Consider the following 144,179-nt stretch of genomic DNA (forward strand, 5'->3'; position numbering starts at 1 on the left):
AACATATATAACTACCAGTAAGCAAGTCTGAGTGCGCTTGCATGGGTGTATGCAGTGCCCAGCATAGGAAATATATATAAGTATGTACAGATATATAATATATATATATATATATATATATATATATATATATATATATATATATATATATATATATATATATACACACACACACACACACACACACACACACACACACACATATATATATATCTATGAAGAATGAATGTCGTAACAATAAAGCAAACAAAAGGAATGAGAAGGGAATCAACAGCAACCCCAGTATTATATAGCGCTGTCAGCGTATGTCATATCAAGCTGGGCAGGAGTGAGCAAAGCACTGCTACTCACACCACAGGCAGGATATTACCAGTGGGAGTAACATTGTTGATCTGCTAAGTCTACTTTACACACAGAGGGTAGTCCCTGGTGGGACTACCCAAAAATTGATAGACCATTTGGCCACCCGACCATTACACAAGCAAGGGCAGGTATGTTCAAGGACTAAATGGTGGGAGAGCCTGATAATACATGGGTTGGGACAGCATACGTGTAGGGCCCCTAACGCTCAGGAGAGGGCAATGTGTGGAGGTGTGTCATGGCTGCGATAGCAACTGGACAATGGATGGTATGCACGTATGTTGAACTCGGGTGGGGTGGAGGATCTATGGGTATGAAATTATGGATCCAGGTGTGTCAGGGTTGGATGGGCTGGTAAAACTTGGACTGCCTCGTGGAGGTCAGTGAGTTTATTATAAGTATATATGCATACACACATGCATATATCTATATGTAGAAGTACATTCCCTGTAACACATTCATTCCATTTGCAGACATAAATAACATAAATGTGCCCTTACAAACCTTGACAGTAGATCGAATAATAGGTTGTGCATAAGAGGGAAGGGACAAAACTGCTAAAATGCAGAAGTGTGCACAATGTCCGAAGTCAGTGCTGTGCTGAAAAAATGAAATGTAAGGACTTTCTCACACATGGAATCATTCCTGTGATCTGCCTGCTACGGCAATTAATAAACTGGTCTATTTGTAAAAGAAATACACCAAACTCGTGCATAACTAGCTCTCATGTGTAATGTGTGTGTTACCACATAGTCGTACTTATTCATTTATTGTAGTATCATGTTAACGGGAGTAAGGATGTAATGAAGTATAGAGTCTAATCCTGAAATAAAGACATGCGAATAGTGTCCTTTCGGTCGCTCATGTCACCAATGTTTGTGGACTAAAAGTTTGGAATTTCTGAGGATACGTGGGGTGAGTCAACCGATGGGATGGGTCTACAGGAATAGGGAGTGGCCAATGTGTAGTTGTGTGGATACACCACAAATCCAACTGGAGAATGGATGACTGCAGTGTTAGTGAGGTGTTGGGGTGGGTGTTTGGGGAACTGGGAGTCAAGGGTATATGGGTATATATGCAAATGAAGCAGCACAGCAATAGTGTATTGGTTAGAGCATCCGCCTAATGAACAGACATTCCCGTTAAGAATCCCACTGCAGCACATACCATTTTCCATCGGTAATCTGTATATGAACATATTTTGACATCTGTATGCTGTATAAACTGCAAAATAACAATTAAAAGTGAAATGGAGTGTCATAATGAATAAGGCACTAGTAAGCAGGTTTAAGCATATATAAACACCAGTAAGCATGTGAAAGTGCATTTGCGTGGGCTATGCATTGCTTTGCAGACACACACACACACACACATATATATATATATATATATATATATATATATATATATATATATATATATATACATATACATATATATTTATATATATATATATATATATATATGTGTGTGTGTGTGTGTGTGTGTGTGTAGATATACACAGATATACAGCTATGATAGGAAACAGCACACAAGAATGACATATGTTCACAGGCTATGTCAGTGGAAGTGAGGGGCCCAAGCAAGAAACATGAAACACGTAGCATGACCTTCCACCACCCCCCCCCCCCCCAGCCGGACACAGGAAACATACACACAAACCTGCAAACAATGTAAATAGCGAACTGCTCCCCAGACCACAGGCAGGATACAACTGGGGGGGTACACAGTGCACCCGTGAAATCTAATCATGGAACACAAAGTGGAGCATCCCTTGCAGGACGCCCCAAAAATTGACATAAGACCAAAGGAAGGTAATATGCCAACCATTTTGGCTGGGGTGTGTACATGCCCAGAATACAAGGGTGGGAAAGCCTGATGAGTCGAGACAATGTATGACATGGTCCCGTGAAGTAGAGAGTGGGCAGCGTATAGTGTTGTGTTCAGACCCAACCATGACCCAGAGTAAGGATGGGTGCTGTAGAGGAGGTGCGGGTGGGGGAACTATGGGTAGCTAGTTATGGGTCTAGGTGTGCAAGTGTTGGCTGATGCAGGCCTATATGGACAGCCCCAGGGATGTAAGCAGAAGTGTTAATTGGGCAGAGGCGTCACCCAATGAGCAGCCACACCCACTACCAGTCCCACTGCAGTGAAGGATAATCTACATGGGAAGGAATGGAATAACCAGATGTAGATGTATATAGGTAGAGGTATGTGTGTGTACATCTACCCATAGCAAAATAGAGATATACCTCTCCCTCTCCATAGTGCAAATGCATACATACAGAGACAACCTAGATATACATACCCACATATAGGTATATACATATGCAGACACCCATAGACCCATATGTTGTTAAATATATATTAACAGCAATATATAAATATATACATGTATGCATACATATACTGATATATATGTATATAGTAATGTGTATATATATATATATATATATATATATATATATATATATATATATATGTGTGTGTGTGTGTGTGTGTGTGTGTGTGACTGTAAATATACACGTATATAGCTTCGATATGATACAGCGGTTACGAATTACATATGTTCACAGGCCGTGCATATGGGGGTGTGGGGTCCAATCAACAAACGTGTAACATGTAGCATCCCCCCCCCCCCCCTCCAGCTAGGCTGGTGAGACATACAGACACACAATAAAAGTAAACACACCACTGCTTCCCAGACCACCAGCAGGATGCTACCAGTGGGAGAGACCTGCCAGGTCTAATCTTGCAACAAAGACAACAATGTCCCTTGTGGGACACCCCAAAAATTACTGATCATCGGAGTCAGTCCTTGTAATGATTCATCAAACCAGGCTGTAAACGTATACAGACCAGTAGGTTGTGCAAGCCTGATAACCCATGGGTCGACACAACATATGACATGTGTCCTGACATGCGGAGAGTGGGCAGTGTGTAGTGGTGTGTTTATACCCCTTCTGCACCCACAGTAAGGATGAGTGCTGTAGAGGAGGGGCAGGTGGGGGAACTATGGGTATGCAATTATGGGGCCTAGGCGTGCAGGTGTTGGCTGGCGAAGTCATATTAGGACCACCCCGGGGATGTAAGTAATATTCCAAAATGGGCATAGCTTACGCCCATACCTCTCAACCCCTAAGAGCAACTCCACTGGACAGGACATAAACCGTTGGGGGAACAAATAGGGACCATACCTCTCAACTGTCATCCCTGATTTTGACTCAAATTCTAATTCTATCCCACTTAATCCCTCCTAAAACTAGTGACTTTTGGAGGAAAGATGTGAATTACACGTAATGAATTGCTGTTATTGTTGTGTCTTTCGGATTTTCCCAGTTAGGGGTTGCCACAGCAGAACTTCGGTCTGCTAATGATTGGCAGGAGATTTTTACGTGCCGAGTTGCCGGCCCTGATGCACAACCTTCAAAAAAGGTACGCCCATTCACGCATGTCACACAGAAGATGCTCTAGCTGAGAATCGAACAGGACAACGTCTTACTGTGAGTCGACAATGCTACCGCAACACCACCACCGCAGTTATCAATTACACGTAATGAATAATGACAACAATTAAGAGTTAGAAACTTCATTTACCTCAGAAAATGTGTATTAATTCATATGCGCCGAGTCTGTCAATGTGTCAAGTTAATAGCACTAATATTTTAAATATGTCCCTGATTTTGTCATGATTTGTCCATGATTCAGTTGATATTTGTCCACAATTGTTTGACAGGTCTGATAGGGACAGAAAGCACATATTCCACTTACAACCTTAGAAAGATGATAGAATAATAGGTATGCAGTAGCATGACTCGGCTGAAGGATGTGGGTTCCAAAACCCAATTATTTGTTTGTATTGAATGGTGTCAGTACCCATGTATTAGCCAGACAGGTGCATATTATAAGAGAAACACACCAATAGTATGAATCAAACTCTGGACAGGCCGCGGATTCTGTACAGTCGAACGGCATGCTTACTCCTAATGGGCAGCCATTCTCAATACTGTAGGCATGTAATCCGATATAATAGGCATCACAAGGTAATATCATAGTCCTCACTTCCACCCAGGGGTGTGAGTGTCAGATGCAAACACCAAATGCAGTGCATTTGGAAGTACGGGAGCAAGCGGGTGTAAGCCTGCATGGCCGCTGGTATGCGTGTATCACACTGGTGAAGCAATGTAGAGGCTAACTGAGTGTAAGAAACTGTAACCTGAGGTTAGCATTGCTCAGCTCCACGCAAACCCATACACACCCGCTCACAACTGCTTTAAAGTGTCTTAATCACTCTATACCCAACAGCTCGTGTTCTGGCCAGCAACAAAAGAACCAGCCTCTGCAAGGCTAGAACGCAGGACCCTGTACATCACAGTCATAGTAGTAAACCACTACACCATGACAGCAATACATATAAAGGAGGTATCAGCAAACTAATCCTTACAATAGGGATACAAATCAAATATGTGAAATGAATCCATGTACAATGTAATGTTCTATAACCTGCCACAGACCATAAATATGTGAATTGGAGTACTGCAGTAAACATAGAGTTGAGATATCACTGTAATAAGGTTCAGAAGTCCCCAGGACCCCATACAGTGTATGTACACATGAATGATGGATGCCAGACACATATATAGCCTGTAATGAGTAAGACATCATTGACAAAAGTCAAATATAATGCTAGATAACCAATAAGCAATGCTAACCGCCGCACAGCCCAACTAAATAATTGTAAGCAATGTGTAGGGAAGCAAATACAACATGCCCACAGGTACAGCTCTTTAAGCAGTGCCAACCTGAAGTAAGTATGTGTGCCTATAGCGTAGTCTTTTTGAAACTGGCCAATTACTGAAAAGTGTGGGAATCTGGCCCTACTTAAACCGAAGAGGCAGGAATACAGCTCATAACTGATTGTAGCATCCCTCTGCAGGCAGAATGGCTGGAGTGGGAGAAGGCACTCACTTTAGAGCGCAGCACTGGAGCATCCAGGAGTCCAAATTCATGGTATGGCTACTGGTATAGCACCATGACAGGAGACTACTGCAGGGCCAGTACCAGGGCTTTCAGTACAAAATGGAGGCCTGGGACAGTCTTGCCCATGACCTCACTAGTGCCACAGGTATTCCCTGGACTGGTGAGCAGGTCAGGCACCACCATGCAGACCTGAAGCCGTGGTGGGGGGATGTCCTGGAACAGTGGATCCAGGAAGCAAGGCAGATGCAGAATGCCCCAGAACTGAATAAGTACTCCTTCCACTACATAGTTAATAATTGCCTAGCTTGTGTATACTATGGATAGGTATGGCTAAATATCACTACTTCCCTGACAGCTGCTGATGAGCATGCTGCGAACCAGCAAGCCTATGATGCTAGGCTGCAAAGGATGCTTTGCAAGGCAGGTTAGTAAATAACCTGCACATACTGTCATAACAAATAAATGTAAGAGCCTGTGAAAGTGTTGTATCAGTATACAGAATAGTGTAATATGCTGCGAATAAAGGTGTAACCCCTACATTACTTCTGTTTACTCTGCATTCATATGTTGTTGTACTGTTGCAGTTATTAAATAGTACTGTTGTAGTAAGCAGTGTTACCCACACTGTAGTATGCAGAAACAATGTGTATGAAATGCTGTATAACAATGCCAGAAGTGCAAACAGGTCAATCATATTACACAAAATGCATTGCAAAGCCTCACAACAGTTGCCTGATTGCATAGTGTGCAGTGATATTAACTGTAATGCTTTTGTCACACACAGCAGGGCTTTGGATCCCAGGAGCGCTAGTAAGTTGTATGCATAATCATTCCACACAACTGCACACAGTCTGTTAAATGTTCAGAGAGAAAGCTGTATGCATATTTACACTTAACAACTGTACAGATTTTGATAGAATGCTTAAATAGAGAGTGGTATTCATATTCATACCCCTCAACTGTTCCAATCTGCCCAGTATGTCCTGATAAATGGCCCACATCACCTGCCTTTTGCCCTGTTCTCCTGACAAATTAGTGTGAAGATCCAAGCAATGTAGGCAGCTGTTAATGACATATAACTGATAGCCAGATTTGTACATAGTCAGAGAATGTACGTGCAGACATACCTGTCATCCCAGCAGCTCACCCAAAGTGTATGAGAGCAGCCTCAAAACATGTTGCATTAAAGCCTGCATCTTGTCAGGCCTGTACGTAAGACACAGGTCCTGTACATACTAATTAATCTACAAACATACCACTGTACAATATAATGCCATTGGGTAGTGTAATAATACATGTAAGGGACAGACCACTGCAGTGATTACGATTGTTGTGAAAACTACAAGGATGTATTAGTTGTTAATTGAAGTCTCTCTCTCTCACCCCTACCATATGTGCAAACATAACCGTTTTACACAACTCATTTGATATGTCTACACTCCTACCCTTTGTTGAGACATATGTCCTATTGGTTTATAAATATTCACATCTGTTTCTATGCACATGCCATGTTAAAATACACCCATATCGGTGGCCTGAAACCTGTATGTTGTTATAATGGCCACTGTTTACCCATATATGCATGTGTTCTGCCTGATCTGCAACTATGTTATATCTGGTGCCCTGGGTAATGGGAATACCTATGCATACTGTTATAACTAATCGTGAATGCTGTTGAGTATTACTAACCCATATCTGCTTTAATCATACTACAACATAGCTCCTATGGGAAGGCCAGTCCCAGTGAACCCACCTGTCCCACCTCAGCTGGCCATAGCACCGGGCACCAGCACATCTGGGGCCCAGCCTGGGACCTCCTCATCTGTTGGCTCTGCACCATCTTTGGGTGGAACTGCCGCAGAGGATGGCACTCACCCCCCCAGGAGCTGGAATGGACAGGAACCTGTCACCGGTGGTATGGTCTGGGCAGTGATGCATAGGGAGCTCGACAGGGAGATTTACGACCGCCTACGCCAGCTTGAGGGCCGAGTGGTGCAACTAGAGGGTGAGCCTTCATCTCCTACACAGCCCCCAGCACAGCCACCTTCTGGGCTGTGAAGGTGCAGTGGTGACTGTCCATGGGTGGGGACCTCAGTCCCACTATATCCATTGGTGGGCTCATGGGCTTGTGACTTCCAAACACCCCTCCCTGTCCAAGGTGTTCCCCCGCCCACATGTATCATATACCACCCCTGTATGCATCTTGTTTGTCTTGTCTGTCATCCTACCCAACCTATCCTCCCTGATCATACCTACTCTCCTTCCCCAACATCCCACTCTCACCTAAACATAAAAAAAAGAGGCACAATCTGTTCCCGCAAAAAAAAAGCACGCCCCATACATAGCTGTCCATTTTGCACACGTGTCCACTGGACACATGTAAACATTTCTAATTGACATCACAACATACTATTGTTGTCCTCACTCCTCTCTCAGGGTTGTAAGTGTCCAAATGTCCCACCAAATGTATTGCATATGCACAGCTTTCCTATCAACCCTTTTTTCTTTTAAAGAAATTAGCATGGGGGTAAGTGGGAGTAAGCACTTTTAAGCAGCAATGAGCGGGTTTCAGCCTGTTTGCTTGGGGGTAAGCACTGCCTACACAGGTTAAGCAATCAAGAAGGTAACTGAGTGTAAGGAACTGTAACGAAAAGTAACCACTGCTTACCATCGGGCAAAGCCGCGCACACCCACACACAACTATTTAAAAGTGCCTTAATCACTTTGTATCCAACGGCCTTGTTCTGCACAGCAACAAAATAAACAGCCTCTGCAAGGCTCAAAACCAGGATCCTGCACACCACAGCCAATGTGATTTACCACTAAGCCATGGCAGACATACAGACATCGGATGTTATCACAAACATATCATCCATCACAGTCATTCAACAGTATAGGAAATGTATTCCATCATGTAGATGTACGTGTGTGTGTTTCTGTCCAGATATAGATACATACATATATATAGATATATCAAGAACACCCCATGTGACAACAAAGCATTAAAAAGGAATGAAAAGGGAAACACCAGCAATGACTGTATTATGTAGTGGTGTTGTCCTATGTAATATCAAGACTCCCTCAGACAGACATGTGTCAGTAATACACGCAAACATTTGTACATTGGCCAAATACATCACTCTGTGCATTTTATTTACATTAACACAACAGTTCCTGTCCAATCATTATGTGAGAAGAGTACTCTTGCAAGGTGCTGTATGCAACATCATCATCATGGAAAAAGGTAAATGGGGTAATCACAGAGGGACCGGTAGTGTTGTGTGCATCTCACCAAGGATGATACCTCAGTATAAAGAAAAAAATGATTAATTTCAACAATTGGCTAAGCTTCTGGTGTCATTCAAAGGGGATCCAGTGTCTGTCAGCCTGGGACAACATGCTCGACAAGCCACGTTGCTTTACAAGAGACGACTTGCACCTGTCACCCCTAGGCTTTCGAATACTGGCCTAGGCTCTTGCTGCCCCCACAGTGCCTTTTTTAGGCAAGGCTCAAAAGTCAAACCCACCTCCATAAATGGCACAATTAACAAAAAACTGAGGGTTATGCTACTCAATGCCAGGAGTTTAAATCTCAAAATGCACGTGCTCAAAGCACTCCTCAGTATGGAGAACGTTGACATCTGTGCAGTAACTGAAACCTGGTTCAAGGCTCCAGAGAGCACCCCAGCACTACTGGGCTACAACTCATACCACACGTTTCGGCTACAGAACACGGACCAAAACACAAAAGGAGGGGGTGTATCCATATTCATCAAGGATACCTACACCTCCAGGTTAGTGGCACAGCATGATACCACTGAGATCATCCATGTTCAACTAACATCGGGCAAATCTGCAATGCAAATTGTGGCCTGCTATAGATCACCCTCCATGATCCAGGACCACCACTCCATCTTTCTAGAGACACTGAAAAATATGAAGGTCCTACCAAACACCCTGATATTGGATGATTTCAATTACCCTACCATTCACTGGGAAAACTACTCGAGTACAAATTCCTAGGCCCAGCGCTTCCTGGAATTCATCAACTCAAACACCCTGGATCAGCTGGTAAACTCCCCTACCAGATGTGAAAACATATTGGACCTGGTCATCACCAACATATGCAACAGGTGTTCCATACCGGAGGTCAACCCATCACTGGTTAGATCAGACCATAAACTAATCACTCTGGATGTCGACACCCCACCACTACCCCATCTAAGGAAACCACAGTAAAAACTTTTCTAAAGCAAACTTCACCTTACTTAAGACAGAGGTAGAACATTTCACAGCCTCCATGCTAAAGGCTAATGCTGCCCAAGATGCAAACAACCTTTACAAATACAAGGATGCATGGATCATGTCATCCCTAGCAAAACCAAGACTCACTCCTCTAAGAAAAGGAAACCAGTTTGGTGCAATAAACAGGCTATATAATAGAAGGAGGAAACTAGTTCAGAAAAAAGCAAATCCCAAGAAGGAAAAACATCCCTGATCAGTATCAGTAAGAAACTGAGGTCCCTCATGAAATCATCCAAGGCTAACTTTGAAAGAAAAATAGCCAAGGATTCAAAAGATAACCACAAAGCCTTCTTTAGCTATGTTAAGAATCTAAGTGGAATCTCACAGATATGCACTGAACTAGTGCAAAATTGCACAAAATATACTGAACCTACTGATATTGCCAACATTCTGGCAGATAGATTCAGTGCAAACTTCACCCCCCTCTCACCTCCAAAGGGCCCACAACAATACCGGAAAAGTGTAGTGTCCCAAAAATCACATACGCACAGGTGAAAACAGCCCTTTCAAAAGCCAAAAACACAGCATCAATGGGACCAGATGGTGTCCTAGGCTGTGTCTTGCATGAACTACAGAACGAACTAACCCCCCACTTAAACATGGTGTTCAACCTCAACCTCTCCACAGGCTACATGCCCATAGAATGGCACACAGCAATGGTTATTCCTCTCCACAAAGGAGGGGCCACAACTGACCCTGGTAACTATTGTCCCATAAGCCTGACTAGCCTGGTCTGCAAGGCTATGGAGCGCATCATCATGGAACTCATTAACAAAGACATTGGGAACCTCCAAACACTTGACCCGACCCAGTTCGGCTTTGTTAAGGGCAGATCATGCCTACTAAACCTGGCTGACTTCTTTAAGACAGTCAACAAGGCCATAGACAAGGGAAAGGTGGCTCACACAGCCTACCTTGACCTCACCAAGGCTTTCAACACCATTCTCCACTCAGGTATTACAGAAGAACTCACCAGCCTGAACATAAACCCCTACGTCATGAGATGGGTTGCCAACTGGCTTACAGACAGAACTCACACGGTAAGAATAGCGGGCTCCAGGTCCATCTCTAAACCAGTCACAAGTGGTGTCCTACAAGGCTTGGTCCTGGGACCCCTACTGTTTGGCATATACTTCTCAGAAGTACAGGCAAACACAGGAGGACTATGGCTAACCAAGTTCGCCGATGACTGCAAACTGGGAGCCATAATTGACTCTCCGGCTGACACGGACATCCTCCAAAATGGCCTTACTGAGATGGACACTTGGTGCCAAAGTCATGGCCTCAAGCTAAATGTCAAAAATTGCATAGTCAACCCATTTGGGAAAAACAAAACACCCACGAATTACCACATAGGTGGCAGCCCCCTTAATACAGAAGAGGTAATAAGAGATCTGGGGACCCAGGTAGATAGTAGTCTCTCCTTTGACAATCTTATTGCCAAAGTAGTTAGGAAATCCTTCTATGTAGCCCATCTAATTACTAAAGGGTTCGCATCTAGAAATAAAGAGGTTATAGTGCCCCTCTACTTGTCACTCATTAGACCCATCATTGAGTACAATGTCCCATTTAGGATGTACCTCGCAAGACACTTCGAAAAGCTGGAAAGTCCACAAAAGTACCTCACCAAGAGGATTACTGGTCTCAAACATATGTCCAATTTAGCCCGACTGAAAAAACTCCATCTGTACTCAGTGGCATATCGCTTACTCAGAGGTGATCTATGCCTGACTTACAAAGCCATGTCCAACTCAGATTTGATGGACATGCTCCACCTAAAGAAATCCAAGTCACTGTGAGCCACGCGCTCTAGTGAGCTAAACCTCACCACAACAATAAATAGAACATGCTGGAGGGATAGATTCCTGTCACAGAGACGCTGCATGCTTTAGAACAAAATTCCAAATTACATCAGGCAGAGCCCCTCACTAACACTCTTCAAGAGAAACCTTGACGAGTGGATGGGTAACAGAAAATACACCCCTGGGATCACTTCATTGGCTCTGCTTGACAGAGGATCAGTTAATCAATGGGGCATTGAAAGCCAACACACTCTGGCTAGGCTTATAAATAGCCTAGTACCTACCTATGAACCTATGAACCTATGAACCTAGGAACAATGGGGTTGTCGGCATCACATGTACCTGAAACCTTTAGGAGTCATGTGCATACCAGGATCATGTGCCTGAGAGACAGGGGTGAGGACAACAGTAGTATGTTGTGATGCAAATTAAAAAGGTTACATGTGTCCAGTGGGCACGTGTGTGAAATGGACAGCTATGTATGGGTACAAATGTTGTTCTAGGAACAGATTGGCCTTTTGTTTCCGTAGGTGAGAGTGGGATGTGAGGGAAGGAGAGTAGGTATGCTTGTGGAGGATAGATTGGGTAGGATGACAGACAAGACAGCATACAGGGTCAGTATATAACACATGTGGGGGGATACACCTTGGACGGGGAGGGGTGTTCGGCAGTCACAAGCCCATAAGCCCCCAGATGGAAACAGTGGGATGGAGGTCCCCACCCATGGGCAACAACCACTGCACCAAAACAGCCGCAAAGGTGGCTGTGCTGGGGGCTGTCTAGGAGGGGCAGGCTTACCCTCTAAATGTGACACTCTGCCCTTGAGCTGGTGTATCTGGCCTCAAACTCCCTTAGTGAGCCCCCTATGCACCACATCCGGGACTGTGCAACAGCTGACAAGTTCCTGTCTGGACCTACTCCCAGGAGGGACAAGCCCCACCCTCAGTGGCAATTCCACCAGAAGGTGGTGCAGAGCCAGCAGAGGTGGAGGTCCAAAGCTGGGCCCCAGATGTGCTGGTCCCCAGTGCTATGGCCAGCTGAAGTGGGACAGGAGGTTCTGCCGGGACCTCCAATCCTATACAGCCTATGGTGTTGCAGTTTTAACATAGATATGGCTTAGTAATAGTCAACAGCATTCAGGATTACTTATAACAGCATGCATAGATATGACCATCAACCCAATACAACAGATGGCATACATTTTCAGAGGGAGCACACCACATGCATATATACTGCATGACATCTGTACAAAGTGTAGAAGACTTGTGACTGCAGCTATGAACAGTGGCCCATTATTGGCATGTCACTGTGAGAACCTCAGACAGTGACTATCATACCACTGTTTCATGTGACATATGTCCAATCAAGGATACAATGGCAGTAACTCTTATCACTATTACCATGTACTGACTGCAATCCTCACACTATGCTTCTGCAGTTCACAGATGTGTGTTTAGTGAGTAACACAAGAAACAAATGGTTCCACATACTGACCAGTCCACAGATGTCCCTACAGTTGGGGTTTCCCTCACAAACAGGGCACTGTCTTGTCAGTTTTAAAACATGCAGTCTAGCCATTACCACATACAACTTGTTAAACTGGCAGTAGTCTCAGTGAAGCATAGCTACACTTACATGCTATAGCCATGTCTGGCACATCACCCTCCTGTCTTTAGACTATTTTCCACTGTGTATGTTGTTTGAGGAATATCCAGATATCATCTGTGAAGCTGTTTACCAAACACCAGATCCAGGTTCCACTCACAGCGACTGTCACGGGCAAACATGTTTCCATGTGATTGGCTGAGGGAACCACCACAGCTGTTCCACATGCAATCAGCTAGAGGAGGACTGCAATAGGTGCAGAGGCCATAACCTGATCATGACCATCACTTACAAAACACAAGCTGTTGCTGAGTAGGTGTACAATTCCACATCCACCAGAGAGTGTGTGGGAGGGACAGATAGAGGCAAAGTACATTAGAGAAGGGTTTGGAGACTAAAACCTAAGCATCGTCTGTCACACACCTACCAGTACAGGAGTTCAAACCCTGATTGACTAGCCATTCCCATTACAAGTGCATGCAATTACCCCATGTGCCACATAGCTGACATATTGGTGTGCTGCAAGAACATATATGTGTGCTGGTGAGCGACATCTGCAACAGAGATATAGTAGACATGCATTAGGTGTAGCACACATGGCTGTCCACATGAACAGATGTCATTGTCAACAAACCCACACTCTCTAAGGGACTTAGACACATTGCCACACTTTGCCAGGCTCATAAATACACTTCCTAACTACTTAATTTGTCACAGTGCAGTAATGCACAGGTACTACATGCACCACAGGGGATATCCTGAGGTTCTATGGGCTAGGGCATGTGAATGTGTCTGACATCAGTCAGTATGCCAATGGGAGTTATACTGGGTGTGACTGTGGTTGGGAGCATCATTCCCCACATGCAGACACAAGGTGCCAGTACTGACATGCATGTGTGCATTGCTTCATGGGTGTGTAGTGGTTGGCTGTGCAAGATGGCTGTACAAGGCTGGGTGAGGAGTAATCCTTGGCATCACGCCACCCGACAATGGCGTGCAGTGTGGCTCAGGGGTGTAGTGTCTGCAATGTCCCACACAGATGGATAATTTATGAACTGTCTTGTCATCCTGGTTACCGTTGTGTATGGCCATTACTTTGCAATGCATGCCATGTCTGTGTTTGATAGTCCTTGACATGGACATTGCCTGAGATGTGCATGCCCCCCAATAATGTACAGTGACATGTACAAGTGTACCTGGTTTGGCTGGCACATATTGTGTACGGAGACTGTTATAATCAGATATGCCAATACTGGCCTGGTGTGGCAGGACCTGCTAATAGACAGCAGATTGACCCTGCACCTGCATTGATAGCATGATACAGGTATTCCCTGGTGTCAGTGGCATCTGTTCATACAGGGCATGTGTGTAAGGCATTGCATGTCCTTTGTGGATCACATTTGATGGGATGTGAGGGAAGGAGAGTAGGTATGCTTGTGGAGGATAGATTGGGTAGGATGACAGACAAGACAGCATACAGGGTCAGTATATAACACATGTGGGGGGATACACCTTGGACGGGGAGGGGTGTTCGGCAGTCACAAGCCCATAAGCCCCCAGATGGAAACAGTGGGATGGAGGTCCCCACCCATGGGCAACAACCACTGCACCAAAACAGCCGCAAAGGTGGCTGTGCTGGGGGCTGTCTAGGAGGGGCAGGCTTACCCTCTAAATGTGACACTCTGCCCTTGAGCTGGTGTATCTGGCCTCAAACTCCCTTAGTGAGCCCCCTATGCACCACATCCGGGACTGTGCAACAGCTGACAAGTTCCTGTCTGGACCTACTCCCAGGAGGGACAAGTCCCACCCTCAGTGGCAATTCCACCAGAAGGTGGTGCAGAGCCAGCAGAGGTGGAGGTCCAAAGCTGGGCCCCAGATGTGCTGGTCCCCGGTGCTATGGCCAGCTGAAGTGGGACAGGAGGTTCTGCCGGGACCTCCAATCCTATACAGCCTATGGTGTTGCAGTTTTAACATAGATATGGCTTAGTAATAGTCAACAGCATTCAGGATTACTTATAACAGCATGCATAGATATGACCATCAACCCAATACAACAGATGGCATACATTTTCAGAGGGAGCACACCACATGCATATATACTGCATGACATCTGTACAAAGTGTAGAAGACTTGTGACTGCAGCTATGTACAGTGGCCCATTATTGGCATGTCACTGTGAGAACCTCAGACAGTGACTATCATACCACTGTTTCATGTGACATATGTCCAATCAAGGATACAATGGCAGTAACTCTTATCACTATCACCATGTACTGACTGCAATCCTCACACTATGCTTCTGCAGTTCACAGATGTGTGTTTAGTGAGTAACACAAGAAACAAATGGTTCCACATACTGACCAGTCCACAGATGTCCCTACAGTTGGGGTTTCCCTCACAAACAGGGCACTGTCTTGTCAGTTTTAAAACATGCAGTCTAGCCATTACCACATACAACTTGTTAAACTGGCAGTAGTCTCAGTGAAGCATAGCTACACTTACATGCTATAGCCATGTCTGGCACATCACCCTCCTGTCTTTAGACTATTTTCCACTGTGTATGTTGTTTGAGGAATATCCAGATATCATCTGTGAAGCTGTTTACCAAACACCAGATCCAGGTTCCACTCACAGCGACTGTCACGGGCAAACATGTTTCCATGTGATTGGCTGAGGGAACGTCACCACAGCTGTTCCACATGCAATCAGCTAGAGGAGGACTGCAATAGGTGCAGAGGCCATAACCTGATCATGACCATCACTTACAAAACACAAGCTGTTGCTGAGTAGGTGTACAATTCCACATCCACCAGAGAGTGTGTGGGAGGGACAGATAGAGGCAAAGTACATTAGAGAAGGGTTTGGAGACTAAAACCTAAGCATCGTCTGTCACACACCTACCAGTACAGGAGTTCAAACCCCTGATTGACTAGCCATTCCCATTACAAGTGCATGCAATTACCCCATGTGCCACATAGCTGACATATTGGTGTGCTGCAAGAACATATATGTGTGCTGGTGAGCGACATCTGCAACAGAGATATAGTAGACATGCATTAGGTGTAGCACACATGGCTGTCCACATGAACAGATGTCATTGTCAACAAACCCACACTCTCTAAGGGACTTAGACACATTGCCACACTTTGCCAGGCTCATAAATACACTTCCTAACTACTTAATTTGTCACAGTGCAGTAATGCACAGGTACTACATGCACCACAGGGGATATCCTGAGGTTCTATGGGCTAGGGCATGTGAATGTGTCTGACATCAGTCAGTATGCCAATGGGAGTTATACTGGGTGTGACTGTGGTTGGGAGCATCATTCCCCACATGCAGACACAAGGTGCCAGTACTGACATGCATGTGTGCATTGCTTCATGGGTGTGTAGTGGTTGGCTGTGCAAGATGGCTGTACAAGGCTGGGTGAGGAGTAATCCTTGGCATCACGCCACCCGACAATGGCGTGCAGTGTGGCTCAGGGGTGTAGTGTCTGCAATGTCCCACACAGATGGATAATTTATGAACTGTCTTGTCATCCTGGTTACCGTTGTGTATGGCCATTACTTTGCAATGCATGCCATGTATGTGTTTGATAGTCCTTGACATGGACATTGCCTGAGATGTGCATGCCCCCCAATAATGTACAGTGACATGTACAAGTGTACCTGGTTTGGCTGGCACATATTGTGTACGGAGACTGTTATCATCAGATATGCCAATACTGGCCTGGTGTGGCAGGACCTGCTAATAGACAGCAGATTGACCCTGCACCTGCATTGATAGCATGATACAGGTATTCCCTGGTGTCAGTGGCATCTGTTCATACAGGGCATGTGTGTAAGGCATTGCATGTCCTTTGTGGATCACATTTGATGGCATCACATATGATGCAGGCATCCTTTGGGGAACATAGTGAAGGCATATTGTCCACAATTATGTGCCTATTGTACTGTTGGACAGGGTACCATGCCCTCTACAACCCACTGCAATCACACCATGCCTACAGTCTGTCATCAATGTACATGGTACTAGCAACATAACGGGATATTCTAGGAAAGTGTGTTTGTGTTTGACACATGGGTTCAGAACGTATTCCGGCTAATAGTAGGGTTGCATACTTTGTTCACCAGGCATTTTGCCAGATGTAGGGGTATGGCTTGCTAACACTGTCCCTTGGCCGACTGACATCTGTACTCCTCATGAGGTGAACATTGTGACATATAATATGGACACCATATAGGAAAACTACAAAAAACACTCTTCAACATGTCTAGTGGTTAGACACTCACAGACACCTCCACACAGGCTCTGACTTTCAAACACATACACACCTGCCATCTCTTGGAGTAGAACCCTTATCTAACAAGTTTATCAGACTACACAGTTACAGCATGTGCTACGGAGATTACAGGATTACAGCAGTCCCAGGGGTGTAGTTCTAGGTGGGTGACATCAACAGGATTGCCAAAGGTGACTATATGAATTGTAAATAGTGTGCATACTCTAAAAAGCATTGTGTTTTCTTAGGCAGACAGAGACACACACACAGTTGGCCTTGCTGGGATTAAAACATCTACCAAACTAGTTTATCACACTACAGCATTACGCAGTTACAGCACATGCTATGGAGATTATTGGGTTACAACACTCCCAGAGGTGTATTTCTAGGTGGTTGACATCAGCAGGATTGCCAAAGGTGTGTATGTGAATTGTAAAGAGTGTGCATATTCTAAAAAGCATTGTTCCTTTCTCAGGCAGACAGACACACACACAGTTGGTTTGTCTGGGATTAGAACACCTACCAAACTAGTTTATTACACTACAGCATTATGCAGTTACAGCACGCGCTATGGAGATTACTGGATTACAGCAGTCCCAGAGGTGTATTCGTAGGTGGGTGACATCAGCAGGATTGCCAAAAAAGGGCATTTCAAGTGTACTGCGAGTTGTACTTGTCTGTTACCTGTGTGTAGCCGCTGCTTACTGTCGTGAAAACACATTTACACCCCTTTAAAAGTGTCTTATTCAGTCCTAATTGACAGTATCAACAAGACTTGTAGGTCTTGAACGCTGGTCCATACACACTAAGGTCACTGGACTTACCACTAAACCATCTGGCTTGTATACATGTTTCATGGATTTTATAAGGCACATCTTACTACTAGTATTCCACAGTACTGAAAACAAATGGGACAGTCACTTCGTGTACATATGTACAGTTCCATTGAATGTATTGTACTCTGTGAAACAACAAAGGCAAGTCTACATCTGTACAACTGTCATAACTAAATATATATATATATATGTGTGTGCCTACGGGATATGTACACACACACACATTATATATATATATATATATATATATATATATATATATATATATATATATATATATATATATATATATATTTATATATATATACACACACACATGTCTGAACACCCCTTGTGACACAGAAGGGTTCCAAAGGAAGTTATATGTACACAAAACAGAGGCATCTCTTGTTTTATAACATTTAAATGTTAATCAGTTCACCAGAGAAGGGATGGTTGTTGTTTATGTGGAGTTTGGGGTAGGGAATGTTGGCTAATGTAATCCACCCCAGGGATTGTGGAGTTTGGGTGGGGGAATGATGGGTATGGATTTACACCCCAGCGATCACTTCTCTGTCACTGCTCGAAAGTGGCACAGGAAACTAACATACCCAACTGTAGTCATTCTTGACTGTGTATTCTTTTCCATTCCTAACTATGTAATACTTTGTAGACTCCAGTCACCACAGATGGCTACCATGGTGTGCAGTATGTTAAAAGACATTACACATGTGTATGTCTGGCAACAGGGTAGTCACACACACAAACACACACAGTATCGTGCATACACGTCTTGCCTATGTAAAGGTAACTAGTACAGTGGTATGCAGTTTGGGTATGTGCCACAGAACATACAATTACACTTACTCTGATTACACTTCTGAGCTGGCTGACATCACAGGACTGATTACTTACAGTGGGGAGGGGGGAGGGGGGAAAAGAGAGGTTTAGCAGTTGACAAGGAAAAAGGCCATTGCAAAAGGTGGTATCTCTTTGGAATGCAGCAAAACCCACTGTCATGACAGGAAGCAGACACAAATACACACACTCAGCCACTTGCTGACACACACATCCAGGCATGTGCTGACACACACTTGCCAGTGGTGGGATCAGAACTCCGGCCTATCTACAGATAACTATTACTGTACTACGGAGTTTAGAGATGCACCACAGAGATTACAGTTTCGAAGGCAGTCAGAATGCCCTTCTAAGATTTAGGGCAACAACAGGGATACTGACAGTCAAGATGTACATAGCTGTAAACCTGTGTGTTTAAAGTAGGAGTCCATTACAACCTGTATGCACAAACAAGACACATCATCTGCAGGTAAGACATAGGTAGGCCTGAGAGGTGTAGCTGTAGCACAACAAGCCCTGAACTGGAGTATGCCCATCTGTGGAATGGACAACTACTATCACTATACAGGGTTACAGTGGTCATGCTCATACACATAGAATCACATAACTTGTTTGGATGCATTGACTCCAATTACACAAAGTGACAGTGGACATGCTCATACACTTAGTAGCACAGGACCATTTGGGATGCACTATGACTACAACTGCACAAGGTTATACTGGGCATGCTCATACACTTAGAAGCAAAGGGCTTGTTTGGATGCACTGATTCAAATTACACAAGGTGGCAGTTGGTACAGTCATACACTCAGTAGCACAGGGCTGTTTGGGATGCACTCCGATTCTAACCACAGAAGGCCACAGTGTGCATGCCCATACACTTACATGTACAGAACACATTATGATGGACTCCTATTGTAAACACACAGGTTTACAGCTATGCACATCGTACCTGTCAGTATATATGCACATCATACTGGTTTACTACCAGATACCTGTATGTGACCCGTAAATGATATATCTGTGTCTGTGCTGTGTGATACACATGCATACATGTACATGAAGTACTGACATATATATGTTAAGTATACACAATCATGCATGTGTGGACGTGACAGACAATAGGTTAACTGGGACACACAGGTGGATGCTACCTATAGCATGTGTCACACATCTTGCTGCCCTGAAAGGCATACATTGATTGCAGGTTGCGGACAGTGACATTATACTTGGAACAGTGGCATGTGCAAGCATAATGTGTGAGCCCCATTGTGTAATGGTACTGAGGTGCAGGTGTCAAGATGACCTCTCCTGGCTGTGTTAGTAGTTGTCATTATTAGTAGGACTGCTACACTAAGTATATCTCACATTGGTCATATACACAACGTCTGCTGCTGTCCGTCACCTTAGATGTGGCATTTACTACTAAACACATTACTGCCACTCACAGTGATGACATGGTATGAGTGGCAACTGCTAGACCAAAACAATGAGCCAATGTCTTGTTGTTATTATGAGGTTGTCCAGTGTCTGTCATTCCAGGCTGTCATGATTGAACGACAAGCCTTCGACACAGAGCACATGCATCCATGTTACAAGTGAGTGTGGATAATACCTAGGTTGCATTTACCCATATAGTCGCATTCCAAGGCAAAAGTCCTACACACAGAAGTAACACCCTGACACCTACAAGACAATTGCATTGGATGCTTATGCTAACCAGTGCTAGATGTGTGGCTTTCAAAATCCATTTGCTTAATGTAGAACCTACAATGGGGAATACTGACATCTGTGCAGTGAGGAACACCTGGCTGAAGAATCTGTAGTACACAATTGCACTACCACCATATAACTCAGATCCAGACATGTAGGCCATAGCACTGGTATGGACCATTCCAGGGTGTGGTGTTCACTAATTCATAAAGGCTACTCACATGTAAAGACCCTTACTTCGACATAACTCATCACAGATGAGTCAGGTACAGGTGACAGTGGCAAATGCTGCATTCTAGGTTGTATCCTCATAGACATCCACCACCTTGCCCCCAGACTACCAACACACATCCATATGTGGTATGACATAGTATGGTAGACCACCAGATAACCTTTGATTGGTGGACTGTACCTAGGCCTACATCAACTGTGCAAAGTACCCATGTACAGTCAAAGCTGCATAATGTGTTATGCAATGCAATAATACCACTGTTTGTAACCAGGTCAGTTGTACACATACCAGGGTCCCTCAGATGTTGTCATCATTAACACAGTCGACTGTTGCTGTACACCAGTAAACAACACCCTCATGGTTGTATATGACCTAACTGTACTTGCCCTGGATATGTACATCCCACACTCACACAACATAAATGACATTACCATAGCTTTCGTTATCCTTTCTACATACAGGTGGCTACATTCATTACACACATGCACATGGCAGATAGCATGCTAACAGTACATAAGGTTTGATATCTATGTTAACAGAGGTAATATTCCCTCTCTAGTGGTCACCCATGACACCTATCATATCATACAATAACCCATGTGGCATGTATGTCATTAGACATGTCCACCTAATGCAATGCCTACAAACATATGCAAATAACAGGATCATAGGACCTACACAAGGTCTGTATTGACAGACTCAGGGAAATCCAAACTATGTTCTGTATGTTCCTGAGTAGTCACAGGTGATATGTCCATGACATGTACAGCCATGTATGCCCACAACTCCTACATATCCCCCATGTCAACAATTGCAAGCCATGCATGCTGTTTGCTGTCTGGACATTAGCTTTAATACCACAATAGCCAGTATGTGCTGGGGTGAGATGTTTACAAGCCACAGACCTCACACATGCTTGAATGAGTGTACTGCCTAGCTCTAACAGAGCACATTGCTGGCACTCTTCCAGTAAACATGAGGTGAGTGTGGCAAATATGATGTGCCCACTGTTGACCATTACAGTGCCCTGGCGTCACCATGGAAATGTCAAGTAACAGTTTGTAGGAGCATGACATGGAATAATGCATGTGTGTCTTGCTGATATGTGCTGTTGTCATATATGTACACTTGGCTACTCAGTGAAGGTGGTTGTGTCCTACCGGTACATGAATACAGCATCCATTATGGTGTAATGCTCGGCTATGTTTCACACATGGCATGGGGGAGGTGTGGAATATATCTTCTTGACCTGCTTGTCCACTTACTGATGTAGACCCCATATGTGTACATGTATTGATGTTTGTTTACATTCCATGCTTGTGCAGTGTCTGATGTTTGAAGGTGACTATTGTCTTAGTACATCATGCTGTTGCAATACAGCCTCAACATTGCCAAATGTATATGGTGATATGCTCAAAGTACAGTAAGCTGTACATGAGGTATGGACAGATGTTTGGACATGACTACTAAGTGGTGGGGCTACTTTGCAGATGAATGATTACTGAGGACAGCTCACAGGTGTGTTACAACCATTCCTACAATAACCTGTGTAACTGCTAAGGTCTGGTTTTGTTAATTGAAGTGGAAGACAGACGATGTAGAATGCAGTAAGGGTGACACTGAAAGCAAACCTCTTGACACCTTTAACAGTAATACCTCTCCTGTGCATATATTGTGCATATATCAGCACAGCTGGCAAAGTAAAGAGTCGGTATGTTTTGTAGCAAATGCGATAGTGCTGTACCTCTGTAATACCTATCATGAGATAGGCAGGTGTTTGATTCACAATACTGGCATGTGTGGGTGTGTGTATGCCCATGTATGTCACATATGGTTGGGAATACATCCCACATGTTTTCACTCTCCTGAACACTGTTGTTGACATCAGTACAGAGTGAAGTGTAGAAGGAAAGGCATAGGCAGGTGGTTGAACCTCATACATGTCAAATGTCTGTATGTGCGTGACATAGGTGTATATCTTTGTAAATGCCACAGTGTGTGTGTGTGTGTGTGTGTGTGTGTGTGTGTGTGTGTGTGTGTGCGTGTGTGTGTGTGTGTGTGTTATGTATGGCTATCCATGTGTATGGCTGTCCGGTCCCTGGAGTGAGACTGTATTTTTCCATAGTGAAATGTTAATACCCCCTCCCCCCATCCACTCAATGCAATCTAGTATCCCTGTTGATATCATCAATCTTAGACAGGCATTCTAACTGCCTGTTAACATGTACATCCTGGGATGTTGCTTGTTGTTACATAGCCTACTGATGAACCCCCCTCCCCATATACACTCACTGCACTGTAGTATCCCTGTCAATTTCCTCGATCTTAGGCCATTCCGACTACCTGTACATGTGTAATCTCTGTGGCGCATCTTGTAATTGCATGGTATTGTAATGATGATTTGCACATAGGCAGGGGTTCTCATCCCATTAGTGGCAACTGTGTGTGTCAGAGTGTGTGTTACTGTGTCTGTGAATCCCTGAGTGTGTGGGTGTGTCTGTGTTTGCATCCTGTCAGGGCAGTGGGTATTACTGCTTCCCAACGAGGAGCCACAATTTCCACTGGCCTCTACCCTTGTCATCCTCTTTACCACTCTTTTACCTCCTCCCTGCTCCAGGTTACTATACCTGTGATGTCACCCACTATGGATGTGATGGCTCTGAACACAGTAGCTTACTACACAGCTATCATGCTCTTGGATCATTAGAACAGTAAACATAATTGAAACATGGGAGATTATAACTGTGATGTGGAAGCTACAAAGTGCATGCAGGTATTGTCATACAGACCTGTGAGTAGTCAACATGTACATATGGGACACTAACCGCAAGCACTGACATCCCCCGGCACATGCAATAACACCTGAAAGAAAAATGCAGAACATCAAGAGCAACATGCTGTTAATGTTGTTACACATGATACATACTGTCAAATGTACAAAATGCATTTTAAAACTGTAATACATGTTATGTCTGCTGCCTGTCAGCACTACTCAACAATATTAATCTACAATTGCCTACCTAGTATGTTCACCCTGTGCAGCAGAGCATATGAGCATGTCCCTGCACCGATGGTGTGGATGACAAGGATGCAGCACAGACATCATCATATGCACAGGGTGATAATGTTTGCCAGAGGCCTAGGCTGCACCATTGGATGACATCATGTGTGTGTGTTAGGGCCTGTGCTATCATTGGGCATGTGTGGATGTTATGCTCGTGTGTGTGTGTGTGTATGTGTGTGTGTGTGTGTGTGTGTGTGTGTGTGTGTGTGTTGAGGTGCCCTACATTTGTTTCTGGAGTGTGTGTGTGTGTGTGTATGCATGCACACAGGTCTGGCATGCGGGTGGCCTACACAGGGGTATTATTGACAGCTGCAGACCGTACAAGGCAGGTTTCACAGTTCACGGTGTCCGGCCATGGCCATGTGACCTGTGCCTGCTAGGGGTTGCAGAGGCACTACCAGGCAGAGGTCCAGATTGGGTACTGTCTGATGACACATGTCCACTGGAACCATGTCCCTGTTGGGACCATCCTGGACCAAGTGCACATGGCTTGCTGTGTCCTGGGGTGGATTGCACAGCATCAGCTGCACTTCTGCTGCTACCGCCACTATAGGAATGGGCATGTGCAGTAGCATGTACACGTAGACCTTCCACAAGTGATGTATTTGACCTATGTCCATGTGCCCGAAGCCTCACTCCCACCAGATGTTCCAGCACAGACATTCCACGATTGAGGATTGACATGCCACAATCAAGGACTCCCACCATGTCACCCAATCATCTTTCCAAAACATCTGCAAGATGATGGTGAGCATTTGCAATTGCCTGAATGTTGTCAGTTAATTAAAGGACAGCAGACCTCTGAAGCCTCAGTCCTTCTCTGTTGTGCTGTTCAGCACGTGCCTGTGCCTCCATTATAGCCCAAAACATGCATCTGGTGACTCCAGCTGATGTGCTTTCTCTTGCAGGGGCATGTTGGCAGTGGTTCTCCTATGAGCAGCACTGGGCACATGCCTGTGTGGGACATCACCAGTCAGTTGACTGGGATCAAGGTGTGCAGGCACACCTTCCATAGTCTCCACACTTCCCTGTTCCATGCTACCACCTGCCAACTGTCCTTCCTCTATGGCCAGTGGTGATGGGGTATGTGTAGGCAGGGGAACTCTGTGCGAGGATGAGGGGGATACAGGTGGAATGGCAACCAATGGCACAGATTCAGCCCCTGACAACACTGTCTGTGACTCAGACATACTTTCATCATCACTGTTAGAGTCTGTGGGGACAATAACATCAGGTGGACCGCATGAGGGCAACGCACCTGCATTAACACCTGTGAGGGGCAGACAAGAACTGTACATTACAAGTTATACAACACAGACACTCAGACACACAGACACATGCTATGGCATCCAATGACATGCAACATGCAGGTGATATGGCAGATGGCATTCAGCTTAGACAATTATAGCTGTAGTTATCATACATCCCTGAGTTGCACACAACAGCATGCATGTGTTTTAGCGAACGGCATGCACCTTACACAATTATAGTAATGGTTAGTATACATACCTGTATTGCACCATTTGTTTTAGTAGCTTATGCCCCATACCTGCAACACAATGCATGCACTATGCACCATTGCACCGCAATGCCATGGTGTGTGCAACATACACCACATGTTAACAGACCATCTCTGACCTTTGTACATCTGCCACTGATGCTTTGTATTGGCCACTGCCCCTATATGTGAGGACATGAGCAGAAAGGTATGTCGACTGAATACTATATTTGCCTGAGCCCTAGCTTGCGTATCTCCCTCAAAGTAGTGCATGTCTGTTCAACATTATTCCACCTACCCCTGAGCTGAGTCTACAGACATTGTGCATGTGGCTGTACACACATGTTTGACATGGCTGTCCCTACTTTGCAATGATGCCACAGACCAGCACAGGTTTACAGTACACCGGCCTGATGTGTGGCGTATGACCTTGCCAATCACATGTAGTATGACATGTCTTCTGCTGAGGTGTTGAATGACATGCATACATATGTAACACAATAGTGTCCTTTCCAATCTACAGTACGGTAATGGTGTCCCAATGTAGGGATGTGTTATACTAACATGGGCCTTCAGCTCACCAATGTTGTCTGTCCACCCTACAAATATGCAGTGATATACTGCACATTGAGCTGATGTGCATAGCCATTGCAGAGGCATCATGTGGCTTCACTATTGCTATACAGTGTTACTGACACAATTCATAGCCATGACTGTTTTCACATACAATACATATCTAATGTGGAATGTGACCCATGTCACTGAGGTGTATACACACTAAACCCTAATGTGGAATGTATGACATGGGTCACAGAAGGTTATACAGATGACACCCTTGCACATCTGCAACCATATTACTGATGCCTGGAAACTATGCTCACACATGGCTAACTTAGCAGTACTATATGTCCCACATGCCATCTGTGTACCTCACAAACATGAGGAGCAGGCCTGACAGTGATGTCTGACACCAGCAAGGTGAATGTACTGTATCTGTGGCCTGATGTGGTTGTATGTATGATGTGCAACACATGTATGTATTTGGATACTGTATAGGTGAATGCTTACATTTCGTGACACACTTAAGATGTTCAAGACATGTTATGTGGTGGTTTCATGGTATGCCTACACAAGCTGTGCACAGGCCTGTATGATGTTTAGTGTTTCACATCTGCAATATCACCATTACACAAAAGCCATAGTTGTATTGTGTCGAGCCAATGTACAACAGGGTGTACACACATGTACATCACTTCTACTGTGTATGTTGCTTCATGTCTCTGGCCATCCTCCATGGCCATGTGTGCACATGTTCTGTCCAATGGTTGTGATGGCCATCTATTTCACATGTCAGTGTTATCCCATATGACATACACCCATAGATTTCATATGCTCCACTGAGGACAGGGTTATGCAGACAACGGGTGGTATGTATGGGTTGTGAGATATCATGTTTTACAGGATAGTTGAGCAGTGTTGCAGTCAGCCAACTATATGTCATGGACATGTCAGATAGCACATGACATTGTGCGACATTCATAGCAAGGGTATAATCCACAAGGGTGTATCCTGTGGGCTGGTCATACCCCAGCTCCAACACATTTAGTGTGTGTTCACACATATGCTCTCTGTAGAGTACTGTTTGTATTCCCAACATGTGTAATGCTGATCTGTACTACCTGTCCCTACAGTGAATCACACCTCCACCATTGTATTCACAGTTGTCCACACATCTGGCAATGACAGTTTGGAAGGTTTAGTGTGGGTGTTTCATATAGTCTTCAATTGTTTCACATTACTAACCACTGTGATGTATTGCAGGTCTGACCAGTGTCTATTAACAGGACCACCATACATTATGTGTGCATGTGTTATGACAGATAGCATGCAATTAATATGATATGTGCATTATCAAGCCTAGTAAATAATAACAACCTCACCTGACACAGGCTGCTGTCACTGCAAAATGCCATAGGTACCTAAACAGGATTGTCACAGAAGATCATTATCCACACCTCTGTGATAGCTACAAGGTGCAATGTCCATATTAGCACATAAGCCAGTACAATACACTATACTATGGAGTATGCACATCTGTGCATACATAGAGTAGCAGACTATAGTATGTGGCATGTGTGCATTCATGCCTTGCATATGATGTTACATTACATATTGTAAAGTAACACATGTAACTATGTGAAATATAGTTGTGTTATATGTGCAGTACTGACTTACCAGGCAACTCCAGGCTCAGTGGTTGAGAGACACTCACCTCCACAATACCAGCTAAACCTTGTGGATGGAGGTCTTCAGGTGTCCCCAGGTTGGCCAGTAGCTCCTCGGTATGTGTGTTTGGGGGCTGGGTGAGTGCCCCCCCACCTGTTGCACCTTGTTCCCTGGTGATTGCATTAGCATGCTGTTTTGCCCATCTTATGAGGTTGGTGCAGTGTCAGCACACCTGCTGATAGGTGTGATTGTGACCGCCAACTTCATTTACCCTCCTGTGGGGTTCCTCCCACAGGCATCCTGCTGCTGTGCATCCTGTGGCACATGACTGAAGAGTGTTAAATGGTTCGAGGAGGTATGGGAAGAGGACCTCATCCTCCAAATGGGTGTATGCTGGCAGCCTGTCATGCAGCATACCTGGAAGACATAAGGATGGAGACAGGTCACAGTAACTCACAGAGAAGTACAGAAGTACAGCTGGATATACATGTGTATCACATTTATTAAGATTACAAATATGTCTTTGCAAATTTACATGACACTAACACCACTGACATTTTTAAGTCACACAGATTTGACACTTACTGGTGATGTGATGTTATCACCATATATGTGTGTGTCATGTGATGACATTGCTCATACTCCATGTGGATGTTGTCTTGACGTGGGCATGTCTGTTTGCCTTTACTGGTGTCTTTACCTATCAGCACATGCCTGGATGTGTTCACATTAATGCAATAGACCTTAATGCAGTGTATATGTCACATATATAGTCATACACAGCCTTTAGGGACATGACCTGTGACCCTGCAGACTTGCTCACAGAATGTTTTACATGTATGTGTTTTGCCATATACATCTACATGGCACTGTACAGCTGTGTAGCATCCTGCCATGTATTGCCTGTGTTGCACATGTGGAACACATGGGACAATAGCTAGCCTGATGGTATTTGCAGGGTTGGATATCAACTATAGCATTTATGGTCATAGTGAACTAGTAGGCTATATGCCCCAGGCCATTTATGAGCCTAGGCAGAAAGGTTACCTAGCTGTAGCCAACAGACAGGTAAGTTTCAGTGGCCAGTTCAAACAATGCCACAGAACAGATCCACAGGGTTACAGATATATTTGGCATGCGGTCATCACACCATGTCACAGAGAGGGGCGATGTGCAGCTTCGCTGGACAGGGATACATAGTATGGCAAGAGTATGTAAAGTGTATGAGATGGAGATCTGTCAGGCATGTTGTGATCCTTGTACTAGAAAGGTGGATGTCCATGAAGTATGTGTTTATTTGGAATCAGGATGTGTTAAGTGTAGGATGTCCAACATCTCTGGGTTGGACATGGCTTTATTCAGGGTAGGCTGCATGCTACATAGTGGAGCTAGGGATTGGGAAGGGCAGTGTAGGCCATCTACACATGGGCAATAACCCTTAAAGGAAATATGTGATGTATTATGGGCCACATGAGTGTTAAGTATGGCTGAACAATTATCTCTATATTCATGGATGGTACCCTGTCATGATTAGGGTTGCCACATACAACTACCCGACTGGTGTGGTGAAGTAACTATCAAAGGAAAGACTACTGTCCAGCTGCATCTCATACACACCAGCTGCCATTACATTGACCACTGCCTAGATGGTAGTTCATGGGTACAAGGTTTTTAACATAGGGGATGGCAGTGCAATACTTAGCTGTCAGATTCTGGCCATACGTCACACACCACACATCTGATACACAAAGGCCCTTCTGTATGTTGAACGCAGCACACATTGAATCAACTATTGCTCCTAGTTCATAGTAATTTACAAACATCAATAGGCAGATGCCTTCTGTGTTAGTCTGTGTGGTATAGATAACAAAGAAGGGGAGTACCAGGAATGAACCTTGTATTGCTGTGGCTGGCACTGGTTTGATGTGCGTGTATTAGTCAGACACCTTCTGTAGTGTTGGTTCTGCCAGCAGTCCAGTTGCCAACCACTCCTTTGACATAGGAATATACACCTAGTTTACTGAGTGTAGCTGGAACACAGTATGGGTGATGGTGTCCTAAGACCTGGCAAGGTCATGATATGCTGTGTGAATCAACCTTACTGTCATCTACATCTGTATTGAGTACATCAAATAAGTTGATCATGGTTCATGGTCTTACAGACCAGACTCAGCAGGGTAGTAGTGCACTATTTCCCATTATCAATGCTGTCTCCCTCTTTGTGGGATGTGACAACTGTTGCTGTGCACCATTCAGTTTTTACACAGCCTGACACGGAGCTATGATTGAACATGATATGTATGTGGAAAGCTGATTGTTCTTACATTAGTGTAGGATACACCCTGGGATGTTGACAGGTCCCATGAAAGCTGTATGTATGGCTTTAGGAAGTGCAGCTTGTACCTGCATAGTTGTTATTACAGGGGCTCTGTAGTGTACATGGTTATATAACTATGTGTCACTGTTGGGGTGGGGGAGGTGGGAGTGGGTTTAGGTTCTCCAAGACCCTATCTGGCTGAACAGGTGCTATTTCTGTAGGTGCAGTACTTCCCATGCCATAGTGCTGTGCAGCACGGCAGGTCTTGTTGTTGCCATTACGATTAATGACACAGCTATAGAATGCTCTGTGGCTGGCCTCATAATATGTGGCTGATTAGTTTCACAGTAGCTTTGTGTGGCTTTAAGCCTCACAACAATTGCCTGATAGCATAGTGTACAGTGATCTTAGCTGTAATGCTTCTGTCACACACAGCAGGGCTTTGGATTCCAGGAGCGCTAGTAACTTGTATGCATAATCATTCCACACAACTGTACACAGTCTGTTAGAATGTTCAGAGAGAAAGCTGTATGCATATTTACACTTAACAACTGTACAGATTTTGCTAGAATGCTTAAATAGAGAGTGGTATGCATATTCATACCCCTCAACTGTTCCAGTCTGCCCAGTATGTCCTGATAAATGGCTCACATCACCTGCCTTTTGCCCTGTTCCCCTGACAAATTAGTGTGAAGATCCAAGCAATGTAGGCAGCTGTTAATGACATATAACTGATAGTCAGACTTGTACATAGTCAGAGAATGTACATGCAAACATACCTGTCATCCCAGCATCTCACCCAAAGTGTATGAGAGCAGTTTCAAAACATGTTGCATTAAAGCCTGCATCTTGTCAGGCCTGTACGTAAGACACAGGTCCCTTACATACTAATCTACAAACATACCATTGTACAATATAACACCATTGGGTAGTGTAAGGGACAGACTACTGCAGTGACTACGAATGTTGTGAAAACTACAAGGATGTATTAGTTGTTAACTGAAGTCTCGCTCTCTCTCACCCCTACCATATGTGCAAACATAACCGTTTTACACAACTCATTTGATATGTCTACACTCCTACACTTTGTTGGGAAATATGTCCTATTGGTTTATAAATATTCACATCTGTTTCTATGCATGTCCCATGTTAAAATAGACCCATATTGGTGGCCTGTTGCCGTCAATGAAACCGGCATGTTGTTGTAATGGCCACTATTTACCCATATATGCATGTGTTCTGCCTGATCTGCAACTATGTTATATCTGGTGCCCTGGGTAATGGGAATACCTATGCATGCTGTTATAACTAATTGTGAATGCTGTTGACTATTACTAACCCATATCTGCCTTAAACATACTACAACATAGCTCCTATGGGAAGACTGTTCCCAGCGGACCCACCTGTCCCACCTCAGCTGGCCATGGTACTGGGTACCAGCACATCTGGGGCCCAGCCTGGGACCTCCTCATCTGTTGGCCCTGCACCATCTTCGGGTGGAACTGCCGCAGTGGATGGCACTCATCCCCCCGGGAGTGGACAGGAACCTGTCACCCGTGTTATGGTCTGGGCCGTGGTGCATAGGGAGCTCAACAGGGAGATTTGAGACCACCTATACCAGCTTGAGGATCGAGTGGCGCAACTAGAGGGTGAGCCTGCCCCTCTTACACAGCCCCCACCACAGCCACCTTCTGGGCTGTGAAGGTGCAGTGGTGACTGCCCGTGGGTGGGGACCTTAGTCCCACTGTATCCATTGGTGGGCTCATGGGCTTGTGACCGCCCCTGTATGCATCTTGTTTGTCTTGTCTGTCATCCTACCCAACCTATCCTCCCTGATCATACCTACTCTCCTTCCCCAACATCCCACTCTCACCTAAACATAAAAGAAAAGAGGCGCAATCTGTTCCCACAAAAAAAAATGCCCCATACATAGCAGTCCATTTTGCACACGTCCACTGGACACATGTAAACATTTCTAATTGGCATCACAACATATTACTGTTGTCCTCACTCCTCTCTCAGGGTTGTGAGTGTCCAAATGTCCCGCCAAATGTACTGCATATGCACAGCCATTATTGTAGAAGAAATGGACAGCTATGGACCTTCCCTACACCCTTCCTGCACATCCCTAGCTATTTTCTCTACTGTCTTCCCTTCTTATTGCCCCTTTTTTCACCACTTTCCTTTTAACCCTTTTTTCTTTTCTTTTAAAGAAATTAGCGTGGGGGTAAGCGGGAGTAAGTACTTTTAAGCAGCCTTGAGTGGGTTTCAGCCTGTTTGCATGGGGGTAAGCACTGCCTACACAGGTTAAGCAATCAAGAAGGTAACTGAGAGTAAGGAACTGTAATGAAAAGTAACCACTGCTTACCATCGCGCAAAGCCATGCACACCCACTCACAACTGTTTAAAAGTGCCTTAATCACTCCATATCCAACGGCCTTGTTCTGCCCAGCAACAAAATAAGCGACCTCTGCAAGGCTCAAAACCAGGACCCTGCACATCACAGCCAATGTGATTTATCACTAGGCCATGGCAGATATACAGACAATGGATGTTATCACAAACATATCATCCAGCACAGTCATTCAACAGTATAGGAAATGTATTCCATCATGTAGATGTATGTGTGTGTGTTTCTGTCCAGATATAGATACATGCATATATATATAGATATATCAAGAACATCCCATGTGACAACAAAGCATTAAAAAGGAATGAAAAGGGAAACACCAGCAATGCCTGTATTATGTAGTGGTGTTGTCCTATGTAATATCAAGACTCCCGCAGACAGACATGTCATTATACATGCAGACATTTGTACATTGGCCAAATACATCACTCTTTGCATTTTATTTACATTAACACAACAGTTCATGTCCAATCATTATGTGAGAACAGTACTCTTGCAAGGTGCTGTATGCAACATCATCATCATGAAAAAGGTAAATGGGGTAACCATAGTGGGACCGGTAGTGTCATGTGTATCTCACCAAGAATGATACCTCAGTATAAAGAAAAAATGATCAATTTCAACAATTGGCTAAGCTTCTGGTGTCATTCAAAGGGGATCCAGTGTCTGTCAGCCTGGGACGACATGCTTGACAAGCCACGTTACTTCGCAAGAGACAGCTTGCACCTGTCACCACTAGGCTTTCGAATACTGACCAAGGCTCTTGCTGTCCCCATAGTGCCTTTTTTAGGCAAGGCTCAAAAGGCAAACCCACCTCTGTAAACAGCACAATTAACAAAAAACTTAAGGTTATGCTACTCAACACCAGGAGTTGAAAATCTAAAAATGCACGCGCTCGAAGCACTCCTCAGTATGGAGAATGTTGACATTTGTGCAGTAATTGAAACCTGGTTCAAGGCTCCAGAGAGCACCCCAGCACTACTGGGCAACAACTCATACCACACGTTTTGGCCACAGAACACTGACCGAAACACTAAATGAAGGGGTGTATCTATATGCATCAATGATACCTACACCTCCAGGTTAGTGGTGCAGCATGATACCACTGAGATCATCCACATGCAACTAACATTGGACAAATCTGCAATGCAAATTGTGGCCTGCTATAGATCACCCTCCATGACCCAGGACCATCACTCCACCTTTCTGGAGACACTGGAAAACATGAAGGTCCTACCAAACACCCTGATACTGGGCAATTTCAATTACCCTACCATTCACTGGGAAAACTACTCGAGTACAAATTCCCAGGCCCAGCGCTTCCTGGAATTCATCAACTCAAACACCCTGGATCAGCTGGTAAACTCCCCTACCAGAGGTGAAAACATATTGGACCTGGTCATCACCAACATGGGTGACAGGTGTTCCACACCGGAGGTCAACCCATCACTGGTTTGATCAGACCATAAACTAATCACTTTGGATGTCCACACCCCACCACCACCCCATCTAAGGAAACCACAGTAAAAACTTTTCTAAAGCAAACTTCACCTTACTTAAGACAGAGATGGTACGTTTCACAGCCTCCATGCTAAAGGATAATGCTGCCCAAGATGCAGAAACCTTTACAAATGCACTCTATGAGCACCTACACGGATGCATGGATCATGCCATCCCTAGCAAAACCAAGACTCTCTACTCTAAGAGAAGGAAACCAGTTTGGTGGACCCCTGCAGTAAAAAGGCTATACAAAGAAGGAGGAAACTAGTTCAGAAAAAAAGCAAATCCCAAGAAGGAAAGACATCCCTGATCAGTATCAGTAAGAAACTGAGGTCCCTCATGAAATCATCCAAGGCTAACTTCGAAAGAAAAATAGCCAATGATTCAAAAGATAACCACAAAGCCTTCTTTAGCTATGTTAAGAATCTAAGTGGAAACTCTCAGTTATGTACTGAACTAGTGCAAAATAGCACAAAATATACTGAACCTACTGATATTGCCAACATCCTGGCAGATAGATTCAGTGCAAACTTCACCCCCCTCTCACCTCCAAAAGGGCCCACAACAATACTGGAAAAGTGTAGTGTCCCAAAAATCCCATACGCGCAGGTGAAAACAGCCCTTTCAAAAGCCAAAAGCACAGCATCAATGGGACCAGATGATTTACCAGGTTGTGTCTTGCATGAACAACAGAACGAACTAACCCCCCCCACCTAAACACGCTGTTCAACCTCAGCCTCTCCAGATGCTATGTGCCCATAGAGTGGCGCACAGCAACCATTATTCCTCTCTGCAATGGAGGGGCCACAACTCACCCTGGTAACTATCGTCCCATAAGTCTGGCTAGCCTGGTCTGCAAGGCTATGGATTGCATCATCATGGAAGTCATTAACAAAGACATTGGGAACCTCCAAATACTTGACCCGACCCAGTTTGGCTTTGGTAAGGGCAGATCATGCCTTACTAAACCTGGTTGACTTCTTCAAGACAGTCACCAAGGCCATAGATGAGGGAAAGTTGTTTCACACAATCTACCTTGACCTCACCAAGGCTTTTGACACCATTCCCCACTAGGGTATTACAGAAAAACTCACCAGTCTGAACATAAACCCCTACATCATGAGATGGGTTGCCAACTGGCTTACAGACAGAACTCACAGTAAGAATGGCGGGCTCCAGGTCCGACTCTAAACCAGTCACAAATGGTGTCCCACAAGGCTCAGTCCTGGGACCCCTACTGTTTGGCATATACTTCTCAGAAGTACTGGAAAACCCTGGAGGACTATGGCTAACCAAGTTCGCCGATGACTGAAAACTGGCAGCCATAATTGACTCTCTGGCTGACATAGATATCCTCCAAAAGGGCCTTACTGAGACAGACACCTGGTGCCAAAGTCATGGCCTCAAGCTAAATGTCAAAAAATGCATAGTCATCCCGTTTGGGAAAAACAAACACCCACGAACTGCCACATAGGTGGCAGCCCCCTTAATACAGAAGAGGTAACAAGAGATCTGGGGACCCAGGTCGATAGTAATCTCTCCTTTGACAATCATATTGCCAAAGTAGTTAGGAAATCCTTCTATGTGGCCCATCTAATTACTAAAGGGTTTGCATCTAGAAATAAAGAGGTTATAGTGCCCCTCTACTCGTCACTCATTAGACTCATCATAGAGTACAATGCCCCATTTGGGATGTACCTCACAATACACTTCCAACAGCTGGAAAGACCACAAAAGTACCTTACCAAGAGGATTACTGGTCTCAAAAAATGTCCTATTTAGCCAGAAAAAACTCAGGCTGTACTCAGTGGCATATCGCTTACTCAGAGGTGATCTCTGCCTGACATACAAAGCCATATCCAACTCAGAATTGATGGAAATGCTCCACCTAAAGAAATCCAAGTCACTGTGAGCCATGCGCTCTAGTGAGCTTAACCTCACCACAACAATAAATAGAACATGCTGGAGGGATAGATTCCTGTCACAGAGACTCCGCATGCTTTGGAACAAAATTCCAAATTACATCAGGCAGAGCCCCTCACTAACACTCTTTAAGAGAAACCTTGACGAGTGGATGGGTAACAGAAAATACACCCCCTGGGATCACTTCATTGTTTCTGTTTGACAGAAGATCAGTTAATTAATCAGTGGGGTGGTGAAAGCCGACACTCTGGCTAGGCTTATAAATGCCCTCTGGCAGATAGCCTAGTACCTACCTATGAACCTATGAACCTATAAACAATGGGGTTGTCTGCATCACGTGTACCTGGAATTTTTAGGAGTCATGTGCATACCAGGATCATGTGCTTGAGAGACAGGGGTGAGGACAGCAGTAGTATGTTGTGATGCAAATTAAAAAGGTTATGTGTCCGCTTTGGCGGGCTTTTCTGGCATTAGAGAACTTGGCATAGCTCCTCGTGGTCCCCTGCAGAGTTCCTAAGCCAGCAGAGAGCAGAAGAAGCAACTTTCTTGATCATAGGTATTTTTTAAAACTTTTTGATTGCATTTTTCGATCTTTTAAGCTTTTTGACTACTGTTTGTGCCTTTATTACTGTTTTATTGCCTTATTTTCCTGTGTTTGTGAGCTTATATTGTTGATTGCACTTGTGGACTAAAGTATTGCTTAAAAGTAACTAACAGGCTAATACACTCAAGTGTACCAGCCTTTGATAGCAATTTAGTCGAAAACAAAGCATTTACTGCATTTTTTCCTGTCTGTTTGAAAAAAAAAAAAAAAAAAAAAAAAAAAATATTTCTCCTTTCCTAAACTTTACTTGCTAGTTGTTCCAGTGATCAGATTTTGCTGATCCCTGGGCTTTGTATTTGGTTTCTGTGTTCCTCCATTTTCTTGTGTGGCCAGAGGTAGTTTCTTTACTCACCAGTTGGAGTGGGGAGTACTGAGCTGCTTGTTTGTCCTCAGAGGAGTGGTTAGAAGCAGCAACTTGTAATTTGTTGGCCATTTTGGGTCATTTCCTGTTTTTCCAGCCCCCTGCTATAAAGCACGCGTTAGCTCGCTTTAGCGCGATTTAGCGCGGAGCTGCTACCATTGCACACTAGGGCAGCGCTGGTTAAGCAGATTTAAACTATTAGGGCTACCTAAAGTTCACTCTTCAAATTTTCCCTTAAAACTACCTTCCTCAAAGTGTACTACTGTTCTATTTAGTGTATCCTCCAGCTATAAATTATCTCTACTTGACTCCCAAGTAGACTATTCTCTATCCGTATAGCTAAGCACTCGCTCCTACAGTACTTATCACCTCGATACAGCACTCTTGTTATAGAAAGTACCCCAAAAAAAGCAGACCCCATTTCTCGGTCACCCACATCCCCAAAACCTTTTTTTAAGTTTTTCTGTCTATTCCTTCTAGCATGTCGAGGGATCAGTTGGTAATATCCTCTCCTGCTCAGCTGGTGAACCTGGGATTATTGAGGCAATGTTACAATTGCCTCATGTACACAGACAACCCTCTCCTCCTCCCACAAAACACAAATACATGTGAGAGATGCAACTATACGGCCAAACTGGAGGCTGAGCTCTCTCAACATAGGACTGGCAAGACCAGACAGGAGGAGAAGGTAACCACACACACTATAGACCCAGTCTCACATAATACCATCACAACCTCAAATCATACACATAAACACATAAAGACATACTCGGGAGGCTCTGATCAAAAATCTACCAAAACAGCAGAGGCCACCAAAGCAGACACCCAAACAACTACCACCTCAGAACACAACACCTGCATCACATAGACCACACAGTCAGAGTGTCAAGCAGTCACAGCCCTTAAGGCCAAACACTATGCCAGACACACTAGTCATTGGTGACTCCATAGTCAGACACACTGACGTCCGCCACCAGACTGAGTAAGGAGAAGGTCACAGTAAGCTGCCTGTCGGGTGCTAGAATCCGCCACATAACGCATGCACTCAGGTCTCTCAACAGCAGGTACAAGTACGACTCAATCATTGTCCACACTGGTGTAAACGACCTGAGACGTACCTCCCTGGACTACATGAAAAGAGACATAGAGGAGCTCTCTGATTATGTAGCCCAGGCAGGTATGACCCTGACCTTGAGCAGTATCCTACCTTCACCAAGAATGATGCCACAATACAGAGATAAGATGATAAGTTTTAACAATTGGCTTAAACTCTGGTGTCATTCAAAGGGGATCCAATGTTTGTCTGCCTGGGATGACATGCTGGACAAGCCACGCTGCTTCGCAAGAGACGGCTTGCACTTGTCACCCCTGGGATTCTGGATTTTGGCAAAGGCTCTTGCCACCCCCATAGTGCCTTTTTTAGGCAAGGTTCAAATTCTAAACCTACCACCCTAGAACAAAACAAAGAAAAAAAACTAAGGGTAATGCTGCTCAATGCCAGAAGTCTCAACCTCAAGATGCACGCACTCGAGGCCCTTCTCAGTATGGAGAACATCGATGTCTGTGCTGTGACAGAAACCTGGTTCAAGGCTCCTGAGAGCACCCCAGCACTATCAGGTTTTACATCATAGCATGCGTTCCAGCCACAAAACCCAGACAATACCAAGAAAGGAGGAGGGTATCCATATTCATCAAGGACACCCACACCTCAAGATTGGTGGCATCGCACAATGCATCGGAAACCATCCAGGTGCAATTAACCATAGGCAAGACTGCTATGCAAATTGTAGCATGTTACAGGCCACCCTCGCAAACTCAGGAACCTCACATGGCCTTCCTGAAAACACTGGAGGGGATAAATGTATCTCCGAACACCATCATACTAGGTGACTTCAACTACCCTAATATAGACTGGGAACACTACTCAAGCCCAAACACTCTAGCCCAAAAGTTCCTGGAATTCATAAACTCAAATGCCATGGAACAACTAGTCACCATCCCCACAAGAGGAGAGAACATACTTGATCTCATCATCACGAACATGGGAGCACAATGTTCAATGCCAGAAGTATACCCCTCACTGGTGAGATCTGATCACAAACTAATCTCGCTGGAGGTCCTCATCCTGCCCCCACCCGAAATGAAAAAGACTACAGTAAAGAACTTCTCGAAAGCCGACTTCACACTTCTAAAGACTAGTGCGGTCTCCTTTAAGGCCCCTGAGCCATGGTTAACATTACTCAAACCGCTGAATCACTTACAAATGCCTTCTACCAGCACCTGCAGGGCTGCATGGATCAGGCAATCCCAAGCAAAACAAAGACTCTTTGTACCAAAGGCAAGCGTCCAGTCTGGTGAACCCCAGCCATAAACAAACTCTACAATAAAAGGAGAAAGCTACTACAAGATAGAGCAAAATCCTTAAAAGGTAAGTCACCGCTGATCACTATAAGTAAAAAGCTAAGAGCTCTCATAAAATCATCCAAAGCTAATTTTGAGAAAAAAATAGCTAAGGACTCTAAAGACAACCATAAAGCATTCTTTAGCTCTGTCAGAAACCTAGGAGGAAACTCCCAAATATGCTCAGAATTAGTTCAAAATGATGTGAAGATTACTGATCCTACAGACATTGCCAACATACTGGCTGACAGGTTCAGTGCAAACTTCTCCCCACCCTCCCCGCCTAAAAAGAGATATCTATACCAAATGATTGTAGCCCTTCAAACATCTCCAATGCTCAGGTGAGAACTGCTCTCTCCAAGGCAAAGAACACAGCATCCATGGGACCTGATGGTGTCCCCGGCTGTGTGCTCCATGAACTCAACGAGGAATTAAACCCACAGTTAGGATAGCTGTTTAATCTTAGTCTCACCTCCGGATACGTACCCAGGGAGTGGTGCACAGTGACTGTGGTCCCACTCCACAAAGGCGGTGCCTCCACCGACCCTGGAAATTACCGTCCCATTAGCTTGACAAGTCTGATCTGCAAAGCCATGGAAAGGATCATAATGGATCTCATAAATAAAGACATAGGGAATTTGCAGACTTTGGATCCAACCCAGTTTGGTTTTGTCAAAGGCAGATCATGCCTTTTAAACTTGGTTGACTTTTTTGAAACAGTCACCAAGGCCATTGACGAGGGAAAGGCAGTCCATACAGCCTACCTAGACCTGGCGAAGGCTTTCGATACAATACCCCACTCGGGTATCATTGAAAAACTCATCAACTTAAATGTAAACCCATACATTACAAGATGGGTTGCAAACTGGCTGAGTGACAGAACCCACAGGGTCAGAGTTGCTGGTGCCATGTCAGACTCTAAGCCTGTCACAAGTGGTGTCCCACAGGGCTCAGTCCTGGGCCCACTCTTGTTTGGCATCTACTTTTCTGAAGTACAAGCAAACACAGGAGGGTTATGGCTGACAAAGTTCGCAGATGACTGCAAACTGAGCGCCGTAGTTGAGAACACATCCGACACAGATATCCTTCAGAAGGGTCTCACAGAAATGGATAACTGGTGCCAGAGCCATGGCCTCAAGTTAAATGCCAAGAAATGCATAGTCATACCCTTTGGGAAAAATAAGGTTACCCCTAGCTACCATATAGGTGGCAATCCCCTGAACACAGAAGAAGTTATTAGGGACCTGGGAACCCAGGTTGACAGTAGCCTTTCATTCGACACTCATATTGCTAAAGTAGTTAGGAAGACCTTCTACATTGCCCACCTTATCATGAAGGGATTCACATCTAGATCAAGGGAAGTCATAGTCTCCCTATACTCATCACTCATCAGACCAATGATCGAGTACAATGCCCCATTCGGAATGTATCTGACCCGACACTTGCAGCAGCTGGAGAGGCCACAAAAGATCCTCACCAAAAGGGTAAAGGGTCTCAAAAATCTGTCTTATGCTGCACGACTGAAAGAACTCCAGTTATATTCAGTTGCGTACCGCTTACTCAGAGGTGACCTATGCCTGACATACAAGGCCATGTCAAACCCAGATTTGATGAATATGCTTCATCTCAAAAAATCTAGATCCCTCAGAGCCACAAGGGCGGGTGACTTAAACCTTGACACGGTTATTAATAGGACATGCTGGAGGGATAGATTCATCACCCAAAGACTCCCTATGCTGTGGAACAAAATCCCGGTTTATGTGAGGCAGAGCACCTCGCTGGCCTTGTTCAAGAGGAATCTTGACCAATGGATGGGAGATCACAGATACACCCCAGGGGTTACCTCAGTGTCACTGCTCGACAGAGGCACAGCTAAATAATGGGCATAGTTTCTACAAACTAAGGGGTGGCGTAAGCCACAAAACTATGGCTAGGCTTATAAATGCCCTCGGGCAGATAGCCTAGTATGAACCTATGAACCTAAATGGACAGCTATGTATGGGGCAAATGTTGTTCTAGGAACAGATTGGCCTTTTGTTTCCATAAGGTGAGAGTGGGATGTGGGGAAAAGGAGAGTAGGTATGCTTGTGTAGGATAGGTTGGGTATAATGACAGACAAGACAGCATACAGGGTTGGTATATGACACATGTGGGGGGATACACTTTGGATGGGGAGGGGTGTTTGGCAGTCGCAAGTCCATGAGCCCCCAGATGGAAACAGTGGGATGGAGGTCCCCACCCATGGGCAACCACCACTGCACCAAAACAGCCTCAAAGCTGGCTGTGCTTGGGGCTGTCTAGGAAAGGCATGCTCACCCTCTAAATGTGACACTCTGCCCTTGAGCTGGCATATCTGGCCTCAAAATCCCTTATTGAGCCCCCTACGCACCACATCTGGGACTGTACGACAGCTGACAAGTTCCTGTCTGCACCTGCTCCCAGGGGGGACAAGCCCCATCCTCAGTGGCGATTCCACCAGAAGGTGGTGCAGAGCCAACAGAGGTGGAGGTCCAAGGCTGGACCCCAGACCCGGTGCCCGGTGCCATGGCCAGCTGACATGGGACAGGAGTTTCCGCCGGGACCTCCAATCCCATACAGCCTATGGTGTTGCAGTTTTAACACAGATACGACTTAATAATAGTCAACAACATTCAGGATTACTTATAACAGCATGCATAGATATGACCATCAACCCAACACAACAGATGGCATACATTTGAAGAGGGAGCACAACACATGCATATATACTGCTTGACATCTGTACAAAGTGTAGAAGACTGCAGCTATGAACAGTGGCCCATTACTGGCATGTCACTGTGAGAACCGCAGACGGTGACTGTCATACCACTGTTTCATGTGACATATGTCCAATCAGGGATGCAATGGCAGTAACTCTCATCACTATCACCATGTACTGACTGCAATCCTCACACTATGCATCTGCAGTTCACAGATGTGTGTTCAGTGAGTAACACAAGAAACAAATGGTTCCACACACTGACCAGTCCACAGACGGCCCTACAGATGGGGGTTCCCTCACAAACAGACCACTGTCTTGTCAGTTTTAAAACATGCAGACTAGCCATTACCACACACAACTTGTTAAACTGGCAGTAGTCTCAATGAAGCATAGCTACACTTACATGCTGCAGTCATGTCTGGCACAACACCCTCCTGTCTTTAGGCTATTTTCCACTGTGTATGTTGTTAGAGGAATATCCAGATATCATCTGTTATGCTGTTTACTAAACACCAGATCCAGGTTCCACTCAAAGAGACTGTCATGGGCAAACACCAACATGATGTTCCTAGATATTGCACTGTGTTTACATGTGATTGGCTGAGGGAACGTCACCACAGCTGTTCCACATGCAATCAGCTAGAGGAGGATTGCATTCATTGCAGAGGGCATCACCAGATCCTGACCATCACTTACAAAACACAAGCTGCTGCTGAGCAGGTGTGCAAATCCACATCCACCAGAGAGTGTGTGGGAGGGACAGATAGAGGCAAAGTACATCAGAGAAGGGCTTGGAGACTAAAACCTAAGCATCGTCTGTCACACACCTACCAGTACAGGGGTTTAAACCCCTGATTGACTAGCCATTACCATTACCATTACTATTACAAGTGCATGCAGTTACCCCATGTGCCACATAGCTGACATGTTGGTGTGCTGTAAGAACATATATGTGTGCTGGTGAGCAACATCTGCAACAGAGATATAGTAGACATACATTAGGTGTAGCACACATGGCTGTCCACAAGAGCAGATGTCATTGTCAACAAAATCACACTCTCTAAGTGACTCAGACACATTGCCACACTTTGCCAGGCTCACAAATACACTTCCTAACTACTTAGTTTGCCACAGTGCAGTAATGCACAGTACTACATGCACCACAGGGGATATCCTGAGGTTCTATGGGCTAGGGCATGTGAACATGTCTGACATCAGTCGGTATGCCAATGGGAGTTATACAGGTGTGACTGTGGTTGGAAGCTTCATACCCTACACGCAGACACAAGGTGCCAGTACTGACATGCATGTGTGCATTGCTTCATGGGTGTGTAGTGGTTGGTTGTGCAAGATGGCTGTACAAGGCTGGGTGAGGGGTAATCCTTGGCATCACACCACCCGGCAATGGCGTGCAGTGTGATTCAGGGTTGCAGTGTCTGCAATGTCCCACATAGATGGATATTGTATGAACTGTCCTGTCATCCTGGTTACCATTGTGTATGGCCATTGCTTTATGAACTGTCCTGTCATCCTGGTTACCATTGTGTATGGCCATTGCTTTGCAATGCATGCCATGTCTGTGTTTGATAGTCCTTGACATGGGCATTGCCTGGGATGTGCATGTCCCCCAATAATGTACAGTGACATGTACAAGTGTACCTGGTTTGGCTGGCACATGTTGTGTCCACAGACTGTTATCATCAGATATGCCAATACTGGCCTGGTGTGGCAGGGCCTCCTAATAGACAGCAGGTTGACCCTGCACCTGCATTGATAGCATGATACAGGTAATCCCTGGTGTCAGTGGCATCTGTCCATACAGGACATGTGTGTAAGGCATTGTATGACCTTGTGGATCACATTTGATGGCAGCACATATGTTGCAGGCATCCAGTGGGGAACATAGTGAAGGCACATTGTCCGTAATTATGTGCCTGTTGTACTGTTGGATAGGGTGCCATGCCCTCTGCAGCCCACTGCAATCAGACCATGCCTACTATCTGTCATCAATGTACAGGGTACTAGCAACATAGCTGGATATTCTAGATGGGTGTGTTTGTGTATGACACATGGGCTCAGAACGTATTCTGGGTAATAGTAGGGTTGCATACTTTGTTCACCAGGCCTTTCGCCAGATGTAGGGGCGGCTTGCCAACACAGTCCCTTGGCTGATTGACATCTGTACTCCTTGTGAGGTGGACATTGTGACATATAATATGGAAACCATATAGGAAAACTACAAAAAACACTCCCTAACATGTCCAATGGTTAGACACTCACAGCCATCTCCACACAGGCTCTAACTGTCAAACACACACACATACCTGCCATTTCTTGGAATAGAACCCCTACTTAACTAGTTACCACACTACAGAATTACACAGTTATAGCATGTGCTATGGAAATTACTGGGTAAAAGCAGTCCCAGACGTATATTTTTAGGTGGGTGACATCAGCAGGATTGCCAAAGGTGAGTATGTGAATTATAAAGAGTGTGCATACTCTGAAAAGCATTATTTTTACTCAGGCAAACAGAGACACACACAGTTGGCCTGTTTGGGATTAAAACACCTACCAAACTGGTTTATCACAATACAACATTATGCAGTTACAGCACGCACTATGGAAATTTTTTGGTTACAGCACTTCCAGAGGTGTATTTCTAGGTGGGTGACATCAGCAGGATTGCCAAAGGTGTGTATGTGAATTGTAAAGAGTGTGCATACTCTAAAAAGCATTGTTTCTTCCTCAGGCAGACAGACACACACACAGTGGCTTGTCTGGGATTAGAACGCCTACCAAACTAGTTTATCACACTACAGCATTATGCAGTTACAGCACGTGCTTCAGAAATTACTGAGTTACAGCAGTCCCAGAGGTGTATTCATAGGTGGGTGACATCAGCAGGATTGCCAAAGAAGGGCATTTCAAGTGTACTGCAAGTTGTACATGTCTGTTGCCTGTGTGTACCCACTGCTTACTGTCGCAAAAACACATTTACACCCACTTAAAAGTTTCTTATGCAATCCTAATTGACAGCATCAACAAGGCTTGCAGGTCTTGAACCCTGGACCATGTACACTGAGGTCACTGGACTTACCCCTAAGCCATCTGGGCTGTATACATGTTTCATGGATTTTATAATGCACATCTTACTACAGGTATTCCACAGTACTGAAAACAAATGGGACAGTCACTTCGTGTACATATGTACAGTACCCTTGAATGTACTGTACTCTGTGAAACAAGAAAGACAAGTCTGCACAACTTTCATAACTAACTATATATATATAAATATATATATATATATATATATATATATATATATATATATATATATATATATGTGTGTGTGTGCACCTACGGGATGTACACACACACACACACACACACACACACACACACACACACACACACATATATATATATAGATATATAGATACATATACACAGACACAGCTGTAGCCATATATATATATATATATATATATATATATATATACACACACACACACACACACACACACACACACACACACACACACACACACACACACACACACACACACACATGTCTGAACACCCTTTGTGACTCAGAAGGGTTCCAAAGGAACTGATGTGTACACAAAACAGAGGCATATCTTGTTTTCTAACATTTAAATCTTAATCAGTTCACCAGAGAAGGGATGGTTGTTGTGTATGTGGAGTTTGCGGTGGGGAATGATGGCTAATGTAATCTACCCCAGGGATTGTGGAGTTTGGGTGGGGGAATGATGGGTATAGACTTACACCCCGGCGACCACTTCTGTGTCACTGCTCAACAGTGGCACAGGAAAATAACATACCCAACTGTAGTCATTCTTGACTGTGTATTCTTTTCCATTCCTAACTATGTAATACTTTGTAGACTTCAGTCACCACAGATGGCTACCATGGTGTGCAGCATGTTAAAAGACATTACACATGTGTATGCCTGGCTACAGGGTAGTCACACACACAAACACACACACACTTGCCAGTATTGTGCATGCATGTCTTACCTATGTAAAGGTAACTAGTACAGTGGTATTCAGTTGGGGTATGTGCCACAGAACACATACAATTACACTTACTTTGATTCCACTTCTGAGCTGGGTGACATCACAGGACTGATTACTTGCAGTGGGGAGGGGGAAGAGAAAGGTTTAACAGTTGACAAGGATAAAGGCCAGTGCAAAAGGTGGCATCTCTTTGGAATGCAGCAAAACCCACTGTCATGACAGGAAGCAGACACAAATACACACACACTCAGCCATTTGCTGACACACACACACACAGTTGCCAGTGGTGGGATCAGAACTCCTGCCTATCTAAAGATCACTATTACAGTACTACACAGTTAAGAGACACACCACAGAGATTACACATTCCAAGGCAGTCACAATGCCCTTCTAAGATTCAGGACAACAACAGGGATACTGACAGTCAATATGTACATAGCTGTAAAGCTGTGTGTTTAAAGTAGGAGTCCATTACAACCTGTATGCACAAACAAGACACATCATCTGAAGGTAAGACATAGGTAGGCCTGAGAGGTATAGTTGTAGCACAACAAGCCCTGAACTGGAGTATGACCATCTGTGGAATGGACAACTACTATCACTATACAGGGTTACAGTGGGCATGCTCATACAAATAAAATCACAGAACTTGTTTGGATGCATTGACTCCAATTACACAAGGTGACAGTGGGCATGCTCATACACTTAGTAGCACAGGACCATTTGGGATGCACTATGACTACAACTACACAAGGTTATACCGGGCATGCTCATACACTTAGAAACAAAGGGCTTTTTTGGATGCACTGACTCAAATTACACAAGGTGGCAGTGGGTACGCTCATACACTTAGTAGCACAGGGCTGTTTGGGATGCACTCAGATTCTAACCACAGAAGGCCACAGTGTGCATGCTCATACACTTACATGTACAGAACACGTTGTAATGGACTCCTATTGTAAACACATAGGTTTACAGCTATGTACATCTTACCTGTCAGTATATATGCACATCATACTAGTTTACTACCAGATACATGTATGTGACCCATAAATGATATATCTGTGTCTGTGCTGTGTGATACACATGCATACATGTACATGAAGTACTGACATATATATGTTAAGTATACACAATCATGCATGTGTGGATGTGACAGACAATAGGTTAACTGGGACACACAGGTGGATGCTACCTACAACATGTGTCACACACCTTGCTGACCTGAAAGGCATGCATTGATAGCAGGTTGTGGACAGTGGCATTATACTTGAAACAGTGGCATGTGCAACCATAATGTGTGAGCCCCATTGTGTAATGGTACTAAGGTGCAGGTGTCAAGATGACCTCTCCCGGCTGTGTTAGTAGTTGGCATTATTAGCAGGACTGCTACACTAAGTATATCACACATCCGTCATATACACAATGTCTGCTGCTGTCCGTCACCTTTGATGTGGCATTTACTACCAAGCACATTACTGCCACTTGCAGTGATGTCATGGTACGAGTGTCAACTGCTAGACCAAAACAATGAGCCAATGTCTTGCTGTTATTATGAAGTTGTCCAGTGTCTGTCATTCCGGGCTGTCATGACTGAACGACAAGCCTTTGACACAGACCACATACACCCATGTTTCAAGTGAGTGTGGTTAATACTAACGTTGCATTTACCCATATAGTCGGATTCCAAGGCAAAAGTCCTACTCACAGAAGTAACACCCTGACACCTACAAGACAATTGCATTGGATGCTTTATGCTAACCAGTGCTAGATGTGTGGCTTTCAAAATCCATTTGCTCAATGTCGAACCTACAATGGGGAATACTGACATCTGTGCCGTGAAGAACACCTGGCTGAAGGCTCTGTAGTGCACAATTGCCCTACCACCATTTAACTCAGATCCAGACATGTGGGCCATAACACTGGTACAGACCATTCCAGGTGGTGGTGTCCACATATTCATAAAGGCTGCTCACATGTAAAGACTACTACTCCGACATAACTCATCACAGATGAGTCAGGTACAAGTGACAGTTGCAAATGCTGCATTCTAGGTTGTATCCTCATAAACATCCACCACATTGTCCCCAGACTACCAACACACATCCATATGTGGTATGACATAGTATGGTAGACCACCAGATAACCTTCGATTGGTGGACTGTACCTAGGCCTACATCAGCTGTGCAAAGTACCCATGTACAGTCACAGCTGCATAATGTGTTATTGAATGCAATAATACAACTGTTTGTAACCAGGTCAGTTGTATACATACCAGGGTCCCTCGGATGTTGTCAGCATTAACACAGTCATCTTTTGCTGTACACCAGTAAACAACATCCTCATCGTTGTATATAACCTAACTGTACCTGCCCTGGATATGTACATCCCACACTCATACAACATAAATTACATTACTGTAGCTTTCATTATCCTTTCTACATACAGGTGGCTACATTCATTACACACATGCACATGGCAGATAGCATGCAAACAGTACATAAGGTTTGATATCTATGTTAACAGAAGTAATATTCCCGCTCTACTTGTCACCCATGACACCTATCATATCATACAACAACCCATGTGGCATGTATGTCATTAGACATGTCCACCTAATGCAATGCCTACAAACATACCCAAATAACAGGATCATAGGACCTACACAAGGCCTGTATTTACAAGCTCAGGGAAATCCAACTCTGCTCTGTAGGTTCCTGAGTAGTGACAGGTGATATGTCCATGACATGTACAGCCATGTGTGCCCACAGCTCCTACATATCCCCATGTCAACAATTGCAAGCCATGCATGCTGTCTGCTGTCTGGACATTAGCCTTCGTACCACAATAGCCAGTACGTGCTGGGGTGAGATGTTTACAAGCCACAGACCTCACACATGCTTGAATGAGTGTAGTGCCTAGCTCTAACAGAGCACATTGCTGTCACTCTTCCAGTAAACATGAGGTGTGTGTGGCAAATATGATGTGCTCACTGTTGACCATTACAGTGCCCAGGCTTCAACATGGAACTGTCAAGTAACAGTTTGTAGGAGCATGACATGGAGTAATGCTGTGTGTGTCTTGCTGATATGTGCTGTTGTCATATATGGACACTTGGCTACTCAGTGAAGGTGGTTGTGTCCTACCAATACATGAATACAACATCCATTATGGTGTAATGCTCGGCTTTGTTTTACACATGGCGTGGGGAAGGTGTGGAATGTATCCTCTTGACCTGCTAGTCCACTTACTGATGTAGACCCCATATGTGTACATGTATTGATGTTTGTTTAGATTCCATGCTTGTGCAGTGTCTGATGTTTGAAGGTGACTGTTGTCTTAGTACATCATGCTGTTGCAATACAGCCTCATCATTGCCAACTGTATATGGTGATATGCTCAAAGTACAGTAAGCTGTACATGAGGTATGGACAGATGTTTGGACATGACTACTAAGTGGTGGGGCTACTTTGCAGATGAATGATTACTGAGGACAGCTCACAGGTGTGTTACAACCATTCCTACAATAACCTGTGTAACTGCTAAGGTCTGGTTTTGTTAATTGAAGTGGAAGGCAGACAGAATGCAGTAAGGGTGACACTGAAGGCAAACCTCTTGACATCTGTAACAGTAATACCTCTCCAGTGCATATATTGTGCATATATCAGCACAGTTGTCAAAAGACAGAGTCAGTATGCTTTGTAGCAAATGCGATAGTGCTGTACCTCTGTAATACCTACCATGAGATAGGCAGGTGTTTGAATCACATTACTGGCACTTGTGTGTGTGTGTGTGTGTGTGTGTGTGTGTGTGTGTGTGTGTGTGTGTGTGTGTGTGTGTGTGTGTGTGCGTGTGTGCGTGCATGTGTGTGTGTGTGTGTGTGTGTGTGTGTGTGTGTGTGTGTGTGTCTGTGTGTGTGTATGGCTCTCCATGTGTATGGCTGTCCGGTCCCTGGAGTGAGGCTGTATTTTACCATAGTGAAATGTTAATGCCCCCTCTCCCCATCCACTCAATGCAATCTAGTATCCTTGTTGATATCATCAATCTTAGATGGTCATTCTAACCGCCTATTAACATGTACACCCTGGGGTGTGGCTTCTTGTTACATAGCCTACTGATGAAACCCCCTCCCCATGTACACTCACTGCACTGTAGTATCCCTGTTGATGTTTTCGATCTTAGGCCATTCCGACTACCTGTACATGTGTAATCTCTGTGGCGCATCTTGTAATTGCATAGTATATAATGATGATTTGCACATAGGCAGGGGTTCTAGTCCCAACACTGGCAGTTGTGTGTGTGTGTGTGTGTGTGTGTGTGTGTGTGTCAGAGTGTATGTTACTGTGTCTGTGAATCCGTGGATATGTCTGTGTTTGGGTCCTGTTATGGCAGCGGGTATTACTGCTTCCCAATGAGAAGCCACTATTTCCACTGGCCTTTACCATTTCATCCACTATACCCCTCTTTTACCTCCACCCCTCTCCAGGTAACTATAACTGTGATGTCACCCACTATGGATGTGACAGCTCTGAACACAGAAATTGTACCACTTAAATAGGCAAGGACAGGAAATCAAAGAATGTGGCTACCCCCACACATGCAATTAATGACAAATAATAAAATTCAAGCAAGCAGTAACTGAAGAATAGAGTCAAAACTTCCAGTTCAGTTAATAATCATGCAACACAGTTAAATCAATTTAAATACTGTATTATGTGAAAAAAGTGCAGGTAAAGGTACTTAAATTCTCATATACGTCCAGTTGAATACAGCTACATGTTAGCCGGCCAAAGCTGAGGTTTTTAAGCAGAAAATATTTCAAACTGTACCACTTAAATAGGCAAAGACAGGAAATCAAAGAATGTGGCTACCCCCACACCTGCAATTACTGACAAATAATAAAATTCAAGCAAGCAGTAACTGAAGAATAGAGTCAAAACTTCCAGTTCAGTTAATAATCATGCAACACAGTTAAATCAATTTAAATAATGTATTATTTGAAAAAAGTGCAGATAAAGGTACTTAAATTCTTTTATATGTCCATTTGAATACAGCTAGATGTTAACTGGCCAAAGCTGAGGTTTTTAAGCAGAAAATATTTCAAACTGTACCACTTAAATAGGCAAGGACAAGAAATCAAAGAATGTGGCTACCCCCACACCTGCAATTACTAACAAATAATAAAATTCAAGCAAGCAGTAACTGAAGAATAGAGTCAAAACTTCCAGTTCAGTTAATAATCATGCAACACAGTTAAATCAATTTAAATACTGTATTATTTGAAAAAAGTGCAGATAAAGGTACTTAAATTCTTTTATATGTCCAGTTGAATACAGCTAGATATTAGCCGGCCAAAGCTGAGGTTTTTAAGCAGAAAATATTTCAAACTGTACCACTTAAATAGGCAAGGACAGGAAATCAAAGAATGTGGCTACCCCCACACCTGCAATAATGACAAATAATAAAATTCAAGCAAGCAGTAACTGAAGAATAGAGTCAAAATTTCCAGTTCAGTTAATAATCATGCAACACAGTTAAATCAATTTAAATACTATATTATTTGAAAAAAGTGCAGATAAAGGTACTTAAATTGTCTTATATGTCCAGTTGAATACAGCTAGATGTTAGCTGGCCAAAGCTGAGGTTTTTAAGTAGAAAATATTTCAAACTGTACCACTTAAATAGGCAAGGACAGGAAATCAAAGAATGTGGCTACCCCCACACCTGCAATTACTGACAAATAATAAAATTCAAGCAAGCAGTAACTGAAGAATAGAGTCAAAACTTTCAGTTCAGTAAATAATCATGCAACACAGTTAACTCAATTTAAATACTGTATTATTTGAAAAAAAAGTGCAGATAAAGGTAGTTAAACTCTCTTATATGTCCAGTTGAATACAGCTAGCTGTTAGCCAGACAAAGCTGAGTTTTTTAAGCAGAAAATATTTCAAACTGTACCATTTAAATAGGCAAGGACAGGAAATAAAGAATGTGGCTACCCCCACACCTGCAATTACTGACAAATAATAAAACTCAAACAAGCAGTAACTGAAGAATAGAGTCAAAACTTCCAGTTCAGTTAATAATCATGCAACCCATTTAAATCAATTTAAATACTGTATTATTTGAAAAAAAATGCAGATAAAGGTACTTAAATTCTCTTATACATCCAGTTGAATACAGCTAGATGTTAGCCGGCCAAAGCTGAGGTTTTTAAGCAGAAAATATTTCAAACTGTACCACTTAAATAGGCAAGGACAGGAAATCAAAGAATGTGGCTACCCCCACACCTGCAATTTATGACAAATAAAATTCAAGCAAGCAGTAAGTGAAGAATAGAGTCAAAAATTCCAGTTCAGTTAATAATCATGCAACACAGTTAAATCAATTTAAATACTGTATTATTTGAAAAAAGTGCAGCTAAAGGTACTTAAATTCTCTTATATGTCATGTTGAATACAGCTAGATGTTAGCCGGCCAAAGCTGAGGTTTTTAAGTAGAAAATATTTCAAACTGTACCACTTAAATAGGCAAGGACAGGAAATCAAAGAATGTGGCTACCCCCACACCTACAATTACTGACAAATAATAAAATTCAAGCAAGCAGTAACTGAAGAATAGAGTCAAAACTTCCAGTTCAGTTAATAATCATGCAACATAGTTAAATCAATTTAAATACTGTATTATTTGAAAAAAAGTGCAGGTAAAGGTACTTAAATTCTCTTATACATCCAACTGAATACAGCTAGATGTTAGCCGGCCAAAGCTGAGGTTTTTAAGCAGAAAATATTTCAAACTGTACCACTTAAATAGGCAAGGACAGGAAATCAAAGAATGTGGCTACCCCCACACCTGCAATAATGACAAATAATAAAATTCAAGCAAGCAGTAACTGAAGAATAGAGTCAAAACTTCCAGTTCCATTAATAATCATGCAACACAGTTAAATCAATTTAAATACTGTATTATTTGAAAAAAGTGCAAATAAAGGTACTTAAATTATCTTGTACGTCCAGTTGAATACAGCTATATGTTAGCCGGCCAAAGCTGAGGTTTTTAAGCAGAAAATATTTGAAACTGTACCACTTAAATAGGCAAGGACAGGAAATCAAAGAATGTGGCTACCCCCACACCTGCAATTACTGCAAATAATTAAATTCAAGCAAGAAGTAACTGAAGAATAGAGTCAAAATGTCCTATTCAGTTAATAATCATGCAACACAGTTAAATCAATTTAAATACTGTATTATTTCAAAAAAAGTACAGATAAAGGTACTTAAATTCTCTTATATGTCCAGTTGAATACAGCTAGATGTTAGCCGGCCAAAGCTGAGGTTTTTAAGCAGAAAATATTTGAAACTGTACCACTTAAATAGGCAAGGGCAAGAAATCAAAGAATGTGGCTACTCCCACACCTGCAATTAGTGACAAATAATAATATTCAAGCAAGCAGTAAATGAAGAATAGAGTCAAAACTTCCAGTTCAGTTAATAATCATGCAACACAGTTAAACCAATTTAAATACTGTATTATTTGAAAAAAAGTGCAGATAAAGGTACTTACATTCTCTTATACATTCAGTTGAATACAGCCAGATGTTAGCCGACCAAAGCTGAGTTTTTTAAGCAGAAAATATTTCAAACTGTACCACTTAAATGGGCAAGGACTGGAAATCAAATAATGTGGCTACCCACACACCTACAATTACTGACAAATAATAAAATTCAAGCAAGCAGTAACTGAAGAATAGAGTCAAAACTTCCAGTTCCGTTAATAATCATGCAACACAGTTAAATCAATTTAAATACTGTATTATTTGAAAAAAGTGCAGATAAAGGTACTTAAATTATCTTATACGTCCAGCTGAATACAGCTAGATGTTAGCCGGCCAAAGCTGAGGTTTATAAGCTGAAAATATTTCAAACTGTACCACTTAAATAGGCAAGGACAGGAAATCAAAGAATGTGGCTACCCCCACACCTGCAATTATTGACAAATAATAAAATTCAAGCAAGCTGTAACTGAAGAATAGAGTCAAAACTTCCAGTTCAGTTAATAATCATGCAGCACAGTTAAATCAGTTAATATGTTGTATTATTTGAAAAAAAGTGCAGATAAAGGCACTTTAATTCTCTTATACGTCCAGTTGAATTTAGCTAGATGTTAGGCGGCCAAAGCTGAGGTTTTTAAGCAGAAAATATTTCAAACTGTACCACTTAAATAGGCAAGGACAGGAAATCAAAGAATGTGGCTGCACCCACACCTGCAATTACTGACAAATAATAAAATTCAAGCAAGCAGTAACTGAAGAATAGAGTCAAAACTTCCAGTTCAGTTAATAATCATGCAACACAGTTAAATCAATTTAAATACTGTATTATTTGAAAAAAAGTGCAGATAAAGGTGCTTAAATTCTCTTATACATCCAGTTGAATACAGCTAGATTTTAACTGTTATGATAAGAGGCCTTAAGTTTGTGCCAGCTGTGACATCCCCACTCTGGCTGGGCCAGTAATCAAGGAGCCTGAATCCTCAACGCTGACACTGGAGAGGGACATTCACTAGGAATACATAAGGATACACTCAGTATTTGGGCCAAGCCTATGAGTTCCCTAAGCTTTGTCAAGTGGTTTAGGGCATATGCCACAACAGACTTCTTGTGTGATTCACACTCATCCTCCCACTCATCACAATTCAAATCTAAAGGCCCCCTCAACCTATGTCCATACAGCAACTCAAAGGCTGAAAACCCTGTGGATTCCTGGGGTACCTCTCTGTATGCAAACAACAGATGGGGCAAATATTTGTCTCTCTGTCTCTCTTAAACTGGTCTGCAATTGCTTGTAGCATGGTCTTTAGTGTAGAGTTTAACCTCTCCACACAACCAATAGTCTGGGGATGATAGGGGGCAGTGTTTAGGTGCTTCAACCAACAGTCTTTCCACAGACAAGCCAGCAGGTCTGACATAAAACTGGCACCTCTGTTAGTCAGTATTTCTCTTGGGAAACATACCATGCTAAAAATCTCTACAAACCATTTGCCACCTTCTCTTCCTCCTTGATGGAGGACAGAACCATTGCCTTAGGATATCTGGTAGCATAATCTACTACCATTAGGATATATTTCTTCCTTGTGGAACTTGGGGTACTCAGAGGACCCACATTATTCATAGCTACCCTCTGAAAGAATTCCTCAATCAAAGGCAAAGGCATCAAAGTAGCTTTGACCTTGTCTCCTGCCTTGCCTACTTTTTGACACTGCTCACAGGTCCTGCAGTATGCTGTTACAACTCTTGCAATCCCAGGCTAATAAAAGTTCTGCATAATATGTCTCTTGATATGCTTTATGCCCATATGAACTGCAAATAGAATGTCATATGCTATGGCTAGAAGAGCCAGACAGTAGGCTCCAGGCACTACCAACTGCTGTACTACCTCACCCTCCAGCTCTTCCTCAAGGGTCCACTCTCTGTACAGTAAAAATTTGTTCCAGTATACAGACTCCCCTTTTCCTTGAGAATCAGGCACCTCCCTAGCTACCTTCTTCAAGCATCTCAGTGTAGGGTCTGTGAGCTGAGCCTGTCTCAACTTTATCATTGTAAATCTTCAAAGTTCCCCTTCAACAGGGTATCTGGTATCATCTGACAGTGGTGCTTTACTGTCAGCCTGGGTATCACCACTCAAGTCTGCCCTTGCAGTCACTCTGTCCAAGGGAACATCAGTAGCTACCAGCAGCTGTGGCTTACCTTCAGCCTCACTGCTACTGGATAGCTTCCCCTTGAAATAGCCATCTCACCAGCCCTGGTTTCAGGTGTGGGGTCTGTCTGGGTCTCCCCCAAGCTACCAGAACCACATGTTTGTCTTGAAGCCTGACTGTGTGTGCTGCATACACACAAGGTATTGCATTATCAAAATCATTTCCTATCAAGACATCAGCAGGAATATCCTCAAACACACCTACTAGCTTGCTTCCTTTTCCACTCTCCCAGTCAAGGTGAACCCTGGCCAAAGGCATTTGGAATGGGATCCCTCCTAAAGCTGTGACTGGAGTGGACTGCCCAAACAAGTACTGTTCTTCTTTAACCACTGCAGACTTCACAATGGTTATGTGAGAGGCCAAGTCTCTTAGCAGTGGCTTGCTTTCCATCCACTAAGATAGGGTATAACCTGTTGTGATAGTTTGGTACCCCTGTTGCCTCCAGACTACTTACCACTGGCATACTGTTATTCCCATTTGCTTGCTCCCCCACCTTTTGTTCCCCACCTTGCCTTCATGGACATCTGTATGATACATGGCCCTGGTGGTTACATTTAAACATTTAACCCTTGATCCTGGTTGTGTACCTGAAATAGTGGCTTCCCCTGTCACTGGTGGACTCTGTTGGAGTGGTTTAGACTGCCCACCATGGTTTCCCTTATATACATATGCAGCATTGGGTATCCCTTTCCTGTGCAGTGCTGCACTACTTGCTAAGTAGAGATCTCTTTTTCCCCCAATTCATCTGCAGAGTTACATTCTCACTCTGCCAACCAGATTATCATGCCCTCAAGCAATATGCTAAGGGCTTGTTCCCTCACCAAAAGGTCTGCCAGCCCTTCAAAAGTAGTGACCTGACACCCACTCACTCACTTATGAAAATAAGTGCTTAACTCAGCAATATAATCACACACACTTTCATCTGCCTTGCGTATATGCTCATAAAATGTTTTTCTGTAAGCTTCAGCTGTTAACTTAAAACATTCAAGTAAAATTTTATTTACTTTTTCATAGTTTAAACAATCAATATCAGACAATTTAGAAACAGCAGTTACAGCTTTACCATGTAGTAAAGGGGTCAGAAACTGTACCCAGAGCCCTTGGTCATGATTATACTGTTTACATACCCTTTACAATATATGAATAAAACTATGAAAATATCACCCTCTATATACTGTGAAAAAAATGTATTGACCTTTATTGCTTCTGCAGTTTGGTTATTCCCTTCCCCATTACCTCCATGACCCTGGTAAAGAGTCAGCATCTCCCTCTCATGCTGACGCTGCTTCCCCTTTTCTTCAGCTTCCAAATACCACAGTCTCTCTGCTGATTCTCGTTCCAAATGTTTGGCTTTAAGTTCAAGTCTGTTTAACTCCAGACAGATTTTTAAGTCCTCTGAGTAACAGTTGAACTGTCCTGTTTCTGAGGGCTGCAAATTCCCATAACCAGACTGGTTATCCTCTTGGTTGTTAGTCCGAGCTGTGACAAAGACTGAAATCATTACCTCTTTTGACATGCTATAGTCATTTGGCTTTGCACACCTTGGCCAACTGGTTCTTTGTCAGCTTGCCATAATCCTGTGATTATATATTTGCCTGCTTTCCCTGACAAAACTAAACTAACAATAAATAAATAAAACTGTTATGAAATTAAATTTTGAATGTTTACCTTGTGGCTGCATGAGAGTACACCAGCCTTCAGTGACAACTGCCTACAGGCTACAGAAGTCCAATTAATATCCACACCACTGCTTGCCAATATGTGATACCCCCTCTGTGGGCCAGTAATCAAGGAGCCTGAATCCTCACCACTGACACTGGAGAGGGATGCTCACTCAGAATACAAATGGATACACTTAGTATTTCCAGATGCAGACCTCTCTGCATCAAGCACAATTTCTCTTAAGATCACACAGCAAACACAGTCAGTCCAGGGGCTGTGTCCGCTCTCTCTCTCTCTCTGTCCAGATCCCCAGTGAGACTCACCACTGGCACAGCTGCAGAGTTGGGTCCTCAGCAGAGTGTCTAAGCCAAGTCCTTCAGTATCCTCTCTGTGACACCAGTGCTTCATGTCCCTGCTCCAAGTAGCTGACACACACACACACACACACACACACACACACACACACACACACACACACACACACACACACACACCTGGGAAAGGATGGCAGAGATTTATTAGCTATGCCTCCTTCTGCCCAGACTGTAAGGTAGTTACCTATCCACCAGACACCCAAAGCCAGCTACTTTAAGGCTCTTGCAAGGGTACACAATTATATTGAGTGAAATTAATATTAATATAAATGGTAGTGTTGACCAAACAGCCAAGCTTTCAGGAGTGGCAACAATGTCACCAATAGATATACGTATTCTCAAAGGTTAAAATATTTTTAAATGACCAACCACAATGAAAAGTTTAAATGTATTTAATAATAAATAATAAAAGAACATGAAATAGTAAACATCTATTTACAATAAACACAAGAGTTTCAATCACATGAAATATTAAAATAACACAGATGAATAGATTCACACAGTTACAGAAAAACTGCACTTAACTAATCTCACTATATTTTCCCTAACTGATTTAGAGAATTACTATCCTTGGTCACTTACTAGAGCAAGGTAAGATGAAGTAGGTGAGTGACCCTTCTGTCAGGTTCCAAGAAAAAGATTGCCCTGAAACTTCAGTATCAGCTAATGTTAAAACCTTATTCCTGTACAGAATGATACCACATACTTCTGGACACCTGACTTCCAGTTCCCATGCAACCCCCACTGCTAGAAACTGTCAGGCTTTAGCACCTACATGTCATTAACACATACACAAGAGCTTTGCTTAGATCTGCTGCAGCTTCTGGGAGTCATAAAAAACAATTACAAATTTCTACTCCTCTTACAGAGACCAGCAAACCATGTTTCTTAACAGAAATTGCATTTCTGGCTTCTTAAAACCATGATATAACATCTTTATGGCCTAGGCCTGGTAATTTAAATTTCTTACTATTACTCAAAGTCAGGTGGATTGAGATTAACCTGTTCTCTTCCAGTATCCTCTGTTACAATATATACACTTAAACAGTTACAATAATGCACGTACATTTTTTTTCTACCCAGCAGTGTGCACTGTTGATACAGTTTTAACACAAGCAGCTTTACAAATACATTTCCAACACAGGTATCTGTGCAAATCTGTTTGATATTCAAATAACATATAATTCTTTACTAAATTCCAGCTAACTGTGCTAGCATATGTTCCACATCCACTGCCCTACTTCTCCTGGCACAGCTGGCAATACCTCACATCGTGATACCAGCATCTGTCACATCTTAAAGTCCTGTTGGGTCTCCAGTCCAAAAGCCAACAAAGCTTCATTCCTCCCTTTACTAACAAACAGCTTCTATATTCTACAATGTTGTAAGACACGAAATAATGTTGCAGTTTGAGAAATGTTCTATGTATCATGATTATTATAAGTTATCAAAATGTGAGTGGAATCCCATAAACAAATATATCTCAAGATTATAATGCTATTATATGATTAGCAGAAAAGATAAAGAGATAATACAGTAATGACATCAAGGGACTTTCTATATGTGTATGTGTAGTAAGGTGTTGAATAATACAATTTTGAGAAATCTAAGAGATTGCCTCTTAGTATGTTAGGTAGAGTATGTAAAACGTTAAAGAAATTAATATAAAATGTTTTTGAAAAGAACATATTATCTGAGAATACAGGAGACAAATACCTGTTGCAAAAGGTGTTAACTGCCCTGTTTGGATTTTTCATAAAAATTCTTTGAAACCCCCTGGGAGACCCATTGTTGCTCTTATAGGTGAACTTTGGAAAGTGTTGGAAGTTTACTTGAAACCCTTCTTCAAATTGATGTTATCCATCTTCCTTCATAAATTAAAGCCAGTGGACATTTCTTTAGGAAATTATGCAATACAAAAGGACAAGATGGATATTATTTGTGACCACTGGTGTTGTTAGTCTTTGTATTTCTGTTTAACATATACTTAGTTTATAGTTTCTCTCTTTTCCTTCAAGATGCAGAACTTTTCTCTTTTGCATGAAATCTAAGTGTGTCTTTTAAATATTTTTCTTTTATTTTAATGGAGAAGGGCTTTGTTTTTAATGTAATTAAACTCTTCCTTTTGCTATCCTTATACCTTTTTCAGATATTCTTTGCTCTTTATTTGCCATCATGAATATGTCTCCCCATTTTCTGCACTGCAGTCTGTACAACACAACATTATGCTTCTATATGTTCTCTGTTAATGCTCTCTACATATCAGATTGCATAGGAATGAGTTAGTTTAAATTCTCAAAACAAATTTTTCATCCATATATTGACATTTATTTATTTATTTTTCTGCATATGTCTAGTACCTTCTATATGGAACTACTATGTAATACATTTAATTTTAATTTTTAACTAATTTTAGGTTATGCCATATGGATGTTTTAATTTGCTTGCATCTTACCATAAAATATTTCATTTGTATGTGTATTGTCACTGCCAGTTTGGCTTAGGTCATGGCTAAAAGGGGTCCTTGGACCATTTTATTTACCCATTTAATATACATCAAATAAATAAATAGTATTTTTTAGAACTTTGTAACATATATATGGTAACACAGTTTGCTTCAATTTATAGAAAAACTTATATGGGCATGACTGAAAGGGAATAGTTTAGTGGGGATAATTATTCTACAGAGAATGTTGCCATCTACAAATTTTACACTGATAATTTCTTTTTTGTTGTTAAAGATCCTAAGGAATACCACAGAATTTTTTTTTATCTCATTCAAGACAATGTCTTTAATATTTATTTTACCCACAGTGTACAAATACAGCAAATTGAATTTTTAGATGTTTTTATGCCTGTTCAGACTGGGACCATACATACTACAATGTATAGAAAATGTACTTTAGCTAATGGCTTTCTTTTTTGACTGCTAGTGCTCACCTAAACTTCTTAATGATTTTCTAACCCCAGGCTAGAAGAGTGTGTTTAGATGTTGGCCAAGACATCAAGCTTAGCCATTTGAGGTACACTGAAGAGAATGTGGAATCAAGTTTACAGAGGGTGAGAAATGTATATGTTGGTTTCTGAGATTTGAGCTTATAAGAAACATGTTTCTGAAGAATACAAAAATGGAAGATCTACATACACACACACACACACACACACACACACACACACACACACACACACACACACACACATATACACACGCACACGCACACACACACACACACACACACACACACACACACACACACACACACACACACACACACACACTTACATGTCTACACATGCACACAGCTTCTCCGTACTTAGCTTTCTGCATCACTAACTGCTGTGTTGCTGCCAAAGACATCAGTAATGAATATTGCAAAAAGTACAGTTTTGTACCTACCATAAATATAGGTATGCAACTGCAGTCCTGACATATGGGTTGTCCTGCCTCAGGCAGCCCTTCAGTCAGCCGGATTCCAAAGTCTGGGTCCGGCGTTGGCTGATGTCGCCCTTTCCCCGACGTCAGAGCGCCTGGGGTATAAAAGCGTCAGCCGACGCCATCTTCTTCAGTGTTTCTTGCCCCAGATGCCAGGTGCCCTCTAATGAAGGCTAAATTTTGAAAATAGAGAAAAAATTCCAGACAAGTACAACAACATAAAAACAAATACACCATAAAAGATTACCCCAGGTAGCTAAAATGAGGGGTAGAAACCCAAAAGAATACCACAGAGGGGTAGGTGGGAGGGAAAACCTGACTGCAGTTGCATACCTATCGGACATCTACATTTATGGTAGGTACAAAACTGTACTATGTCCTTCAAGGATGCAACTGCAGTCCTGACATATGGGTTGAATACCATAGCCAACCTGGGGTGGTAGGCACTAAGACAAAGATGGTGTAGCTAAAATGCCCTGCAGGACTGCAGAAGCAAACCCTGCTCTGGATCTGGAATATAAAGGCAGGTTGTAATGTTTGGAAAATGTATGCACGGAGCTCCATGTAGCAGCTTCTAAAATGTCCTTTGTTGCCACTCCTCTTAAAAAGGCTGTGGAGGTGGCTGTAGCTCTGGTGGAATGTGGCCTGATGTCAGCTGGCACAGTTTTTCCATGAAAAGAGTAGCAGAATCAAATGCAATTTCCAATCCATTTAGAAATTGTCTGGAAATTGCTTTTCCCTGCAATCCAGCAGCGTAAGCTACAAAAAGCTGGTCAGATTTTCTGAAAGACTTTGTTCTGTCCAAGTAGTAGCGCAACTGTCTGTGTATGTCCAAGGTGTGCAGAAGTCTCTCTCCTTTATTTTGAGGATTGGGAAAGAAGGTAGGCAGGTGAATAGCTTGATTCAGGGACACCCTGGATACCACCTTTGGCATGAATGATGGATTGGTTCTCAAAGAAACTCTGTCCTGATGAAAAATGAGAAATGGTTGTATTGCCATACGGGCCTGTAGCTCAGAGACTCTTCTTGCTGAGGTTACTGCCAGAAGGAAAGCTGTCTTCCAAGACAGAAATTGCAACTCTGAAGATGCTGCTGGTTCAAAGGGAGGAAGAGTTAATTTTCCAGCATGAAGTTGAGGTCCCATGCAGGCACTGGTGGTTTCCTTGGAGGGTTGATGTTCTTTATACCTCTTAGAAACTGTCTTAGCAATGGGTGAGAAAATACAAGCGGATCAATGTTATATTTGGCAGATATTGCTGAAGCATGTATTTTTATGGAAGAATATGAAAGGCCATTGTGGAGCATTTCAGCCAAATATTCTAGGATCTGTGGAATGCTCATCACGGATGGGTCTTGACCCTTTTTGCTGTTCCAGATAAGAAATCTCTTCCATTTTGCTGAGTATGTTTTTCTAGTGGAAGGTCTGCATGCCTACAGGATGATATCCCTTACCCTTTTGGAAAGTGTATCCTGAGTAATAGTCATGGAATATTCCAAGCTGTCAGCTTCAATGATTTCAAGCTGGGGTGTAGTGTCCTGTAATTGTGCTGTGTCAGAAGAAGTGGCCATTGAGGAAGGAGCCATGGATTGGTGTGTGTCAAGCTCTGTAGCAGTGGGTACCAGTGTTGTCTTGGCCAGTCTGGAGCTATCAGTATGACTTTTGGTTGCTCTGTCTTGATCTTTAGTAACACCTTGGTTATCAAAGGAAGAGGTGGGAAGGCATATAGTGTTAGAGAGTTCCAACTGAAGGAGAGAGCGTCCACCTTCCATGCTTGAGGATGGTACGTCCTTGTGCAAAACTTTTTCAGATGGTGATTGAGGTGGGAGGCAAAAAGATCTATGTCCAGCCTTCCCCATGCTTGAGTTATTTGTAAGAAAATGTCTGGATGCAACATCCATTCGTGTGGATCCATGATGTTTCTGCTTATGCTGTCCACCAGAACATTGTCCTTCTCTGGTACAAACTGGGATTGTAGCTCTATTTTCAATTGTAGGGAAATATCCCAGAGATTCATTGCCAGTCTGCAAAGAGGGTAGAAATGGGTACCTCCTTGCTTGTTTATGTACCACATAACTGTGGTATTGTCTGTCTTTATTAGTAGATGGCCCTGATGCATGAATTTTTCGAAGGCCTTGATTGCATGTATCACTGCCAGCATTTCTTTTTGGTTGATGTGCAGGTGCTTTTCTTTTTGTGTCCATTGTCCTTGAATGCATCTGCCCTCCATGTGCGCCCCCCATCCATGGTCTGAGGCGTCTGTTGTTATGGTTTGACTTGTATGAGGCTTGCTGAAAGGCAGACCTTTGTTTATCTGGCTTGCTTGAGCCCACCACAGAAATTCCTTTTGAAGGCATGGAATGAGTGGGATCAATGCTTCCAGGCTGTGGCTGTGTTGAGACCATAGACTTTTTAGATACCATTGTAGTTTCCTCATATGCAGCCTTGCGTGTGGAATCAGAAGAATGCAAGATGCCATGAAACCCAGGGCCTGCAGGATTTTCCTTGCAGTCATCTGGGTGTGTGTTGCCAATTTTCTGAAGTATTCTGATAATTGTTTTTGTTTTTCTTTTGTCAGAAACACCATCTGGGTGTTTGTGTCCAGTGTGGCACCCAGGAAAGGTATTTGTTGGGATGGTACGAGACTTGATTTCTGAATATTGACTGTGTATCCCAAGGCCTGCAGTAGGTGAATGACATAGTCCAAGTTTTTCAACAAGGCTTGTTGGCTGTCCGCTTGTATGAGGCAGTCGTCCAGGTAAGGGTATATTTGTATCCCCTGAAGTCTGCAATGTGCAATTACTGATGCCAGGCATTTTGTGACACTCTGGGTGCAGTAGATAAGCCAAAGGGCAATGCTGAGAATTGATAATGCTCTGAGCCTGCAAGAAATCTGAGGTATCCTCTGCATCTTTGTCTGATTGGGACATGCAGGTATGCCTCCTTGAGGTCCAGAATTACCAGCCAAGACCCCTTGCCCAGCATGAGAAGGAGTTGCTGTAAAGTCAGCATTTTGAATTTTGGCACAATAAGGTAAGTATTCATTGCGGACAAGTCCAGAATGGGTCTCCATTGGTTTTCTTTTCTTGGAACAAGGAACAGTCTTGAATAAAATCCTTGGCCTTGTTCTGCAGAAGGAACCTTTTCTATTGCTCTTATTTGAAGTAGGTTTGTTATTTGTTTGAGTGCCTCTGCCCTTTGATTTGGTGGCAGGTTTGGCCTGCCATGTCTTGTTGGTAGTGTATGAAAATGGAATCTGTATCCTTTGTCTATTATGTCCAGTATCCATTTGTCCTTTGTAATATTGTGCCAATTTTGTGAGAATAAAGATAATTTTCCACCCAAAGGTGCTTCTAATTGAGCCCTGGATGGCAGAGTCAAAGTCAAGTCATTGAGATTGTCCCTGCGGAGCAGTGGAAGGTCCTGCCCCACCTCTCTGGTTTGGAGGCTGCCATTGACGTCCTCTGTAGGAGTCTCGAGTTTGCCCTCTACCTCTGCCATGTCTGTTTTGCCTCTTTGAAATTTGTCTGTGTCTGGAAAGGACCAATGCTTAGAAGGCCAATTCCTGCTGAATCTTGGAGGCTGTACCTGGAGGAAATCTTTGACTGTTTGCACTGATTTTGACTTTTCCTCTATTTTCTTTAAAACCTCTTGTGCAGTAGCACCAAATAGCTTATGTTTCTCTTGTGGTGCATCCAAAAGCTTAATTTTCACATGGTCTGGCAATGTTTGTTCCTTTAACCAAGCATGTCTGCGTATGACTGCACCTGTCATTGCTGCTCTACATGAAGCTTCCAATGCATCATATCCACACTGAAGGAAATGGTTGCTAACCTGCTGAGTATTATGAACTAATTCCTGTAACCCCTTTCTATCTAATGGTTCAGGGGAAGCCAATTTCTTTTGCAAGACATCCAACATGTATTCCTGATACTGAATCATATGAAATTGACAATTTAATGCTCGCATAGAAAGGGTGGAAGATGTATATACTTTCTTGCCCCACCTTTCTAAAGCCCTAGAATCTCTTTCTGAAGAAAGTGGATTCTTAGCAGTAGTGGAGGAAACCCCTTTAGGCCCCTGAGAAATAGTTTCAGGGTCAGCAGTATGGCCCTTGTACATAAATTGATGTGTGTCTGGGACCCTGTAGTACCTGTCTGGCTTGACAGGAGCAGGGGGGAGGGAGTCAGGGGAAACACTAGATTCTAAGTACACATAATCTAAAACATTTAAAACTGGAGGAATAGCTAAGGGTCTATGCTGAGGTAGCTTTAAAAATTCCCTTAACCTTTTCCTAGAATCTGAGTATTCTTGGCCTTGCCATTTGAAGTGTTCCCTCATGGAATGAAGTGTTTCCCCAAAGGAAAACTCCTCAGGAGGAGAAGCAGAGGGAATGGATTCCTCCGCATCAGAATCCTCGTAGGCCGGGAAGGCCTCCTCCTGGTAGTCTGAATGTGCAGAATCACCTGAGGCCTCATCGGAGGACTGGGGATCTACCTGCTCAACCCTAGGCCTCTTGACAGAAGGCGGCTGAGAGCCTCTGTCTGGATGTGGCTGAGAACCCCTAATTAAAGTAATAAGGTCCTCAGCTAAACTTAAAATTTGAGAACCAAAAGTGGATCCCAGAGAAACAGATCTTGGAGGGAGAGACTTAGCCTGTTTGGCATCCTTAGCAAGTGTGTAGGCCTTAATGGACATAGACACTGGAGGCCTGGCAGCCCCGCGTGCTGGAGTAGTCTTATCCACTAAAATGGTGTCAGAAATATCCTGGGCTACGGTCTCAGAGGGGCGAACAGAAACCGTCACCGAGCTGGCCTCCGGTACCGAAGTAACCGGTGGGGCGGTGTCGTCAGTCTGTAGCGGTTGTGAAACCGGCTCAGAAGAGACCGAGACACTCACCGTAGGCCTAAGTGTGGTGTCGGCCGAGACCGCGGACCACGGGTGTCGGTCCTTATCCTTCCGTTTTTTAGGTAAATGTGCTGTTGGAAGCTCCGACGGCATGATATAACAGAAATCTTCTCCAAAATAATCCTGTGCAAACTCTGTCCGACGCCTAAGAGTGCGTTTATTGAAAGAAGCACAAGCTGTACAGGCCGAGATGTTGTGTTCTGGGCCTAGGCAGGGTAAGCAGTAAGAGTGGAAATCCTTATGAGGTATTTGTTTCCCACAAGTTAAACAATTATTAACTTTTACAGTTTTATCTGACATCGGCTGAGGCAAGAAAAGGTCCCCAACGGGGTACTTAGCTTTTTTGAAGACTTCAGTAGCTGAAAACACAGGAGCTGGTCGACCGGCACTTGCAAACTGCTTCTGCTTCAGGCGCCGCGCAGCAAGAAAGACTGAAGAAGATGGCGTCGGCTGACGCTTTTATACCCCAGGCGCTCTGACGTCGGGGAAAGGGCAACATCAGCCGACGCCGGACCCAGACTTTGGAATCCAACCGACCGAAGGGCTGCCTGAGGCAGGACAACCCATATGTCAGGACTGCAGTTGCATCCTTGAAGGACCTCAGCCTGTTCACTCCTATGCCTCTTCTCCAAAGTAGCATGGAAGAGCTTATCTGTGAATCCTTCTACCATTACGTTGACCCCAGAGTAAGGACCTGGGGCAAAGCGTATGACTAATTTACATTAACCGTGTCCCTGAACTATCACATTTGCTGAAGGCATTATCCAGGGGGGGCTGCTGTAACAGTACTTAACAGGGGTTTCATACTGCTGTAGAAGTACAGCTGCCTTTAAATCACATCTGTGTAGTGTACAGAGAATTCCTACTAGAAACACGGTTACACAGTGTGCTGTATGTCTTCAGGATTCCCTTTATCTCAAGATAATAATGTTATGAAAGTAGGAGATGGGGAGGTAATATATGCAGTCACAATGTAAAAGGGGTTTACATGTGAATGTATTATAAGCTTTTGAACAATACAGTGGAATAGATGTGATTGCCTGTTAGTCATTTGGGTAGCGTACAGAAAGAATTAAGCAATTTTATCAAAAAGTTCTATTGGAAAAGGCATATTATCTGTGAATATAAGAAACAAACACCTGTTGCAAAATTCACAAACTCCTCTATGTTGTAGTACTCAATATACTTTTTTGCAGTATTTCCATAATTCATAACTATTCCTCAGGGAGACCAATTGCCTTTTAAATACTGACCCATCATAATATGTTGGGATTGTACCTGATGCCCTTCTTCAAACTGATGTTAACAATCTTCCTTCATACATTAAAGTCAGTAAACATTTCCATGCTTGAAGAGGAATATTTTTATGAGTCCATTATTTTGTGGACATTGCTGCCTTTTGCAAACATTTTATAGATGGTTTCCAAATCAAGAGTACAGAGCATTTTTAACACACTCAGGCCAATATCTTTAACACTGCATTCACCTGTTTTGTGAAAATGCAGCAAACTGAATTTTTACACAATCTTGTGTATGTTCAGGCTGAGCCATCAACACTACTTTGTACAGGAAACCTACTTCAGGTAACAAATTATTTACACTGCTAGTGGTCACCACAACCTCTTACTGATTCTCACACCAATAGCAAGTTCCTCTGAGATATAAGATGGTGTTAAGAGAAGAATGAATCTATATATGGTGCACAATTCATTATTGTAAAGATTAATAATGGCAACACTTTCCCAAAATAAATTAAAAAAATCTTTCAACCTGAAATATAATCTTAAGGTAACCAAGGGTATATTCCCTGAATTCACACAAGTAGTGCCAAACAGATTAAAGCATACAAAAGGGCATACAAATCTGAACCACTAAGCAATTCACTAAGTGCAATTTGGTTTCGACAGCATTCAGGAAATATGTACAGCTTATTTAGTAACATAAAGTACACTTCAGTAGAACTATTAATTATTTCAAATCATAAACAGCTGGGCACAGGTTAAATCAGCTTCAGTACATAGTAGAACTTCTGACAACACTTGTGAAAACAGTGTCACTTTTAAAATGTTTTACTATGTTACTATTTGACACCAATAATTTCTTATGTTATGACATAATTTGGAGTTGGCTTGATTAACTGTGACCATATAATGACAGGAACATAAGAAAGAGGAGGATGTGAAAAATGAAATGACACCATGGTTGGCTGTCATAGATGCACTGCAGTGAAGCTGTAATGTAGGACAAATACTGCTCAAAATAATATTTATAATCATGTAAAATAAGGTGGGTATCCTTCTTAGCTAGGTATGATTATTACTTCTCACTACTGGGTAGCACAAATAGCGCTTATCAAACTATATATATGCGTGTGCTGCATGATATGATATGATACATATGATGCTGTATATGTCTTCTCCATGATCATCTTATTTTGCAAGCAGATTTGTGAAGTAGTATTAATACAGCTTCCAAATGTTATGTTTTATTGGCCACTGATGCTGTAATTGACATGGTTGAATGAATGAAGCATTCAGTGATGTAATGACCAGCTCACACGATAGGCACTGTGTTTCACAGTACTGAAGCATTCACATGTAGAAATGAAATATTACTCTTGCCTATATTTTCATGACTCATTATTGACTATCAGAATACTATGCTTATGAATGCCTTAATACCATACTGTTGTAAGTTGTTTCCTTGTGATTATCTTTTTTCTGTGCAGTAAAACTTTTATTTTTATAATTAAAAATAAACTGAAAAACAAGAATAAGTGATCTCTTAAATCCATGTGTCAGCATTGCACAAACTTATATTTATGGTTCTATAAAAGAAATTTAAATGCACACCATGTTTACTATTTCTCATTAATGAGTATCTGAGAGCAGGTTTTTGTTAAACATGTCCAGATAGGGCTGCCCTTCTTCAGTTTAGTTCCAGATTATCCAGAAATAGAGCCTCAGATCAGGTTCTCTGGTTGTCTCTGCATGATCCATTTTTGTGACATTTTGAAGTTCTTCCCTCGGTAAGCAGTGTTTGTTTATAATGTCAGCACATAAGTACACAGATAAGGAGCAGTGACATTTAGTAAACACTGATACCCTGCTTGCACTCACCTCTCCCTGTGGCTGATAGGCTAAAAGGCTCAACACCACACTGAAGGCAACCAATGAGAAAGAGGAAAACAATGCCAAGAAATCTACAAAATTTAAAAAATAAATAAGGTTCTCTTGGTATGTGTTTTTATTTTATTTTATTTTATTTTATTTTTTATCACTAATGGCTTTGTAGTTTCTTGCTGTTTTCATCTAGAGGGAGTCTGTTGGTGGGGAAAAGATATATCAGTGGAGTAATCTATGGAGTAATTGGCAATGGAGGTAAGTGATTTTCTTTTCTTTTTTCTTTTATCTCTTTTCTTGAGCAGGTAACCAGATAATTGTCCCTGATTTTTGCTCATTTTCTATTGTCCATTCTAATTTTCTTTTTATATTCCTGGTAACTTGTTAAGGATTATAACCAGTCAATAACGCCAGCCATTAGAGTTTTATATGTCTTCATATTCAGAAAAAGCATATGGATGGCACAAAGTAAATTAAGTTAGTATTTAATACATTTTGCTGATTTTTTGGAGCTCCCCTCCTCCATTTTACTTTTATTCAGAATTCGTGAGCAAATAAATTGAACTGCATGATGATCAGTGACTTCACAGAATGTTCACGATGTAGTCTCATATTTTAGTCTGTTTCTCATGAAAATTGTGATTTTATGGCAAATCATGGAATACTGTAGCACTAAATAATTATAGACATTTGAGGTTTCAGACTATTATTGCTTAAGGAAATGCATGTCAAAGCAAAAGCTGTTATTATTACAAACTTTAAAGTACATAACAACAAATTTTAAAATCTGTCCCTGATTTTGAATAATACTCTCACATCATTTCTTTTTGCTCTATTACTTTTTATTTTAAAGGTTATTACACTGTCACATTTGAAAACCACATACAGACCCAGATGTGCATGGGGGCTGTCTGTGGACAAAATGATTGGCCTGATTCTCCTGTCATGATTAAGTTAAACAGTCATTATAGTGTAAAGCAATTTGGAATACTTTATTCTACCCATATTCTTAATCACAATCAGACATCAGAAGTGTGCACAGTCACTAAGGTTACTGCAAATGATGGATACTGACTGTCTGTAGATAAAGGCGATGTGCCTCTGCTGTTTTATTGCTATTAACTTGTCACTTTTATTACATGGCAGGAACAGTTTCACACAGTGTTGTATTTGCTGAAATCAGTGTAGAAATGATTATTGCTATGGCTAATACTTGTACGTGTGTGTGGGTGTAGCAGTGCATATAAGATCAACAAGTTAGCCATAACTTTTTTCTCCATTCTTCATAATTAAATATCAACATTATACACAAATGATCTGTCCAGAATTTGAGGAAAAGAAGCTGATCTTTGGCACAGTGTTGTAGCATGGTCCCACCTCAAAGACTTTGTCTGTCTGGTTTAGTTCTTGACTGAGGCTCATTCTTTGTGAATTCTGCATGTGCCCCCACCTCTGTGTGATTTTATCCAGTTGCTATGGTTTCCTGTAACAGAGCACAGACATGTTGTAGATGAACTAGCATTTTTTCCAATTTGTTTGCGGCTAAGCTTGCAGTGTGTACAGTTGTGCATTTTGTGATAAAACTAGTTTGTTATGGGCGTTGTCAGTATCTGTGTTTGTGAAAATCAGTGTAACTCCTGATAGATCTGGCATGTCAGGGACAGTGTCATTATGTATACATGTATATACGGTCTACTTCTTAATTTCTCTAGCATGTCGAAGGGCCAGATGCTGGCATCCTCTCCTGTCCAGTTGGTGAATCTGGGAATATTGAGGCAATGTTACAATTGCCTCATGTACACAGACAACCCTCTCCTCCTCCCACATAACACAAATACCTGCGAGAGATGCAGCTATTTAGCCAAACTGGAGGCTGAGCTCTCTCAACTCAGGACTGGCAAGACAAGACAGGAGGAGAAGGCAACTACACACACCACAAAACCAGTCTCACATAAAGCTATCACAACAATGAATCAAACACATAAACACACAAAGACATACGCGGAGGCTCTGAGCAAAAATTTACCTAAACAGCAGAGGCCTCCAAAGGAGACACCCAAGCAACCGCCACCTCATGACACACCACAGGCAACACATAAAACACAAAATCAGTGTGCAAAGCAGTCACAGCCCTTAAGGCCAAATACAACACCAAACATACTTGTCATAGGTGACTCCATCGTCAGACACACTGACGTCCCACTCACCAGGCTGAACAAGGAGAGGGTCACAGTAAGCTGCCTATCGGGCGCTAGAATCCACCACATAACACAAGCACTCGGGTCACTCCACAGCAAGTACAAATATGACACAGTCATTGTCCATGCTGGTGTGAACGACCTGAGATGTACCTCCCTGGACTACATGAAAAGAGACATAGAGGAGCTCTCTGATTATGTAGCCCAGGCAGGTATGACCCTGACCCTGAGCAGCATCCTTCCTTCACCAAGAATGATGCCACAACATAGAGACAAGATGATCAACTTTAACAATTGGCTTAATTTCTAGTGTCATTTAAAGGGGATCCAGTGTCTGTCTGCCTGGGATGACATGCTTGACAAGCCACGCTGCTTCGCAAGGGACGGCTTGCACCTGTCACCCCTGGGATTCCGGATATTGGCTAAGGCTCTTGCCACCCCCATAGTGCCTTTTTTAGGCAAGGCTCAAATTGTAAACCTACCACCTTAGAAAACAAAAATGGGAAGAAACTAAGGGTAATGCTGCTCAATGCCATAAGTCTAAATCTCAAAATGCACGCACTCGAGGCCCTTCTCAGTATGGAGAACATCGATGTCTGTGCTGTGACTGAAACCTGGTTCAAGGCTCCTGAGAGCACCCGGCACTATCAGGTTTTACCTCATATCATGCTCCGCCCCAAAACCCGAACCACACCACAAAAGGAGGGGGTGTATCCATATTCATCAAGGATACCCACACCTCCAGGTTGGTGGCAACGCACGAAGCATCAGAAACCATCCAGGTGCAATTAACCATAGGCAAAACTGCTCTACAATTCGTAACATGCTACAGGCCACCCTCTCAAACTCAGGAACCCCACACAGCCTTCCTGAAGACACTGGAGGGTATAAATGTATCTCCAAACACCATTATATTGGGAGACTTCAACTACCCGAATATAGACTAGGAACATTACTCAAGCCCAAACTTTCTAGCCCAAGGGTTCCTGGAGTTCATAAATTCAAATGCCATGGAACAACTAGTCACCGTTCCCACAAGAGGAGAAAATATACTAGATCTCATCATCACAAACATGTGGACAAATGCTCCACACCGGAAGTATATCCCTCATTGGTGAGATCAGATCATAAACTAATCTCACTGGATATCCACATCCCGCCCCCACCCCAAACAAAAAAGACCACAGTGAAGAACTTCTCTAAAGCAAACTTCACACTACTCAAGACTGGTGTGGTATCCTTCAAGGCCCCCGAGCCAGTGGAAACCACAACCCAAGCTGCGGAAGCCCTTACAAATGCCTTCTACGAACACCTCCAGGACTGCATGGATCAGGCAATCCCTAATAAAACCAAGACTCTTTCCACCAAGGGCAAACGTCCAGTCTGGTGGACCCCAGCCATAAACAAACTTTACAATAAGAGAAGAAAGCTGTTACATGATAGAGCAAAATCCATAAAAGAGAAGACACCTTTGATCATTATTAGTAAAAAATACGAGCACTCATAAAATCATCCAAGGCCAACTTTGAGAGAAAAATTGCCATAGATTCAAAAGACAATCATAAGGCCTTCTTCAGCTATGTTAGAAACCTGGGTGGAAACTCCCAGATATGCTCAGAATTAGTCCAAAATGATACAAAAATCACTGAACCCACAGACATTGCCAACATACTGGCAGACAGGTTCAGTGCAAACTTCACCCAAAAGGAGAGATAACTATCCCAGCGGAGTGCAGCCTCCCAGACATCTCCAATGTGCAGGTGAAAGCTGCTCTCTCTAAAGCTAAAAACACAGCATCAATGGGACCGGATGGTGTCCCCGGCTGTGTGCTACACGAACTCAATGAGGAACTAAACCCGCACATAAGGCAGCTGTTTAATCTTAGCCTTACCACAGGATACGTGCCCAAGGAGTGGCGTACGGCAACTGTGGTCCCACTCCACAAAGGCGGTGCCTCTACGAACCCTGGTAATTACCGCCCCATAAGCTTAACAAGCCTGGTCTGCAAAGCTATGGAGAGGATCATAATGGAACTCATAAACAAAGACATAGGGGACTTGCAGACATTGGACCCGACCCAGTTTGGCTTTGTCAAGGGCAGATCATGCCTTTTGAACTTGGTCGACTTCTTCGAAACAGTCACCAAGGCCATTGATGAGGGAAAGGCAGTCCATACAGCCTACCTTGACCTTGTAAAAGCTTTCGACACAATACCCCACTCGGGTATTATAGAGAAACTTACCAGCTTAAATGTAAACCCATATGTCACAAGATGGGTTGCAAACTGGCTAAAGGACAGAACCCACAGGATTAGAGTAGCTGGCGCCATGTCAGACTCCAAGGTGGTCACAAGTGGTGTCCCACAGGGCTCAGTCCTTGGCCCCCTGTTGTTTGGCATCTACTTCTCAGAAGTACAGGCTAACATAGGAGGACTATGGCTGACAAAGTTTGCAGATGACTGCAAACTGGGAGCCATAGTGGAAAGTACATCGGACACAGATATCCTTCACAGGGGTCTCACGGAAACTGATAGCTGGTGCCAGAGCCATGGCCTGAAGTTAAATGCCAAAAAATGTATAGTCATACCCTTCGGGAAAAACAAGGTAACCCCAAGCTACCATATAGGTGGCAATCCACTAAGCACAGAAGAGGTTATCAGGGACCTGGGGACCCAGGTTGACAGTGGCCATTTTTTTGACACTCACATTGCTAAAGTGGTTAGAAAAACCTTCTACATTGCCCACCTGATCATGAAGGGATTCACATCCAGAACAAGTGAGGTCATTGTTCCCCCGTACTCTTCACTTATCAGACCAATGATCGAGTACAATGCCCCATTCGGGATGTATCTCACCCGACACCTGCAGCAATTGGAGAGACCCCAAAAGTTCCTCACTAAAAGGATAAAGGGACTCCAAAATCTGTCATATGCTGCCAGACTGAAGAAACTCCAGCTCTATTCAGTCGCATACCGCCTGCTCAGAGGTGACCTGTGCCTGACATACAAGGCCATGTCCAACCCGAATTAATGGACATGCTCCACCTCAAAAATCCAAATCTACCAGATCCACTAGAGCAAGCGACTTAAACCTTAGCATGGATATAAATAGGACATGCTGGAGGGATAGATTTGTCACCCAGAGACTCCCTATGTTGTGGAATAAAATCCCGGTCCATGTGAGGCAGAGTGCCTCGCTGGCTCTGTTCAAGAGAAATCTTGACCGGTGGATGGGAGATCGTAGGTTTACCCCGGGAATCATCTCTGTGTCACTGCTGGACAGAGGCACAACAAACTAATGGGCACAGAATTTTTTAACATAAGGGGTGGCGTAAGCCACAAAAACTCTGGGCTAGGCTTATAAATGCCTTAGGGCAGATAGCCTAGTATAAACCTATGAACCTATGAACCTATGAACTTCTAATGAGCAAAAACCCATATAGCCGAATCAAAAATTACTGGGACGAGTTTACCAAAAGTGCATACAAATGAAAATTTAAAAGACTAAAACTCAAATAAGTGAAAATATGTTACTTACTGTTTGTAAGTCGCAGAAGTAGAAAAAGGAAAGGTGATACTGTATGTGTTTTCATCACTGGGCAGTTGGGTGTGCCATGGGTGTCTACCCTTTTCTTGAATGTAGTGCAATTTTGGAGTTAGTATATTTAAGTTCCAGAGGGTGCTGGGGGTGAAGGGGGGGGGGGTCCAGTCCCTCTGCAAAAACTTAAGATATACTATATTACAGTCCCGGAGTCTTAGGTGGTAGGTTTAATGTGGGTGAGGTATTTAAAATGATATAAAGTGTTTGGCGGCAGTTTTTGCTTACTTGAGTTTCGCTCTGTTAAATTTTAATTTGTATGTACTTTCGGTAAACTCATCTTAGTAATGTTTGTCTCAGCTGTATGGGTTTTCATTCATAGAGGTAGACCCTATATATATGTATGTATATATGTATTTGTACATGTGTGTGTGTATGTGTGTAAAAAAGATATTACTGATTTTTTATGTGTGGACATATGCATAATATTGGTGGCAACATGCAAACTCTTAAGGGTAAGAGAAAAATACACCAGCTCATTACCTTTCAAATATAAGGTATAAATACAGCATAGAACATGTCGACATTCTGAGTTTCTGGGGGCCTAGTAACCCTGCACACACACCTGGTTGTATAAGAAAATTTTGACACAAACACAGACTTAGTATAGACCTTTCTATGCCATAGCAGTATTTCTTGAGGAACTGGAGGCCATAGAGTGCACTTATATTGAAATAAAAGTTTCACCTGGTGAACAGGAAGGAGGTACATCACCAGAAAAAGCTATCACTCCATCTGCTGTCAGGTGGTCTGCAATGCACATGGTATTGTCTATAATGTGTGTGCAGGTAACCCTAGCAATTTTCGTGACTCCCACATATGGCACAGCTGTGACCTGAACCGTAGGTTTTCAAAAAGGGGAGGGACTCTCCACAAGGGCATCTAGTGAAGGATGCAGGATATGCTCTGGAACCTTGGCTCATAAACCCACACAACCCCACTGAACAAGGTTACAACAATGCACATGCACAGACTAGAAATAACATAGAGCACACATGTGGCCTGCTCAAATAAGGATTCCAATGTCTAGACATATCTTGAGGTGCTCTGCAGTATGACCTTGATACTTCTGCCAAAATACTGACCATCTGTGCCTTCTTACATAATGTCATACTTAGGAAATTGTTGCAGCAGTTAGCCTCAGGACATGAATTGCAGTTCCCAGGATCATAGGCAGGGCCAGCAGACACAGATAAGGGGTCAGATGAGAAGCCTGCAGCTAAGAATGATCATGGCAGTCAGAAGCATGCACAATATATTAAAGCACTGGCTAAGAGGCAGTGGATCGCACACACACTCATAACATAATTAAACAAAAAAAGGAACTAAGCACATACAAGCAATAAAAGTGAACCATGCAAACTTACCAGCCTTTACTGGACGCAGTCATCATTACTTGCACAATGGAAGGGGGGAGAGGATGGCAAGTCTGACCCAAACAAGGTGTGAGTGTGTGTGTGTGTGTGTGTGTTTGTGTGTGAGTGTGTGTGTGTGTGTGTGTGTGTGTGTGTGTGTGTGTGTGTGTGTGTGTGTGTGTGTGTGTGTGTGTGTGAGAGAGAGAGAGAGAGAGAAATGAAGTTCTGAACAAGTATGCACTGTCAGAACCAGTAGCTCCAGATGTAAAGATGTCAGTTTTGAAGAATAATTGTGTGTGCATGAGGTGGCATGGACAGTATGAGGGACACTGTGTGTGAGTCTGCAGGAACACAGCCAAAGCATTTGTGTAGACACTGCAGCCTGACATCTAGGACAAGTGTGATCCTTGCATGGTAGATGATCCAGTTCATCATTGCTACCTCTGCCAGGATTTGCACTGATAGTTCCATGATCCTGGCTAGAGGTAAGGATGCTACCTGAATGTGAACAATGTCTGCTGGATGAACTCTCCTCATGACTGTGTCCATGGCTACCACAATGTGGAGCACCATGTCTGGATGTGGACATCTCCATCACTGATGGAGCAGTGGAAGTAGTATCAGTATGGGAGTGGGATCTAGCACAGCCATGGTCTAAGGATGTACTGGTTCTTTGGCCTCATTTATGCAGACCTTCACTCACCAGATGCTCCCTAACAGACAGTGCATAGTCCAGTGATTCATTCATCTGGTCCAACGAGTCACACACATGATTCATGCAGTCTCACATGTCTGAGTTCACAACATGCAGTACTCTGACTATCTCGTCTGAGGTCCTAGTTGAACTTACCTGTGCCGCCATCATGGCACTGCACATGTTTGGTGGCAGATACCAACACTCTAACATTAAGGGAGGGCAGTACTTCACAGTCACAAAGGCTAGGGGGAGATTCCACTAGTTCTGCAGCTGGGCTAACCATACTACTCTGGTCAACCATGACACCCTCAACCTATTCAGTTTGAGAGGGTTCCATGATATGTGTATTTGTAGGCATGATGACTGTGTCCAGACTTTGGAGAGGGGATATAGAAGCCAAATCCTCCATGTAGGACACATCCTCTGTAACTTCAGACTGTGCCAGTTCATCCCTGCCATCCTTGTCAGAGTCTAAGAATCTTCTAACATCAGTCTGCAGGAACTCCACAGAGCTGGTTCTAGCCTCACCTGCGAATACACCAAGAAAGCAAAAAAACAGAAGAAATACAAATAAATTATCACAATGTGCTACCTAAACCAGAATATAGTGGCAGTAAATGTAAATACATTTTACAATAATATATACACATATAGATAGATATATCTACATAAGTAGATAGATAAACCAATAACATATGCCCATACCATGTACAAGTGATCATTGAACCTCAATGCTGAATGTCCCCAAACATAAAAAAATGCAATTGATAGAGATATTATAAGCATTAAACATAAGATGTCAACTTAAAAAATTCTATACCATACATATCTATATCTATATCTATATCTATATAAATCTCTCTCTCTCTCTCTCTCTATATATATATATATATATATATATATATATGTGTGTGTATATATATATATATATATATATATATATATATATATCTATATATATATATATATATACATGTCTACTTTGTTTCATTGAAAGCTCATTTTTCAATTCACCTTGACCAAATCGCTGAAAGCTCAAATGACTGAATACTCATTTTACTGAATCTCATTTCACTGAAGTGAAGTTTGTATATATAGTTAAGGGTGGGGGGGGGCATAGCCCCCCACTTAGTTTGGGTATATATTGTCTTCTGGAAATAGTTAGTCATTGGTATTGTAAGTATGCATGTCTATTGTTTAAAATGGATTGTTTTGAAGCTTTCGGTGAAATATAACATAAAACCAAACTGTGCCCCCCACACCCCCCTTAACTATAAATACTAACTCCAGGATCTCATTACAGTGGGGAAAAGGGCATATACGTTTTACTTGCCTTACAGTACTCTACACAGTGCCAGTACTTCACTTCAGTGAAATGAGATTCAGTGAAATGAGTTTTCAGTACTTTGAGGATTCAGCAATTTGGTCAGGATGAATTCAAATTCAGCAAAATGAGCTTTCAATGAAATAAAGTAGACCCATATATATATATATATATATATATATATATATATATATATATATATATATATATATATATATATATATATATATATATATATATATATATATATATATATATATATATATATATATAGATGTAGATAAAGATATGTGTGACATACCTGGAGCATCAGTAACAGACACTCTGTGGCTATATTTCACCTCTGCTCTCACATCCATGACAACACTGTGTAACTTCTCTGAACTACCTGACTCCCTGATAGACTACAGGAATTCCTCTGTCTCAGTGAGTGAGGGTTCAGTAACACACTTACATTCATTCCTATGCCATAACCTTTGCTCTGTTGATTCTTTATCATATCATTGGCCCTATGTCTGACAACCCTTGTATTCACAACCATGGCCACCTACAGCATTTACATTATTGATCACCTGCCATGGTCATGAAAGAGCTTGTCAGCTGAGCAGACATCTAAGATCCATACCCAATGGTGATGGAAAGCCTGAACAATGACCTTATTTTCAGCATCTGAAATGCAGGTTTGCATAGAGCTGATCCCTTCTTTGTTGGTTTTGCTGCCATATCTCTGAAGTGAAATACAATCTGAAACATATCAGACAGAACACAGAGCACAGCATAATAGGGGCAGGTTGGTTACAAGTTGCTCTAATCTGAGCTGGGCTGAAAAAGTCATTATGCAGGCATCACCATTTAAGATGTTAACATATCTGAATAAGAAGAGCTAATAAATACCTATACAATCCCCCACATCCCCCCTTCCCCAATTGCAGCAGCAACTATAGAATGGAATAACAACTGATGTCAAGGATATAGAACAGCATTAGCAGTGAGCAGTTCATTAATGCAACTTTAACCTACATAAGCTAAACAAGTTAAATGTGGCAATATCCTTAGAATGTTGCTAGAAACCCATGAAATAAAAATAAAGGAACAATGCAGCAATAGCTGTTATATATTCATTACAAGCACCACTTTGTAAAATGTATGCAGAACTTGTTTTGTAAATAAAACATTCTAAACTAAATCTGTAAACAGTAGTTGTACAGAACATAATATACCTTGACAGACTGTGAGAAAGAAAAGTATCATAAATGCAACTGATCTAACCATAGTAGCAGTTTTGTTTGGCAGCAGCTGAGAAACCAAGCAATCTTCCCCAGCAGGATGGAAGATCCATAACCCCAGTTTCTACTTTTATAGCGAATATTAATGCCTCTGGGCAAATCAAATATGTAAACATGTAAATCAGGTGTCAATTAATTTTCATTCCTAAATTACCCAACCTGTTAAAAGTGCTGAATAAGTAAACATGGTGTTAGGACCTACAACATACCATACATACACCCATGTTTATTAACATCTTAGTACTAGAAATCTGGACAAATCCAAAATTATGGGGAAACAAAGCCCCCCCAAAATAGGGACAGATTTGTAATATTGGTCTTATAAACTTAGAAAGTTGCTAGAATAAAAGTTATTGTTTTAGCCTACATTTTCTGAAAGATGTGAAGTCTGAAACTCAAAAGTCTGTCATTATTTAGTGACTTCGGTCCTTGGTGCTTTGCTGGAAAACCACACATTTTATGAAGAAAAGACAAAAATATGAGGCACAAATCTGGACAGTTGAGTGGTATGCACTCACCTGGGCAGTAGAGGAGCAAGTTGCTCACATTATTTAATTATTTATCACTCCTGCTAATGGGAATGACAATTACAGAGGGTATGTCAGAGAGAATAGGCTTACAAGTGTTCATATACATTTGTTGACTTAGGAGATAACCTTTATACTCCCTTTAGTAAACTATTGTAAGAAGATAATTTGCACCTGCCAGGATATCAAATATATACAATATACACATACAGACAAAAAAAGTCAAACTCATTGCAGAATATAATATAATTATAGTACAAAGGGATCACAATGGAGTAATGCACAAAGTAAGGAATTACACACTTTTCTTGCAGACATTTGTTTGTGCTTTCATATGCTTCTGTATAATAACTTCTGTAAGGATCACATTCAGCAAGATTTCCACTGAGTATAAGCCCATTTTCAGCAGAAGCTCAGGGGAAAACGCTCCAACTTTTAACAAAACATTTTAAAAACAATAATTTTACAGTCTCCAAAAATAAAACACATGCATCTGCAATTTAAATAATTATATCAAATTAGACATAATATAAAGACATTGGTTAAGAATCAATACATGGTGTATCACAATCATTTAATATTTAGAGAAAGTGTAGACAATTTGTGGAGAAATTAAAGGTAAGCTAGTCTAATACCAGTAGGAATTGCAATATGAACAGAGGGAAAATAAGCTTATGGTACATTTAGACAGAAAGCTAGGGAAGAGAATTAGATAGCAGTAAGGAAGTAAGTGAAGAAGGGGGAGTAAGGAGGTATAATGAATGAAAAGGTACTTGTTCACATTTAGATATACAGTTTATCCTTGTTTTGAGCAAGAACAGAGTCAGATTTTAGCTATGAAGTCTTTCAGAGTGGTTGGAAAGATGGAAGGGAGGGTGTAGTCCTGATGGATACAAGTAAGGAGTTGAAGGTTTTACCAACTTTGTACTAGTACAGACAATGCCCAGCACAACTGATATGTTTGTAGACAGACAGGAGTTTTTAGTCACTAGATTGCAATGACCAACTGGGAACATAGTTGTGTAGAATGTTTTTTAGGGCTGAACAAATAGATGGATGCCGGATAATTTTATAGCTGGTAAAAGGTTGTGTATATGTTAGTTGATGTGTCAGTTCTAACTAATTTAAGCTTTTCATTGGTGGGTTCTGAAATGGATATGTAGCTCTCTAAATGTAACATTTCAGAAGTAGAAAGCTCAGTACATGTGCTACCCTTTTTAAATATTACTATGTCGATTTTGAGGTAGTAAACAATGTTAATCATGTCAATGATTCATGGTAATGCCAAGTTCATGTTGATGAAGTAGGTTCTGAAGAAGAGCACAAGCAGTACAGGGTTTGGATCCACAATAGTGACATTTTGATTTTAGGGGTCACAATAAATCTTTATTTGCTGTTCATAAACCTGAATTATACATTCAATATAAAATGTGACTGTTACAACACAAGTGTTTGTGATGGGTGAGAAACAAGATAACTGTGATATGTGTCACCTGTAGTTCACATTTATTTTATTTTACATTTGTTATACATACTAATGATTATAGTAATAACACACTGGAGTGAACACAATGCAACTAATGTAACTAATACATCCTGTACAAAAGTATGAGGAAGCACAATTAGCTACATAATGATTTGGGAAATATGGAGAGTTCTGCAACACAGTTGTAAAAATATGGCTGAACATGGTTTCTGGGAAAATACTTTTTATTACCCCATGTGTATATTATACTGATATATACTGTGTGGAACATCACCTCCTGTAACCTGTATGTGGCCCCTTCTTCAATAAGTCTTATAACATGAATGCATCATGGTATCAAAGTTTTTCAGTGATAAACACTGTTAAACATGTTAATGTTTCATGGTAATGCCATAGGTTTAGGATTCATATCTAGATATTTTCACACCTCTGTGAAAGTAGGGATCCTTACTGTCAACATTTTACTTGTTTAAGGACACAGTGTTTCTGAAATCATCACAATAATTTCTGGTATATTTGTTTGTTGGCTTTATCCTTTGCAAGATGTCATTGCAGGTTGAGGCCCATTGGTGGTGGCCATCACGGAATTAAGTTCAATTTCCAAAGCAAAAACTTAGACATTTGTTATGCACAAAGTCTTAGTCATCAGTTGTGCAAATAAGACTGCTGGTGGTGCACTTTAGTCCACACTCTGTACAGTACTGAATGCATTAAATACACCTGCTATGTAACTTTCTTAGTGTCGGAAAAAATTGAAGTAATTTCAGAAGAGCAGCACAACCAGTGCAGGACTGAATCCACATTAGGGATTATTTTAATTTAATTTAATTTAGGGGTCACAGTAAAGTGTTGTTACTTCATTTCTTCTGTACTTGAACCTAAAGTATACTTTCAAGTTAAAAAATGAAAGCTCCAACAAAAGTGTTCCTATTTGATGCTAAACAAGTTAACTTTGATCTGTGTCATGTACGTTATTCATAGCACCGATGATACTAAAGTTAAAGCACACTTGCATGTGCATGATGTTAAAAAAGGTTCTTAAAGTATGACGCATGATAAGTAGCAACATCAGGGGTCAGGGAAATCTGAAGAGGTCAGCAGCATAGGTTTAAACATATGTCTGAACATGGCTTCAGTGGAATAAGACTTGTCATTACCCCAAGTATATATTATACTAATGTATGCTGTGTCCTGTAAACTCTTTATGGCTACTTCCTCAATATGTGTTATAACATTAATGCATTCTGTGTTTAATGAATGCAATAGTGCATCACATAGTGGGAATCGTAAAAGTGTTAATTCTTCTTTGCACTATAGATGGCATGGAACTCTGTCAGTATACATAAATGAGTGTAAAGGAATGACACTTCTTGTCCTGTGCACAAACTAACAAAAAATTGTACACATATGTTTAGTCATTGACAGCAGCTGTGCAAATATGCTTGGCCTTGAAACATGTTAGTTAGCTTTACACATATTACAAAACTGAATGAAATGGAAACATTTCCACAAGAATACACATATATATATATATATATATATATATATATATATATATATATAAATAAATATATATATATATATCAAATTATTAATCATGTAAATGAACATCACAATGTGCAACAGATACAGCATTATCGGAATTAGGTCTATCTCCACTCATGTTCAAAATTGTACATGTCAACTTATACACTGGGATTGCTAGTTCTCTTGTAGCATTAACAGTTAATACACAGAATAAAGAATTTAATCTTCCCTTTTCATAGCATCATAGGAGATTACTAGGCTATCGACCTTTAAAGCCTAGCCATTTCATTCCAATGTAATACGAATGAAACTCTAGTCAATACCCAGGACTGTATTTAGTAATGACTTCCCATGTCCAGGAGGGCTGTGGGCACTATCCCTGGTAAGAATTTATGGCGACCCAGCCACTCAGTCAGGTTCTTTTTGAACAGTGTCATAGACATGCTCTGCTTTACATTGGTCAACTATTCCAAAGATGTGGCAGTCACTGGGAGACAATCTGTCCAGCATGTCCTATTCAAGTTGCAGGCCATATTTAGGTCCTAGAATGGGTGGCTGTAGTCCTGTTTGATTTACGGTTGTGCAGCAAATTCATAAGGTTTGGGTTGGAGATTGCTCTGTAAGCCAGGCATAATAGCTTCCCTAAGAAGTCTATATGATACAGACTACAGTGACTGGGATTTTAGTCATTCTGTGTGTAGCATGTGCTGCAGTCTAATGATCTTCTTAGTTAGAAACCTCTGAGGTCTCTCCAGTTGCTGCAGCCGCTTTGTATGTTACATGCCAAAAGGGGCGTTATACTCAATTATGGGCCTGATTAGTGATGAGTATACAGGGGCTATAACTTCCTTTGTTGTAGAGATGCCTTTGCTAATCAAGTGTGCTACACAGAGAGCATTCCTTATTACAGTAGACACATAGTCGTCAAAGTTAAGATCACAGTTTACTTGTGATCTAGATCCCTTACTACTTTGTAGGTAGTTAGGATATTGTTAATTTGACAGTGTGAATGGACCTTGTTTTTACCAAAGGGAATGATGATGCATTTCTTTGCATTTAGCTTGAGGCCATGACTAAGACACCAGTTGTTCGTCGGTGTAAGACCCTCTTGAAGTATACTGATATAATTTTTGCATTTGATAATTCTACCCAGTTTGCAGTCATCCACAAACTTGGTCAGCCACAGCCCCTTAGTTTTGGCCTGATCTTCGAAGAACAAACAGTAGGAGGCACAGCACTGACAGTTTTAGCACCCCACTGGTGACAGGTCTGCTGGTTGATGTGGAGTTGCCCACTTTGATAGTGTGCGACTAGTTTGTGAGCCAGTTGGCAACCTATCTTACAACAAAGCAGTTTACATTCAGTTTGTTAAGTTTATCTATAATGCCTAAGTGTGGAATTGTTTCAAAGGCTTTGGCCAAGATGAGGTATGCTGTGTGCACAGATTTGCCATCGTCAATGGCCCTGGTTACATTTTTGAAGAAATCCATCAGGTTTAACTGGCAGGGTCTGCCCTTGATGAAGCTGAATTGGGTTAGATACAGGGGTCGGAGGTCACCTATGTCTTTATTTATGAGGTCCATGATGATACATTCCGTGGCCTTACAGATGAGGCTGGTCAGACTTATGGGTCTATAATTTCCCAGGTCTGTGACTAAGCCACCTTTGTGGAGGGGAATAACTGTTTCTATTCTCCATTTCACAGGAACAAAGCCTGTGGTTAGGCTGTGATTGAATAGGGTACTTAATGGTGGTGCTAGTTCATGTTTTATTTTGTTTAGAAGACAGCCTGTGATGCCATCTGGTCCTATACAGGCTTTATTTTTTGCCTTAGACAAGGCTTTACTGACCTGTAGTAACAGAGAGATAAAACAACTGGAATTGGGATCTTTAGAAAAGGGAAGGAGCAAACTACATAGGAAAAATGGGAATTGTGGGAACAATATATACAGAGCAGGAATGAGGTTTAAGAGGCAGGATTTGAATGAGCCATATAGTGCTTAACTGACAATGACTGTATGGTTTATAAGTGATGTATAATATTTGCAATTACAGTTGTTTCAATGGTGTCTGTGATGTAAACTGTTTGCAACTAAAGTGGTATCATTTTGTATGTTTTTCATTTATATAAATATAAGATTGTCTTGTCATATGTGAACATTTAATAAAGATGTTTGGAGGGGAGGCCTTACTGATCTGCTCTTTGGATATGTAGGATGGGGGGCAAATTGAGGGCAAAGTTTGTGATACGTTTGGAGGGGATAAGGAGTGGAATTTTCTGTCCGCCATCATATTTGCTATCTCTGTGGGATCAGTGTGTGTCATACCATTAGTCACTAGTTCGGCACATGCTTGGATCCTACCTTTTAGGCTGCATACATAGCTGTAAAAGGCCTTATGGTTGTCTTTAGCTGTGATTGCTAAGTTTTTCTCAAAGTTATCCTTAGAGGATTTGACATGTTGTCTTATTTGCCTGTTGAGGCCGTGGAAGGTGCTTTTCCATTTTTGGGGTCTCACCTTAGTTTTCTTAGACAGCAACTTTTTGCATTTGTTGTAAAGTTTTTGATGCTGGATGTCTACTGGGGTGGCTTGTTTTTACTTGGGGCTCTGGCTTTGATTCTGTCCGGAACAGATGAATCTACACACTTATACAAGTGATTGTATATGGCTTTAGCATAAGCTTTGGTGTAGTTACCACTTCCAGCTGGGGTGTGGAGCTTGGAATGCTTTTATACCTTACCCTAGGAGAGTATAGATTGCCTTGGTGAAATATTTTAGTCTGATTTCACCCTTTGTGAGTTCTGGTGTTAGTGCCACTTTGAAAGTGACTGATTTGTGGTCAGATCCAACTAATAAGGGTCCGACAGTTGTGGTGGTGCATCTGTTTGTCATGTTATGGATGGCAAGATCTAGTATGTTTGTTTGTCTTATTGGGGTTTGAATGATTTGTTCCAGTGTGTTTGAGTTAATAAAGTCAAGGAACTTTTGCACTAGTGAGTTAGTGCTAGAATAAGTTTCCCAGTTGATGGTGGGATAATTGAAATCCCCCATGACCAGAGTGTTTGTCAATATTTGGATTGACTTCAGTTTGGACAAGTAGGCTTTTGCACATCATGATTCATGGAGGGAGATCTATAACTAGCTGTGACTTAATGTGGGTCTTACCCACAGTAATCTGAACTTGGACTCTATAGAGATGTCCTGTCTAACTAGGTGAATTTTATCTCTAATACAGATAGAAACATTGCCTCCTTTGGTTCTCACATGTCTGTTTTGCAGTCTGAAGGTGTGGAAGGCATTGTAGACTTGCAAGGCTGGTGTACTCACTGAGGCCTTGAACCAGATTTCTATGACTGTGCAGTTTTTGGTTTAGACTCCTAGCATTTAACAGCATAACCCTTATTTTGTTATGATTGGCAATTTTCACATTGGCAATTTTGTTTTCGAGACCTTGCCTAAAAAAGATATTATGGAGGAGGCAAGGGCCTTTGCCAGCAGCTGAAAGCAATGTGGTGCCAGGTGTAAACTATCTCTGGGAAAGCAGCGAGGTTTGTCGGCCATGTCATCCCAGGCTGATAAAAACTGGATCCCCCCTTGAATGAGACCAAAAACTAAGCCAATTATTGAAATCAATCATTTTTGTTTATACTGTGGTATCATTCTAGGTGAGGGTAATATGCTGCTGAAGGGTAGACATACCTGCTTGGGACACATATTTAGATAGCTCAATTATGTCTCTCTTCATATAGTCCAGTGAGGTACATCTCAGGTTGTTCACTCCAACATGAGCTATGACAGTGCCATAATGGTAGTTGTTGCTGAGAGACCTGAGTGCATGCATGATCTGATGAATCCTGGCACTGGACAGGCAGCTGACCATGACTTTCTCCTTATCTAACCTGGTGAGTGGGACATCCATTTGTCTCACTATGGAGTATCCAATGACCAAAACATTTGGTTTATGAGTGTTATGCCTTGCGGGCTTCGTAGGTGAGACACTTGTGTTGCTATGTGTCTTGGGTACTGTGGGAACTGTGTTAGTTGTAGCAGTCTTGTGTTTTGGAGGCCTCTGGTGTTTCAGTAAGGTTTTTGAGAGAGCCTCCATGTATGTTGATTTATGTGTTGGATGCGTACTGTGTAGCGGTACTGTGTGCATGAGTAGTGGTGGGTCAATTGACAACTTCTTCAGTGTTACTTTTTCGAGTGCTAGAGAGCAGGGATTCACGATTCCTGGTGTAGATACATCTCTGGAACTCTGTACTAGAGTGAGTTATTAGTAGGGTTGTTAGTGTACACGAGACAGTTGCTACACAGTCTCAAGAGACCCAAGTCAACAAGGCTGGGAGGAGAAACGGGTAGTTCAACTGTCTATAATGTTAGGTTTGAAGAACTGTTATCACAAAAGGGGTGCTTTCAGGAAAGATCTAGGAGGTGGTCTGTAAATGGGTATTTCTAGCGGGTTATTTTACTGGGGGTTTAACAGGTCACATCTCACTAGCAACACTTCTTAGACCAGAAATGTAGTAAGGATGAGGACTATATTAAAATACTACATCTGTATCTAAGGGAAAACTTGTTGAAATTATCTGTTTGACTATGGCACACATTTGCGCCGCAGTGTGCGATGCTGTGTGATGTGCAAACAAGCAGAAACCCACTCAAATGCGAGATTAAATACCAGAAATTTAAAACTTCACCAGACAAGTTCCAATCATCACACTTTTCTCTCACAAGGGTGCAGAAGGGCCCCGTCAATTCAAATATGGCTTGGAAAATGTGCTCAGAATACAACAGCCACTACAAACAGACCCAGATGCAGCAAACCTGTATCTGGACTATGCTACAGCTACTAGCTACACTAATTTAGGTGGGAAACACTAAACATGCATTTTAAACAGCAGAAAAATAGCAGTGAGGCACTAAAGAATGTTTTAAACAGCAAACAAATCAGTTGTTTAAAACACTGCTTGGTTGGAAAACAGAACAAACAAAACACAGATGCTTTGCAAACAGTGAAACGTAGTAACAATTACTATGCAATCAGTGAAAATAGCTAAAAAAGTTTTGCAAACAATGAAAACAGCAACAAAATATGGTTTGAGCCCACGTGCTATTAATCACAGTTTTTACAATTTGTGTGACACAGAGGCATTATGTAGTACTTAAAGTATACTTGCATAAGAACAGCAGTGAATGACAACACCATCAGTGAGATTGTGATGCCATATTTTTTGGTAACGATGTTCAAGTTATGATTTACATTAACCATGTAGAAGCCGCGGTGGTACAGCAGTAGTGTTGTTGCCTCACAGCAAGAGGTTCGCCTCCTTAATTCACGGCTGGAGTACCTTCTGTGTCGAGTCTGCATGTCCTCCCTGCAGTCGAGTGGCCTCTGAAAGACATTCGTGAATGGGCGTGCCTTTTTTGAAGGTTGGGCATCAGGCTGGCAACTCGGCACCATAAAAAAAATCTACTGCTAATCATTAGTGGACCGGAGTTCTGCTGTGGCGACCTCTAACCAGGAAAAGTCGAAAAGACAACAACATCACCGAGGTCATACCCAGAGGTGCCAATACAACATTTGAACTTTAACTGAGATATTATCATTAAAAGTTGATGGAATCAGTATGGAACAGTTATACATAAACTAATCAGCACACTTGGCCAAGTTTGTTGGGGTTTCATACCTAAAGTGGACATTGAAGAAATCACACCCAGATTTCATTCCATTCCATTTGTATACTTTACCAAAAACAGAACGACCAAAGCTAAATAAATCCACAGATGAATAGTGAAGCTAGGAACCACTGTCAGGCTCCTGGACTCAATGATACATAGAGTCTGTATTAGTTCAGTACTTAAACTGAAATCTATGCTATTTTTGTAATGTGCAAGTATTTTTTTTATCAGGAATGTGCAATCTATGCTGTTTTTGTTATGTGCAAGTATTTTTTTATCAGCAGTATACTAAATATTTTAAAAATATTTTAAAAGTTTTTCTTACTGTTTATTTTTTGGAGGAAGTGATGTTTATTTTTTGGAGGAAGTGATGTTTTTCTTTTAACCAATGTGGGTTGGGGGTGGGTTATGTAAAGATGTGTTTTAGCCAACATGGCTATTCTGATGAAGTCTTTCACTTTGACAAATGTGCTAAATCAATCAAAAGTGTCTTGGATTATTAGATTGTGTCCTCTGTGGTTCTTAGCTTCACTATTCATCCGTGGATTCATGTGTGTACTTTGTATAGCACAAATGCAGCTGCCTAGTTTGTCACTCATTGCACACAAGGTGGTATACATGAGATCTGAATTAAGCACTAATTCCTTGCCATTTCTCCTGATATCCTTGAGAAGATATAGTAAATGGTGAGGGTAGTGCTAAATTTAAAGCACAAAGGTAGTGTCATGAGAAGTCCAAGATCTTTGTTAGACTCTTCATAAAGCATTATAGCTAAAGGCTTTTGCAGGAGGACTATACTGGGTCTCAGTACAAGACTGAGGCTTGGAAAAGCTTAGTCAAGATGTCACCCATACACGTGGCATCCCACACAGTGGTGAACAGTGGGATCACTATTACAGTGACTTGAAAAGGTGTAAGCAGGATCTCCTTTGCTAATGGGAGGAATATTCTGTAGCCAATGACCCACATGACTTGTATACATAAAGTGGCCCATTACCAGCTGATACAATATCATGTCTTGCCAACACAAAACGATGTTCATTACATTTTCTTCTGTACTATTCTGTATAGCTTCTGAAGAGATGGAAGGGAATAGGGAAGCACATCAGGACAGACTACAAAGCTGCAGACTGGCACTGGGTAAGTATATCTCAGGTATGAATGATAGCCATTTAATAACAGGTCAGAATTTCAAATCAGTTTATTTGTTCTGAGGACATCAGTCCATAATTGCTTGAGAGAGTCAGAAATGAATAGTTATACTCTACATATAACAAAACATAGCTCTTGAACACTGCATTAGCTGGTGTTTCACTCAACATAGCTGTGTGTATGTGTGTGTGTGTGTGTGTGTGTGTGTGTGTGTGTGTGTGCTCAGCAATTAGTGTGTAGTACCTAAAAGTTTATTATTCTGCAATCAGTAATTTAGAATAACATTGTAATCATTTCACAAGGACATTGTATGAATTGGAATGCAGACTATGCAATAGTCACCACTCTTTGCCTGATGTGTATAATAGTGGCCCGTAAAACAAACCCTGTATTCTTTCCTCAACAGCTGCATGATGCATGGCATCAAACACCAGTGCTGAGTGACTGTAAATGACACTTCTGGCACTATGGCAAAAACTGAAGATTTTACGTTTGGCCCAGTAAAATAGTTCTTGTCATGCAAGTGTGCTTTACCCTGCTGTGTGACAGAAAGCAGGACTGATAGCAGTATGACAGGTATTTGTATATGTTTAACAGGCTGCAGAGTTTAAGGCATGCCATGTGGGATATTTCATTTCTCATTACTGTAATGAAGTCTACTGCACATATATTCCATTGCTTCATTCTGTTCTCATTGTCATTTCAAATGCGTGAGTTTTATTACCAGAAATATGACTTGCTATCTGGTGTGCTCAGCTAATGCTTGGCTCTACAGACTGTTGATTTGGATTGGCAGGTGTTCACATCCAGCAACATGTTAAACATGAGCTAAGGTTTCCTTTCTCATAACATTTTCTCTTGTGAAGTTGTGGATAGATATGTTATTCCCCACCAGTATCCTGCTAATTCATTTATGTTGTCAACTAGTACACCACCTCTGCTCATACCTTTCAACCTCTAAGTGCAAGACATCTAGATAATGCAAAATTGTGGAGGAACAAAGGGTCAATAACTGGGGATAGGTTATAAGCATTATTCCTATAAACTTATAAAGTTACTACAATAACATTTTTACATTAGCATGCATTTTAAGGATATAAAGTCTGACATGTAGGTGTAAGTTATTATGCAGTAACTTCAAAATTCAATGGTTTGCTATGAAAACACAAATTGTATGAGGGACAAAACAACACGGCCTAAACATCTGGACATTTTGTAAATAGGTGGGAGGTATGGTCCTGGACTATCCATATTATGAACACTTTACTGTAATGATCCTGACAGATGTTTAATGATGATGCATAAAAACATTAACACAACACACACAAGTGTTCGAATTTGATAATAACTAACCAGTGTGTGTGACTATAGTGCTAGGTAGGGATGGCTTATCCAACAGATCTTGTGTGCAAAATTCACCTCAGTGGAAATGTTTACATGTGAAGTGGGTTCCCAGAACCAAGCCACTCACTTTTGAGCCAAACATTTGCCTTGTCACACAATGATGAGGTCATCCTTTCAAATAAGTTCTGTCTCACATTTGTAGCAATACTTCCCCTGTGGAGTGAGCAACTAAAACATGGTTCTCCAGGCTGCAGACTTAGGCAGAGATTCACATCTGGCAACACATAAGTAATGCACGCTTCTACAACAACAGTGACAGACTGGAATGCATTATAAAACAGATGCTGATAAGATTGATCCACACTTGTATAAACACTGTCTTAGCTAAAGGGTTTTGATCCCTCAAAAATACAATTTAGCGGAGATATGAACATTCCAAAAGATTGCTCACATAATATGTTGAAGTGTGTGCTTTCTGAAACCTGCTTTTTAAAGTCTTCTGCGGCAGAAACAGTTAATACAGAGCTCTTTAGAGTGTGGGCATAGATATGTACTCTCACCTACTGTGGCTGTATGACAGATTATTTGCATTGTGTAGCAAGAGGTTCAACATATGTGACATGATTAATTCAAAGTAGGGTTAACAGTTACATGGCTACATTATTTTGATAACTAAAACACATTTTATGTGAGTCAAATGGCTTCAAACACACCACCGAAGTCATCCATTCAAGTATACATCTTCTGAATACTCTAATAATTATTTCTTACATGGCATCAGCAGTTAATAGGCTGTTCCACAGGTGGTGAATCTAGATAAGCAGGTGTTTAAATATGGTAATACAATTGTGGAAGACAATAGTGACAGACAGGACTACCTTACCCAACAGATGCTGACATGCAAACACACAATACTGTGAACACTAACAGGTTTAAACATTTTTGAGCTACAGAATACATTTAGGGGAGGCATAACCATTGCAACAGACTGATGATATACATCAAATGTGTGCTTCATGAGACTTCAGATGCAGTGGTGTCAGTGGTTGGTACACAGCTGTATGAACTATGAGCACAGGCAGGTGGGTGTTCAAGTCTGTCAAAGTGTAACTAATGAGTGTATAAAATGCTAGGGACTGATGATTAGAGTTTTAGTTACTGTACACTTTTACAAATGGGAAGAGACAGACCAAATATTGTAATCCCTTTAATGGAAGCCACATGCATTCAAGCACAATGCTCAAATTATCTATTCAAGTGTGTGTTGTCTGACAAGTGTGGTATAAGTTCTTGTGTGGCATCTTCATTTAGTGCACAGGTCAAGAGGATCCTGACCTCCATAGCATATGTTCAAATCTAGTGGTCTGTGTCTTTTATTATTTTGTTTACTTTACAGTGGTGACAGGCAAGAATAGCTTACTCAACAGATCTTGATGTATATCATGCTATACTGTGGGCAGAAAGTGGAATAGGACCTTTGTTATTTTATTTTATTATGGATTTGGGATGTGTAGTTGAGGTTCCTCTGCTAATTGCTGTTTTTCCTTATGAACATGACCAGTATAATAATCAGAAGCATAGCTGACTCAGCCAGCACCACACCCCTCTGGTCTTCAAGTGAAGAAGAAGAAGAAGACCAGCAACAACAAAAATACTTAACTGTGTTAAGCCCATCACTGTCGCAATTGGCTTATTACAGTTAGATCCATACCCCTTCAGGTTTTCCATTGAAGAATTTAAAAAAAGAACTTCACTGTAATAAGCCATTTGTTAGATTGTAGTGATCATCTTATTTCAGTCGATCCATGCCCCTAGTCTTCAATTGAAAAGCAATAAAAAAAAAAAAAAAAAGACAGACGTTCCTTCTGCTAGCACACCAACCAGGTGGCTAGATGCATGACACAGTCCTCTATCCCATCCTGCACCAGCCACATTTAGGTCCCATTTCTTACATGAAATACAGGAGGGAAGAATAATATTAGCTGGGGACTTAAATTTACCAGAAACCGACTGGAATAATATTGATTCAACAACATTAGTAAAGAAATTATTCACAGAGTATATTCAGGAACAACAAATGCTTCAGATTGTAAAAAAAACTACCAGGGGATGGAATATACTAGATATTGTTTGTGTTCCCAAATAAATTACTGTAACTTCAAGTCAAGTTTTACCACCATTGATGTGCAGTGATCATGGGGTCATAAAGGTTAATTTGTTGCTAGATAAGTCTGCCAAACTGAAATCTAAGCCAATGCACAGAAGGTTAATTACAGATTATAGGGAAGCAAAACAGTTACTATATAAAACTAACTGGAGTGATGTGTTCAGTGGAAAAACTACAGATGGAATGTGGAAAGGTTTGAAAGAGAAAATGTTTGAGTGCAAAAAGTCAAAAAAATGCTTAACATCAAGATCTAGGCACTCAACATCAGGGGGTTATATTTCCATAAGAACAAGATACCTGATTAAGGTGAGGGACAAAAAATATAAGAAATAGAACAGAGGTCGAACTACAACTTTGAAAACTGAAATAAATGAGCTGGACAAACAGATTAAGCATAGTGTTAGACAAGATCAAGAAAAGTTTGAAGAAAATTTATATAAAGATATTGAGCATAATAGGAAACCTTTTTATAGATACATAAGATGTGAAAGGAGTAAAGATACACAAATTAATAAACTCTGTGCAGATTCTAAAATTTATTCTCAGACACAACAGATTATAGATATATTTACAAAATCTTATGCAAAACAGTTTGGCTCCACAAAAGGGGTGGTAAGTTGTCCTAGTGACATCCAGGTAACCCCAGATACTAGAATCAAAATAGATTATATTGAAAAAGAACTGTGCAAACTGGATCCAAACAAAGTGCAGGGAGGAGACAGAATAAGTAACAATGAGCTGAAAACACTTAATCAAGAACTTACACTGCCATTACATCTATTATTCACTAAGTCATATAAATATGGGGATATTCCTCAAGATTGGAGACATGCACTTATTAAACCTGTCTTTAAGGGAAAGGGGAATAGGACAAACCCAGAATCATATAGACCCTTAAGTCTACTTTCATGTTGTGGAAAAGTAATGGAGAAGGTAATACTGAATAAGTTATTGTCAAAACTAGATAGGTTGGGACTTTAAACCATATATCAGCATGCATATGTTGAAAATAGATTTATTACCACCTGTAACATGATGTTCTATAACAATATAATAACAGCTATGAATGAAAAAGTGTTCTGTGATGTGATCTATTTAGATTTAACTTCAGCATTTGACAGGGTCATGCACAAAACACTGATCAATAAATTAGTACAACTGGGTATTGATGTACTGTTGATACAAATAGGACATGGCAAGTATCACACACCAACTGGACAGGTGAAATCCTTGGTTACAGTCAAGGTGTCCAACAGGGCTCTGTACTGGGCCCTTACTTGTTTAGATTGTATCTTTCAGACCTTACTTTTTCATCTGAGGTGTTCTACAGTCTATATGCTGACGACCTGAAATTGGGTAAACTGATTGCAAGTGTTACAGATAAGGCTTGTCTGCAAAATAATTTGACTACAATGACCATTTGGGCACAGGAGAATAATATGTTGATAAATACATCAAAAACTAAGCATATGAGATTTGTGAGGCATAAACTGAAAGGTGAATATTTAATACAAACACAGTGATTGAAACTGTAGACTCATTTAAGGACCTCGATATATGGGTAAATTCAGCTATGAGTTTTTTTCTAATTATATCAACCACTTGGCTAATGATAGTAATAGAACTATAGGTTGTATAAAAAGATTTATAAAGTCTAGGAACTCAAACATAATTAAGTCATTGTTTGTTAGTTACATTAGACCCAAACTTGAGTATGGAATAACAATATGGAAACCCTATAGGAAAAAAAGCATGAATAAACTGGAAAGGGTACAGCAGAAATATACTAAGGGCATCCATGGATGTGAAAATCTAAGTTATTATGAAAGACTAAAATGTCTGAACTTGTACAGTATCTCTTACAGATATTTAGGAGGAGATCTTATTCAGATTTATAGGGCATTTAGGGACAACTACCTCTGGGAATGTTTGGGGTTATCAAAAAGTACTAGAGAATCATCAGATAACTTATATAGAAGATTCTACAGGAATGAGAAGTGTACTAACTGGTTCTCTGATAGAGTAACTGATGCTTGGAACTGACTACCAAATTACCTTAAAGCAAGTACTAGTTTAGATATTCTTAAGAACAGCCTGGACATTTATTATGAGCACAAGTGTTTTGGCATATTGGCAAGCTAGAAGGGCTTTAATGCCCGTGCTTGAAACATTTGTATGTATGTATGTATGTATGTATTTCTGTGCCCTGCTCCAATCCTCCTTCAACACATTTTTATAAAAAAAATATATATTTTTTTAAACTGTATCAAACAGTTGCTACAGTTTGCACCCTGACTGCATGGAGTGACACAGTACTCACGTTTTAGTTAAAAAATCTTTTAAACTGCAGCAGACAGTTGCTGCAGTTTATACCCTGACTGTAAAGAGCACTACAGAACTCAGATTTTAGTTAAAAAAGAGATTTTTTTTTAACTTTTAAATTGTAGCCTACTGCTTGCTACAATGTAGGAAGCAGTTGCTACAGTTTTGACCACACACAGAGCATTTCAGTGCTCAGGTTTGACCACAAATGCAATGCCAAATAAATAAAAAACAATAATGTAGAGCTGCCAAAGGTACTGAACAAGGAAGAACAAATACTAAAAAACTTCGGTAATCACCATGGAACGAAGACTGTTGAAATCTCTTTAATGAACTTGATAAATTAAAATGAAATTCGATAAGCGCTTTCAGCAAAAGTGCCTTCTTCAGATCGTAAAATTCATGAAATAAAAGTCAGAATTTAAAAGCCTAATGTCCAGTCAAAATGCATTTCAATATTCATGGACTAATCAAGCTACTTCAATTGCCATCACATTTGGCCAATCATAGTGGCGTTTCCTGTTTTAATACATTGGCTAAGTAAATTAATTTCAGCCACTTACAATTTGCCCCCTCAATCTTGGTGCCAGATTCGCATGCATTTAGAAAAAAACAGTAATAGAGGGAAGGACAAATGTTCCACCAATCTCTGTGAGTTACAAACAACTTCTACATATTAGAACTCAAGGCCCAATCCTTAGAAGCCAGTTGACAGATGAAAACAAAAGCTTCATTTCATTGGTTAAACAAATAGATCACCAATTCTATCTCATTTTATGGTTATCCTATTCAGATTCAGTGTTTCATGTTTACGCCACTCAGAAGCCGTCCATAAAATGGATAATCAACTGAAATCATTACGATGAATCTACATATACAAAACAAAGATCAATTTTTTCAAGTATTCCCTTTCTTAATGTATTCATTTGGTACTCAATTCATTACAAAATATAAATTTTCTTCTTTTCTTTTAAAACATGAAGCGCTGTAGCCATGGCAGTACAAGCACAACATATATAGCTAAAAAGCTGCAAATCTACCTTTATAAAAATAACTTTTTAATATGTTTTAACCATCTGTTAGAACATGAAGCGCCATGGCCATGGCAACACAAGCACAACATGTACACCCACAAAGCTGTATATCTTCTATTACAAGAATTGCTTTTTAACAGATGCATTTCTTCTTTTCATAACTCGAGGGGCAAAATTACACTTTAATGGTAAAATTGAGCATGAAGATGAAGGAAATAAGCTTGTTTCCTATAGCAGATATGGATATGAATAAACCATGACCAAGGAAAATAAATTCAGAATGCTACAGCAATGAATACATCACTGAGAAAATCAACTTATATATCTTGACCAATAAAAAACAGTAGTAGCATATATGGGCCAGTAAGCACATGGTGATAAAATGCTTCATTTTATTGGTTATATACATTGATAAATCACCGATCAGATGTCGCATTTTGATAATCCTATCCAGAATCAGCATTTCATATCTATGCCACTCAAAGGTCATCTATTAAGTTATAATGACTCCAATTACACAGGGCAAAATCACCTTTTTCCAAACATGGGTTATTATGTGGTGTTTTATCTATTAAATATTTTTTCTAGGGGAATTAACAACTATTAAAACAACTGCTAAAACAAAAACGCTATAGTCAGAAACACAAGTCCAACATACACAGCTAAAAAAACTGCGAGTCTTCTTTGGATGCTTCACTTCATTGGTTAAACACATATATAAATCACCAATTATATATCGCATTATGATTGGCCTATCCAGGATCAGCGTTTCACATCTACGCCACTCAAAGGCCATTTATAAAATGAATAATATATTAAATCCAACAGCGCTATGATCAACAACATGATCGCAACAAACACAGCTAAAAACTGTGTGAAAATCACCCTTTTTCCACACATAAATAATTATCTAGTTTTTATCTATAATATATTTTGTCTATGAAAAATAAAACTGCTAAAACAAAAAGCGTTGTAGTCAGTCAATATAAACGCAACATACGTAACCAGAGAACTGTGAATCTTCTTTGGATACATCATTTTATTGGTTAGACATAAAAATAAAACACCAATTACATAACACATTAAGACTGTGCTATCCAGGATCAGCATGTATTGTATTAAAAAGGGATTGGGAATGGCTCATTGCCCCCCCCCCCCAACACTTTGCACCTGGGACAGTTGTTCCTGTCACCCTGCCCTAGCTACTTTACTGATACTAAAGTAGTCTGTTATGCAACATTTAATATAAAGCCCAATAAGTAATCAATATTGTGAAATACTTACTGTATTTTGTAGTTTTGAGGGAAAACAACTGCTGGGAATTTGCTTCTGGCAGCATGGCTTTGCTGTTGGCCATGCAACAAAGGTAGTGATCCATGCACTGAGAATACCAACATTGTTATAGATTGATGTACACCTGTTCCTTGTGACCTCTAGCACTTTCTGTACTTCACTTACTACCTGATGGTACTGTTGCGCCTATCTGTGAGGGATCTTGTCTGTTGTGATCAGGTATTACAGATGTGATGCACAATGCTCTATTGATGTGACATGATTTATGGCATGATAGTATACTGCTTTCAGAGATGTACTTTACCAGAGTGCATTAAGTTGTGTATGTGTAGCAGTAGCTGGCACTACACATGTAAACCACAACTGCTTTACAATCCCAGCACATATAATAAAGTGAAATGGTGCACACAGCAGTTGTCATTACACAATACTGACAAGAGACACACTTGTGTTGTGATTGCTTCTCCTAGGTGCTAACTATTAATGGTGGTCTTCCTTTCACACATACCTAATCATGTCCATAGGCATACACTGACATTTGTAAATGCACAACTCGATGTTACTGGACTGCTTCCACATGACTTGTATCTTCCAGGATTTCCATCTTAGTCTATTTCTTATGCCATGTAACATCTTCAGTGTGCCTACATCTTCATCTGTTATAGCTCCATATCTTAATGCATTACAGCACATTCTGCAAGTAATGTGCTGTTCACTACCCTTCCCAACATACATGGTGCTGCTGCAACTGCAGTTATTGCTTCTGCTATCAGTACTTGTCTGTGAAGTATGTCCTGGTGTGGTTCTTATTTTTCTCAATTAGTCCATGATTTAATGTCTGTAGTTTCCCATTACCCCTACATTGGAACTTCAAAACATGTAAGGCATGGGAATTTGTACATTTGTCTGACATCTGTTCAAACATCACATTTACTTCATTTTTAACATTTATTGCCTGTTTTTTATTTCCCAATGTACAGAACAATGCTACTGAAGTTCCAACATGTCCACTATCAGCACTGACCATTGGTATAATACAGCTCAATTGTCCATTATTTATGAGGATGTCCCTGAGTTTGGCTGCAGTTTTAGCTCTGTCCTTCTTAATCCCCTGTATACATGGTGACCCTTGGAGAAAGGTGTTGAGTTATATCTAGGCAAATAAGGACACTAATTAAAGGTGTACACTTCCATTCTTTCCGAAAATGTATTTTAATTCACATCCTTTTGTTCAGCTAATACTCACATTTTAAAAAGTGTCCCTATTGTCCCTGATTATTCCTGGATTTGTCCCTCATTCTGATGCTTGTTTATCCCTGATTCATTTGAGAATTGTGAATAGTATTGTTAGGCTTCCCCACCTTCATGGTTGCCCCATCTGTTGTTGTGCCATTCTCGTACACTTACGGAGCTTAAGCAAGTAATAATGCCCAACAGGGGTGTTGTTTACACAGTAACCCCGGTGGGCATTATTGCTTTTAATGAATAGGATGTCTTCAAAAATGATTGTGTTTTACTTATTTATTTTTTATCGCTATATTATTTTTTATATATTTTTGATGTAAAATAGTTCCTCTGCCTAATGTTTCAAACTTGCTGTAGTATATGTAAATGGTTTTAGAAGAAGCATTTTACATCTAAAATATAACATTTAAAAAATATCCAAATACTTACTTTAATTTTTGGTCCTTTACTCCTAAAACAGTTTGTTGCCAGTCATTGGGGATTGAAATCAGTAAATAATGACATACATTTGACTTTCAGGCTTTATTTCCTTAAGAAAATTAATTCTAACAAAAATCTGTTATTTAAGCAACTTTGTTGTTTTATAAGAGCAATATTTATTTTAGGCTTTATCCAAATTTCTTGAGCTAAGAGGTTGAGAGCTATGCAAACCTGTTTACTGCGGCTGCCAGTGTTTGATCGATCTCACTCTATCTCTCTCGCTCTCTAACTTGCACTTCAGAAAATGCATTTTAACAGAAATCATATTATTCAAGTGACTTTGTGATTTTATAATAGCAATATTTAAAACATGTTCCTATTTTGAGCCTTTTTCCCCTGTTTATTTTAGTCTTTATCCAGATATCTTGAGCTAAGAGGTCAAGCAATATGCAAACCCTATTCACATTCTCTCTCACACACACACACACATGTACACACTTCCACTTTCATGCACACAAGCATGCATACACTCACACATGCAGCCAGCAGCATGAACACACGCACACACACACACACACACACACACACACACACACACACACACACACACACACACACACACTCACACACTCACACACGTTCATGCTTGCACACATTTTTTTTTCTGTTTCTTTTCTTACTCTTGCTAAACAGCAAAAGTGCTGCTTAGTGAGTGTAAAATAATACTTCTGTCAATATTACTGTCACTCTCATGCACACATACACTTCCTAAGCAGCAAAAACACTGCTTAAAAAGCATAAAATATTGATGGCCATTAGGTTACTTTTGCTTCGAGCTCCATGGTGGCTTAATGCATTGCCATGAAGTGGCGGACTCATTTTTTATCAGGCATTAACTGTAGCTTAACAACCTGCTGGAGAATGTTCATTCTCCAGTCAGGGTACCGATCTACAGGTCACGCATTCTCTATGCTTGTTTGCCATCCTGTGTTTACGTTGTGTACACATGCCCTGCTGCATCTCAACATAGCCACTAGCATGTGTTCTGGGCATATGCAGGTGCTGCTCAACAATGCAGAGTAGCATGGAGTCTCGCATATTTGATTAGTGCTGCTACTCCTTGCTCACAGGTGGATGATTGTGTTAGTTTGACAGTGACATTCCCAGCTGTTAATAAATCCCTGGGATAGTCTTCCTTACAGTTATGACGAATGTTAGGAAACCTATTACAGACAAGGGCTAGGCTATGGATAAGGTTAAAATTATGACCTGAGCCACTGTAAGGACTGCAGTTAGATTAAGGGTCAAAGCTAAGTGTGAGAAAAAGATTTAGAGCTGGGTTACATTTACAACAGGCAGCAGTGTAACACAGTAATTAAAGTATATGTCTGTGCCAAGTTTATATGCTCTCACTACAGCCACAGATCTTTTCCTGGAGTACTCTGATGTTTTTTCCAAAAAACAGTGGTTTATTGGTCTTCCAAACTCCCCATATATATTGCATTTAACCTTGCCCCTGTGGCCTGTGTCATGTGTGAAAAAGACCAGTTCATGTATCTAGTTAAACAAAAAAGTACACAATTCTGAGCTTGCCTTACAGTTGCCATTTAGTTCATGGGAAGTGTTAAGTTTAAGGTTGGCTATGATTTACACGTGCTTTATGCTTAGCATTATACGTAAAGTTAAAGTTGGGGTTAAAGTTAGAAGATATCGAAAAGGCAGTTTCACATCTGCAAATAAAGCTAGCATTGATATTAGAGTTAATCTTAAGCTAAATTTTAAGATGAAGTTGTAGTCCCTATATTATATATTGTATAATTTACCCCTTTTTAAGCACAACTGGATAACTGGATGGGAAACAAAAAATACACTCCTGGGATTCCACCTGTGTCCCTGCTGGACATGGGGCTCTAGTGTTGACTTGTCTAAACATGGGCTAAACTCTTGGCTAGGCTTATAAGGGCCTCAGGGCCAATAGCCTAGTAACTTACTATGATCCTATGATCCTATATCTGGAAACAATTTAACAAGGAAGGACTAAACAGGTACAGTTACATATTTCATGGATGATGTTCTGACTAATTAAATTACTTGTTCTGTTACCTCAAAGTTAGAAGCTATCACAAGCTAACAAAATAGACAGAAACAAGGTTACGGTACTAGTTAGAGAACATAGATAGGGTAAATAGATAGATAGGTAGATTGATAGATAGATAGACAGATAGATAGATAGATAGATAGATAGATAGATAGATAGATAGATAGATAGACAGGTAGATAGGCCAGTTGATCAATAGATGGACAGACATGGTTAGTATTAATGTTAGAGATAATGTTAGTTAAATTTTAAGTTAGGCTGAAGACTAGGGTTCAAGTTAAGTTTAAGGTGGTAAGGTTTCACTAAAATAAAGTCTAGGATTAAGGATTTCAGTCAGAATGATATTAGGGCTGGGTACAGAAACTAAATCCAGATAACAGCTATGCACATGAACAGTATCACTGAAAAGATCAATCCATGATATATGATTGTTTCTACAAAATACAGTAAACATTACCATTCCCTTTACAGCAAATACAACAAATGAGCAAGTGGAACATCCACAGTAACACAACTATAAAGAAGCATGTGATGGATATATTATGTGCAAACGCTGAAAATTTACACGTGACAAAAAAGGTTATTTGTGCAAGACAGTTATATACAATGACACCTGTATGGAAAATACACTATAACTATATTTGGATTTTGAAAACAAAAAAAATAAACTAACAAATAAGCAAAAAAACAATTCTTAGGCAAATAAAAGTATACTTAGTCTCAGTGCTTCATCACTTTTCGGGACATTTATATCAAATGTGCTGCTTGCGCTGATTCATGTTGTCCTTAGTGTACACTAACAAATGCTGACATAATTTTCATAAAAAAGAATATAAGTCTAGGGGATCAGAATAATTTTTGGTTTAGTGCCAGCATCATACAGTGTTGTTCCACCTCAAAAATACAACATGCACATTGATTACATATATAAAATAACTTGTAAACTTTTCTACCTTTAATTCCCCATGGTGTATGTATAGTATACTGACAAATTGTTATATCTTTTGAGAAAGTCCAATGAACAAACAAATAATGTTAAATATTTGTTCAAAGCAACATGCCATATCCCTTCAAAAGTAACAGAGAGTGTATTACTCACCACAGTTCAATAGTACCTGAAAATACTACATTAAATACGATGCATTAAAGGCCCCATATGACCAGAAACAGAAAAAAATAAAATATACTGATATGTTATGCATTGCTAGTGTCCATAGCTCTCAACCAGTCAGGGACAAATCTCAGCAGAATCAAGGACAAATCCAGAAAGAATCAGGAACAATCAAGGACACTTTTAAATTATTAGTACTATTAACCTGTAGCACTGACAGAATATGAGAATGTGAATTACTATGTATTTTCATGTGTAAAATATCTGTATCTCTAATTATTGTCATTGTTTATTACATGTAATACACTGCCTTTTCTCCAAAAAGTCACCAGTTTTAGGAGAGATTAAGGACAGAGCTAAAATCTGAGCCAAAATCAGGGATGTCCCTGAGAAGCATATTAATGTCTATGAACCACTTCAAATTTATTCTACTCAAAAGCGACCCATTAAGAGTGACCATAATGACATGATTTTGTTTTTTAAATAACTTTTTTATCCCACACTGCTGTATGTGTTCTACAACTGCATTTATTGATGCTTTTTTTACCAGGTTGTTGGGAGTACAATAAACTGCTTCTTTAGTTAAGAATTTCAAAAGAGAGTACTGGGTATTTTTTTTAATTGGTGACTGTCTTTGAATTATATTGTTTGTCATGTTCTAAACAGACCTTCATTGACACCTTTTATTTGAGATACAGAGGAGAATTAAATGAGGTACTCTGGTGTAAAAATAAATATTGTTTTAGTAAGGTATCTTCCCACATTGACTCATCCACATATCAGATAGATGTGTCATGTTTCCTGAGCTGTTCATTCAACTGAGATAACATTATTGGTTTGTATCTGCAGAGCAGTGCTTTCTATGCCATTTGTAATGTAACAATGATTTCAGTAATCCTGTGACACCAAAGACTTAAAAGGTTTATGGCTCCAGTTGGAGGACACAAAGGATGGTCTGCACACAGCATTCTATGTAGAATTTGTTTGGTCTAGCATCTTACATGTAATGAACAATAAGCTGCAAGGACTCAAGAAACAAATTCCTAACGATAATACCATGAAAATGCATGCAAACTCAATGTTGTGTGCAATCAGGAGGGTGAGATAGCCTAGAAAAGGAAATGTGCTAAACCATGCTTTATTTACATGTGGCATTGCAGAAGGAAGAAAGCACCTCAGAGATGAGGAAAGGCTGTGTATAGTGTTTTCCTTTACTACAACAATGTGACAGAGCTACATATTACCCAACTGTATAACAGTGAAAATGTTGCATTTGTATGGCTAGCCTGATGCCAGCTTGAATATGATACATACACAAAATGTGGTAAGGAATATTAAGTATCTTAAAGATGTAATCACTTAACTCTCCAACAAATGGCTGACAGATAATTGTGCATTTTGAATGTTTTCAATGTAAATTCAGTAAAGAAACATAACCAGTAGACAGTATGAAGCACATGACCCTGTACTGGCAGACAGAAAATGATACAGCCTCAGAACACAGCTTTACACACTTTAAATATGGAATGTTCCTTAACAAATTAATTAATTTCGTTAATAGGGTTGACCTTGATAGAACGTATTTATTTCCATGGGCCTGGGAACAAGATAACAAAACAAAGTGCAAAAATAAAAACACAGCATATATAACAATTTATTTATTTATTTTTTTATTTATTTTACATTTGTTGACCGGGCTGGTCTAGCTGGAGACATGTCCATTTTCAGTAGATGCCTGGGGAGAAAAGCTCCAAGACATGATACAGAGTAGATACAATGTTACAAAAGATCAGTTATTACAGATAGTAAAGAACTATAGATATTACAAAAAGAAAATTATTTATTTATTTTTTTATGTGGTACAAAACAAAATATTCACAGTGATTTTGTGAGAAGGTACAATATACATATATACAAATATGTTGTATGCAGTAATAATGTTTACTGAAACAAAAGAAAGTTACAAAAGGGTGTGGGTGAGGTATAGTGAGGTATAGGGAATAGTAGAAGCTTTAGTCAGGGTTAGTACAAGAGCATAGCCAATGATTATTGAGATAAAGTTTTAGACTCTTTTTAAAAAGTGAGAGAGAAGTCAGAGATGTGATTTCAGAGGGTAGTTTATTCCAAAGTTTACCGACAGAGTTAGAAAACAAGGAGTCACCTGCTGAGTTGTTGGGTTTAGTAGTATTGATCAACAGTTTGTTTGAGGAGCATAGGTTTTTGAGATTGTTATAAGGTGTAATGAGGCTAGAGAGTATTGGGGTATTGTTAGGTTGATACAGGGTCTTGTGGGCTATTGTGAGCTGGTGAAATTGAAGGAGGTTATGAAATTCAAGCCATTTTAATTGTTTAAGATTTGAACAGTGATGGGTTATGAAAGGAGAGCCTGTAGCAAATCTAGCAATACTATTATAGGATGTTGCTAGTTTATTGAGGTTGTTTTTAGAGAGATTGGTATATACTGGGGAGGCGTAAAGCAGAGTGGATATTAGGTGGGTTCTGGCTATAGTGGTCCTAGCTCCTGGTGTAAGATAAGGTTTAATTCTGTAGAGGGATCCCAATTTTTTGTTAACTAATTTTATTGTGGTGTTTATGTGAGTATCAAAGTTTAGATTGTTGTCTATTGTTATTTCTAACAGCTTAGTGGTAGGGTCAGGAGAGATGAGAGTACCATTGTGAGAAGTGAGAGTGAAATGGAAAGGGGTGGACTTTCGGGTTGGTGTGAAGAGTAAGAGTTTAGTATTTTTGGGGTTTAGAAGGAGGCAGCGGTGTGAGAACCATTGTTCTACAGTGGTGAATGCTTTTTGCGTAAGAGTTTGGAGTTCAGTTTGAGAAGTGGCTGTGCAGATTATGGTGGAGTCATCTGCATATTGAATGCAGGTGGAGTATGGAATAGCTGTTTGCAGGTCATTAATGAAGATGGAAAATAGGAGTGGGCCTAATATGGAGCCCTGTGGTACACTGAGGGAAATAGGCAGGTGGTTAGATAGTTTGTTTTGCCAGAGTACAGTCTGCTGACGGTTTTCAAGGTAAGATGTAAACCAGTTCATAGATATGTGATCAAGAGAAAGGGACTTTAGTCTATGAAGAAGTAGTTGGTGATTAACCATGTCAAAAGCTTTGGATAGGTCTATGAAGACGGCAGATGAAAGAGAGTTTTTGTTGCGGTTGTTGTTGATACTATTAGTGAATGATAGCAGGGCAGTAGTGGTACTATGGAAATGTCTGAAGCCATGTTGACAGTTAGCAAGTAGGTTGTACTGGAGTAGGTGGTTAAGTAGTTGTTTATGGATGCATTTTTCCATAATTTTTGCAATAGGGGATAGTAAAGGTATGGGCCGAAAGTTAGAAAAGTCATTGGAGTTCCCCCCTTTATGAAGTGGGATGATATGTGACATTTTCCAGATATAAGGGACAATTCCTTCGTTTATGGATCTATTTATCAGAATGGAAATGGGATAGGCAATGGATTTAACTTCTTTTTGCAAGGATTCTGCTGGGAGTTTGTCAGTGGAGGGGGTGGTAGGTTTTAGCTTATGGAGAAGGGAGGAAATGTAGGAAGTAGACACTGGTTGTAGGTGAAATAGAGGGGGTGGATTTGTAGAGGAAGTGGGCAGGTTAGATGTATCAGGAGAGAGGTGGCTAGCTAGTGTTTGGATGGTCTCTGTGAAGAAAGAATTAAAGGCATTAGCTGTTTGTGTGGGGTTCTCTGGGTTTGAGCCTTGTGGGCTGGGTGTGATTGATTGGCCTGGGTAAAGAAGATTGTTAATACTACTCCAAAATTTTCTTGGTTCTTTGAGAGAGGTTTGTTGTAGTTGGAGATAATAATTCTTTTTGTCAAGCAGGATGGCTTTTTTTGTATTGTTTCTATGTTCTCTAAAGGTTTGGCGGTCTATCAGATTTTTTGTTGTACGCCATTTTGCCCAGGATCTATTACGAAGTAGGATTCTTTGTTTAGTATTGTTAGTAAGCCAAGGGGGCTGGTTTAGCTTTGATTCTAATAGAGCATGTTGGTGTGTGGTGGTCAAGGATAGCTAAGAATGTGGAATTAAAGTATTCCACTGCTTCATTTATAGGGAGAGTTTTTAATGGTGTCCAATTACATTGTTTCAGTTCTTTTTGGAAGAGTTCCACGTTAAATTGCTTTTTTGAGCATATTGTTCTGATAGTATTACTGAATTTTATGTTGGTTTTGTGTCTGATAATATACATGAGTGAATGGTCACTTAGGTCATCTGGAAGGGTTCCTGTTACATAGGTATGGTGAGGGGTATTAGTAAGTATCCGATCCAAGGTACTATCTTTGTTGTTGAGTTTATTGGTTCTGGTAGGGAAGTTTATAAGTTATGAAAAGCCACATAGGTTAACATGGGTGGTGGGGTTAGTATTTGTACAGGACTTCCAATCTATATTAAAGTCCCAAAGGACTATGGTTTCTTGTGGGAGGTTGATAGAAAGCCAGTTTAGGATATGTTCAAGAGAATTACTATTATTTCCTGGGGGAAGATAAGCACAGAAGATATTTATAGCTTTACAGGTGTTGACCTGGAGTTTACAGATAATAACCTTTGCAGTAGTGTCCAAAGGAATGCTAAGATTTACTGTGCTGACTTGTAGCTCTGTCTTGAAGAGGATTGCTACCCCTCCTCCCTTTTTGGAAGTACAGTCGAGTCTAATCATATTGTAACATGGTGGGGTGATTTCATTGTCTTTAATGGTTGGTTTTAGCCATGTTTCTGATAGACATAGGATGTCAAATGGGTGAGCCTGAAGGAGGGCGTGAACTTGAGCAATTTTGTTGCAGACACTGCGTATATTGAGATGTGCTATAGTGAGTGAGTTAGCAGGTTTGGTAGGTGATGGGGTCTTAGTTGTGTCTTGGTTGTTTATTGCAGTGGTAAGGGGATAGTTGGGGCCTGGGTTGGGATGAATGTCCCCATCTAATAGTGATTGGGGGAGTATTAAAGGTCTTGGCTGTTGTAGTTTACAGTAAAGGTTAGAGGCTTTTCTAGTTTTTAGGTTAGTGTACTTAATGTGCGCTAGTCTATGATATTAAGCTAGTAGGTAGCTGGGTTTGAGAATGAGGTTTAGGAAGTATTGGGAGAAAGGTAATGTAGGGGACAAGTTGTGTTTAGATGGTAGGGGAATGTTGTAGTGGATGGGGATATTCATAGGAGGTAAAGAGATATGTGGTGGCTAGAGGAGGAAGGAGAAAGGCCCAGATTAATAAATGTAATTTGTGGGGAATGATTAAGATAGACATTTTCAAGTAAAATAAGGATTATAAGCACTTAAGAGTTGCAGTGGTAGGTAGGATATTAGAGCAAGGAGAGATGAGGGATAGGTATATGTGGGTGGGTACTGATAAAAAAGGGGGTTGGGGTGTTAATGATGTGAGCTGTATGATAGGAGTAGACCTAGAGGGGTGTGTCCTATAGCCGAATAAATGTAGGAGCAGTGGGGGCGGGTGGAATTTGGGGGCAGGGTAGGGGAACGGAGTGAGCCTGAAGAGCGAAAGGAGCAGGTAGAGACAAGAGAGTAGTCTTTCAAGGAAGACAATCAGTGAAGTTAGAGGAATTCAGCAGGAAAATCTGGTAAGTCTGGTAGTTGGAGTGGGAGAGTGTGGAAGAAAGTCTAGACGCTAGTAAGAAGAGATTCAGGCTATTAGAGGTAGGGCAGGAGATTAAGGATACCTTAGGACAAGGAGAGATGGTAATGAAGTAGTAGAAAAACTGGGGACAGAGTACTAAGGTACGAATAGCAAAGGGTAAGAAGTTAGTATACAGAAGCCTAAAGAGAGCAGCCACCCAGTGGCCAGACACTTAGTTGCAAGAGATAGGTCTCCTACAGGAGTTAGCAGGCTAAGCGAGAATTGGGATGGACCAGATAGTAATATAGAAGATATAAGTTGGAAGTAGGGGTTATTTAAAGAGATAAGTGGGGGTGGGCTTGGCTGCTGGCTATCCTGACTGGGAAGTTTGACTAACCTAGCAGAAGTTACTATGTTTGTATAGTTGCATATTACTCTTAGTTGTATCCATACATACTTTCGCTGCCTTATATCAGGGAAAATGTCTCTCAGGGAGCCAGTAGCTAATTCTTTAGTTTTTGATTAATTTCTGTAGCGTCCAGCAGGGTAAATTCATATGTTTGGTGTAAGGGCAAAACAGGAACACAAGTCTGGTAATATAGGGAAAGAAAAGAAAGATAGTGAGGCAGACAGTAAATACAACTAGAAAGCAAGTAGATATAATTCTTAGATAAGGTAGCATTAGATGTTACATTAAAACAAATCCTCTGTTAGAGTAGCAAACTTCAGATATGCTCTAAATTACTCAAACACATGCAGATAACTAGGATAAATAATATGCTCTAAATTACTCAAACACATACAGATGACTATGATAAAAAGGAGTTTGAACTGCAATTAAACAAGAATCCAAATATAAAACAAACAAAAAAGGTACATAGCATATTTGAACTACTATGTCTCTAATATCTTCTAGTAGTACAGTCAGTTAGCTAGCAAAGGGGTAGCTTTGATTAAGTAATACACTAACAAACTACTGTTTTAGATACAGGACATAATGCTTTAGGGGTATATAGCCCAGGATATTATAGATAAGTACACAAGGGAAAGTTGCTAGAACTATAGAGGATTAGGCTAGGGACACTGTTAAGGTTATGCCTAATAGATTGCCTGTAGTTAGGTGTCGGCAAAGTTTTCATACATTACTTATTTGCATACATATTATTGTTGTTTTACAGATAATTCAATGTAGAAAATAGAAGGAAGCAGATGCTTAGGTGAGAGTATAAACCGGTACTGAGCATTAATTCTATTGTTTTGGTGAACTTCAGCACTTAGAGAAAGCGTGGAACTGAGTTATATTTTCAGCAGTGAAATCGGTTCTGCTGTATCTCCGTGCTCATCACAAGAGAGAAATGTGTACATGTAACAAACTTAAGGATTAAACAAGCACTTGCATAAGTTGTGTGTTATTAGGTTTGTGTTGGGAAGAGTGGAGTAAAGAAGTAAACACTGCCTTGGTAGCAGTATGACACCCTCCCTGGTGACATTCTCCTTGTCACCTCCTAATGTTCTTTTTTTCAAACATCTTTATTAAATTTACACATATGACAAAGGAAATCTTGCTGGGAGCAGCTGACAGACAGTTGTGTGGGAGCCAAAAAGACTATCGAAAAAGAAGTTAAAAATCAGTGCAGTGTGATTATGTCATAAGCAGCTGAAATGCCGAAAGCATGCTTTGCTATTAAATATAATGAGATGGATTCATAAAGGTTACCAGAGAATGTACACTTAGTACAACCTTTCTGAGTGAATAGGCAGCACAAGCATTGTGAGTGATGTAAGTGGATTTTTAAAGTTATTGGTCTGGATCCATAAAGGTTCGTAGTGTCATGGGTTTGTCAAACGTGACCTACTGATCTTCAATATACATATCAAGATTTTATTTGAAGGTAATTAATGACTTTCACTGATTATAAAGGGTAGCTTATTCTATAAACATTTCAAAGTTTCTGTAAACATAGAAAACATTGTGTACTGTGTCTATCATTTCTTTCTTTCTTTTATTGAAATTAATTCTTAGTACTAGGAACCCCAGTCTGGTGTTAGCTTCCCTACCAAAGGGTGTGATTCTGGCATATACTTTCAAACAGCAACAGATCAAACAATGCCTTATAGACAAGGCAGAGGTAGCTTATAAGAAACAAAATACAATTATAGTTTCAAGTCCTTCTGTACCACTTTGCCCATGTATGTTAACCTTAACACTAACCTGCTTCTAAACTCACCCATACACATTACCTTACCTTATGCCAGAGCATATCTAAACAATCCTACCTTGGTTTGTGATTTATTGATCTTTACCATTAATAGGAAGTGTGACTGCAAGCGATAGTAAGTGGAAGCTACATCGTGCGCAACATAAAGGAATTACAGCTTTTGTCTGGTTTGCAGAACTTGAATGGTCAGAACAACTTTACTGTACTTACTTTAGTATTTACTTATATATTGCTTGTGAGATTTTGTCATAGAAGTTGATTTAAGTTCTCTTTGAATTCTGTAGTTACTGATTTTGATTATTCTTTTCTTTTTGTTTGTGTCTTTCGGCTTTTTCCCGGTTAGGGTCGCCACAGCGGAACTCCGGTCTGCTAATGACTGATAGTTGATTTTTACGTGCCGAGTTACCAGCCCCGATGCACAACCTTCAACGAAGGTACGCCCATTCACGCATATCTCCACGCAGAAGATGCTCTAGCTGAGAATCGAACCGGACAGCGTCTTACTGTGAGGTGACAACGCTACCGCAGCACCACCATGGCGGGTATTTTATTTGTTTGAAGCTGAATATGGATTCCTTAAATGAGTATGTAATTAATGATTTGCTAATGCACAAGTATCTTGTACAGTGTAATAAATGCTATGCATATTTAAAGGTAACAGCTGATAACATCTGTGTTCCTCGTGTCAAAAGTTGCATGATTTGCTTACTATTGTTAGAAGTAAATCTAGACTTACTGATGATGATTGTACTTGTGCAATTGGCATGGCTTACAGAACTGTTGTTACATATATTAATGACTGGAGTGGAGAGATAAATAATGTTAGGCAAAGAACAAATAGAGCACATTTAGGAAATGATGTATCTATTGTCTGTAAAGATCATTCAACCCCTATGAAACAAGATGATGCCCTGACAACTTTGGAATTCAGGATGCAAGTATTCAGCAATCTGATGATTGTTTAGAAGGAAACTAAAAAAGAAGGAAAGACAGGAAGACGTTCACAACAAATAAGGAAGAAAAAGAAACTGATTAATGTCTGTAAAGTAAAGAGATTACATGCTAAAAATGTCACGGCTTTGTTATGTAACACACGTTACAGGGAATGATAATATTTTTTCTATCAGAAAACCTTCGGTCTACAGAAAAAGGCATAATTTTTCCAAAAGAGAAGGTAGAGGTCTAAAATCAAACTGAGAAATAAAGTATGGGAAAACTGGCGCGCAACAAAATCCCCTCAAGATCAACTTTCATTTCGCCAACTCAGAAATGATGCCAAAAAATCCATTCTGGTAGACAAAAAAACCTACTATCTCAACCTTCAACAAAAACACCAAAATACTCCACAATAATTCTGGGCCAGCCTAAATCGACTACTACACCCAGGACAATCTACCACACCAGTTCCCTCTAACTCCAGTCAAAAATCACCTGAGGACATTGCCAATACCTTTAATAATTGTTTTACCGAAACTATTCAGACCCTAGCTAATCAATTCACTCCCACTAGACCCTTCCCTTCCTCAATCACAGACACCTCAAATCCTTTCTTTCACTTTTAACCTGTCTCTACCACTTTTATCCAATCACTGCTCAAAAAATTAAAACCTACCACCCTTTCTGCAGACCTTCTCCCTGCAGAGTATCTTCAAAAATCTGCGGACGTTGTAGCATATCCCATCTCGATACTGATCAACAGGACCTTGTCAAAATGCTCCTTCCCAACCATATGGAAAATAGCTCATGTTATTCCTCTCCACAAAGGGGGTAGCTCAACTGAATTATCCAACTATAGGCCCATAGCCATTCTCTCATCTCTAGCCAAAATAATGGAGATATGTATACATAAGCAACTCATTCACTATCTCACTATGAATAATCTACCGGCCAATTCTCAGCATGGTTTCAGGCCATATCATAGTACCACAACCGCCCTCCTTTCCTTTCCCAATGCTATAAATCTAAACCGAAATGATAATTTGTGCTCCTCAGCCCTCTTTCTTGACCTGACAAAGTTCTTCAATATGGTCAACCATCAATTACTCATCCACTCTCTAAAGGGCATCCCCTGGACAAACAAACTATTCAATGGTTTACATCCTATCTGAATGGAAGAAAACAAGCAGTTCTTTGGCAGAACAAACTGTCTGCACTGCTCCCTCTCACCCTTGGAGTCCCTCCGGGCTACATTTTAGGTCCCCTGCTTTATTCTATCTTCATTAATAACCTTCACACAGCCATCCCAGAAGCCACCTGCATCCAATATGTACATGACTCTACTCTTATCTGTACAGCCTCCTCCCCATCAGACCTGCAAAACCTTACCCAGAGTACATTTAATACTATTGAAACCTGGTTAGCTAATAAATGCTTGATCCCAAACCCTAACAAAACTAAACTTCTACTCTTCACCCCTACCAGTCGATCCACTCCACTTTCTATCTCCATATCATCCAATAATGGGACCTCTATTTTCCCAGAGACCCCAGCACTAAGCTCTTAGGTGTTATAGTTGACAATAATCTCAAATTTGACTTGCATGTAAACAAAACCATTAAAACTGTTAACCAAAAGCTTGGCTCACTATACAGAAATAAACCTTTTCTAACCCCATTATCCCATACCACTATAGCCCACTCTCACCTACGTTCTAGCCTGCTATATGCTTCTCCCATACTCTCTAACTTGAACAAGACTGAAATCAATAAACTCATCCGCAGCTATAACCATGTAGCCAGATTTGCTATACACCTGGACAATACTCCTGCTCTTAGAAACATCACACAACCCTACTGTAACCCGAGGCCATTATGCTCATCTAACACATTATACAACCCTACTGTAATCTGAGGCCATTACACCCATCTAACACATTATACAACCCTACTGTAACCTGAGGCCATTACGCTCATCTAACACATTATACAACCCTACTGTAACCCAAGGCTATTACACTCATCTAACACATTATATAACCCTAGTGTAACCCGAGGCCATTACACTCATCTAACACATTATACACCCTACTGTAACCTGAGGCCATTACACCCATCTAACACATTATGCACCCTACTGTAACCTGAGGCCATTACACCCATCTAACACATTATACAACCCTGCTGTAACCCGAGGCCATTACACCCGTCTAACACATTATACAACCCTGGTGTAACCCGAGGTCATTACACCCATCTAACACATTATACAACCCTGGTGTAACCCGAAGCCATTACGCTCATCTAACACATTATACAACCCTACTGTAACCCGAGGCCATTACACTCGTCTAACACATTATACAACCCTACTGTAACCCGAGCCCATTACGCTCATCTAACACATTATACAACCCTACTGTAACCCGAAGCCATTACACCCATCTAACACATTATACAACCCTGCTATAACCCGAGGCCATTACACCCTTCTAACACATTATACAATCCTACTGTAACCCGAGGCCATTACACTCGTCTAACACATTATACAACCCTACTGTAACCCGAGGCCATTACACCCATCTAACATATTATACAACCCTACTGTAACCCGAGGCCATTACGCTCATCTAACACATTATACAACCCTGCTATAACCCGAGGCCATTACACCCTTCTAACACATTATACAATCCTACTGTAACCCGAGGCCATTATGCTCATCTAACACATTATACAACCCTACTGTAACCCGAGGCCATTACACCCATCTAACACATTATACAACCCTACTGTAACCCGAGGCCATTACGCTCATCTAACACATTATACAACCCTACTGTAACCCGAGGCCATTACACCCATCTAACATATTATACAACCCTACTGTAACCCGAGGCCATTACGCTCATCTAACACATTATACAACCCTGCTATAACCCGAGGCCATTACACCCTTCTAACACATTATACAATCCTACTGTAACCCGAGGCCATTACGCTCATCTAACACATTATGCAACCCTACTGTAACCCGAGGCCATTACACCCATCTAACACATTATACAACCCTACTGTAACCCGAGGCCATTACGCTCATCTAACACATTATACAACCCTTACTGTAACCCGAGGCCATTACACCCGTCTAGCACATTATGCGACCCTACTGTAACCCGAGGCCGTTACGCTCATCTAAGACATTATACAACCCTACTGTAACCCGAGGCCATTACACCCATCTAACACATTATACACCCTACTGTAACCAGAGCCCATTACACCCATCTAACACATTATACAACCCTACTGTAACCCGAGGCCATTACACTCATCTAACAAATTATACACCCTACTGTAACCCGAGCCCATTACACTCATCTAACACATTATACAACCTACTGTAACCCAAGCCCATTACACTCATCTAACACATTATGCAACCCTACTGTAACCTGAGGCCATTACACTCATCTAACAAATTATACAACCTACTGTAACCCGAGCCCATTACACTCATCTAACACATTATACAACCCTACTGTAACCCGAGCCCATTACACTCATCTAACATATTATACAACCCTACTGTAACCCGAGCCCATTACACTCATCTAACACATTATACAACCCTACTGTAACCTGAGGCCATTACACTCATCTAACAAACTAATAGTTCAAACACTAAGAGCGAGACATTGGGCTGGAGACTCACTATTTACCATCTTTGTTGGCAAAGCCTGGAACCTACTCACAGCCATTCTTACACTTGAACCCTCTCTCAATGCCAACCTTACACTTGAACCCTCTCTCAATCTCTTTAAAAAAGGCCTTAAACAATACTTTAAAAGTCACTGGTTCTGCCCCTGCACCAATCCAGATTAATCTATATAGAAACCCAGCCTGTTTTCACTTAACCAATGCCTATTTATGCCAATACCTGTAGGATGCTACTTAATTTTAACTTTGAAGAAAACTGCAATAATGCATGCTGGATACACTGTAGTGCTGTTTAAGTATGTATTGTCTTCTTTGGTGCTGTAATGCATGAAAAACTGTTAATCTCTTAGGATTTACCTGATGTGAAGAAAACGTCTACCCTGTCTTAGTCAACAGACTGGAATAATTTATCCCCTCTGTAGTTTCTATGCTTCTTCTTTTCTGCTATGCTTATGTCTATTATGCTTGTATCTGTGGAGCTTTTCTCCCTGGGCTTCCACTGAAAATGGACATGTATCCAGTTGGATTATTCCGGTAAACAAATGTAAAATAAATAAATAAATAGAAAAGTGAGGCAAGGGGCAGATGAAAAGGAAGAAATCAAAATTGAATGTGGAAGGAATGAAGAACATTACTGTAAGAAAAAAGATGGATGTTGACTACATGGCTCAAGCTGTGGATTTACAATGTCAAATGGATGAGAATTTAATACACAACGAAAACAGTAGGATTAATACCACTAATGATGATGAAGATCTATCCTTTGTAACAATTGATAGAGCAGATATTATTGTATTAAAAGGTGAAGATTCTTCAGAGTTGGTCAACAAAGATATTCTTGTAATTGGAGATTCAATTATTAGAAGAACTGATACTTATATTTGCAGAGAAGATAATGAACATTGAGTAGTGCTATGCTTGCCAGGAGCAAAAACAGAAGATGTGAGACAAGCCCTGGAATGCCTTCATGTAAGAAATTATTTTATTCATGTTAGTACAAATGATCTCATCACAGGGATTCTCTGACAGTTAGCAGGGAACTGACATCCCTCTTAGATAGTATAACTTGGGGTCTATATCAGCTTATTGAAAGCTGATAACATCAAACGCTAGCTGATCGACCACTAAAGGTTGAACAACCAAAACAGCGAAAACAGGGAACAGAGTTTTTTTCCCAAGGAAAAAGAATTGCTGTTCCACAAAAATAAATAAATAAAACACAACATAAAGTGGGGGGCTTCGCCACCCACACCCCCCAATGTGGTTGGCTGTGCCCCCACACCCCCCTACTTAAATATACCAACTCCAAGATCACACCACAGTGGAGGAAATGGCAAACTCCTGACAATGGCCCAGAGATTTTTTTCCCCTGGGAAAAAAAATCGCTGCTCCGTGTCTTCAATAATTTTGATTGTTTGACCTTTAGAGGTTGATCAACTAGCATCTGAAGTTATCAGCTTTTGATAAGCTGATATAGACCCTATAGCTTGTACTAGTGTTAGCACATATTTTTCACAGGTCACCTATAGAAAGGATAGTCAGGTCACTGTGAATGAAAATATTTTTTGGGTAAATACCTACATGGAAAAAATGTCCTGTTTTAAAAAATGGAAATGTGTAGAGCATCCAAGCCTAGTTTTGGGCACACGTGTTCAAACAGGATGGCGTGCATTTGTCAAGATCAGGGAAGATAATTTTTGCAGCAGATATTTTGCAGTATTTGGCAAACACTAAGCAGGATTTTTGCCAGGTTGAAAATTTAACATTTCACAGAAAGCGACATTTGATGGATCTCTGATGGTCATTAATACTAGGAGCATTAATAATTAAGCAATAGCCCATGTTTAGGTGTGGGTAAATCCAGCACTGCCCACACCCAAACATGGGTTATTACTATTATACAATGACATTATTTAAGAATAAGAATACTTACTTTTCTTAAATAATGCCTTTATATAATGCCTCCATGCTGCCCTTCTGTATTTTTCTGGTATTTTGAGGCTTTTTCTGATATACTGCACATGTGTATGGGACTTGCGTTCTGATGCTTGCCTAGTGCATCAGTGCTTTGGAAAGGAAGCAATAGAGAAAAGAAGGTCTCCGTTGCTCCTTTTTTCTGTTTTTTTTTTCTTTTTTTTTTTAAATTAAAATGGTTTCCAACAGTTTAGCGGTAGGAGAAAGGCAGAATGGAAGAAATACAAAGAAAATCAGGTACATGTCTTTAGTTTTATATAATGTACCTGATTTTCACAGTATTTCCTCCATCCTGTCTTTCTCGTATGTCCGGACTCTGGATTACAGATTTTTTAATTTTTTAATTTTTGTTAAAAAAAAATAAAACTTACAAAATATAACAATGAAAAAAAAGTCTGGCGACTAGACCTTTTCCTTTTGGTATATTCTCGGATTTACAATGGGCACTCTGGTTGGGCTGGCCAATTAGTGTGCTCATTTTAGAATATTAATGGGCAGTCATTGCAGAAATAAATTTTTTTATTGGAAAATTTGCTACAACAGGTACAAATATGACTCTGTCATGTGTGAATGACCTGAGACGTACCTCCCTGGACTACATGAAAAGAGACATGGAGGAGCTCTCGGATTATGTAGCCCAGGCGGGTATGACCCTAGCCCTGAGCAGCATCCTACCATCACCCAGAATTATACCACATTACAAGCAGAAAATTATTGATTTCAACAATTGGCTAAGTTTCTGGTGTCATTCTAAGGGGATCCAGTATCTGTCTGCCTGGGATGACATGATTGACAGACATCGATGCTTTGCCAGAGATGGCCTGCATCTGTCACCTCTGGGCTTCTGGATACTGGCCAAGGCTCTTGCCACCATATAGTGCCTTTTTTAGGTGGTGTTCCAAAGACCAAATTACCACCGTCTTCTTCTTCTTCTTTTGGCTGCTCCCATTAGGGGTTGCCACAGCGGATCATCTGTTTCCATTTCTTCCTGTCCTCTGCATCTTGCTCTCTCACACCACCCACCTGCATGTCCTCTCTCACCACATCCATAAACCTTATCTTAGGCCTTCCTGTTTTCCTGTTACCTGGCAGCTTCATCCTTAGCATCTTTTTCCCAATATACTCTGCATCCCTCCTCAGCACATGTCCAAACCAACGTAATCTTCCCTCTCTGGCTTTGTCTCCAAACCTTCCAACCTGGGCTGACCCTCTAATATACTTATTCCTAATCCTGTCCACCCTCTTCACACCCAGTGCAAATCTTAAGATCTTTAACTCTGACACGTCCAGCTCTGACTCTTGCCTTTTTGTCAGTGCCTCTGTCTCCAACCCATATAACATAGCTGGTCTCACTACTCTCTTGTAGATCTTCCCTTTCACTCTTACTGGTACTCGTCTGTCACAAATCACTCCTGACACTCTTCTCCACCCACTCCATCCTGTCTGTACTCTCTTCTTCACCTCTCTTCCACACTCACTATTATTCTGAACTGCTGATCCCAAGTATTTAAACTCATCCACCTTTGCTACCTCTACTCCCTGCATCCTCACCATTTCTCTATCCTCCCTATCATTCGCACACATATATTCAGTCTTAGTCCTGCTGACTTTCATTCCTCTTCTCTCTAGAGCATATCTCCACCTCTCCAGGGTCTCCTCCACCTATTCCTTACCCTCACTACAGATCACAATGCCATCTGCAAACATCATAGTCCACAGGGACTCCTGTCTGATCTCGTCTATCAACCTGTCCATCACCATTGCAAATAAGAAAGGGCTCAGAGCTGATCCTTGATGTAATCCTCCCTCCACCTTAAATGCATCTGTCACTTCCACAATAGACCTCACCGCTATCACACTACCCTCATACATATCCTGTACCACTCTTACATACTTCTCTGACACTCCCGAATTCCTCATACAATACCACAACTCCTGTCTAGGAACCCTGTCATATGCTTTCTCTAAGTCCACAAAGACACAATGCAACTCCTTATGACCTTCTCTGTACTTCTCCGTCAATACTCCCAGAGCAAATATTCCATCTGTAGTGCTCTTTCTTGGCATGAAAGCATACTGCTGATCACTAATCATCACCTCCCTTCTTAACCTAGCTTCCACTACTCTTTCCCATAACTTCATGCTGTGACTGATCAGTTTAATCCCTCCGTAGTTACTACAGCTCTGCACATCACCCTTATTCTTAAAAATCTGTACCAAAACACTTTTTCTCCATTCCTCAGGCATCCTCTCACTTTCCAAGATTTCATTAAACAATCCAGTAAAAACTCTACTGCCATTTCACCTAAACACCTCCATGCTTCCACAGGTATGTCATCTGGACCAACAGCATTTCCATTCTTCATCCTCTTCATAGCTATCCTTACTTCCTCCTTGCTAATCCACCGCACTTCATGATTCACTATCCGCACATCATCCAACCTTCTCTCCCTCTCATTCTCTTCATTCATCAGCCCCTCAAAGTACTCTTTCCATCTGCTCAACACACTCTCCTCGCTTGTGAGTATGTTTCCCTCATTATCCTTTATCACCCTTACCTGCTGCACATCTTTACTAGCTCTGTCCCTCAGTCTAGCCAATCGGTACAGATCCTTTTCTCCCTCCTTAGTGTCCAACCTTTCATACAACTCTTCATATGCCTTATCCTTAGCCTTCACCACCTCTCTCTTTGCTATGCACCTCATCTCCTTATACTCCTGTCTACTTTCTTCATCTCTCTGATAATTCCACTTTTTCTTCACCAAACTCTTTCTCTGTATACTCTCCTGTACTTCCTCATTTCACCACCAGGTCTCCTTGTCCTCCTTCCTCTTTCCAGATGTCACAGCAAGTACTTTTCTAGCCATCTCCCTTACTAGCTCTGCTGTAGTTATTCAGCTATTCTGTAACTCTTCACTGCCACCCAGTGCCTGTCTTAACTCTTCCCTGAACTCCACCTCACAATTACCCTTTTTCAATTTCCACCATTTGATCCTTGGTGCTGCCCTCACACTCCTCCTCCTCTTCTTGATCACCAACATCATCCTACAAACCACCATCCTATGCTGCCTAACTACACTTTCCCCTGCCACCACTTTACAGTCTCCAATCTCCTTCAGACTGGTCCTTCTACATAAGATATAATCCACCTGTGTGCATCTCCCTACACTCTTGTATGTCACCCTATGCTCCTCCCTCTTGTTAAAATACGTATTCACCACAGCCATGTCCATCCTTTTTGCAAAATCCACTACCATCTGACCTTCTGCATTCCTTTGCTTAGCACCATACCTACCCATCACTTCCTCATCCCCTCTATTCCCTTCACCAAAATGCCCATTGAAATCTGCTCCAATCACCACTCTCTCACCCTTGGGTACAGTCATAACCACTTCATCCAACTCACTCCAAAAGTTTTCTTTCTCATCCATCGCACACCCAACTTGTGGAGCATATGCACTAACAACATTCACCGTTACAGTATCAGTTTCCAGCTTCATAAACATCACTCTATCCAACACTCTTTTCACCTCTAAAACACTCTTAGCATGCTAATCCTTCAGGATAACCCCTATGCCATTTCTCATCCCATCCACACCATGATAAAACAATTTGAACCTGCCTCTGACACACCTAGCCTTGCTCCTCTTCCATCTGGTCTCTTGCACACAATATACTAACCTTCCTTCTGTCCATCATATCAGCTAGCTCTCTCCCTATACCAGTCATACTGCCAACATTCAAAGTTATGAACCTCACTACCACAGTCCTAGCCTTTACCTGCCTTCAGGCATGCCTTCCCCCTCTTGTCCTCCTGCGACCAACAGTAGCCCAATTTCCATTAGCACCCTGTTGGCCAACAGTACTGGTGGTGGTCGGTGTTAACCCGGGCCTCGACCGATCCGGTATGTATATCTGTACTGTTGTCCGCATGTATGATTTGGCAAAATTTTACGCCGGATGCCTTTCCTGACGCGACCCTCCTCATTTATCTGGGCTTGGAACCAGTAGGAAGAAATGCACTGGCTTGTGCTTCCCTAGTGGCTGGGTTACCAAATTAACACCGTAACAGCTACAAACAAATGTGATCTGATGGTCATGCTGCTCAGTGCTAGAAGTCTAAATCTCAAAATGCACTCACTCGAAGTACTCCTTAAAATGGAGAACATTGACATTTTTGGTTAAAAAAAATTAAAATGACAGAATATAACAATGGAAAACAGTCTGGGTGACTAGACCTTTTCCTGTTGGTATATTCTCGGATTTACAATGGGCACGCTTTTTGGGATGGCCAATTAGCATGATCATTTTAGAATATTAATGGCCGGTCATTGTAGAAATAAAGTTTTTATTGGAAAATTTGCTACAACAGGTACAAATATGACTCTGTCATGTGTGAATGACCTGAGACGTACCTCCCTGGACTACATGAAAAGAGACATGGAGGAACTCTTGGATTATGTAGCCCAGGCGGGTATGACCCTAGCCCTGAGCAGCATCCTACCATCACCCAGAATGATATCACAGTACAAGCAGAAAATTATTGATTTCAACAATTGGCTAAGTTTCTGATGTCATTCTAAGGGGATCCAGTATCTGTCTGCCTGGGATGACATGATTGCCAGACCTCAATGCTTTTCCAGAGATGGCCTGCATCTGTCACCTCTGGGCTTCTGGATACTGGCCAAGGCTCTTGCCACCCTATAGTGCCTTTTTTAGGTGTTGCTCCAAAGACCAAATTACCACCGTCTTCTTCTTCTTCTTTTGGCTGCTCTCATTAGGGGTCGCCACAGCGGATCATCTGTTTCCATTTCATACTGTCCTCTGCATCTTGCTCTCTCACACCAACCACCTGCATGTCCTCTCTCGCCACATCCATAAACTTTATCTTAGGCCTTCCTCTTTTCCTGTTACCTGGCAGCTTTATCCTTAGCATCTTTTTCCCAATATACTCTGTATCCCTCCTCAGCACATGTCCAAAACAACATAATCTTCCCTCTCTGGCTTTGTCTCCAAACCTTCCAACCTGGGATGACCCTCTAATATACTTATTCCTAATCCTGTCCACCCTCATCGCACCCAATGCAAATCTTAAGATCTTTAACTCTGCCACGTCCAGCTCTTTTACTCTTGCCTTTTTGTCAATTCCACTGTCTCCAACCCATATAACATAGCTGGCCTCACTATCCTCTTGTAGACATTCCCTTTCACTCTTACTGGTACTCGTCTGTCACAAATCACTCCTGACACTTTTCTCCACCCACTCCATCCTGTCTGTACTCTCTTCTTCACCTATCTTCCACACTCACCATTACTCTGAACTGTTGATCCCAAGTATTTAAACTCATCCACCTTTGCCACCTCTACTCCCTGCATCCTCAGCATTCCTCTATCCTCCCTATCATTCACGCACACATATATTCTGTCTTAGTCCTGCTGACTTTTATTCCTCTTTTCTCTAGACCATATCTCCACCTCTCTAGGGTCTCCTCCACCTGTTCCCTACTCTCACTACAGATCACAATGTCATCTACAAACATCATAGTCCACAGGGACTCCTATCTGATCTTGTCTGTCAACCTGTCCATCACCATTGCAAATAAGAAAGGGCTCAGAGCTGATCCTTGATGTAATCCCCCCTCCACCTTAAATGCATCCGTCACTCCCACAGCAGACCTCATCGCTATCACACTACCCTTGTACATATTGTGTACCACTCTTATATACTTCTCTGACACTCCCAAATTTCATACAATGCCACAACTCCTGTCTAGGAACCCTGTCATATGCTTTCTCTAAGTCCACAAAGACACAATGCAACTCCTTATGACCTTCTCTGTACTTCTCCATCAACACTCTCAGAGCAAACATTGCATCTGTAGTGCTCTTTCTTAGCACAAAACCATACTGCTGATCACTAATCATCACCTCATTTCTTAACTTAGCTTCCACTACTCTTTCCCATAACTTCATGCTGTAACTGATCAAGTTTAATCCCTCTGTAGTTACTACAGCTCTGCACATCACCCTTATTCTTAAAAATCGGTATCAAAACACTTTTTCTCCATTCCTCAGGGATCCTCTCACTTTCCAAGATTTCATTAAACAATCTAGTAAAAACTCTACTGCCATTTCACCTAAACACCTCCATGCTTCCACATGTATGTCATCTGGACCAGCAGCATTTCCATTCTTCATCCTCTTCATAGCTATCCTTACTTCCTCCTTGCTAATCCACTGCACTTCATGATTCACTATCCGCACATCATCCAACCTTCTCTCCCTCTCATTCTCTTCATTCATCAGCCCATCAAAGTACTCTTATCATCTGCTCAATACACTTTCCTCGCTTGTGAGTACATTTCCCTCATTATCCTTTATCACCCTTACCTGCTGCACATCTTTACTAGCTTGGTCCCTCAGTCTAGCCAATCGGTACAGATCCTTTTCTCCCTCCTTAGTGTCCAACCTTTCATACAACTCTTCATATGCCTTATCCTTAGCCTTCGCCACCTCTCTCTTTGCCATGCACCTCATCTCCTTATACTCCTGTCTACTTTCTTCATCTCTCTGACAATCCCACTTTTTCTTCGCCAACATCTTTCTATGTATACTCTCCTGTACTTCCTCATTCCACCACCAGGTCTCCTTGTCCTCCTTCCTCTTTCCAGATGTCACACCAAGTACTTTTCTAGCCATCTCCCTTACTAGCTCTGCTGTAGTTACCCAGCTATTCAGTAACTCTTCACTGCCACCTAGTGCCTGTCTTAACTCTTCCCTGAACTCCACCTCACAATTACCCTTTTTCAATTTCCACCATTTGATCCTTGGTGCTGCCCTCACACTTCTCCTCCTCTTCTTGATCACCAATGTCATCCTATAAACCACCATCCTATGCTGCCTAACTACACTTTCCCCTGCCACCACTTTACAGTCTCTAATCTCCTTCAGACTGTCCCTTCTACATAAGATATAATCCACCTGTGTGCATCTCCCTACACTCTTGTATGTCACCCTATGCTCCTCCCTCTTTTTAAAATATGTATCCACCACAGCCATATCCATCCTTTTCGCAAAATCCACTACCATCTGACCTTCTGCATTCCTTTGCTTAGCACCATACCTACCCATCACTTCCTCACCCCTCTGTTCCCTTCACCGAAATGCCCATTGAAATCTGCTCCAATCCCCACTCTCTCACCCTTGGGTACAGTCATCACCACTTCATCCATCTCACTCCAAAATTTTTCTTTTTCATCCATCGCACACCCAACTTGTGGAGCATATACACTAACAACATTCATCATTACACCATCAATTTCCAGCTTCATAAACATCAATCTATCCGTCACTCTTTCCACCTCCAAGACACTCTTAGCATACTGTTCCTTCAGGATAACCCCTACGCCATTTCTCCTCCCATCCACACCATGATAAAACAATTTGAACCTGCCTCCGATACACCTAGCCTTGCTCCCCTCCCATCTGGTCTCTTGCACACAATATACCAACCTTTCTTCTGTACATCATATCAGCTAGCTCTCTCCCTATAACAGTCATACTGCCAACATTCAAAGTTCCGAACCTCACTACCACAGTCCTAGCCTTTACCTGCCTTCAGGCATGCCTTACCCCTCTTCTCCTTCTTCGGCCAACAGTAGCCCAATTTCCACCAGCACCTTGTTAGCCAGCAGTACTGGTTGCAGTCGTTGTTAATCCGGGCCTCAACCGATCCAGTATGTATATCTGTACTGTTGTCCGCATGTATGATTTGGCCGGATGCCTTTCCTGATGCAACCCTCCCTGTTTATCTGGGTTTGGGACCAGCACAAAGAAATGCACTGGCTTGTGCTTCCCTAGTGGCTGGGTTACCAAATTACCACCATAACAGCTACAAACAAATGCAATCTGATGGTCATGCTGCTCAATGCTAGAAGTCTAAATCTCAAAATGCACTCGCTCGAAGCACTCCTTAAAATGGAGAACATTGACATTTTTGGTTAAAAAAAATAAAAAAATACAGAATATAACAATGGAAAAAAGTCTGGGTGACTAGACCTTTTCCTGTTGGTATATTCTCAGATTTACAATGGGCACACTCGTTGGGCTGGCCAATTAGCGTGCTCATTTTAGAATATTAATGGCCAGTCATTGTAGAAATAAACTTTTTATTGGAAAATTTGCTACAGCAGGTACAAATATGACTCTGTCATGTGTGAATGACCTGAGACATACCTCCCTGGACTATATGAAAAGGGACATGGAGGAGCTCTCGGATTATGTAGCCCAGGCGGGTATGACCCTAGCCCTGAGCAGCATTCTACCATCACCCAGAGTGATACCACAGTGCAAGCAGAAAATGATTGATTTCAACAACTGGTTAAGTTTCTGATGTCATTCTAAGGGGATCAAGTATCTGTCTGCCTGGGATAACATGACTGACAGACCTCGATGCTTTGCCAGAGATGGCCTACATCTGTCACCTCTGGGCTTTTGGATACTGGCCAAGGCTCTTGCCACCCTATAGTGCCTTTTTAGGCGGTGTTCCAAAGACCAAATTATCACTGTAACAGCTACAAGCAAATGCAATTTGAGGGTCATACTGCTCAACGCTAGAAGTCTAAATCCCAAAATGCACTCGCTCGAAGCACTCCTTAAAATGGAGAACATCGACATTTGTGCTGTAACAGTGACCTGGTTCAAGGCAGCAGAAAGCACCCCTGCACTACCAGGCTATAAATCATTCCACACCTTTTGGCCCCAGAATGTGGACCGAAGCTTCAAAGGTGGTGGTGTTTCCATATTCATAAAGGATGTGCACACCTCCAGACTTTTAGCCCAACATAATGCATCAGAGATACTTCAGGTGCAGCTAACATTGGGTAAGACAAAGATTCAGGTTGTAGCCTGTTATAGGTTCCCAACCATGTCCCAAGACACTCTCCTAAGCACCTTGGAGAATATTAGGGTCCAACCTAACACACTTATAATGGGTGACTTTAACTACACCTCTATTAACTGGGAAAACTACTCATGTACCAATACACTTGCCCAACGTTTCCTGGAATTCATTAACTCCAATGCCCTGGAACAGTGTGTTCTTGCCCCCACTAGAGGTAGCAACATCCTTGAGCTGGTCATTACTAACATGGGCGACCGTTGCTCTACAGCAATAGTCAACTCCTCCCTGGTTAGATCCGACCACAAACTAATCACCTTGGAAATCCACATCCCCCCTTGCAAAAGTAACCACCATGAAAAACTTCTCCAAAGCTAACTTTGGGCTTCTAATAACAGAGGTGGCTAACTTCATGGCATCCATGCAAATGGAGTATAGTTGCATGACCACCAAATCATACACCAATGCACTGTACAAACAAGTACACAAATGCATGGATCTCACCATGCACAATAGAATCAAGACGCTCTCCTCCAAAAAGAAGGAAGCCAATCTGGTGGTCCCCTGCCATAAACAAACTCTACAACAGAAGGAGGAAACTGATGCAGAATAAGGTGAAGTCCCAAGACTGGAAAAACTCCCTTATCAGCCTCAACAAAAAGTTGAGATCCCTCATCAAATCCTCTAAAGCTAGCTATGAAAACAGAATTGTAGCAGATAGTAAAAACAACCAGAAGGCCTTCTGTAGTTATGTAAAGAACCTCCACGGCAATACCCAGATTTGCTCTGAGCTACTGCAGAATAGTATCTCCTATACCAAGTCAACAGAGATTGCCAATATACTGGCCAACAGATTCACTGCCAACACCCCCCCCCCCAAATGACCCAATCACAATACCAGGAGATTGCCAGGGACCCAGTATTACTGCTGCACAGGTTAAAACTGCACTGTCCAAGGCCAAGAATACAACCTCTATGGGACCTGACAATATCCCTGGCTGTGTTCTACATGAACTACAGAGTGAACTGGCACCTCATCTGTGTGCCCTGTTCAATCACAGCCTTACCTCAGGCTTTGTCCCTACTGAATTGCGCACTGGTATAGTCATCTCTCTCCACAAAGGATGAGCAACTAGAGACCCTGGGAACTATCGCCCCATTAGCCTGTCAAGTCTGATATGCAAAGCTTTGGAATGCATCATCATGGACCTAATAAACAAGGTTATAGGGAATCTGCAAACTCTAGTTCTCACACATTTTGGTTTTGTGAAGGGCAGATCATGCCTGCTTAACTTGGTCGAAATCTTTGAGTCAGTCACCAGAGCTGTGGATGAAGGCAAGGTGGATCATACAGCCTACCTTGATCTGGCCAAGGCCTTTGATACCATTCCCCATTCAGGAATCATAGAAAAACTCACTAAGCTAGGCATCAACCCCTATATCACTAGGTAGGTTGCAAAATAGCTCACAGATAGAACTCACAGTGTGAAAGTAGCTGACTCCAAGTCAGACTGCCAATCAGTCATGAGTGGAGTCCCACAGGGATTGGTCCTGGGTCCTCTCCTGTTTGGTATCTACTTCTCAGAAGTCCAGTCCAACACGAAGAGACTCTGGCTGACAAAGTTCACAGACAATTGCAAGTTGGGAGCCATTATTAACTCCCCAAGTGATGTTGACATCCAACCGAAAGGCCTCACTGAGACCAACAACTGGTGTCAGAACCATGGCCTTAAGCTCAATACCAAAAAATGTGTCATCATCCCCTTTGGGAAAAATCCAGTTACCATGAACTACCACATCAATGGTAGTCCACTGAACACAGAAGGCGTTATAAGAGATCTGGGAACACAGGTTGACAGCAACCTCTCTTTTGACCACCACACTACCATTGTGGTCAGAAAGTCCTTCTATGTGGCACATCTCATTACTAAGGGTTTTGCATCCAGGAAGAAAGAGGCCATTGTCTCCCTCTACTCTTTCCTCATCAGGCCAATCATAGATTACAATGCTCCATTTGGCATGTACCTCACTAGACACCTGCAACAACTGGAGAGGCCACAAAAGTACCTCACAAAGAGGATCCTAGGCCTTAAACACTTGTCTTATATGGACAGACTCAGAACACTCTAACTATTCTCTGTCTCATATCGCCTACTTAGAGGTGATCTCTGCTTGACTTATAAAGCCATGTCTGACCCAGCTGTGTTAGAAATGCTATATCTAAAGAAATCTCAATCCCTTCACACCACACCCTCCAGAGACCTCAACCTCATTACCACAATCAACAGAACGTGCTGGAGGGACAGCTTCATAACACAGAGACTGCCCATGCTATGGAATAGACTTCCCATACATGTCAAACAAAGTACCTCACTGGCCCTCTTCAAGAGAAATCTTGACGAGTGGATGGGAAGTAGAAAATTCACCCTGGGGATCACTCCAGTGGCTCTACTTGACAGAGGCACTGGAAACTGGGTCTAATTTAATTAAACGAAAGCAGAATCCATCGAATACGAATCTGTTGACACATAAACAGCTAAACGAGGAAATGTCGAACACACTAAATAGTGAAATCGGAAATATAGAATTGTCATAGTTGTCCCATCTGCGGTATAGCTCCATAAGGTAAGTGTGCGATATTTATGGACCTTAGGGCTAGGGTGCGGGTTAAGGTAAGTGCATAGATAGGTAATGTATGTAAGGTTTAGTGTAGGGTTTTGATAAGTGTATGTGTGTGGAATATTTACTTTGTGTGGGTATAGTTCTGTAGGGTAAGTGTGCGGTAGTTACGGACCTTAGGGTTAGGGAGGGGTTAAGGGTACTGCATAGATAGTTGTGTATGTGGGGTTTAGTGCAGGGTTTCAAGTGGGTTTTTGGTGCTTTAATTTAGGGTTAGTAGTAGGGTTTTGGTTAGTGTGTGTATGTGTTTTTTGTTGTGTTTGCGTAGGTAGTATGTTACGGGCGGTGGAGTTGGCCGACTATTGCAGTTTCGATGTTTAAATTTCGTGGTTTTGCACGTTCGACATTATCGCTTTTTGTTGTTTATGTGTCGACGGATTCGTATTCGACAGACTCCACTTCCGTTTAATTAAAGTATACCCCTGGAAACTAAGGTCGGGTGGCACGATGCCAGGGTAATCCTATGGGCTAGGCTTGTAAAGGCTCCAGGGCCATTAGCCTAGTACTCACCTATGAACCTATGAGCATTCCCACAAAATTGATGTTGTTATTGTTTGTGAAACATGGTTAAAGAACAGTGACTGGAAACCAGTTCTATTGGGGTATAAATGTTTTTACTGTAACAGACATTCTAACAAAAAATCATGTGAAAGTCTTATGATAGGGATTAAAGGCAGTTATGAGATCTGTGATTATTACATGTTCTATGATAACACCAATACTATATACTGTGTAACTGTGACAATAAAGACAACCTTGGAACATATAACAATTGGAGTGTATCGACCATCAAAGTCAAGTTCAGATGACCTAGAGGAATTCATACATTTCTTGCATGAAACACAGGAGGGAAGAATAATATTAGCTGGGGACTTAAATATACCCGAAACAGACTGGAATAATATTGATTCAACAACATTAGTAAAGATGTTATTCACAACATATATTCAGGGGACAGAATGTACTAGACATTGTTTGTGCTCCTAAAGAAATTACTGTTTCTTCAAGTTAAGTTTTACCGCCGTTGATGGGGAGTGATCATGGGGTTATAATATAAAGGTTAATTTGTTAGTAGATAATTCTGTCAAACTGAAATCTAAACAAATCCATGGAAGGTTAATTACAGATTATATGGAAGCAAAACAGTCACTATGTAAAACCAACTGAAGTGAGGAGTTCAATGGAATAACTAAACATAGAATGTGGAACGTTTGAAAGAGAAATTGTTTGAGTGCAAAAAAATCAAAAAATGTTTAACATCATGATCTAAGCATACTATGTCAGGGGGATATATTTACATAAGAACAAGATATATGATTAAGGTGAGAGATGAAAATATAAGAAATGAAAGAGAGGTCAAACTATAAATTTGAAAACTGAAATAAATAAGCTGGATAAACAGATTAAGCATAGTGTGAGACAAGAGAATGTATATAAAGATACTGAGCATAATAGGAAACCTTTTTATAGATACATAGGATGTGGAAGGAGTAGACACACAAATTGATAAACTGTGTGCTGATTCTAAAATTTATTCACAGACACAACAGATTAGATATATTTACAAAATCTTATGCAAAAAAGCTTAGCTCCACAAAAGGGGTGATACGTTGTCCTAGAAGCATCCAAGTAACCTCAGATACTGGAATCAATTTTGATTATATTGAAAAAGAACTGTACAAACTAGATCCAAACAAAGCACAGGGAGGAGATGTAATTAGTAACAATGACCTGAGAACACTTCAGCAAAAATTTATGCTGCCATTATATATATTATTCACTAGGTCATATAAATATGGGGAGATTCCTCAAGATTGAAGACGTGCTTATTAAACCTGTCTTGAAGGTAAAGGGGAGTAGGACAAACCCAGAATCATACTGATCCTTAAGTCTACTTTCATATTGTGGAAAAATAATGGAGAAGACAATATTGGATAAGCTATTTTCAGAACTTGATAGGTTGGGACTTGAAATCATATATCAGCATGCATATATTGAAAATAGATTTATTACCAACTGTAACATGATGTTGTATAACAATATAGTAACGGCTATCAATGAAAAATTGTGCTGTGATGTAATTTATATATATTTGACTTCCACATTTGACAGGGTCATACACAAAACACTAATCAATAAAATACAACAACTAGGTATTGATGTACTCTTGATAAGATGGATAGCTGCATAGCTTACAAATAGGACATAGCAAGTATCACACACCAGCTGGACAGGTGAAATCCTTGTTTACAGTCAGGGTGTTCCACAGGGCTCTGTCCTAGGCCTTTACTTGTTTAGATTATATCTTTCAGATCTTACTTTTTCAACTAAGGTGTTCTATAGTCTATATGCATGATGACCTGAAATTGGGTAAACTGATTACAAGTGTTATAGATAAGGCATGTCTGCAAAAGAACTTGAACTAAATTGGCCATTTGGGCACAGGAGAATAATATGCTGATAAATACATCAAAAACTAAGCATTTGAGATTTGTGAGACATAAATTGAAAGGTGAATATTTAATACAGCACACAGTGATTGAAACTGTTGACTCATTTAAGGCCTGGGGTATAAGGGTAGATCCAGCTTTGAGTTTTTCTAATCACATCGATCAATTGGTTAATGATAGTTATAGAATTATAGGTTGTATAAAAAGATTTATAAAGTCTATGAAATCAGAAATGATAAAGTCATTGTTTGTTAGTTACATTAGTCTCAAATTTGAGTATGAAATAACAACATGGAAACCCTATAAGAAAACAAGCATAAGTAAGCTAGAAAGAGTACAGCGGAAAGATACCAAGGGCATATATGGATGTGAACATTTAAATTATTATGAAAGACTAAAATATCTGAACTTGTACAGTGCCTCTTACAGATATCTAGGAGGAGATCTTATTCAAGTATATAGGGCATTTAGAGACAACTGCTTCTGGGAATGTTTGGGGGTTATCAAAATGTACTAGAGAATCATCAGTCAACCTATGTAGAAGATTCTACAGGAATGAGAAGTGTACTAACTGGTTCTCTGACAGAGTAGCTGATGCATGGAATAGCCTATCAAATTACATTAAAGCAAGTACTAGTTTAGATATTTTTAAGAGCAGCCTGGACAGTTATTATGGGAACAAGTGTTTTGGTATATTGTAAACTGAGAAAAGCATTAATGCCTTGGCTTGAAATATTTGTATGTATGTATACACACATATATATATATATATATATATATATATATATACATGTATGTAAAAACTCTTTCCCTAAAGTACCACTAGATAAGACGCTCAGCACACTTCACATTCAACTGATACAAAACACATTAAGCTTTTGCCTAACCTAGGCTCTAACTCTAAACCCCAAGACACTTGCATACACACAAATATCACTTAACAAAGAAAATCATACAAAAACACTAAATCTATCCCCTTCATTAACCCTAACTGTAGCCCAAACTGACAGACATTTGAACACAGATTTTTGCACCTAATGCCAAAGATTTTACTATTCCTAAAACATAGCACAAAACCTCACTTACCTACACACGGGCGTACCATAAATAAAAGAGGAACAGCCAGTGTTCTTACCTACAATGCAATTAACAGATGTAATCACGACTGCATATATGAAAACTGCACTACAGTAGGATCAGCGCAGACTCTACCTTGTGACCTGGTGACTAACAACTGCTCTTCCCCCCAAAAAACACATTGTAATTCATAAGCAGAATATATATTCTCTGGTCTCTGTACTGTAATGTAGAGGTTACGGGTAATTCCTTCACAGTCCCAGCTTTAGGCAAATGTCTCTTTGGCTGCCTCACCCTCTAAGCATGTGGTAATACATTTGCAGCACATACTTTACAGGTGTCCCTAAATAATCTACAGTTACATGTTAATTTCTTCACATGGCATGGTGAAGGGAATGGTTTGTGGTTGATCACTTCCTCTAGGAATAAAAAAAAACTCCTGTTAATGAGTAAGGCTCATACTTCCCCAGTAGCCATACTGTCATCTATAGGCTATGAGCAATATAGGGCCGACTGCAGACAGCATCTATGTGGCTGACCCCCCCCCCCTACACTGAGTAATGCATAAACAATGCATGACCCCCCCCCCCCAGGTTTAATTATGTAATCTATAAGTGGGTAATTGTTTCACAGAACCTCCTGCAGACATCTATAAGGCTGACACCCCTGCTCTCCACCATGACATAGTAATGCCTAACCAGCACATACATCCCAACAGTCCCTTATATAAATGTAGAATATGTGGCTGTTTGGTTCAAATTACAAGTTGCTAACTACATCTGTGTGTCTGACCCTACATAGTTATGGTAATGTATAAGCACCACATGCCTCCCCAGCACCCACAGAGTCATCTACAGATTGTAGATATTTTTTTCACAACATATGCTTCAGACAACACCTGTGTGTCTATCCATAGCACTTTTTGCTGAGAAAGGGTGATCGCTGCTTATGTAGTGATTTTGTAGTACATTGGCCCAACTGGTTTCACATAAAAGTGATAGCTATGTATACCATCCATACACATGTGTATCTACATATAAAAGAGCAAATATATGTGTGTGTGTGTGTGTGTGTGTGTGTGTGTGTGTGTGTGTGTGTGTGCGTGTGTGTGTGTGTATGTGTGTGTGTGTGTGTGTGTGTGTGTGTGTGTGTGTGTGTGTGTGTGTGTGGGGGGGGGGGGGGTTATATAGGTCTATGTCAGCTGATCAAGTTTTCAGAAACTCAAAATTCATATAGTCAAAACCATATGATCGAGTTTCCAAAAACTCAAACATCAAAAAAAAAAAAAAAACCCACAAAAGAACACAAAAATCTACTTTTTTTACATTTTTTGCAGGGGGCAAGCCCCCCTGCACTACCACACCCCTTGCAAATTATATATATACCAGTTCCAAGATCACACTAGGAATAGGGTTACTTTCCCGATCTGCACTGTACAGTGATCTCCATTCAAAAGATTTGAATTTTCAAAAACTTGAACATATAGTCTTGACCATATGAATTTTGAGTTTCTGAAAATCTGAAAACTCAATCAGGTGACAGGGCCCCAAATATATATATATATATATATATATATATATATATATATATATATATATATATAAACTGTATTTTATATGTATACCACTAAGGCTGAGCTCATTCATTGATGTTTTGCAAAGGTAATCACTACCACTACAGTTTCTATTTACATACCAGTAGCATTTCTTTTTCTTGGAGTTGCTATGGTTAAGTAAGGAGTGACAAACTCAACATTGATATGAAGGCAGGTGTGAAGATTGGGTGAAGATAGGTGAAGGCTGCCAGCCTAGCCAGATAGAATTTTGGAGATAATTCTGTCATCTGCTAATATTAATGTAAACCACAGGCTTGTTGTCTTAAATGGTCAAAATAGTGTTACATGTGGAACTGAAAAAAATGTAACAACAGTGCACTCTGCTGACCAAGTAAAGCATGTTGTGACCAGTCTAGAGGAAGGAATTATTGCTATTATTTTAAGGCCAGATTTAATGGCCAGAATTTGCTTGCATAAATGTCTTTAATGACTTTGCTTCCTGACCTGGTGCGAGCTTACTTTTTTCTTCTTCTTTTGGCTTTTTCCCAGTTAGGGGTTGCCACAGCAGATCAACTGTCCGCTCATGATTGGCAGTGGAGTTTTACAGTGTCAAGTTGCCAGCCCGGCGCCCAACCTTCCACAGAAGGCACACACATGCACACACTCACACCTAGGGCCAATTTAGAGTGTCCAATCCACCTACAGCATGTCTTTGGGATGTGGGAGGAAACTGGAGCACCCGGAAGAAACCCACGCGACCACAGGGAGGACATGCAGACTCCGCACAGAAGGCACCCCAGCCGAGAATCGAACCGGAGAACCTCTTGCTGTGAGGCGGCAACGCTAACCGCTGCACCACCGTGGCCACCCAACCTGGTGTGAGCTTACTAAAGAATGTAAATGTAGTTTCTGTTAGCCTGGGAACCCAGGGTAGTGTGAAGAATGATGTAATGTGAACCAGGAATGTGATTTTAGAAACAGAGAGAATCAGAGAGCACTAAGCATTTTTGTCTTGACCATCCAACTCATCAGCACTCTGCTCTATATGTAAGTTTATCTTAGACTTGTCTTTTCTCTTAGAAATAGCTAGAAAGTAGAAAGATTAGACTAAATGTTTTTCTGTGATGTCAGAACTGTACTACTGAATTATTTTAAGTATTTCTGTGTGATCTCTGAACTCTTGACTAGCACTGTGTAGTAAAAAGTATTGTCTTGTGTTTTGACTATTTGTTATTAAATATATTTAAAGCCTTTCATCTGTGGCTGTTTTGTGTAGAGATAATTTAAGCTCTAGACTACATTGCATATTTATAGTGATTATTGCCCAAGTCACTATAAATAAGCCTTGACTGTTCAGTTGTACTTACCTATTTGGATAATAATATTGCACAGTAATAATTGGGCACCCTTTCATAAGGGCCTTTTAGTAGCTGATAAATATTAGCTGGGTGGTGGCAGTGATTTCTACTGTATAGTCTGGGTAAAAGGGGAACAGCTGGAGAACCTGTGCCAGCCTTCCCCAGGAGTGTCTGTGTGGTTGCATAAACTCTTATCCCAAAGTGTGTGTGTGTCCGCTACTTGGGCAGGGACACGAATCACTGGTTGGACAGAGAGAGAGCGATGGATGTTTTAGCTTGCCCAGCTGGCTGAGATCTGGATCCTATAGCTGTGCCAGCGGGGAGTCTTATTGGAGACTCGGAGAGCAAGGGAGTGACCAGCCCCAGACTGACTGTGATCTCTGTGTGCTCTTAAGGGAAATTGCACTTTACTGTGTGTATTTGTTATCCCTTCCTCCTATATGGGATGCCCCTCACTGGTGTTAGTGGTGAGGATTGAGGCTCCTTGATTGCTGGGCCAGGACACGGGCATCACATATTAATTGTTTGGCAGTGGTGGGATATCCACACCACATATTAATTGGTTGGCAAATACTAATTGGCTTGTAGTGGTGTGGGTAGAGTGAATTCCTGGAGCTTGTGTACAGTGATCTTTGAAGGTGTTTTGTACTCTAAATCAGCCACTCAGTGAATACTCAGAGTTCAGATCACAATTGTTTTATTTCTTATGTTAGCTTAGTTAGTCAGGGTGAGCAGGTAGCATGTCAGCAGAGGAGTATGGAAAGCTGACAAGGAGCCAGCTGGTGGAGATGTGCCAGGCTAGGGGACTGGTGCATGGAAACCTGACTAAGGCAGACCTGATTGCAGCCTTGGTTACAGCTAGATCAGAAAACAGCACTCAGGAGGACAATCAGACTGGCAGTGAATATATAATACCCTTGGAGAATGGACAGCTCAACCTTTCTGCAGAGGATTTAAAAATCTATCTGGAGCTAAAGAGACTTGAGTTGGAGGCCAGGCATTTTTGATAGAAAACGAGGAAAAGGAGCAGCAGTGGAGGCATGAGAGGGAAATGCTGACTGTTTGCCAGAGTCATGGAGGTAATGGGGAGAGGAGTAACTGGAACCCAAAAGCACAAAGGGTCAGTAAATTTCTTCTGCCATTTAAGGGGGGTATAATTTTGATAGTTGCATTCATATGTTTGAGAGGGTATGCAAACAGTACCCCCTTACTCCATGGTAAAGCTGTAACTGTTTTGTCAAAAATGTCTGACTCTGCATGTTTTGATTACACTGCTGTTAAAAATCATTTGTTAGAATTGTTTAAGCTAACACCTGAAACGTATAGAAAAAAGTTTTGTGAGCATAGACGCAAGGCAAATGAAAGTGTGTGTGAATATGTTGCTGAACTGAGCACTTATTTCCATAGGTGGGTGAGTGGATGTCAGGTCACCACTTTTGAAGGGTTGGCAGACTTTTTGGTGAGGGAACAAGCCCTTAGCACTTTGCCTGAGGACATGAGGATCTGGTTAGCTGATAGACAATGTGCTACTTCAGATGAGTTCAGGAAGAAGGGAAACCTATACCTGGCAAGCAGAGCAGCCCTGCACAGAAAATGGACCCCCAGTACTGCTCATGGGTCTAGAGGAACCCATGGTGGGCAGCACAGACTGCCCCAACAGAATCTGCCAGTAGCAGGGAAAGCCACTAGTCCAGGTACACATCCAAGAACATGGGTTAAATGTTTTGAATGCAACCAGTGGGGCCATGTGGCATACAGGTATCCACAGACGCAAGGTGGGGAACAAAAGGTGAAGGGGCCAGTAAGTGGGAAAAACAAAATGCCAATAGGTTATCTTGGGGCAACAAGGGTACCAAACTACCACCAGAGGTTATATCCTATTGTAGTGAATGACAAAGAGGCCATTGCCAAGAGAGACACAGCCTCTGATATAACCATTGTAAAGCCAGCAATGGTTACAGAGGAGCACTACTTGCCTGGGCAGCCTACTCCAGTCAGGGCTTTAGGAGGGATCCCATTTCAATTACCTTTGGCTAGGGTTCACCTTGACTGGGGAGGGTGGAAAAGGAAGCCAGCAGGTAGGTGTGTTTGAGGATATACCTGCAGATGTCCTGATAGGGATTGATTTTGATTGTGCAGTACCTTGTGCTTGTGCAGTGATGCACAGTCAGGCTTGGAGACAAGCAGGTAAGTCTGGTAGCATGGGGGAGACCCAGACAGACTGCATACTTGCAGCCAGGACTGGTGATGTGTTTACTTCAGGGAGGGTGCTACCCTGTAGCAGTGAAACTGAAGGTGAGCCACAGCTGCTTGGGGGTACTGATGGTCCCTTGGACAGAGTGACTGCCAAGGCAGTGGTGAGTAGTAGTACCCAGGCTGACAGTGAGACACCACTGTCCGAGGATGCCAGACTTCCTGTGGAAGGGGACCTGGGAAGGATTACAAGGAGAGAGTTGAGACAGGCTCAGCTCTCAGACCCTACATTGCAAGGCCTGAAGCAGGTAGCTAGGGAGGCACCTGATTCTCAAGGAAAGGGGGAATCTGTATACTGGGACAAGGGGTTACTATACAGAGAGTGGACCTCTGAGTGAGGGCTAGAAGGTGAGAGAGTACAGCAGTTGTTAGTGCCTAGATCCTACTGTCTGGCACTTCTAGTCATGGCCCATGATATTCCCTTTGCAGGTCATATGGGCATAAAACATACAGAGGTGTATCATGCAGAACTTCTATTGGCCTGGAGTTTACAGAGATGTGACAGGGTACTGCAGGACCTGTGAGCAGTGCCAAAAGGTAGGCAAGGAAGAAGACAAGGTGAGAGCTCCTCTGATGCCTTTGCCTGTGATTGAGGAGCCATTTCAGAGAGTGGCTATGGATATTGTGGGTCCTCTGAGTACCCCAAGTTCCACATGGAAAAAGTATATCCTAGTGGTAGTGGATTATGCTACAAGACACCCTGAGGCAGTGGCTTTGTCCTCCACTGAGGCAGAGAAGGTGGCAAATGCTTTGTTAGAGATTTTTAGCAGGCTAGGTTTCCCAAAAGAAATACTGACTCACAGAGGTGCCAATTTCATATCAGACCTGCTGGCTTGTCTGTGGAAGTCCTGTGGGCTGAAGCACATGAAGACCACCCCCTAACATGACTAATGGTCTTGTTGAGAGGTTAAACTCTACAATCAAGTCCATGCTACGGGCATTTGCAGATCAGGTTAAGAGGGGGTGGGACAAATATTTGCCCCATCTGTTGTTTGCTTACAGACAGGTTCCCCTGGAATCCACAGGTTTTTCACCCTTTGAGTTGCTTTATGAGCATAGGGTGAGGGGACCTCTAGACTTAATTTGAGATGAGTGGGAAAGTGAGTGCGAGTCTCACAAGGAGTCTGTTGTGGCATACGTCCTAAACCTCAGGACAAGGCTCAGGGAACTCATAGGCTTGGCCCAGGAGAACCTGGCAGAAGCCCAACAACAAAAAAAAGTGTGGTATGACAGGAATGCTTGAGCTAGAGAGTATGCTGTGGGGCAGAAAGTAATGGTTCTCATTCCTGTCAGATACAACAAGCTGCAAGCAGCTTGGGAGGGACCCTACAAGGTGGTAAGAAAGGTAAGTGATGTTAACTACATGGTGGAACTGCTAGGCAGAAGGCAGGGGCACAAATTGTACCATGTTAACATGATGACACCTTACCATGATAGGGAGGCCCGTGTGCTAAGCATTTGCAGTGGATTGCAGGAGGTGTCTGAGGGAGATCTGGTGACTGATCTCCTCAGTGAGGCTTGGGCTGACACCTCAGTGGAAGGGGTAGCAATGTCTCAGCAGTTATCTCCTACCCAGGTTTGAGAAATCCAAGCAGTGTTGCAGGAGTTTGGGGACATGTTCACTGGGAAACCAGGGTGCACCCACCGGGGGCAGCATCAGGTGGATACAGGACCCCAAAGGTCTATTAGGCAGACCCCTTATATAATGCCTGAGAGAGTCAAAGAGACTCTGAGGGAGGGGTACATCAGATGTTGGAACTAGGGGTGATTCAAGAGTCCAACAGTCCCTGGGCCTCCACAGTGGGGCTAGTGCCAAAGAAGGATGGCAGCACCAGGTTCTGTGTGGACTACAGGAAATTAAATAGTCGCACAGAGTCAGATGTTTTCCCCATGCCTAGGACAGATGAGGCCCTATTGCAACTGGGTGGGGCTAAGTGTCTTACAGCCATTGATTTTACCATGGGTTACTGTCAGGTGCCCTTGACTCCCAGTGTTAGAGAGAAGTCAGCCTTTGTGACTCCTTTTGGCTTGTATGAGTTCACAAAGATGCCCTTTGGGATGAAGAATGCCCCAGTAACTTTCCAGAGGCTGGTAGATCACATCCTAGCAGGAGCAGGAGGGTTTGCCCTTTCTTACCTAGATGATATTGCCATCTACAGCCATTCCTGGCAAGAGCACGTTCAACATGTCAGGGAGGTGCTGGGCAGACTACAGAGGGCAGGATTGACCATTAAGTCAAGCAAATGTCAGGTGGGTATGGCAGAGGTCTCCTACCTAGGACATAGAGTGGGGAGTGGTAAGATAAGGCCAGAACATGCCAAAGTGGAAGCCATTCAGGCATGGCCTGAACCTGTTACTAAAAAGCAGGTGAGGGCATTTTTAGGGACAGCAGGGTACTACAGAAAGTTCATCCCCAGTTATAGTACCATAGCATCTCCCCTCACAAACCTCACAAGGAAGAACAGGCGAGATAAGGTAGTGTGGACCCCAGCATGTGAGCAGCCATTCCAGAAGCTTTGGGAGGACACCCTGTGTTAGCCAGTCCAGATTACAGCAGGGAATTTGTGGAGCAGGTTGATGCTTTGAACCATGGGGTGGGGGCTGTACTTAGCCAGATTTCTTCAGAGGGGGAAGAGTACCCAGTGGTTTATCTCAGTCATAGACTCCAACCCAGGGAGGAATGCTATGCATCTGTAGAAAATAAATGTCTAGCCATAGTGTGGGGCACTGCAGAAATTTCCACCTTATCTGTATGGAAGGAATTCACTGTTATGACAGATCACAACCCTCTAACATGGTTAAACAGAGCCATTCAGCAAAATGCCAAGTTGCTAAGATGGAGCCTGGGGTTGCAAGCATATGATATGTTCGTGCAGCACCGCAGTGGGATTAGCAATGCCAATGCAGGTGGGCTCTCAAGACAGGGAATGGGGTAAGGTACACTCAGATAGACCTATCTCTCTCTCAAGCAGCGTTTCTCAAGGGTCACTTGAAAAACTAGCTTGAGTTCTCCATGGGGGGAGATATGTGAAGTTTATCTTAGACTTGTATTTTCTTTTAGAAATAGCTAGAAAGTAGAAAGATTAGACTAAATGTTTTTCTGTGATGTCAAAACTGTACTGCTGAATTATTTTAAGTATTTCTGTGTGATCTCTGAACTCTTGACTAGCACTGTGTAGTAAAAAGTATTGTATTGTGTTTTGACTATTTGTTATTAAATATTTTTAAAACCTTTCAACTGTGGCTGTTTTGTGTAGAGATACTTTAAGCTCTAGAATACATTGCATATTTATAGTGATTACTGTCCAAGTCACTCCAAATAAGCCTTGACTGTTCAGTCACACTTACCTATTTGGATAATAATATTGCAATGTAATAATTGGACACCCTTTCATAAGGGCCTTTTAGTAGCTGATAAATATTAGCTGGGTGGTGGCAGTGATTTCTACCATATAGACTGGGTAAAAGGGGCACATCTGGAGAACCTGTGCCAGCCTTCCCCAGGAGTGCCTGTGTGGTTGTATAAACTCTTATCTCAAAGTGTGTGTTTGTCAGCTACTTGGGCAGGGACACAAAGCACTGGTTGGACAGAGAGGCTGCTGGATGTTTTAGCTTGCCCAGCTGGCTGAGATCTGGACCATATAGCTGTGCCAGTGGGGAGTCTATTTGGGGACCTGGAGAGCAAGGGAGCGACTACTGAAATACCTATTTCCTAGGAAGGCCACAAGTAAAAACAGAAATGCAAATTAGTAGAAAGCAGCATATACATATTGGTATCAGTAACCTATGCAGGATGTCATAAGTAAATTAAACTAAAATTAAATCTAAAACTTAAGATCTCTGATAATGAGTATATTGACACTGTTATGTGCTAAGTATCCTACAGACTGCTAAGGGGTGACCTGTGTCTAACATACAATGCATCCTCTAACCCATTAGTGATGGATTTTACTGCACTTCATCAAGTTAAATGGCATCAGAAATATTCAGTCTAGGGATCTAAACCTCTTCTGCAACATCAACAGAATGGTTTGGAGGGACAGGTACATCTTGCAGAGGATACTGCTGCTGTGGAACAGACTCCACTTCCACATTAAAAAAAAAAAAAAATCATCCCTGTCCATTTTCAAGTACAGCTTAGATCTATGGACGGGAAAAAAATAAAATTTACCCTAGGATTGCCCTATGCACTGCTAATGGATAGAAGCAGTTCCTAAATGCTTTATCCCATGCATTGATCCACTCAAATTATTTATGATATGATCCCAATTATTCTTATTCAGGTAACATATAATTATAAACCACTGGATGGGTAAAGTCAATCTATAACCAAATGGGATATGTTATTTTGAGCATAAAAAGGGAAACTGGATAAATTTAACATGGTGTACAAGGGCAGCTAGACTAGTGCTTACCTAAAAGCCTATGCAGCTCAAGCTACGCATCACTCATTATTAATAATTATACTCAAAACCTTTACTGAAGTGTTCTGCCACCAATCAGAAATAGTTTTAACTGACTGCTTTATTTAATGCAAATGTTTTATTTATTTAATTTCTCCTGCTTGGACGTGTACCCAAACAAGCTGAATACATGTTAGAGAAATGGCCTCCTTTTTTTTTACCCAAGTTCCTGACATTTAAATGCAGTACATTATGGTACTATTACAGGAAACAGGAAACAGTGTGTTACTCAGGTAAGAGAATTAAATCTTAATTTCTTTAATGAATGAAAAGTCTATAAAAGTGATGGAAAACTAACCAAAATAAAATAAAATGAGTTGCATCAAGATGGCCATTCCATTAAACAGATGACAATGATCTTTTGGACTTGATCTTCAATTGGTAGACATAATTAAAAAATGGTGCATGAGATGAACAATTACAATAGTAATGAAGAACAGAAAGGTATTTACTGAATTATGCACTAGCTTAAAAAAAGTGTGTATGCATATAGTGATCAATTTCAGTAGAAAAGATGCACACAATTTAATCACGCATTAAAACTTTGAGGTTTACAATGGCAAATATTAAGCAGCAGGACAAAAAAAAATTCGAAATAGAAGTTAAATATTTGGCTAATTACAGCTGTTATGGCTCCCCACAGCAGACTATTGGCTGCCAGCAGTTCATGTACTCATTAAACTGGTATACCAGACTCACCTTAGCTTCTGTGGGCCCTACCAAACTCACATCTTGGGCCATTAAGGACATCTAGGACAATGGAGAAACACTGTAATGGGGCGTGTTTTTTTTTATTATCTCCAATCTTTCATTGCCATGCAAGCACTTGTTGGATTTCCAGAGGAAGACATGCAATGGGGAAAAGCACAGCATTTCCTCCTTCCATGGTGACTCAGCCAATGTTCTCTATCTATTCCTCTTAAAGGAAATACGGCACTGCCCCCACTTGTCCCAGTCTGTGCCAGTTATCAGCTATCCACAAGGTGTGCCCAAGTAAAGTACACATCATCCCTCCATGATGGACATGCTCAGTACACACCATCCATACATGGAGGGCGTGCCCAGTACACACCATCCCTCCATGATGGGTGTGACCAGTACACATCATCCCTCCATGGTGGGTGTAACCATCCTTCCCTGTCAGCACCTTGGATGCACGAGCTGCTGTTTGATCTCAGATTGCCTGGGCCATACTCAGTACTTTATCCCAGTGTGGCACAGTGCTGACTTAGACTAATGACAATGTAGCTACACTAAGCAGGAAATAGAAGTTATATGCTGACAGTAGTTAATAAGAGGAAACATAAGCTGTGAAATACAGGTATAGTGGTAGGTGCAGTACACAGATAGATTTGGGTAGTACTATGAAATAGAATTGCAGGGAAAGTACAGAATAAGGTATTATGAATTATACAGAGAAGGTGAAGTAGGGAGCAAAATAGTAGGAAGATTAGGACTGTCAGAGTTTAGATAAGGAATATGGTAGCTAGAGGGGTCATTACTGCCTATAAAACAACTGATAAAATACTTCTACCACTAAACAGTGTGAAATAGGTAAAGGTAGAGAACAGAATTTCAATGAAGTGATTTCACATTTGAGAAATACCAGCAAGAGTTTTGTACAATATACTGAAGATAATAGACCAGAGAGATGTCAAACTTAGATGGTTTTGATAAATACAACCACTTTAAAAACTTTGAGTGGGCCTGGTCCTTGATGTTTCCATTATACTATTGTATCATTCTGATACATAGATGCTACTCAAGCAGTGCTTATTAATGTCACCTAACAGGAAGTTTAAAAGAATGTTCTACAACTGTCATTCAGTGACAATGCTCACAACATTGATAG

The sequence above is a fragment of the Protopterus annectens genome, chromosome 1.part0, assembly GCF_019279795.1.
Source record: "Protopterus annectens isolate FY-2018-M chromosome 1.part0, PAN1.0, whole genome shotgun sequence".
Classification (NCBI taxonomy): domain Eukaryota; kingdom Metazoa; phylum Chordata; order Ceratodontiformes; family Protopteridae; genus Protopterus; species Protopterus annectens.